The 137,394-nt window shown below is 54.7% G+C and overlaps 4 protein-coding genes and 1 long non-coding RNA gene across 13 annotated transcripts in view; 3 read left to right on the plus strand and 2 right to left on the minus strand.

Moving 5' to 3' along the window:
* Window positions 1-1,041: 1,041 nt before the first annotated feature.
* TMEM39B (transmembrane protein 39B) lies at window positions 1,042-11,883 on the minus strand. Of its 5 annotated transcripts, XM_064525185.1 has the most exons (10): window positions 10,582-10,712; window positions 9,077-9,192; window positions 8,073-8,193; window positions 5,929-6,148; window positions 5,554-5,637; window positions 4,723-4,877; window positions 3,484-3,820; window positions 2,403-2,590; window positions 1,787-1,907; window positions 1,042-1,417 (listed from the first exon to the last, which is right to left on the minus strand). In XM_064525185.1, exons 2-10 carry the CDS (start codon window positions 9,126-9,128, stop codon window positions 1,181-1,183), a joined length of 1,515 nt encoding a protein of 504 aa, XP_064381255.1. In that variant the 5' UTR covers window positions 9,129-9,192; window positions 10,582-10,712; the 3' UTR covers window positions 1,042-1,180. The 5 variants fall into 5 exon arrangements, with proteins under 5 accessions (XP_064381255.1, XP_025953949.1, XP_064381256.1 ...); XM_026098164.2 differs by lacking the exons at window positions 9,077-9,192; window positions 10,582-10,712 and adding an exon at window positions 11,771-11,883 and having other exon boundaries at window positions 8,073-8,280; XM_064525186.1 differs by lacking the exon at window positions 9,077-9,192 and having other exon boundaries at window positions 8,073-8,280; window positions 10,582-10,720.
* Window positions 11,884-12,069: 186 nt separating this feature from the next.
* Window positions 12,070-35,434, minus strand: KHDRBS1 (KH RNA binding domain containing, signal transduction associated 1). Its single transcript, XM_026098165.2, has 10 exons — window positions 34,941-35,434; window positions 27,928-28,055; window positions 27,228-27,344; window positions 26,057-26,203; window positions 23,913-24,049; window positions 22,777-22,999; window positions 21,774-21,841; window positions 21,388-21,446; window positions 16,076-18,908; window positions 12,070-14,653 (listed from the first exon to the last, which is right to left on the minus strand). Exons 1-9 carry the CDS (start codon window positions 35,272-35,274, stop codon window positions 18,811-18,813), a joined length of 1,311 nt encoding a protein of 436 aa, XP_025953950.2. The 5' UTR covers window positions 35,275-35,434; the 3' UTR covers window positions 12,070-14,653; window positions 16,076-18,810.
* A 297-nt stretch (window positions 35,435-35,731) lies between these two features.
* On the plus strand, window positions 35,732-38,247 carry LOC135330694 (uncharacterized). 3 transcript variants are annotated; one of them, XR_010392696.1, is made up of 3 exons: window positions 35,732-35,831; window positions 36,640-36,714; window positions 37,751-38,247. It is a non-coding gene; the product is annotated as an uncharacterized LOC135330694 (long non-coding RNA). The 3 variants fall into 3 exon arrangements; XR_010392697.1 differs by having other exon boundaries at window positions 35,737-35,831; window positions 37,874-38,247; XR_010392695.1 differs by lacking the exon at window positions 35,732-35,831 and having other exon boundaries at window positions 35,839-36,714.
* Window positions 38,248-40,204: 1,957 nt separating this feature from the next.
* Window positions 40,205-63,432, plus strand: PTP4A2 (protein tyrosine phosphatase 4A2). Its single transcript, XM_064525188.1, has 6 exons — window positions 40,205-40,475; window positions 50,416-51,071; window positions 52,582-52,674; window positions 57,863-57,993; window positions 60,033-60,107; window positions 61,114-63,432. The coding sequence occupies exons 2-6, from the start codon at window positions 50,976-50,978 to the stop codon at window positions 61,220-61,222; spliced, it is 504 nt and encodes a 167-aa protein (XP_064381258.1). The 5' UTR covers window positions 40,205-40,475; window positions 50,416-50,975; the 3' UTR covers window positions 61,223-63,432.
* A 58,644-nt stretch (window positions 63,433-122,076) lies between these two features.
* The window catches only part of ADGRB2 (adhesion G protein-coupled receptor B2), a 24,074-nt gene continuing 8,756 nt past the window's right edge, over window positions 122,077-137,394 (plus strand). The window contains exons 1-11 of one of the 3 annotated variants that reach the window (XM_064525189.1): window positions 122,077-122,317; window positions 126,523-126,620; window positions 127,953-128,742; window positions 132,009-132,092; window positions 132,640-132,804; window positions 133,918-134,082; window positions 135,081-135,245; window positions 136,191-136,355; window positions 136,441-136,542; window positions 136,668-136,774; window positions 137,157-137,351. In XM_064525189.1, coding sequence (XP_064381259.1) covers window positions 127,968-128,742; window positions 132,009-132,092; window positions 132,640-132,804; window positions 133,918-134,082; window positions 135,081-135,245; window positions 136,191-136,355; window positions 136,441-136,542; window positions 136,668-136,774; window positions 137,157-137,351 — 1,923 coding nt within the window. In that variant the 5' untranslated portion in view covers window positions 122,077-122,317; window positions 126,523-126,620; window positions 127,953-127,967. The remainder of the gene's footprint in view (window positions 122,318-126,522; window positions 126,621-127,952; window positions 128,743-132,008; window positions 132,093-132,639; window positions 132,805-133,917; window positions 134,083-135,080; window positions 135,246-136,190; window positions 136,356-136,440; window positions 136,543-136,667; window positions 136,775-137,156; window positions 137,352-137,394) is intronic. The other 2 variants (XM_064525191.1, XM_064525190.1) reach the window with 2 other exon arrangements.

The following is a 137,394-nucleotide window of genomic DNA, read 5'->3' on the forward strand; positions in this document are numbered from 1 at the left end:
TCACCCCTCACTCATCCTCGAGACCACAGGATGCCTCAGCCCTGGCCAGACCTGACGGGCAGGTTGGGCAGGAGAGGCAGCGAGGTGAAAAAACCCAGCCAAAAAAAACCCAGCCCACTTCACAAAAGGCAAAGCAGGAGCAGCGTGAGCTGCCCGTCCACGGCAGGTCACTTCACGCCACCCAGGTGCCGGCTTTGAAACGTAAGGTGACCTGCACAGGCAGTTCAGCAAAGGATGCTCCAAGGTCTCCTCTGCAGGAGGCTTGTTTTTAGAGATTCTGAGCAGGAGCAGAGGTGCTCAGCCGAGATTAATGACTCGAGACATCTTTAACTGCTTCTGGGGCGGGATAATTTCTTTAAGCTGTTGCTGAAAGATTTCTCCCGTTGGTCTCTGTCATCTCTGATAAGCATATGACATCTAAGAGTAAAGTGCACAATAGAAATTCATAGCAGTGGGCTTATTAAAAATACATATATCTTGGCAGGAGCCAGAACAACGGCTGTTCTCAGCCATCCCAGCTCCTTGGAGCAGCAGGAGAACAAGATTGCCACCCCTGTGATTGGGAAGTGGAGGAGCAAGTAGTGTCCTGCCCCTTCTCTGTGCAAGTCTGGGGTTTTTACCCAGACTGTATCTTAGGGGTTGAGCTCAAATTATTTAGGGTCCTTGCTGCCTCCTTTTTGAGTTAAGAGATACAGACCCCTCATGTGAACACTGCCTGGAGACTAAGCTCATCACAACCCCCAGAGCAAGGGGTTGAAGCAGTTCTGGCACAAGGAGCTTCTTTGGAGTCCCAACAAGAAACAGGGTCAGGACTCAGGGGTCACTTATAAATGGACTCAAAGGGGAAGCTGTGAGCTTAAACATACCTGTAATTTCTCATCTTCCCACTCATTGCCAGCTGGAGCTCTGACTACAGCAAGAGAAACAGTATTTGTACCTCTCAAAACTAAGCACCATTGTTAATAAATTGCTCCTCTCAAATACAAACAGGAGGAAGCCTGCTCGTGGGAGTTTACCAGACAACAAACACACAAACAACTGTTGGGAGTAAAAAAATATGTTTTTTCCTTTTAATTACATCAGTTATCAAAGAAAAAAAGCAGTGGTAACAAAAATACAAAGCTCTGAGGGTTTCTTGTTTTGTTTGTTTTGTAATAAGCTGAGCATCAGTGCAATTGTTTTAATTTAACTTCTGCTCTGAGTCTCTGCTGGCAGAATATGAGTAGGCTTTGCCCAGCACCAGCCGGTCACGCAGCAGCTTGAAGAAGGCGTAATAATTGCTGAAGAGGATCAGAGCCAGTGAGATAGTCTGGTGCCACTTCTCTGAAGAAATCAGTGAGTAAAGCTGGTAGAAGATGACGGCTCCTTCCAGCAGAATTAGGATGTTGAGGATTCTCAGTGGTTTGCTGAAAAAGAACTGTAGAAGAGAGACCACGGTGAGGCACTGAGTGAAGTCAGGCCCTTCTAGAGGCGCTTTTGACAGGACAGGGGAAACAGGAGCCTGTGAGGTGACCCGCTGGGATTCCCCTCTGGAGACACCACGTTTACTGGTGAGTGGCTCTGGACAGAGGCCCAGTCTGCATGGGTCAGAGTCACCCCGTTGGCAGCATTGAAGGGAGATGTAGGACTGATGTTGAACACTGTACTGAACCCAGCTTGTTCCACTGCCCTCTGGTATACCCCCTGGGCAGTTCTCACGCTCAGAGAGCCACCTCTTGCAGACAAAAGGACCGTAATCCTGCCAAAGTGCTATAGCTAAATTCCCAGAAAGAAAATGTGAGCTTACATGAAAGCGGAAGTGTGAGACGTCCGACGGTACAGCCACGTTGTAATGACCCACAGCTTTGTACACATTCTTGCTGTGTTTCACTAACACTCCCTGTGGCCACATGCACTCCTCTGTCCACCTGCAGCAGAAAACAAGCAGTTTTCTTAATTCTACCTCCACAGCTGGAGACAGGGGTTAAAGAGGTCTACTGCATTCCCGCCATCAGGGAGGATAATGTACGAGCTGCTTCCGGAGCGTTTTCCGCAGTAGTAAGCTGTGGTCATTTGTGAGGGCAGAGTTTGGTCCACTGAGGCATGCAACTAAGGCAGTGACAAACTGCAGTCATCTATGGCCAGAAGCAGCAGGCATCTTGCCAAAGAACGGATCTGCTCGCCGCACTTTGAAGTGGACAGTACAGATAGTGTCTGTTTGCTGTCAGATGTGTCAGCTGGCAACTCTGCTTTCATTTCTCTTTCTTTCTTTTCTTTTTTAAGCAACAAAAGGAAGAAGAGAGATGGCTGGAAAGCTGGCTGCCCACTGAGCTCCCCATCCAGCCTCTACTCAAGCCAGCTTGCCAACAGGCACGCCAGCTAGGAGAAACCCCCAGCCCTAGCCCCAGGAGAGAGATCCTTACTGATGCTGTAGCACGTTGGAGCAGAGGGCTGGATCGACCTTCTGCCAGCAGCCCAGGTGTGCTGCAGCTTTATGGAGCAGGTCACAGTAGCGAGCAGGTAAGAGGTACTGCATCAAAATCACAGACGTGCTAATGGAAACCAGAAGGAAGAGCTCGCACGACCAGCGTTTGTCATAGTACTGAGTGTTCTGTGGGGGGACAAGAAGAATACGTGACAACGTGTTTGGACAGCCTCACCTAACAAAACCATCAAAACACACGGCACTCAGACAGGTAAAACAGGGGCTTTTCACACAGCTATTAATCCTGCTTGAAAAAGAAGCGCCCACATAGGATGGCTGCTGTACAACTCCTGAACACACCATGGTGAAACATTTATGCTATCACCATCCATCAGCAAAACTGGGGAAACAGCTCTTTCTGCCCTGATGCTCCTGGCTCAGTTGATGATGGGTGGGAACACCAAACCCTCAGGGGAAGGGGATTTGGGCTCGTCCCTGAGGTCTGACAGATTTACTATAAGACATTTGTCTCATTGCACAATGTACTACAAAATTAAATAAAACAGCTAAGAATCCTAATAAAATCTGTCCTCTTTTGTGTTGCCTCCCTTATTACAGTCAATCCTCCTCTCGTCCTGGAGTTCTGCCCTCACAAGATCAGTGTATTAAGGTCTAGTCACACTGGAGTCCTTTAGCCCCATGGGGATGTGGGAGGAAGACACTGCTCCCTAATAGATGGACGCACATTCTCATGAACAGTCAGAGTACAAGCTTTACCAGGACAGTATTGTCCTCTGTTGTCTGGAGTTTAAGCAAAGTTAAACCTAAATCTTATTGCTTGTTACTTTTTACAAGGCCTCTGAATCGGTTTGACTAATAAGGCTGCCTGCACACACAGACCAGACCTCTGACTAACTTCTCCCACATTCCGGCTAAGCAAGAAGTGAGAACCAGACATTTTCCATAACCCCGCGTCCTCCTCTCCTAGGGACTCAGAATGCTCCCTAGCCAGTCCCACGCCGGGAGGAGCGGTGTGAAGCACGTGCAGTGCTGCAAAAGCAGCGGTGACCCTCACTCACCTTCACAAACCAGACTGGCACGAAGGCCACGTAGTAAGCACTGAGCATGGAGCTCACCAGCACCTCTTTCATCCGCCAGTTAAAGTCCATTTTCAGGTATTCCACCTCATTTCGGATGAGATCCGGGGAGAGGCAGCAGGCATGAGTGGGCATGGCCTCCATGCCGTACATTTGTCGAGTGTGCTGCTTCCAGGTTTCCTTTAAGACAGTCAGGTAGTCTCTGCTCCTGGAGCTCACCTCCCCTGTCTCTCTGGGTCCGATGTTGGCCACCTGGGAGAAAAGGCCTGTCTTCCGAAAGTCACAGTTCAGCTGAAGGAAGGGAATGTACATGCCAAACCTGGAGCAGCAAAAGTACAGAAAGTCGGTTACTTCCTTATTAGCATGTAATGCCTTTGCTGGTAGTACGTTACCACCTCATATCCCCTCCCAAATGGCATTTGGTACCTATATAAACTCCAGAAAAGAACACCTAGAACGCACCACAAGTTACACTTTCCAAACATCAAATTACAGCCTTAAGCAGACCCCCTTCGATACTGTATGGGCTCTAGAAGGGCACAACAAAGATGTGTGGGTGATATTCATGTCAGCAACAGGCCAAGCAGTGTTTCCAGTGTCTAGTTTTCCTCCTGCCTCGGTCTGTTTGATCCTTTGCCCATCATCTATTTACATAAGATCGCCCTATCCACCTCAACACTGACCATCTCACCTGTCTATCCACCTATCTGACCTCAACCCATCTACTCAGGCCGCCTTTAACAGCAGTAGCACCAAGTCTCAGATCTTTATGAGATGCTTCCTCCCACATCTGCCAGAGGGAAGGGAGCAATTCCACTGCTTGACTGGAAATAGAACTGGCTTCCTTATGTTGGTTAACATAAAGCAGGGAAGGTGTTTGTTTGATTCACTCCATCTGGCAGAGGTACCTAAGGACTAAGGTAAACTGAAGAAATGGGTTCTTTGTACCCCATGAGAAAAGCAGGCAATCTTTTTCAGAGGTCATGAGCAATCTAAGAACTACAATTAACACTTATATTAAAGCTGAAACGCAGGTAAATGGTAAAGATATGCCCTGCAACCAAGAGGAAATGTGACATAGCAAGGAACGAACAGGTTGTTTAAGTTTTGTTACTGGGAAATTGAGTGCTTATTTACTTTCAAGCTTCATTGCATCTGAGTAACACCAGTACACTGAAGCAACATTAGAAATCACACACAAATGAAAGGGGAGATACTTACGGGTAACACAGGAACAGGAGATTAAGGAAAGAGTAGGTTCTGAAGAGGTGAATTATTGATCGACACAAACTCCAGCCTGTGCCAGTGAGAACAGCAAACCGAGTGATCACCAGGAAAATAGATCGTGGCAGGGAGACTTTGCCACTCTGTGAAGCCTGCCGGGAGAGAAGAAGAAGCAGGGCAGAAGGAAGACTAACTCACTCTTCCTCCAGAAAGCAAACAGGAAACGAGCAGCCTCAGTCTGAAAAATCAGTCTCATATGCATGAAGAAAAAGGTAGTAGAAGGCTTTGTTTGAGTGCCACCATAAAGGAGAGGTCTCCATCGGACTGGATTCTCCAAAGCCCAGGGCCAGGGTTGTGGCCTTTCCCCTCAAGCTGGAATGAAGAGAGCTCTCATGTTAAGCTCTCATAATTATCTACATGACTAGTCCACTCTCCAGGACCCACGCACCACAGAAAGCTTCTGCAGTCAGCAGAAACTGAACTAGATTCGGTTCTCCTTGCAGAAAGCTAGAGGGAACAGAAAGCTCAGAGAACAAAAAAAAGCCAAACACTGTTCTTCACAAGGAAGAAAGCGGAATGACTACAGTCTAGATGAGACAGCAATTCAGAAACAAACAAAAGGACAGTGAGAGTCATGACTGATGGTTTGAGATACTCGTCTCTGTACACTGTTCTTCTGATCAGAAACCACGCCTAGGTTTCTGATTTGAACATAACACAAAGTTCTTTAGAAAAGGACAGAAGAGTTTGAAACTGCAAAAGGGACACACAGTTTTTGCATTCACTTGAGAGGAAAGAATGGTTCCGAGATCCACTCGGGGACTTTACCTCCTTCACAATAGCACCAATCAGCCGGCGTGCCAGGACGATTGTTGTCACTGTCAGCACGTTGAAGTCAATAAGATGAAAATTCTGTAGTGACAAAAAGAACACGATTCCATTTTCCATCAGGCAGCAGAAACACACAACTGACAGTGAAGCTCCCCAGATTATGCTCTTCTCCTTGGGCTCTCTCTCCCAAGACCAGGAGGAGAATGCCAAGCAGACAGCTAGTGCCTCGAATTTGCCAAACGAGAATCACACGAGCAATCCTGCAGGACTGTGGAGTCGCATGCAGTTTGCATAAAACAGATAATAGAAGCCTTCAAGACCCAAGAGAGTCTCTGAGCGGGGCCAAGACAGCAGCTGCCCTTTGGTGCTTACCAGTGACGTGTGCGAAGGTGGATGGGAAGGTGGGTACCACCACACAGTTTTGTAGATGTTGATGTAGTGGACAAACAGAGCAATGAGATGACAAAAGAAGAGCTGAAGTTCAAACAGCACACTCCTCTCCACAGGCAGCTCCGGGATCTTACAGTGCCGCAGGGGAACGACTGTCTGAGTTGCCAACGGTGGGCTGGAAAGGCCTGTACCTGAACCGCTCCTACCAAGGTAAACCGAAAGCCAGCAGTCACTTCCCTGAGATAGATGTAGCACTGTCCTCCAGCCCACGTACTCAGACTGTAGAGGTAGGTGGCTCTAATACTGCCCGAAAAGCTTAAGCTAACTACCATCGTCAACGACTGCCACAAACCAACAGCGTCAGCACCCTGAGGATGTCCAGGATGACTGTTACAGGCAGATGTGAGCAGGAATTTGCTCAAGGAAAGCAGTATTTGGAACTAGGCCAGTCGACAGCACCAGGTCATTTGATATTAAATCCCCTGTTTTGAGCCAGGTTCAAAAGCCATGGCTGTGTCGTGCTGTCCAGTGGGCAACCAGTGCTCTTTTTAATTAATTGCAAGTGTTTAGGCCTCGAGTTGCTATTTACATTTCTAAGAGTGCTTGAACATGAAATATAGAGCAATTAAACACAAGCCCTTTCTCATTCTTCAACTTCTATTCAACTATGGAGGAAAAACGAGTTTAGTCAGAGGTGTGTATTCCTGTGTGAGCACGCACACAATTCCAGACACCCACCCTTTTAATCAAAGGGAAGGGAATTAATATGCACTAGATATTTAGAGATTGCAAATCAGGGGAGATATAACAATAGTCAAAGGAATCTGGGTGTGGGTTTCAAAGAAACTACAGAGCATTAGGTGCCAAACTCCTACTGAAAATCCCAAAACAAAACCACAAAAGTCTTGGAGTGTGACTGCAGGAAAATTTCTAGCCCAGGGATGGACACAGGCAGGTCTAACCAGGCTTTTTAAAATACAAGCCTGACAGCCTCAAATAAGGCAGGTGTGATGACTTAGAAACCTGAACTTTCTCTCTGAAATCCCCAGATTGCAAAGTTCACAGGACTGATTTGGCCTCTTGTATGAATAAATCTGTCAATAAACTCTGTTCTTGTACACTGGTCCTCCAGAAAGGGCTTTAAATACAAATACAAGGCTCCTTCTGCTCTGAGCAGACACACAAGATCTAAGGGTGCTTTTGCAAGAGCAGAATTCACAAATTTCCCCCTCAGCAATATCACACGGGGACACATCCCCTCCATCACCGAAGGCTTCCTGCGCATCAAGGCTCCCATAGGCATAAAGAGCACAGAGCATTTTGGAACTCCTCAGCCTGAACTGTATTTAAGTGATTGGTATCAGACGGTATGGCTACAAGAACAAATTACTTGGAGGTAAGCTGGGGTGTGGATTTGTACTACATTAGCTACTTTGTGATAAGTACCTTTGTGCATGCTCTCACAGCAAAGTATGTACAAGGTGGATTGCCCCACTCTCGGTGGCCCTGCACTGACTTGTTTGAGCGACCATATCCATACAAATTTCTTGGCCTAGGGCCATAAGCAAGGAGTATGTTAAGACAGATCTAACGCTTTCCACATAGAGAGTTCATAAGGCACCTCCTGCTTATGCTGCTATGTATGCCTGTTGGTGCACTACTTCTCTTTCCCCCTCTCTACCTCAGAAGGAGAAATGCAACCAATCTTTTGGACTAGAATCTGCCAAAGAAGTGCAGCCTACACATCACCTGACCTAGCCAAACTCTACCCAGAAATACCTAACCTGACATACACTTTAGGGCACAGGAGATAGAACAACCAGAATTCTGGAGTCAGGCTTTGGATAAAAGCTTGTCCCTATTCTTACTTTCCACACAATGGCTGGTAAAGGCTTTTGAACATTCCCAGAAGTCTGCTGTGGTCAAATCAAGCACTTAACAGTTGTGGGTAAATTAGAACCACCTCTCCGAATTACAGCATTAGCATGGACATTGTCACATATGACGAAAAGGATTTCAGCTAGAAACCAGGAGTCAGTGTGAGACGGGAAGATAGAGTCCGGCCTCATGCCTGCTTCAGAACAGATTTGCTGACCCAGCTCAGGTACAAAGAGATTTGGCCTTACCTGGTGCGTGAGCGCACACCCGTGACAGAGGAACTCGTGGAATGGCCGGAGCCGCCAGCGGCCCCAGGTTCACAGAGAGGATTTCGGCAGTAGGATGTCCGGTTAGGGCCCCGCCTTCCCCCTGCCATAACAACAAAGGTACGGAGGGTTGTTCCTTGAGCTGGCTTCTCTACTGCTCACTGTGTGATTATTTCTTCAGTCTTTAAAACTGGAAAGAAAAGATTTATAATTATGGCTTATCTGCTTACCACACACCTGTCGACCAGCGGTGACCAACCAGTCACTCTGTTAGCTTGCAGCAAAAAGCAGAATAATGCAACTTTGCTTAACCCTTTCCACTATGGGCTAAGCCAAGCTACATCTCCTCCTGTATTTGCCACAGGCTATAGATGTGGTCTCAGATAGCTACTGACGCTCCTACGACATGCAGCAGCTTGTTAAGGTGCTATGAATTGTTTGAGAGTCTAAAGCCTAACGTATGCAGGCTTCGAAGGAGCAGAAAGAAGCTCTTCACGCTTCTTTCCCAACCCAAGGCAATTTACAAGGAATTTAATCTGCATCCCTGTGGTGTTATACCTATTTCACAGGCAGAGCAATACACTTACAGAGATGCTAAACAATTTGCCCAAAGGATTCAATAAACTGGGGATATTATCTAGGTCCCCTTTTGCCCAATTTTGTGCTGGAATCAAAAATTTGCAGCTCTTTTAAAGAGCTGCAAAAGCAAGCAAGTTGGCTCACACCTTCTTTGCCCCTTTAAGGTGGAAAAAAAATACTGTAGCATTTTCAGGGCACTTGTTGTTGTTGTGTGTTTGCATGGCACACAGCTCAATGGCACATTAGCCCAAAGTCAGATTTTCTAGGTCTGGCTTGCCACAGTGTAAACAACAATAACAATCCTGAAGTTTAAAAAAACCTCCTTGTTATTACGTATAAGAAATCTGGATTCTGTCTACATTAGAAGAATGCATACTACTTAAAGAAAGAAGAGGATGATAATATACCATTTACTAGAAGTGAAGTCTGAGCTATGAAGAAAAGTGGTTCAGGCCACATCGACTGCTTAAAATTCCCTTTTTTGTTTGTTAATTTCCAGTCTGCATCACTCGGCAGTTAGCATCTGGAATAAAGAAACTTTGCTAAAGGTTTAAAACTGCCCTCTAACAATTTTTAAAGCTTCCACTAAGCTCCAGAGCCCCCCAGTAAACAGTTATACTAGCTCTGGACAACAAGGTGCAGGATGAACCTGGGACTAAACCCAAAGGAATAAAAGACACCTCCGGAGATGGGTGCCATCGCACAGGCCAGTGGGGCACAGAGGTGCCTGTAGCACAGGGGGAAGGAAGAAGTGTGGGGGGGAATAGAGCGAAGGGCAAAAACCCAAGTATGCGGCATGGCACAGCAGAGCCCTTGTGAGCCAGGGACACAGAGCAACTGCAAGTGACACCAGGGAACAGGAGGGGCTGTGCACAGGGGGCCCCATGGGACAGGACACGGGGATTGTGCGAGGGGCACCAGATGGACAGGACACTGCTGGGGCACGTGAAGGCAGTGGGCTTGGGCCCCAGTGCAAGAAAGGCACTGGGGAGTGTGGGGCGAGAGCTGGGGAGCTGAGAGGGTCTAGGGGGGCACGCTGGGTGACTATGGGGGCTATAGGAGCTCTGGGAGCTCAGAGAGGGGCTCTGAGGGAGCAGCGGGAGCTCTGAGGCCAGCGGCTACAGCCACAGGGGCACACACCAGGGTCTACAGGGGAGCAAGCAGGGCCCACAGAAGCTCTGGGGAGTGAAGGCAGGGGCTATAGGGGAGAAATGGGAATTCTGGGGACACAAGTGGGGACTATGGGAGAGGAATGAGGGCTCTAGGCACTCTGAGGGAGCAGTAACGGCTATAAGAGCCCTAGGGGCGTAGAGTGGTGCTATCATGGAGCAGTAGGGGCTATAGGGGCTATAAGGGCTCTGTAGCTGCAGCCGTGGGGGCTCTGGGGACTGTGGGAGAGCAATGAGAGCTATAGGAGCGCTATGGAGGCTGTAGGAACACAGACCGGTGCTAGAGGGGTGCAATGGGGGCTCGGGGGACTCTATAGGAGCTGCAAGAAAGCTATAGGGGAACATGAGGGGCGCTGGAGATTACAGGGGGGTAGAGGCGAGCTGCAGGGGGGCTACAGGGGCTGCAGGAACGCAGACCGGGCTCGCGGGGGGCTCTATCGGGGCTGTAAGGGCAACAGGGGCTCTAGGGGCGCTATGGAGGCTATAGGAGAGCTATAGCGGAGCAATGTGGGCTGCGGCGGGGCCGTAAGGGAGCGGCGGGGCGCGCACCGGGGCCGCAGGGCGGCTCCGGGGCCCCGGGCCGCCCCCTCGCAACCGCCGCCGAGGGGGCGGGGCCGGCTGCGGGCTCGCCAGGCGCCCCGCCCCTCGGCCCTGCGCCCTCCCCCCGCTCCGCGCCCGTCTACCCCCCCGTGCCGGGCCCCGGTGCCCGGTACCGCGCCGCCGCCGCCGCCGGCCCCCCTCACCCATCTCCGGCCGCCGCTCAGCCTGCACCGCGCACAATATGGCGGGCGGGGCCGGCGGCGCGATGGCGGCCGCGAGCGGACAATCCTCCTGGAGGGCGCGCGCGCACCGTCCGCCCCGCCGGCACGGCCACACCCCCCCGCATGGCCACACCCCCGGCCGTGGCCCCGCCCCCCGCCCCGCCCACCCGGTGGACCAGGCACCCGAGCCCCCCGGCACAGGCTGCCTCGGCCCGGCCTGGACCCCAACCCATCCCCCGGGGAGAGGAGCTGGACCCCCAAACCCACCCCACGCCCGGGGACCCCCTCGAGGGCACTCACCCCCCAGCAGCCCTCCTGCCCGGCCACAGGCCCCCCAGGGCCTTCAGGGCTCCCGGGGGGATGCCCCAAGGGCAGCCCAGCCCCCAAATCCACCCCCCAAATCCCCCCCCCCCCCCCCCGCATGGCTGCAAATGCGCCTCCTGATTTACGATGCTTAACAGCCGGCCAGCAGCGAGCACCAAGCAGGGCCAGGATTTTTCCTCTTGCCCTGCGCGGTGACACTATCACTCCGTCCAACGCCGAGCCAGCCCGCTCCCCCCGCACGGTCCTCCACGGCGCGGTCGTGCCCAAAGCACGTGCAAGGTGCCTGGGCGCGTTCAGCCCTTTGAGGTTTGCCCTTTCTGCTCTGGGCAATAAACCGCACGCTGCCGCCCTGTGACCAGGCTCTGCCCGATAAGAGCAGAGGACTCGGCGACTTTAATCGGCTTCCACCAGCCAGAACCTGACCACCAACGCAGCAGCCTCTGCCGGAGCTCTGCCAAGTTGCAACTCAAACCCCAAACGACCCCCTTTCCTGATGAAGGGTCTTGGACAAATTAATTAAGCAGCCCCGTGGCTCCAAGCCGTGGAGGTCCTGAGCCAGGCCTGGGCACCACGCTCCACCAGCCTACGCCACACGCACCCTCCACCAAGAGATCCTGCAGAGGTAATCTGAACACCTCACTGCCTCCACCTCCTTCCACAAAGCAGAGGTTCTCTCCCTCTCCAGGACACATAAAAGTCCCCCAGAAAGCTTAAATATTCCAGGCATTTATGCAAAATCTGTCAGCTTAAAAGCAGGACAGACTAGCTGCATGGCATTTAGCTTCAATCTCTGCAAAACTGACAACAAAGTTTGAGATCTGCCATGACTTTGAGAGCTGTCTCTTACCTAATTCCATCTCACATGATCCTTGACCTCTTAGATTTTTTTTCAGATCTCTCTTCTTTTATATTCTATTTGAATTTGAGTTGAGAAGCTTGCATTAGACATTTATATACTACCAGCATTTTGATGCATCCTTTGAACATTTTCAAAGACACTGCAACAGTCAGTTCTGGTTTAAGAGTGAATATTCTCTTCACACCCTCCCTTCCATCACCCTTTGGACAGAGATCCCAAGAATTACAGCGTCTGATAAACAGCGACTCTGCAGCAGGAAGAGAAACAGAAAAATCTCAACAAAGAAATTCAATGTTAGGCCTTTATTATTATAAAGAATGACTAATCATTTAAAACATCTGTTGAACACTTACTGCTAAATACCAGCCATGCAAAAGCTTGCCAGTTTCCTATGCAAGTTATTTTAAAACTGTGATTCACCTTGATCAATTTTCACCATCTTTACCAAGCACTTGCAGTATTTTTCATTGAATTCCTTAACTTGTGGGTGTCTGACGCTTTAGTACAGATGGAATATTATATAATCTTGTGAACCACCCCTGCCTAGGCTAGAGGCAAAGCCATTTCTAAAATTAATGAACTTTCACAAGACCAATCTTCCATTTCTTATTGGTTTTGAAACTTTCATTGTGTAGAACGATCAAAACCAAGAGTATTCAGACACGTGTATTTTAACTCAGTTTTCCAGGCAGAACTATAAAGGTAACAAGTGGAACCTACTGATGTCGTGTCAAAACCTGAGATTTGTTCCGTGCTGCCACGCACAAGCCTTTGACTGTACTGGGTTCGACAGCCAGCAGCAGAAGGAACAGCTGTACTGGGAGGCATACTTTTTGTTTCAGTACTCTCACACACTCCTCACCCTCCAGCTTTTGAGGCAGACGAAGGAGACTCTAGTGTCCTCCAATACACTCACAAAAGCTGGCAGTTTCCTATTTCCCATCCACAATAAAGTGAAAGGCATCTTAACTGTGCTACTTTATCATATCTGAAATCAACTAACTTGAGATTCATCCCACTTTGCAAAGAGGAGCAAAAAGAGAAGGGAAACAAACATTGCTATTGACACACATGGCAGTAAGGGAAGGCTCAGCTGAGCAGTAAAGGCTTCTGCCCACAGGAACTGCGCTTCCTGAGTAGAAAAGCAGAATAATATCTACATTTGGGATGGAAGTTCCCACCGGGGATGACTGACCGGCAGAAATTCCTCCCCCTCAAAGCTTACAAACAGGCCCTGTGTCCAGCATCTCATCCAAGATGTTACAGGTTTATCAATTAAAGAATTTCCCTAAGCCATGTCTTACTCCTAAAAAAGCACTATATGCACTTCTTTCTCCCAGCCTAGAGAACAGTGGCCTTAGCAGCACCTCCTGTTCTTCCCTGCACCTCCCAGCAGACAGGTCACAGCTGGTCCCTTCTCCTCTGAGGCCATTTGGGGGCTCTAGCAGAGGCTGCAGGAGTTGCCCTCTGCCCCAAGCGTTCCTTAGGACAGCAGCAGCGTGGGGTGAGGAAAGGAAGACGTGCACATTTGAATTGTTTTTCCTGGCTCTGCTCGTGACAGATGCTCTCATACAAATTTAAAAACTCATTCTGTACAAAAAGAATCATCTGCTCTTGCAGCCAAATAGGGAATCCAGCTGTGCTCTTAAGCCGGACCCAACTTACCAAATAAGGAATTTTACAGAGGGCCATATCAAGGTAAAATGTGATGCTTTCAGTAAGGCTAAGGAATTAAGTTAGAAATAAAAGCATCATAGGTAAGCTTATAAAATAATGCTTTTAACCATTTGCTTTATTCAATAATCTGAACAGCAACTTGAAACCAAAGGTAAGGAATGGGCACAGTATGACAATCTCCTTCCAGGAAAAGCTACAGGGGACATCTTTGCAACACCAGCTGGAGCATTTTCCCTGCAAGCTCAGTTTCATGCTCCTGTTGCTGTCCAAGATGCTGGCTGTGAACCATTGCAGGTGGCGAGACCTCCCTGAGAGAGTGTACAGTCCAGGTTTGTACCAGCTCCAGGTTAGGCCAGCCTGAATGCTTATACCAGAGGGCTGGACTAGGCTCTGAAGAAGCAGCGGCCACCCAGAAACAAGGGCCAGAGAGGATGCGCCTGCTGAGGCAAAGCCCTGCGGCAGCAGGGAAATGCAGAATGTTTCTAGAGCCAAGTTTCTCTTCGAAAGCACGCTATTGTTGGGAAACACTTCCAGACAAGGACACGACTGACATTATCATGCTGTACAATACCAAGCATAACGGGGCCTTTATCTTGTTTGCGACCTTAACCATTATTTTTAGGATTTTGGTAAGATGGGGATTTGTTCTTTGGGGAATCTGGAGATTAACGATCACTGTGGCACTCGTTTGCTAACAGCCAGCAGAATACTACATCCAGTGGCTAGGTGTCAGCATAAAAGGGGAAGTTATTTAGGTGACTCAGACTTCAGTACTCTAAGGAATTCCTATCCCTCACAAATTTTAGTGAGTCCTCTATCACCCCCGGAACGTCTGGCGAATTAGAGCATCTTTGAGAGACACATCCGATGCTGATGGCTATTTCAGGATCTCAAATTAGCTTTTGCATGCTCTAGCCTGAAATCTGAGTGTAGTAATGCTATGAGAGGGAGGAAAATGTTTGATGCAGGACATGTTTTCAAAATATTTTTAGCATATACAGTAATTTCAATATATTAAGATTTACTTTCCTCCATAACATTAAAACCTTTCACATAAACAAGAAACAAATGCAATACACAATAAAGCTGTATTACTCCAAAGGCAGTGTCACAAGATCCACTTCTACTGGTAAAAAACTGCATCATAATAGATGATCTCTATCAAATCTTTTCCACTTGATATAAAAGTTGTGCCTATTAAGAAAAAAATGGGAGAGATTGGTACAACACCATAAACTGATATTCTAATTACATTGCAAATGAAGATGCATTGGATAAACAAACAGAAATCCAGACATGCTATGATTTTCTCTAACGTCAAACCACTGATCCAATTTTAAAGTCAAAGTCAAAGAATTGAGGGTAATCTCACTCTGTTGTAACATTTCCACATATTAGCATTTTCTTGTTCCTAATGCTCTTAAGATAAGAGGCACTTGTTTAGTAGCTTTACAATTCCAAATAAAATAAGACCTTCTAGGTCCTATGCCCAGGGCTTTTCATGCGTGTATTATGAAGCCATTATACTTCTTCAACAACGCAAGGGTTTATTTCTTTGTTCTTTTATTTACAGAGCTCAGACTTTCAGCAATCTCAAGATTTGAGAGAAACTGATTAGCTGTTCCCAAAGGAAACACCTACGGCTGCTGCCTTTGGGCCCAGAGGGGAGACATGTCCTTGCTGTGTAAGCAGGTCATTCCACTGATGACAGAAGAACTGTCACTCCGTGCGAGGTATGCGGATGATCTCCCAAACCAAGGTACCACTCGGTTTGCAAGCATACGCATGCGTTTATTAAGATATTTACTGGAGAACAAGCGAGCCACAGCGGTCACAACAGCCGCGAGAGGGAGCCCTGCCACCACGGGTGCTGGCCACCGCCGGCACCCAGAAGTGCTGGAGGTCCATCCCTCCTCCTGACCGCTCAGAGTGCTCGCACACCGACATCGGGTGTGCAGCCCTGCAGGGCTCTGAGCTAAACATGCCCCAGCCAGGCCGGGAGGACCACTAGCTGAGCAGTCTCTGGCAACAGTAACAACGAAAAGACATAAAAAAACCCCAGCCAACAGCCAGATTGTATTTCAGAGCGCATCGATGCTCAAGCTGCAATGGTGGCGTGGAAGCAGAGTACTAACTAGCAAGGTCTAGTTGGACAGCATTTGGTCCAAAATCTGCAGCGTGGGATTTTAATGCATTATAGACTCACTAAGGAATACCTAAGGATCTGTTCCTTAGGCTGCTCTGTTCCTAGAACAAGGGGCAACTTCAATGCTACCTTACTGTAGAGAGCACTCAGGAAACTCAGCATCTCAGCCAGGAACCAGTTCCAAAAGATCTCCTTAACCACATTTCCCTCTCTCCTCAAATCCACTTAAACTTCCTGCTCCACAGCATCTCAGCGGGACAGCCCTAAGCAGGTGAATATTCGAGCCTCCTCCACACCATGACCTCTGCAAGACTGTCAGTCATGTAAATGGCCTTTTGCAAGAGTAATTTGTTTGTGGGTATATAAAGAATGGCTTCTACTTCGCAGCTCAGATGGCGCCGCCCCCACTTCCCACGCAGAACATGTTAGCAGCTTGCAACGGGATGCAAAAAATAAACAGAGAAGCTTACCCACTTCGTGTTGCCCCTGCTCTTCTTCACCCAAGTGATTCATAGCGATGTACTCTTGACTCCTGCAAATTGAAGATATTTGTGAGTTTCCTTAACGTAAGCACAAATCAAAAGAAAAGATTCCTGCATGCAATTACACAGGAAGGAAAACATGCAACTAAGCTGAGCTTTGAACAGGTCACAGTAAATATCAATACTGGGGTCTAAAAAGGGCCATCATTTTACATTTTTAAATAACTGAGCAGATTTTTTTTTTGACAGTAGCAGGACTATCTATATTCGTTGTCATTTTACATCTTTTGATATTTAAGCTTGCCGATTCCTTTTTGCCCACATTACATTACAGTGCATTTTCAAAGGGCACATTATTAAAGTTATTGCTAATTTATGCAGAAGCATGTGGTTTTTTTAAAATGTCTATTTTAAACATTTTTTGCATTTTTTTACATTAAAATTAACATTTGAAGAATTGTTTCAATAAAGTTTATGCAAGTTGCCGTCACAGTTTATGTAAAAGAGAAATGTGCTATTAAAATCAGACATTTATGTTACCTTTTGTTTTTTGCGATGCATGTTAGCTTTACACATCCTGATTCTCCTGCGATAATTTTCCTTTAAAAGGGGGGTATAGGGTGATCTTTTCATCAAGCAAGACATTATGCCCTGAAAGCTGACTCCAAACCATTGTTGAAAATTCAGTTATTTACACTTTAATAACAATCTACAAATACAACTTTTTTGTTTTAAAGTATTCCCCTCAATCATGCACTGCTACAAGCAGTTTGGTTCCTAATGTTCTATTTTTCACCCCCGAGCAGTTTAATTTTCTCCCCCTAGAATGCCAAATTTATTTTGCATATGGGAAAATACAAACCATTTTTCATGTTTCTCTAAGAAGCAGTTTCCTTTGAACTAATATATATAAATATATATGTACATACACACCCTCTCAGAAGGATATGAGGAGCAACTGCAGCACCCTTCCCAAATGGGGACACATTTGTAACTGGCTTTCCAAATACAGGCTAGCTTAAAGTAGGAAGGGCATAGTCTTAGCCAAGGGGGTCAAGGGGGCTAGGGGTGTTTATATAAAACATAAAGCAAGCTTCATCTTCCTCCTAGTGGCAGCTAAGCCTTTGATTTTTTCAGCATTCATTTTGTCATTCTACTTTTAAACAAGCCATTTCAGACTCAATCTGGAGTCTGCAGTCTGGAATACCCTGTGAGGCCACCTAAAATCTGAATCATTAATTCAGTTAAGAACCATAGACACTCCTTCCAGTAGACAGAAGTCAGATTTCTGCATTAGCCCAGGATCAAACTGCGCTCAGCAACTTCCAGGGGGTGAAAAACATTTAAAAAAAAAAAAAATTAAGCTCATTCAAGGAGCTTGATAAACTTTCTGTAATTCTTACAAAAAAACACCATTTTAAAAATGTCTTCATATTTTAAAAAGACAATTAGCTTTAGCATTAATTTAAATTTATTTGAAAAAAGAGAAAAGCTATTTTATCGCTCAACAAAAAAAATGACAATTCATCACATTTACTTTGATTAAAAAAGGACTAAACTTTATTGACAAACTGCGGCAGACATTTTGACAAGTTTTAGCTACCTATTTAGGCAGACTTACACATGTAGCATTTAATTTTCAAGAACAGAGTGGGAGGACAGTGTACAAATCCAATTAGGACTTTAACCTATGTACAAAGTGAAATTTTTCCTCATTTTTTCAGCTGCAGTGTCCCTTTTTATGTAAAGCTAGTGTTGAGATACACTTGAACAAGGCAACGGGATTGCTAATATTGACGATTTGTGTCAGTTTTAAACTTGCACTGTATTATCTGCCCCAAACACTATAAAAATGAGAAGACTGTAATTTTACAGAGTTCAGACCTACTCACTTAATACTCTGTTTTCTAATATCAAACACTGGGCAATTAAAGCCATGCTTTAATTTATTCTTCTCTTAAAAGTTCTTCATATAGAACCAAGCTAAGAACCCCTTTACATTGGAAAAACTGCTTCCCAAGCATCTCTCAACACTGCATGTTCGGGGCTAGATTTCAAAACCCACATAAGAAAAGTCAATTTTACAAACCTAATTTTTTTCTTTTAAGTCAATTAACTTTAAAAAAATGCTATTTAATTTGTTTGAGGATCCTTTGTATTAAAATTTAAACTTAAGATTCATCAGCAATCTGCTTTTAAGGAAAGTCTGATATCTGTGGTTACTTTTAAACGGTGGCAGCCACTACCGTTACATTATGATTTTAAATTCTTAAAAACAGCCCTGAATTTTGAAATGTAGCCTACTTTGGGATTCTGCAACTACAACTTTTATGGGTTGCTTAAAACCAAACTTAAAAGGTTAACAAAACCTTAATTTCATAACTGTTAAGCAAGCATGTCACTTTTGAAACTAACATTTTAACTCAACTTTTTCTTATTAAAAAAGGTACAGTTGTGTTTATCTAAACAACAAAGAAAGAAAAGCAATCTACACACTTAAAAAAAATTAAAGTCGGTCCTCTAAATCTATTTAACTCATTTTAAAATACTACGTACAGAAGCCAGAATGCAGGGTGAGGATGGAGTGGGAGAAAAAGGGCCACGAAGAAAAACAGTTAGACAATTACTTGTCTGGTGTGGGTAAAGCAACAGGAATCCTGGGAGATACAAGAATCAGTAACAACTGTTTGCTCATAACTGATATTTTTCCCTCATGTTTGTGTTTAATAACGTCCGTATGGGTGCTCTCTGTAGGCCCCCTTCACTGGCCTAGCTGGTGGGGCCTTCAGGGAGGGCCTTGTTCCATTCCAGTCATCTTGGCCTGCAGAAAAGAGAGCAACGATATATCAACGGTCACAGCACATTCTGGGCAGAGATGCACATGAGGGAGCAGCAGCACCGCTCGGTGCCAGTCAGAAGGCCTGGCTCCAGTGCTGGAGTCAACTTACAGCAGAACATTAAATATTCCTCTGGTTTGTATGAGTTCATAAGTCGTGCTCCAAAGCAGTTGGACACTAAAATGTATCTACACAATCCCCAAAGTTCCACAAAACCCTCTATTTCCAAGCACATCTTTTTACGAGTATTGGAAAAGGCAACTCGCACAGCTATCCCCTGGAAGTCTACAGCTCTGACACCCCTACTAAGCTCAGGCTTGGACAAATCTGATGCCTTTTATGAGTAATTAATTTCAGCGGAGCTGAAGCCAATTCGTGGAGCAGCTTTGGAAGCCAGCCGCTGCTAAGATCACAGCAGTCCCAGCCCTTTCAGACGGGGAGCCAGCAGCATTTTACAATTCCAGAACTTTGACTGTGCAGGGGATATTGCTACAGGTAGCATTTCTCTCCTTCCAAAATGCCAAGCAAGAAGCCTCATTGGAAAAGACTGCCAAAATGACTAAGTTGCTAACACTGCTCTAGGATGGCAGAGCTTCTTACTGCACTTTTTGACATTAGTCTGCTTTCTACTGTTACTTGTTGTTCCTTCCCTTCTGCAACTACCAGGAAAATTTATAGCAGTAGACACCATAGCATTTGCTCACCTCTTGAGACCAGCCATAACTTGCTAGCCACTGTACTAGCATTAATATAATGCTGATAGGACAAAGCACTCAACAGCTCAGCCAAAATCCTTCTGCAGAACAACTACTGAAGCAACTAAGTTCAAATCCCACTGTTCCTGAGCTAGCTCTAGCCCCAGCTACCCAAGCTCAGCTTCCATTATGGCTTGTGTTTGCAATATTCGTATGTGCATGTCTGCCATTCTCTCCATGGCCACCAGCTTACGGAAGCAAGCGTCCAAACTCCTGAAGCCAACCCAACACGCTATTCCCTACCACCATGGAACACATTCTGATCTTCTCAGAACTGTCTCCATCCTGACTTAACAATTTATTTTTCTAATTTTGTTTTCATGAAAGCAAAGACCAAAGAAAATTACTGTGGATAAACAGATTAGCTGTGGCGACTTCATGCCAAGTGTACAATGAGCATTTTGGCCTTCGTATCGCAGAAAACACTGCTCTCCTACCAAATAGGACGCACAAAAGCCTCTTTGTGTGGCGTGACTAACATAGGCAACAAACCAAACCATTTAACAACTATTCCAAACAGAGGCACGAAAGATATCCAGCATTACTGACAGCAGTTGTCTGTTCAAATTCATCTTAGATTGGAAAAGCATCCCTGATTAGGCACCTGAATTTGAACCTTGCACAACATAAGCACAGAGCAGAGAGCACCTAGAGGAAGGCCTGGTTTTCTGCTCACTCAAAGCAGAAGACACTACTATATTTAACAATTTGGCTTCCCTAATACTGGGATGACAAGGGGATTCCCTCTGCTTCTGAGAAGCCCAGAAAGCCCCTTCATGTTGGTCATTATCATCCCTACTCGAATTCATTTACACCTTCTGGCAACTGATGCTCTGCTAAAGGGACTGTTGTCAATACAGCATATTTCCACACCATTAAGCAGCTCACTTTTGCAACTGTTTACAGTTCAGCTTGCTTATAGAGAAGGGAAAACAAATCTTACTTACTGCTACATGCAGATACCATTCATAAGCTTGAATACCAGAACAGGCTTAAAAAAAAAAAAAATGCAGTCATCCAATCCTTTATTACAGGCACCTCAAATATAAGGCCTCTCACTTTCAACAGTTAGTGATTTAGACAGTTTTGGTTAAATCAATTCCCCACACTCCTCAGTCTAGCCTAAGTTGCTAGCATTAAGTTAAATTAGCCAGACTCATAGACTACATGCAAATCATTTTGACCAATAAAGCTCCACATTGTCAAAGGGAGGCCTTAATATCATATTTAAATCCCTTTTCAAGCAAATGTTTAGTGCAGAGTCAATGTCAACTGGAGGGGTTTTGAGGATAAGGAAGCAGATGGAAGTGTGCATTCATGCAGCTCAACAAAATATAATCCATGAAAATCAGACTGCAGCAAAAGTGGTGTTGTGGGTGGAAATCCAAAGCTCTTAAAATACTCTAAAGCTACAAGAAAATTAAGAGATATTTCTATAGTTAAAGACTGGAATTTTTAAAAGGTCACCTTTGTGGCCATCAGGATAGAGAAGAATCTAAAAACGACAGAATCCTTTTGGTTGTTCAGATCTGAGTAAATCTGTAAGGTGTAAATATTCTGCCATGAAAAATCCTACAGGATCTTCTAAGCTTCAGAAATTTTTGCTGGGAGTGTGGAGTGGCACTGAAAAAACAGCTGATCAGCTACAAACAATTCTCAACTTCGTGCAGCCCCTTCCCTGTCAAGACAACAGTATTCCCAGACATACCATAAGCTTCATAGGTTTCCTGTGCCTCCCCATGTCCATAATCATAGTATTCTGTGTCCCTGGAAGAGTAATTATGCTGGTTATACAGTGCTGAAATAATATTCCTAAACTGACACAACTTGCACAAACATTTGAAAAGCAAAAATGCAAAACAGTTCACAGTTCAGTATGCGTTCACAGTTGTGTTAAGTCTGGTCATTACTTTTATAGAATTGTCAAGAACACCAGACACCCCCAAAAGCTAACTGCCAGGCACTGCTAGATTCCAGCAAAATGGGCACTTTTCCTGTAGCTTAAACTCAGAAATAATCTTTTCCACTTCAAAAGAAAAAAAAAAAAATCATGCATAGTTTTCTCAGTAACAGACAGGAGACAAATGAACTTACCCTTGGCCCTGGCTGTAGTAGCCTTCATACCCCTCATAGCTCTGGTCTGCATATGCATCATCATAGCCCTGAAACAGATGATTACAAACTGTGTTAAGGCAGGACCAAAGGTTAATTCCGGACCAAGGGTAACGGCGAAACTGAATTCAGGCTACAGCAGTTTTCAGAGGAGCCTGTGAATCCTTGTCTGTCACCGAGAAGGGGCTCCATCACAAAACACAGATAGGCAGGTAAAAACTGCTTTATCGTGTGGCTTTGAAGGAATGAACTACATTAATATGTACAACATTTTAAAGTCAGTTACATGACCAAGCTTGCCATTTGCTTACACTATAAATCCATGCGTCAAGAGGCTTGTCACTGTGTTGTCCAACACACAGATTAACAAAAAAAAAAAGCTATTAATTCTGATTGGCTCCATTGGAAAAACTGGAAAGTTTTACTGAGAGAACAAACAATATTTTGAGAAGTCTCAATATTTGTAATGATTCCCCCAAATGCTGTTGTGTACCAAAAGCAGTCATCTTGTTTTCCCTTTAGAATATAAGGAGCATATATGTCAACTGTATGATAAGCCCGGAGGGAGGGGGGTGCTTGGTTATATGACCTGAACCATCATTATATTTATTCACATATTTAACTTAAGGATTTTAGGGGCAGTAAGAAGCCTTTGGTGCTCCCTGCTCAAAGAACTCTCTTGCAGAAGTTCACTGATGCATTTTTTTCTACCATGCATGAATACTTGTGCCAGTGTGCAATCTTGGGCACATTTTGGTTTTACTACAACAACCCCTTACCATGTTTTTATGACAGTAGCAGTTTCCTTCTTTGACAACTACACAGGCAGCTGAGGTCACCCAGCACAATACCAGTGTTTTCGTTGACGGTCACTTCTCCATTGCAATCTCACTGTTGTTAGCCCTTATTTCAATAATGTTGAATATCTAATACATGATCAGCTAGCTGAAAAGAAAGAAAAAAGAAAAAGTATATAGTTTCTTACATATTCCTCATAGGTTTCTGGCGCGGGAGGAGGAGGAAGCGGTATTCTCTGAATGCCAGCTGCACGCGCTCTTGGTGCAGGAGCACCCCTTACTGCTGGGGGAGGAGGTACTCCGCGGGCTACAGCAGCTCCTCTGGCAATGGCACCCCGCACTGGGGCTCCTCGCACAAGGGCCCCCCGAGGAGGGGGGGGAGGAGGAGGAGGAGGACCAACACCACGCCCCCTGGAAAGGAAGAAAAAGGATTGTGAAGAGCTGCTGCTGTACTCATGTTTTCAATGTTCTGAATACTGAAGGCAGTGTAGGTGCTTCCTACACCTACTATAAAATGTGATTACTTGATAAATACAATTATCATTGACTAAGCCGTGATTTCCTTATCAAGAATGAAAGTACAAGGATTGTTAATATTGCTGTATTGTAGGATTTAAAAAAGCTCATCTTGGATTCTACTGCATTAAATGTACAGACAAAGAAATGAATCTAATTAACGGAGACTGCCATCAGCTCCTGCTACTGCAGAACTGTGGCCAAATCATTTCTCAAAGTTCATTTTAAACACCCTTCTATCACTAAAGTCAGCCAGAACTCCAAAAAGTAAAGATCAACGTTGAGATGAACAGGGACACTTGGGTAAACGTTCAGACAGAAGAAAAGAGTTCTCCCCCCATGAACTATGCAGTGAAGCAAGAACTACAGTAGCACCAATTTAGCCCAATGCCTTGACAGCAGTGACAGAATAATGGCATCGTATGACTTTCAAAGAAAGGTCAGTTTAAATTAAAAATACTTATTCTGCTGAAGGCTACAGAAACAAACCCCACACAGAGGCCAAGCTTTTATTTCACCATCTATCCATTCTTCCAATTTTTGCAAGGTTACTTTATAAAGCTACTAATTTCTGATGCCAAGAATACAGACATTCATTAAGCTGAGTTACATCGCAGAATCACAGAACATACAAAACATTTGATGCCCATTTGCTAAAAGCAAGCCTTCAACACAGAAAGCCAAAAAGCTTTGGCCAAAAGCCAAGGTTCAAGGCCAACAGCTGACGTGCAAGAACAAGTGGCTCCTCTCACAATGCGACTCTGAGCAAGACACAGCATTTCCAGGTCTGTGCTTTTGGGAAAGATACCTTGGAACAGGCGGAGGTGGTGGCGGAGCTGCTCCCCTTCCCCGCACAGGGACTCCCCGACCACGAGTTGGCTCTGGCACACCATTCAGATAGGAAAGCTCCAAGAATTGCTCCTGACAGATATCGTCCATCATATCCTGAAAAGGAAAAAGGGTCAACTCCAAACAACAGCTAGCCAGTCTGTGCTCCAAGAGCTCAAAGGCTATCACGCTGGAATAAAAATTACCAAATAGTCCTAAATTAAAATCTACTGATTTTACTGAGGTCTACTCAGCTGGCAGCAATGCCAGCTTCCCCCAAAACGGCCAAGAAGGGCACACCCCCCTTACCAGCTGGGAACTGCAGTGGGGCACTACAGCTGGTCCCTGTGAAAAGGGAACCTCACCCACAGGAATACTGGAGCCATCTGATGTTTGGCATCTCACGGATGTCAGCGAGATTTATTTGTAAAGGCTGGAGAGTTCAGAGGCTAAGTCAGGTGAGACATCCCACCTCAAGCACCTACAGCTCCCCTTTAAAGGCAGCCGGCTGGCAATGAGCCTGCACAACATCACCGTATACTGCTGCGCTCCCAGCTCGCTGAGGGAACAGGACAGAAGGCAGTCTGATGGAGAGTAAATACCAATTTGCAAATCCAGGCTGTCTTTTCACATTCTTAAGAACACAGTATGTTTCTGCTCCATGCATTTTTATTTCCCCAGGGGATCCAGCTTGAGGAATTAGTACAAATCTCTGGTAACCCTGCGGAAGTCATTCTACCCCACCCCTTCCCCAAAGGAATATGCAGGCTGGGCCTCGCACTACCAATCTTGTCAGAGGGGATCTTCGTGCTGCCATGGCAACACCACAAAGCAAGAAGTCTCCTACCAGATGTGTCTTCACAGCACTGCTGGCTTCCATAGTGACTTCTCCGCCAATTTTCACAAGTTTAACACATTGTTTGAAGGCAGCAATAGATGAGACACTTTAAATAGCAAGCTATATGCTTGCTTTAGCAAGCCGAGGTTCTGCACATCCCAGGGGCTCCTTGAAGATGACCTCTCTCCTTCAAAGGCACTTCATACACCAATCACTCCTCCTCTCCGTGGCAGACTCGCACAAATCATCCAGTATCCATATGCTTTTCACACTTCCCCACTACCTACTGCTCTCGGGTTCCACCCGCCCTTTATATTCCAGGCAGAACATCTGAGCTCGCTAGTCGCAGCTGAGCTCAAAGGGCTACGATACTGGGATATACTCAGCTCTGTACGAGCTGGTTCTTTGACCTATAGAGTTACAGGCTGAGCTAGCCAGAAGCAGGGAGCACTCTACTTCTTTCCCATTTTGTTTTTTTCCTAATTTAGTGAGCTACAGTGTATCATTTTAGTAACACATGAAACACTCCCTCAGACTCTGCAGTTAAGAGATGATATTCTAGAGGTACTGTATGATGTACTGGTAAAGGTCTTGTAAGCTTGAACAGTAAAAGACATCCCCGGATAGATAAGAAATGTCACCTGTATAAATGCCAAAAAGGTTGTTTCACATCATGCACATTTAAAGCAGGAGAAATACTGATTTAACAGATGTGTCCCAGAAATGCACTACAATACCGAGTACTGCTACCGAGGTGCCTGGGCAGTCATCCTCCGCCTGCTCTGACCTCTCTCCAGCGTAGAGCCTCTGCACAGACGTCTGTGCACTTACAGTTTCTGATCTGACCAATAAAGTTACCTAGCTGGTTTTCTACGCAGCAGTTCCAACGGAGAGGAAGCAATCAAGAAGTCTCCTTCCATGCCAGGCACAGCTAAAGACATTCTCCTGCTAAAACTGTGATAGGGAGCTAGACAAGCTACCCACCCACCCCGGTGTCCACGGCTAGTAACGGGACACACACACCTGCTCCTTAAGCGTTCTATGCAATGAGTGTTCTGCCTTGGAAGTGGGTTTTTCCTATTATCATTATAGGGTTAATATATGCCCTCAAACAAGATTATTGGGGTCACTTTAAGCTGCCACACTCAATCCTGCAGCTTCAGGCTTCCTCAGCTACATCATTCCTGAAACATGAGCCTTACATCATGCAAATCTTACCCAACCTTACAGCCAGATTCACAACCCATCTACCTCCCTCAACAGGAGAAGAGCATCAGTATACATACTGGAACAAGGAACTTCTTGACTTCTTCCATGGCATGAGCCATTAGAGCATAAGCTTCACACGGGGGTCCAAAAACTTCAATGAAGACATGCAAATCCATATTTAGATGAGCATATTTAGGATCCCCACCTTTACGCAGTTCTTCCTCCTGAAACAAAGCAGAGTAGAGAGTCCTAAAACTGAGTAAGACACAAAGAAACCGTTTTTCTTTTAAATGTTTCCTAATCCTTAGCAGAAAATGTCTGTAAGAGCTTTTTGGCCATGCCTGGCCACAGATCATAGTAATGGCTAAGCACACAGGCATGCAGTTTTACAAAAAGCCACCTGCAAGTCTCCATCTGCCAGCTTCTCACATCTGCCTTTTTGGGTGACCATGATACTTTTGTTAATGCCTTCATGTCAGGCACCTTTTCCAGGAGATTAAGCACACACAAGCAATGTTCTTCCTCTTCTATACCACCTTCTTGCCCGGGGCACTGCTTTACAGTGAAAAGTAATGTCTAATGCCTCAAACAACCATCCTCTTCAGCTCTACTCTTAGATACCTGCATTCATTCAGCTTACTTTAAGAAGCTAGAAATAAATGAAAAATTAAAAAGCTGCTCATGCTGCTAAAGTAAAAGCTAAATTAACTTACAGCTCTGTTGACTGTTAGCTCAGCTTTAGGATCAAGCAGGAAAGAAAAAATTCTTTCCATTTCTTCTCTCAAAAAAGCTCTTGGCACTTCATGATTCACTAAAGATTACCAGGAACATATTGCTCTGACATCTTCAGTGAACCATGAAAATCTCAAGATTTCAGAGGGGACAGCTGGGAAAGGGAATTGTTTCGTTTCTAAAGGGGAAACATACTACTTCAGCAAATGACTTTTCACCAGTTTAAATTAATTTTTACTTTAAAAACTTGTAGTTCACCTTTCATATAACATATCTCTGCATCCAAAGGTACAGGACAGCAAAGATGACTGGTGTCTGTAAGCCATGCTCACAAAGAACAATTATCAAATTGCTCCTAACACACACAGGACAATCTAAGAGTGGTGACTTCCTACTGCCTTCACTTTTAAGTTTTAATGGTTTCAGCTTCTACAAAACGCTTTAAGAACCTCTGCTTTTCACAGCGATGTGGAAGGCATTAGTACATACGCATGTTTTCAAGAGTGATGCCCTCACCTTTGCTTTATCTCGCATTGAACCCTTCCCAAGCACAGATATCTTAGCACCGGTTTCTTCCTGAAGTCTCTTGATGGTGTTGCCTTGAGGTCCCAAAATCTTTCCAACAAAGTTGAACTGTAAAGAATAAAAAAAACAAGGAAAAAAACCCTATTTTAGCTTCAAAGCCCTGCAGTCTTAGCAAAAGCTGCTCTTAACGCTACATGGGCTGACAGAAAGTTTAGTCAGGCCATTTTCTCCTCACCTCACAAAAATTCAGACCAAAATTTGCACAGGAAAATTTAAGTTCCAGAACATTCTTTTCATGAAAAAAAATATTCCACCAGAAAAATCAAGCTAAATTAATTCATATAAAGCATTTAATTCTAATTTCTCTTCTCCAGTCTTTTTATGTGTAGCAAATCTTAAGAGTTAAACATGGTTTTAACTGTAAAACACTCTTCATATGAAAGCCTATTCCAGTAATGAAAGATCAAAATGATGCATCACCATTCATCTTTATCCCAAGACATTCTAGCAATGTAAAATATTAGAAATAAGATCCTGCAAGCTCGCATAGGAAAAATGCCGCAGTGACAGTGGAACACTGGCGTAACTCCCGATGACACTTCGACAGCTACTATCACTAACAGTCCACCATAAAAATCCTGAGAAAATCAGCAAATCACAGAGATTGGGTAAGCTGTTTTCTGGCCCTCACCTTGGGGTACTGTTTGACAGGTATCAGAACTCGTTCTTTCAGTTTCATGTTCTTGTGGGAAAACAAATCCAGGTAGTTCTCTTCCTCGTCCTTCTTTGTTGTTTCACCCTTCTGAATTTTTTCAATTTCTAAACAAGATAAAAATAGGGCTGCTTATATTCCTCAAACAAACAACATTTTAGAGTTGGAATCATGACAGGACATACCACCCTTATTCTCTGTGACTATAGGAACATTTATAATTGCAGTAATGAAATCCAAATAGACGGACTGCCTTTTTAGTGCTAACCCAGCTTGTTTCTCCCTCCCTTCAAATCCAGGATTCCAGAAAGCCAAAACCAAGACAATGAACAGCAATAAGAAAGAATAGCAGAAAATGCCCTATGAAAAACTCCAAGAGATTAAAGAGGAGGAAACCTTAAGCATAGCTCTATACATCGCTTACACTGTGCCTTCCTCCATCAGTCCCCAAACTCATGGAGACTCCCGTGATCTACAAAGAAACCAGGCCCAAGCACACCACCTATACGCACTCACTTCAATGCAGCAGCTATCTGCTAATCAGGCAATTTTTTTATAATTCAAGCTGATGCACTATTTTAAATGTGTAATTTACAGTAGATCAGGGGTGCCGACACACACTGACACTTTTGAATTAACTACGAATTTCAGTCATATTGCAAACATTTATCATAAACAGAAGCCAGAATTAGTGTCACTCCTGGAGTTTGGAGTGGTTTATTTAACTGTTATTAACTCTACTGAATTAAACAAATGCACCTTTATCATATTTATCACACAAGCAGTTCATAACGGTTGGACGTTAAGCTGTAAGCTTCAGTCATATTAGCCATAAATGAATATCAGAAGTCTTTAACTGGATTCAGACAATGCAACTCCAAATTTTTGTCTCTCCAAGATTCTGATTTTTAACTTTATATTGCAAATTATAGACCCTTGGAAAAACACTGAGGTGGCCTGACTGAATTGAAGCATGATGCAGCCAGAAGGGGAATCTGGAGCAAAGACCAAATAACCTTCTGGAGCTAGGTTATTAAGGTAGGCCAGCTAACAACTAGTACACACTTTCTTGAACCTGACAAGAAATTAAGCTTTCAGTGACAGATGGCAGCAGACTGGCATCCCATAAAGGAAAACCCAAATGGAGAAGACTGAAGACCATCTTCAAGGAAGGCATTTCTAGCATGGGTTCTCACACTGAATTCATTACTGCTAGGAGTATGTGTCCTTCCCCTTGAATAAGACAAACACCAAGTCTCAAAGTTTTGCAGAAGAATACAGCTCACAGCTGACTGCCTTTTCTTTTCCATAGATGTCCAGTCATGCACAGTTTCTATTCAATGCTCAACAGTAAGACAACCAGTTCCCCAAAATTTGGAGCTAATGCATCACTGTCAATCCCAAATTACTGATAAACCATTATGAGGTCTTTGATCCAATCAAAAATTTTGTCACGCCATGCACAGCCATCATAACCTATTTACAGATGACTATCAGGTGAGGAGCATGACCCTTCCGTAAATTATGCAGTTTCATCAGCAAACCCAAGAACTATAAATATCTCCTGAGTCGAAAGTGCTCTAAATACAACTTCTCACATCTCGGGGGGTGGAGGGAAGAGAGAGAGAGACTTTCAGAAGATTATATACATAACTGGATTAAAGCTGCAAGACAGAAATGAAACTGAAGACTGCTTAGTCATTTACCATGGTTTAAAGAAGACAGCTGCAATATCTTGTTTTTCCTGTGATTTCAGTCCATGTCAGAAGTTATATACTTTAGATTAAATTTTCATTTCCATGCTTACAGTTTTGGAAGACTGGCATATCAGATACTTGACATGTTATCCACCTAATACTATGTTCATGTAATCCAAACGAATAGGAACAACGGGTTGCCATAAAGTTCTGACTGGACAGACAACCACTGCCTAACGTGCCCGAGAAGCATGACTGGCATATTCTGAATGAAGCAGACCGCAAGAAAGTCAAACAACTAGATGGGCAATCAAAAAACCTAAGAAAACAGACTGAATGATCAATATTTTAAATTATCGGTTATGGTCAAGCTAACACAAACTGGTTTTTAGTTCAGAGATCTAATTCTAGAACTTGGAGATTATATTGCATAATTATGAGAAAAAAATCTAAATTTTGTAGTTCCACTTGCAAGAGCACCTTGGCTCCCTTACAAACATGTTACCATGACTCCTAAATTAAAAAAAAGAAACACTGTCTCTAACAGGCTTTGAAAAGGAGAGCTTGATTTTTGCTTTAAAAAGAAATGATTTTCTGAAGATGCTATGCAAAAGTAAAAACAAGTTCAAGCACCATCAAATTTATAAAATAAGCACAAGAGCTGTCTGCTTTGGTTGGCTTTACTTACAGGTTTTTTCATTTTTACTGTAATAATACATCAAAGAAGCAAAGCTTTGGAAACTAATGATCGCACTGTTGGCTTTATCACTGGCTAAGCATAGCTTTAGATCCTCGAGTGCAAAGAGATTCCATCTCAAACATTTTGCTTCTGCAAACACAGTGAGTTTCTGAAAATGTATTCTGCACATTAACAAAAAGGACTTTCTATGCACATATTAAGAATAAAGGCACCCTCAAATTTTCTGAATGCAAAATTAAACTACCCAGAGGCATCTATCTTGCCAAAACACAGCAAGTGATCAGATATAAGCCTCTGAAAACCAGTGAATTACATTTCACATCAACCACACAGCAAAATCCATTCTGCCTCCTGCAACAGTAGCAACAACATCTGGGAATTGTTCTACAAGGACAACAGATCATTAACCATTTGCTGAGAGAAGCATCGGATTCACCATTGCCAACTCTTCAAATGAAATCCAAAAGATATGAGGAGAAAAAACCCTACCCCAGCAGAACAACTCGAAGTTCTCCAGCTTTTGTCATGCAGGTCAGCGTGGGTGACCTAGCAGTCCCCTTCACACCTCCAGACAAACTCCAAGTCTGCGAAGCAGTGTGAAGGAGGACTGAAAACATGCCACCTGTGACGCGTCCTCCTGGTCTGGATTCCAGCGTTATCTGTATGCATTCTGGCACATTAGCTACGCAACACGAAGCAGTACTGAATGAACCGATGAGTGGTAGCAGTTTGTCAGACCACTTACTGATATGAAGAAGCGTACATATACCTTGAGGGATTAAGCATGCCTCATTTCAGTGCTGATTTTTTAAAGCCGTGTCAGAGGTGCAGCAGAAGGTTACCTTCTTGCCACGGGGAATGTCAGCAGTCTGGCAGCATGTGTGGCAGTGGTTTCCAGGACTTCATGTGGGGCAGTGATTGCATTGTCTCAGAAGAAATCCTAAGGGGTAGGTAAAGGGGGTTGGTAACACTGCTGCTTCGCAAGGAGGAGGCTCAGCAGCCATAGTGCTACTCCTGACCTAAGCCCAAGCTTTTCCTTAACAAAGAACACATTAAACATTGTCCTGCAGCACACCTGTGCTCTGTAAGCAGAGACACCATCCTATTCATTCACAATACTGATACCAGCAGTATTACCTTAAAATTATGATAATACTGATCCCATGCCCCCCCCAAATTTAAGAGAGTTTGTGGGGGGAATAGGGGCATCTAGAACAGAGCAGAGCTCCACCTCTCCCGTGCCACTGCTCCCTAGCTGATTTGATTTCACAGGAGAGGAATCAGGGACCCATTCCAAGATGAATTTAGCCAATAGTGGAAGTGGCAGAATTTGGCAAGCCTAACCTCACCGTTTCCCTCCCAGTTCCTCCTGGAATATACCCCCCACCCTCCAGCCTGTACACTGGGATTCACATGCAGGCAGCTCCGCTTTGGAGCTTTGCTGGGAAGGGCGAGGACTGCCGCTAGCACAGGGAGAAGGGGCATGGGGAAGAGAAGAAACACTGCTCAAGCATGGCAGGGGGAGGAGAAAGCCTGGAGGTGAGCTATGAAAAATGGTACAGATAGTAGAGCCTCTCAGGAGAGAAGTGGGAGGAGGCAGAGTCACAGCAGTGGCAGGCAGGCTAGCATCAGCATCTAATAATGTTGGCATCGCTTAGCAGGAAATACATTTAAAAATGCAACAGTAAAATGCTATTAGCATATCCCTCAGTCTGCAACATCTGGGCACAAGTTTAAGGCGGCAGTTACGGCTCCTCTGGGGGCTAGGACACATGCTTGGAAATACAGAAATCTCTCCTCCATTTCAGAACAGCCTTAACTCCATGCTGACAAAGCTTCAGAACATTTTATTGCTCTGGTTTACATAGAGTTTCTCATCACCCCCGTGACCTCAGCCCATCTCTAATCCCACTATTTGGTTCCTTGGCAAGTTACTCCAGAGAGGCCACTGCCCATCCATCTGACTTTCCCACACAGCCTGTGTTTCCACCGTTTGTGTTCTTCCTAGGAACATATACAGATTAAATGAATCTGGCACAAGAATCAGCACAGTCAGCAGGGGATTCTTTTGAGGATTCCTTCAATTTCTCAAGCTGCTCCCTACTTTGCAATGTTTTCATCTAACTCCAATTGCTCACAGCTTCCTCCCTTTGTGGGTTTACTCTAACACCCTACGCATTGCTCTGAACCTACCTCTCACCATCCATCTCCATCCCTCCTCACCACTCCACACGTCTCGGGGGGTCAAGGGCTGCATTTAACATGAGGACGAATTAAACGCTGGCAGCGTGGAGATCTGCTAGCGGAGTGGAGATGGGGCTTACACATCTATTTGTAGCACTGGAAGCTCAGAGATGAAAAGGTCTGCTCTTTTCAAGGAGAGTTCCTCCACAAAGTGAAAATAGTTTGCTAAGATTAACACATGAACTTGAAAAAAATATGCCTGGCTAACACTTACATCGGTGGATGTCTCCCATCTTCCCAATGCACATAAACAGAGAGGATTGTGCCTTTCAAAGCATCAGCATCTCCCCCCGCCCCCACAACAGATGAAGGGCATAAATCAAAGTAAGGAAAAAGGGTTTTCTTGTTCCTATGGAAAGGGAAGGCCATGCAGACCCTGAATCACAGAAGTGAGGAAATGCGGATCATATTCCAAGGTGTAAGAAACCCCAGTTTTCAATTTCTATTCAGGGTGCTGGGTAACAGAACCTTAAAAAGGAGCCACTCTTCTCCCTTTTGATCGCACAGTCCATTGTTAAAGAATTAGGATTACGTCACTGTGTTGCCCTTCATCTTGCTCCTAAACAATGCTGATTTTCTTCAAAAATGCTAAGCGGTGTTAGAACCACGCAAGTATTTTGGACTACTTTAAAATACTGTTTTTAAACAAGATGCCTTAGTTTCAGTGCAGAACTCCTGCAGGAGTTCCCCCAGAATGCAGGCTGAACGAGCAACCTGCACTCTTGAGAAAAGGCTGGCATAGGGATAGGGATACTGCTGCCATTCGATGACCAGTCATTTTGAAAACCTGTCTGAAAAATCATTTTGCTGAAGTCATGCTGCACATATGCATTACAATCTTTAGCCCAGACCTAAATTCCAAAGTAAGACTTTCAGCAGCTTTGTCAACATGACATCCCCAAAGGTGCCACAGCAGCAGAGAAATTCTGAGCAATCCAGGTCAGTTAGGGAACAGCTGGTCATCTGTACAAAAAGAGTCTCCTAGAACTGTGGCTTTATTTCAGATGCTCTCTCATGAGCTTCCTGCTTAGGTCGCCCTAAATTTGGGCTGCCTAGTGAATGCTCCCCAAGGACAGCAATTTTCAATAACCAAAGCAAGGCAGAAGCATCTGGAGCTCTTCCAGTGATCAATCCTAAGTCTCACAAAGCTGCACTCTACTATCAGCAATTTTTAAATTGATGAAAAACTCATAAATCCTGGTCACAGCACTCAGTGAACGAAGCTTTCCTAAATGGGCTGAGAGCGCTGTTCTTTGTGTGGGAATTAGCAAATTCCTTAGGTTTCATTTCACTGAAAGGCATTATCACAGAGCTGCTGAGCATCAGCTGGCTAAAGGGCTTTATTAATAAAATAATTAAGTTTATGGAAAATCAGATTATAAAACTGATTTATGGAGATCAAAATGCCCATGAGTGATGCCAAGTTACTCATGACATTGTGCAAGTAACTGAGGTATGTCAAGGGGAGACAGCAAGTCTCAAGAATTATTTCCTATTTTAAAGGATTTAATAAAGTCTCTAGCACTGCCCTGATTATAGCAACATTATATATTTTAAAGACTGTTTTAAAAAAAATCACTTAGAAACAGAATGGTAACTAGAGAGCTAAGCACTCTGCTCATCTGCAGACTGAATCCGAGCACATCCTTCCTGTGCTGAGCACATCCCAGCTCTCCACTCCAGGCACATTAAGCAGTAAGTGGCAGAAATTGTTTAACTCGTTCCAGTTTTTAAGCTAACTACAGTGTCTCGAGGCAGCTGGGTCTACTTGATACAGCCACCAAATGTGGGTGCAGCAGCTGCACTGTGGAGATACAGAGAAATCAGAGCCGCCAGGCGATTGGACAGTGGTGATGGGGAAGGAGGCTAGTCTGGGCACAGAACAAAGACTGCCATTTCCATTCCCTGCTTAGACTTGTCAGAAGCATGAAACAAGCTCAAATACAGATTTCCAGAGTGGAAAATCTAAGAGATCACGAATCGTGCCTCACAGGGGCTCAAGCAGACGCTGCGCGGAAAACCCCAGTCTTCACCATTCTCTCGGGCCCCCTATTTCCCCAGGGATGGAAAGGGACAATATGACCGTACCGTGCTTATTAAAAAGAAAGTTCTAGGTTTGCGCTTAACCCGCCTCAGGCCCCGGGTTAAGCACGGGGGGTGAAGAGAGATTCAGTAAGAGAAATATGTCGTCCCCAGCCCCCCGCGGAAGGCGGGACGCACCGCGCCCGGGGCCGGGACTCAGGGCCCGCGGAGCCCCGGGCAGGAGGGCTACGAGGGGTCGGCGGCGGCCAGGAGCCCCCCGCCGTCGCACCCGAGAGCCGCCCCCCCCGCCGCCCCCCCGGCCGCGGTACCTGCCGTGAGGAGCTGCATGGCGTGCGTGAAGGACGGGTCGAGGCTGTCCTTCTCGGCCATCAGCTCGGGCAGGTATTTGTTCTCGGGCTCCATCTTGACGGCGGCCCCGGGCAGCAGCGGGGTGGGGGCGGCGGCCTGGGCGGCCGAGGCGGCGGCCGCCGTGGCGCTGGGCGGCAGGAGCGGCGGCGGCTGCGCCCCGGCGGCGGCCCCCCGGCCCCCCCCTCCTCCTCCTCCTCCGCGGGGCGGCCGCCGCGGCGGGGGCGCCCCTTGCCGGGCGCCGCCGGGGCCCGGCCCCCGGCCCAGGCGGGCGGCGGGGTCGTCGCGGCGCTGCATGCGGGGGGCGGGCGGCGGCGGGCGGCGGGGCGGGCGGGCGCGGAGCGGGCCGAGCGGCGCTGCCACACCGTCCGCCGCGGCGCCAGGGCCGGAAGTGAGGGGCCGGAAGGACCGCCCCCCTTCTCTCCCCCCCTCTCCCCCGCCGCTGCTCCCGCGCGACCACCCCTCGCGCCTCTGCGCCTGCGCCGGCACGCGGCGGCGCACCGCCCCCCCGCCCCGCTCCTCGCGGCCCGCCCCCCGCGCCGCGCCTGCGCCGTCCGCCACCGGCGGCCTCGGGAACGAGGCGCACTCTTGGGGCGCATGCGCAATGCCGGGCCCGCGAAAGAAGGACAGCGACACAGGGGGGGGCCACAGCCGCCCCGCTGCCCTGACTGCGCATGCGCAGAGGCAGCGGCGTGACATTAGTCACCAGCTGCTGAGAAACTTATCCCGCAGGGGATTCACGGCGCCTGCGTGGCGGGCTGTGTTGCGCATGCGCAGCGACTGCCCGCTCGAGAACAAAGGGGCTGGCGCGCATGCGCCCTGCTGCTGCGTAGCTGTGTGGCGGCAGGTCGGAGGTGCGAGGCGCGTCGCAGGCTCGGGTGTGGTGGAGGGGCCCTGGGTCGGGCTCCCGCCCGGGAGTGACGGGGGGGCGGTGCTCTGCGGAGCGCAAGCTGCCTGGCCTCGGCGGGTGTGGTGACCTGGGTGCAGCCTGCTCTGGGAGCTGAGCCTTCCTCTGCGGCCTTGTGCTGTGGTATGGGGCCTTGTTGGTGCCCGTGGGGGAGCTGAGCCTTCCCCTGCCTGTCCCCATAGCTCTGTGCTGCAGTATAGGGCCTGGTGGTGCCCGTGTGGGAGCTGAGCCTGTGGTCTCTCCATTGTGGTGCCCTTGTGCTGCAGTACAGGGCCTTGAAGAGAGCACTTACCCCCTGTGTGGGAGCTGGCTGTTGTGCAGGGCTGGAGAGGGAAGAACAGCTCTTGTATGGGCTAGCGTTGTCAGAAGTTTAGAAACTTCAGTTACCGTTGCTGGGGCGGAGTTAGCAAGAAAAGGACTATCTGCACCATCGTGAAACCCAGCAAAGTGGCACTGAATGCTTTTTTTCAGTTAGGATGATCTCGAGTGCAAAGGCCCCTTGTGTGCAGAGATTGTTGCTGCTGTGGTTTTTGGAGGCAGCTTTTGTTTAGCTATCATACAGGACCTATCTCAGGCACCACAACCCCTTAAGTTAGTATCAGATGTGGCTTTTGTTTATTAATAGATTGACATTCATACCTCAAGAACATAGCAGGAAGACTTAACAGCTTTTATAATTCTTGAAATTACACATATACTTCAGCCTGTTAAGGAAGCATGTCAAACTTGTTTCATCTCCGGATGTCTTGTGATAGACCGCTCTCTGCAGCTGCCCCCTGTGCAGGGTTGGAGCTGATGTGCCCGGACAGATGTACCTCGGACATCAGCAGGTAACACAGCCTGCGTCTTGTTCTGTCTCTCTTGTCTCCAGGGTGCCATTTCTGAACAGCCCCATGGAACCTGTGCCCCCCTGTCACTCAGTGCTGAATGGCTGTGCAGCTTGTGCACATAAAGCCCTGCCTGTGTATGGGAGCTGCTGTGGGTCCCTGCCATGTGCAGGAGCAGATCTCGGTGCCTGCTCTCTTTCTCCCCTCTCCGTTCTCCCCTCTTTCACGTGGTCTCTTTTTTCCTCACCCCCAGTTGTATATCTTTCATGTCATTCTTACATCTTTTCAACAAGATTCTCTTTCCCTACCTGCCTTCCCTGCCCCATCCTAACTCATAGCTGCCAGCTGCTTCACTTGTAAATGCCATGGGACCTTCCTGGAGCTGGGACATGCCAGCTCTTCTCCTGGCGAAGGCCATCGTCACCCCAGGGCTTCCACCTGCTGCCTCAGTCCCAGAGCACATGTAGCTCCCATCTTCCTGTGACCAGCCCCTTTGCTATGCTGGTGCTGCTGTGGGAGGCAGTGTCATTAGCTGTTTGTTTGACCCATTCCTCTGAGAACTTAAGGGGGGAAAAAAAAAACACATTTGGCTCCTTTAGAGTTTGTTTTAGTTTTTGGAGGAAGGTTGCCTGATGGGCCCTGGACTTGGAATTGGGAGATCTGGGACCAGTTTCCGGCTCTGCTGAGGCTTTCTGAGTGAAGCTGGACACTTTTCTTAACCATTCATCTGTAAATTAAGTTATTTCTACTTCTTTCTCTTGCACTTGGATTGTCCAGTCTGCTCAGGGTGCACAGGGGCTGAGACATTTCTTCATTGCAGGCTTAATGGAGGCTACAGAGCAGGGTAGCTGTGATCTTGGCCAGAACCTCTAGGTGCTACTGAAATACAGAGTCGCGGGGTACTGAAATGGATGTGGTACCTTCTAGATGGTGCTAGGCAATCTGCCAGTCAAAGGGAAGGAGAAAAGAGATGGGTCTGGTTTGGACCTGAGCGCGTGGCCACCCCTGCTCTGTCTTCCCTATGTCTGTTCCTCTGTAGGTGTCTTGAGGAGGAGCTGACAGCTCGTATGTGGCGGTGACTGCTTCTGCAGTTATTCCCGGCTGCCGGGATGACGGGTCGTTAATCAGCTAGCTCTGAGCAAATGCCTTTGTTTCGCTGCAGAAGAGGAAGAGGCCCGGCGGGCCGGGAGCACCAGACATTGTGCATTATGCAAATGGGCGTGCGTCACGGAGCTGCCGATGTGTGCTCAGGCGAGGGGCCCTGAGGAGGGTTTGCTGGTGGAGCAGAGAACAGAAGAAGTCTTGTTCCTGCTCTCGCTGGTGCCACTTCCAGTGCAGCCGCCCACTTGTTCAGCTGGACCAGAGGCCACAGTGATGCTAGCTGGAATGGGCTGCCTCTCCTGCGCCTGTCCTTTGCTCCAGTATTTTTATCTCAGCTGGCAGAAAAGGAAGTGTTAGTCCATGGCTCCAAATGGAGGCACTTTTGTTACACTGGATTAATAAATGCTGGCCTCTGAGAGGCCAACCCTGCTCTTCTGGGGGATCTTTACAAGCCTCAGTGATTTCCATCCCATGGCTAAATGTTTCCGCCTCCTGGGAGAGGGGAGCAGTCCCAGGCTCAGCCCCGTGCGATGTCCTGATGCCCTCTACCGGGATCTGGCATGCCGCTGGGGCCGGCTGCCATGGGCCCGGGGTCCCCTCGCAGCCACGCTCCATCAGCAGGGCAGCTCTGGGGGCAGGAAATGTTGCCCCCTGCTCAGGAAAATCCAGCTTCTTGCCTGGCCTCGCAGCCCTCCTCTGTGCTCTGCAGTGCCTCCCGCCTAAGGGGCTCTCTGGGTTGGCCCTGCGTAGCATTTGTTACCCTGTCTAGGCCTGGTGTGTTCTGCAAGGTCTTTCTGCCTCTCAGCAGGCTGGTGACAGGCAGTGAAGGTGTTTTCCAGGCGGGACGAGGAAGCCAGGCCCCACCTGGGGAAGAAAGTGCTGGAGTCTGGTTACACCAACACTGCACCCAGGAGCCACGCGCTATGCAGAGTTGCAGTCACTGATAAAGCTGTGTGATGTCAGGAAGGGATAAGGGCAGGGTGTGACACAGCCTGGTGCTGTCCGGTTGGTACCAGACAGGGTGTCACCTTTGGTCACTTAGCGCCACGTGGCCGGGACAGGCTCTCGCCAAGCGCAGGGCTTCCTGCTCCATGTGGCTGCGGGCCAGGCGCGGAGCCCGGGCTGTGAGGTGGGTCGGGATCCTGCTCAGACCAAACTCTGAGTCACGGGAATCCGGCGCTCCGCCCGCCCTCGGGGAAGTGGATCAACGGGTCATTCACTGATTTCGCGTCACCTTGTGCCGGGTAAGGGCTGCTCCGGACACATGAACCTGCTGCAGGCTGTGCTGCCCTGCCCCGGGCGCCCGCAGCAGGCTGGGCAGCGGCTCGCCCTCCCCGGGGCCCTCTGTCCCTTCGTGTCTCCGTCCCGCGCAGAGCGGGGCGGCGGTGGCAGTGGAGGACGTGGCGCTTCGTAGACGACACACGAATCGGGTGCATGGCTGCGGTGTCCGTGGGGCAGCGCTCGGCCCGGAGCGAAGCCTGGTGGCACGGACGCAGCTCCTGCCTTTGCCCCCCGCCCTCACACCCCCCCCCGCAGCGCGGGAACGCTCCCTTTGAAAAGGGGCAGAACCGCCGCTGTCCCGGCAGGCGATTGCCGCGGGCTGCTCGCAGAGCAGGAGCGCTGACGTTTGCGGGAGTTTTGCTACTTTACGCTAAAAATTTTGCATATAAAATGTCCCCCTCAAAAAAAAACCCAGAATAAAAACAAAACGGAGTCGCTCTTCGCTGACCGGCTCCTCCCCGGCCGCTGCGCGTTGGTGCCGGGTCTCCGTGCCGCGGACTCGCCCCGGGGGGCGGCGGAAGCGGAAGCCGCGGGACTCGCCGGGCGGCCCCAACCACTGCGGCTGGGGCGGGGGGAGCGGGCTGTACCACTGCGCGGCGGCGGCGGGGGGGGTGCTGGCGTGGAAAAGCCGATGCGCACGTGGGGTCGAAGCGGGGCGTGTGTGTGTGCGCGGCGGGGGTGCTGCTCCTTCGGGGCGGGGAGCGGCCACCCCGGCAGCGCCGTGCAGGGCTCGGCCCCCGCGCCGCGCCGCGCGAGCCGCCCCCGTGCGCCCCATCCGCTTTCGGGGGAGCCGCAGCGCTGCCCGAGCGGGGGCGCTAGCATGGGGAAGCGGGTTGTACCATTGCGAGCTCCATCGCGGGGGGGAGCGAGGCTGTTCCAACACCGGCGGGGGCGAGGGAGCGGTTCTTCTGTGCCATGGGGATGCGAAACTGGCTGTTCCAAAGGGAAACTCAGTGCGAGCCGTGCGGAAGGGGCGGCGGGACCGGCCCAGCGCTACCTGCCCCGCCGCCGGGCTGCGCTGCCCCCCCGCCGTGGCAGCCGCGGATGGGCGCTCCCGGGCGAGCGGAGCCGGGGCGGACCGTACCACTGCCGGATGTGGGTGTGAGGCGGGCCGTGCCAATCAGCGCGCGGGCGGGCCGTACCACGGGGCGCGCGGGCGGGGGGAGGGAGGCGGCCTGTGCGCGGCGAGCCGTGTGGCGGCGCGCGGGCTCTCGGGTCTCTCCGCGCGGCCGGGCCGGGCCGAGCCGAGCTGAGCCCAGTCACGGGCCCCGCCGCCGCCGGGCCGGGCCCGCTGCCGCCGCCCGCCCTCTCCCTTCCCCCGGCCCGGTGTGTGGGAGGCGCCGGGCCCGCTCGGACGAACGCCGACGCGCTCAATGCCCAGGGTGAGGGGGCCGCGGCGGGGAGGAGCCGGGGGGCGCCGGGTGAGGCCCGAGCCCCCGCCCCGGGGCGGGCCCGGCGGCGGCGGGGGGTCCCTCCCCCCCCCAGGGCCCCTGGGGCTGGTCTGGGGGGTCCCCCGTGACCTGGAGCGTCCCCTTCGGCCTGAGGGGTCGGTTTGGGGGCGTCCTTCGCGGTCTAGGGGCTCCCCCGGCCTGCGCGGGTGGTTTGGGGAGTCCCCTTGGCCTGCGGGGCTGTTTTGGGGGGGCTCTTCCTGGTTTGGGGAGTCCCCTTGGCCTGCGGGGCTGGTTTGGGGGGGCTCTTCCTGGCTTTGGGAGGGCTCTTCCTGTTCTGAGGGGTGCTTCCTGGTTTGGGGGGGGGGGTCTTTCCTGTTCGCTCTGGCCTAGGAGACTGGTTTAAGAGGGCCCTTCGTGGCCTAGGGAGCTCCCCCGAGGCCTGTGGGGCTGACTCGGAGGGTCCTTTCTGGTTTGGGAGATCCCTCTGGCTTGGGTGCCTGGTTTGGGGGCGTCCTTCATGGCCTAGGAGGTTCCCTTTGGCATCAGGGGCTGGTTGGGGGGGGTCCTTTCCTCATCTTGGGGCTGTCCTCTGGCCCGAGGGAGTACCCCTGGCTCATGGGGCTTGTTTGGGAGCTCCTCCCTGGCTTGGGGGGTCCAAAACCAGCATGTGTGTGGAGTCCCCTTCTCCTGTGGGGCTGGACTGGTGTGTGGGATTCCCCCGGCCTGCATGGCAGGTTTTTGGAGAGTAGTCCTTGCCCGCGGAGTTGGACTGTTTTCTTGGGGGTCTGTTCTCACCTGTGAGGCTGGTTTGGAGGGTCCTCCCCTCACCTGGGCAGCTGCGCTGGCTTGTGGCATCCCTCCTGGCCTGTTGGGCTGGTTTGTGGGGGTCCCCTCCCTTGCTTATGGGGCTGGGATGAGTCGACCCCAAGGGCTGGTTTAGGGGAGGAAGTCTGGCTTGTACCCGGGCTTGGGGGGGGGGGGTGTTGAGGAGGAGTCTATTGCCAATAGGGCTGCGATAGTGGGAGGATGGGGAGACCTCGGGGAGGGTTGGTTTGGGGTGATTTGGAGGGAGGGGGGGGTCTTGCTTGTACCCGAGATGGGATGGGGAGGGATTTAGAGGGATTTATCTGAGAGGAGGAGGTCTCTCGTCTGTGTGTGGTGGACTGAGGAGAGTCTCTCCGCCTTAGGGATACGGGAGGAGTTTGTGTAGGGGAGGATGAGAGGGCAAAGATTGGAGGTGTGTTTGGGGAAAGGAGGACTCCCTTGTGTTTAGCCCAGGGGTTGTCTGTAAAGGATAAAAAGATTTTCTGGGGTCTGGGCTGGAAGGTGGGAAGGGGGAAAGCGGGGAGCAGTGTTGTGAGGCTGGTGTTTGGGCTGGGGGTGGGGCTGGGAAGGAAGGGTGTCCAGGATGTGGTGGTTTTCCTGGGGTTTGAGTGGGGGCAGGGCTGCAAATGCCTGGTTTCCGAGGCTGGTTTGTGTCCATGCAGGGCTGCCCCGTGGGATTTGGAGTTGCCTGGGTTAGAAGCAGGGAGTTTGGGAAGTCTGGCCTGACCAGAGCAGGAGCTAAAGAAAGCACTGGTGTTGGTGAAGGACTTAGTGAAAGAGTGACCTTAGGAAGGCCTGAGACAGGCTTTGGTAGGGCGCTGCCTACTTACTGGATAGGGCTGTGGTTTGGTGGGGAAACCTAGTTATTGAGAGCTGGAAGTTTTGGATGCGGGGCAGAGCAGAGGTAGCGGGCTGGGGGGTGTTGCAGTATGGGGATTGTCAGAGAAGAGCCTCCACTCTGTTGTGGTGATGATTCCTCGTGGTTCCTTGGTGTGATTAGTCACGATCTCCTTTTTCTCTCGGGCGGCTGTGTGCTTGTTGCTTTCGATATGAGAGGAGTGAGGCAGAAAGTTGGCTTTTAAAGGCTACTGTATAAATGGAAACTAGCTTCAAAACCCCCAAAATGAATGAGCCAGGTTCTGACTCAGAACTGCAGTTAGTATTTAAAGAAGAAAAAAGATAAAGCCACCACCAGCAACAACCAGAAAACTATCTCCTTATGACTCAACATATATAAATGCTTCGCTTTAATGAACTCAACTATTGGAAAGAAATGATATGTCACAGTTTGTGAGTTAAGGTAGGAGTAAATATCTGTGTATGTATAGATGCACAGCCAGGAATGTAGGTGGTCTCACAAGACAGAGTTCTTACTGTAATGTTTTTGCATACATCTCTAATAAACATAGATGATTGATTTCAGAATTGGTTACCTGTAAATACCCATCTTTCTCTTTCTCATGGTAGTGCTTAAACATTCTTCCTATATCAGAGCAAAGTTGAACTGTGAACGTAGCGTGTTTCGTCGCTCTCGCCTCTGTACTTTGCCCCGTTCTGGAATGTTGTCTTGGTTAACTGTTGTGAGGCCTCCGAGGGAGGACGGGCCGACGCGCGGGCCTAGGGAGGACTGGGCCACATGTTGTTCGTGTAAAGGCACGTTTCTGCTGTTGGTTTAACAAAGACCATCCATAGCTGAAAACACAGCTCTTTAGATACTGTAGTGCAGTCAGATAATTTCTGTAAATGGTACAGGTTGTGTAAGTTTGCTAATATCTTTAGAGGAGAAAATGTGTCAGCGAAACACTGCCGTTGAAGTAGGAGAGAGGAGCTATACTTGCTATGTATTGTCTATTGTAATGGATTAATTTGGAAGTTTATTTGCCTGTGAAAGAGAGTTGAAGGTTTAAAATTGCTCTGTCTAAACATTGAAAAATAGACCTAGTGGCTTGAGAATCTAGGGTAGAAGTTACTCTCTTTGACACATGTGAATTACAGTGCTAGATCAGCCTGGCATCTATTTAGGGCAGTATCTGGCTGATGTGTATCGTAAGAGTATAAAATACCTTTATAGTGGCTGTTGACTTCAGTATTATGTTGCGGCTGTTTGAACTAATTGTGAAGGGATACGGGAGTCTTAAATCTCTTGATCCCTCTGTGTATTATAACACTTGAGACATTGGATTGCTCTCTCTATTCAGGTCACTGTTATGTGCACCTTTGTTTTGTTACCCCTTGTTTCTCTCTCTTCTGTAATAAAAAGTAAATTTTTTTTTCTATCTCTTACACTGAGAGTCTAGCTATTCTTGAAATAGTTGACTGAATTTTAACAATTGAGACTTTGTGGACGTGCAGTGAAATTTATCAGCAAGCTTAAGTTCCAGTGGTGAGACTGAATTCAACTGCCACAGGAGCAGGGAAAAGAAGCCAACTCTCCACTAAGTCATTTTTCCAGCAGAGGTACATGGCGAATTCAAAGAACTGAGATGAGTAAGATGCAAGTAATTCAACTCTAACTTAATTGAATAACATCCCTGTTGCTGTGTGATTTGAAATTGCTTTTAAGTCCTGCTTGACTTGTTAATGATTTTTTTAGTTACTTCATTTTAAATGTGAGAAGAATATTTAGTTTGAGTTGTCAGGGAATATGATTATCAGGACCATATTTTAAAAAACCAACAGTTGATACAATTTAGACAACTCAGCATTCTGATTTTTAGGAATGAGTCATTAGCATCACTTACATAATCGTAAAATGTTTTCTAAAGTAACTTCTGATTTTATGTATTTAAAGTCATGTAATTTTGTGACTTAATACGGGGGATAATAATCTTTAAATTCCTTTTTCTTAGAGGGCCTTTCGGTTTTGACTGCTCAAACAGTTATAGTTTTAGGAAGTTTAAATTTTTTGGCCATGGTATGTAAATGACATTCAAACGTGTCTTGCTTCTAAAAATTTTTTTTTTAACTAAATGATGGGTGAGGAAAGTGTTCAATAATCACACATGTCAGAACAGCATTTTAAATTACAAAGCAGGTTTTATCTCACAGAAAAGGTCTGTAACACAAAGCACACAGACATATCAAATTTTTTTTGAAAGAGTTAATGGAGTATCTAATCACTTCCCGCTGCTGAACTTGCCAAGATGATGTTCTCCATGCATTGATATCTGTGTTTGATTATTAATGGTTTGACCTCACCCAAATTTAGGGAAGGCAGATAGCTGTTTTTTTTTTTTTTTAATTACTCAGAAGAGTTTTGATGCAGGATTGGTCTCTCACTGAGTAGTCTTACTAGGTATGTTTGACAGTTCTTGTTCTTTCCTGATGTTTCACTTTTAAATTGAGATTAAAAAAAAAATTTCTTGCTGAGGCAGATTTGTATCTGCTGATGATGATTTTAAGGCCTAGGACAGAGTGACTAGGTTAATGCAAAAGGAAACGAATGAGTCACCAGCAGAACTTGTCAGCAAGCTGGGAGGGAGCTCGGAGGCGGGGGTGGACAGGGTGGAACAGTAGAATTTTTGACCTCACCCCTCTCCAGGCACGTGTCATTCCGAACAAGCTTCCTTCAGAGATTGTTCAAGAATTTTTTCCAAGAATGTTAGTTACAGAATTTGTTCGCTGTATGGAGAGAAAATATATTTTAGAAAGATGGTTGCCTCAGTTCTTATTAATGTTGTATGTTTCTGCTGTGTTGAGGTTGACTGATTTTGGAGGTCTTGATGGATTCTTTCGCTTGAAGAGTGCCTTTTGCTCCAGAAGAAGCAGCTCTTCAAGACCTTTCTGTCAGCCTATTGATGGAACTTAGCTCATTTAGCAGGGCAATACAGGAAAAGGAAGTGGGATGTAATGTACTCAGAATGTCAGGAAAAGTCTAGCTGGGCTGCAGGCTGATACCAGAATTGCAATTTTTATAGGATCAGCTGTTGTACTGTCCAGTGCACTGTCACACTAATTTCTTGTGTATAAATACAAAACACAAGAAGGAGGTTTTATAGAAGAGGAGAAGGAGAAAAATTCAGCAGCTTGTTAAGTAACTTCATTATCATATCATGTAGATTTCCAGTTACATGAACAAAATTAGTTGAGGCAGTTTCAAACACTGAAGTATCCTTTTAATATCGACTGACAAATTAGCAGGCTTTGCTTTGCATCCTGTGCACTGGCTTATTTTGAAAGGTGATCCAAGTGACCTTTCCAAAGGTATCTCTCTTTTGCAATCTTTGGAAGCTGCAGCTGTTGCAAGCTGTTCAACTGTCTCGGTGTAGCAAAGGAAGCACTTTTAAATGTGTGTTTTGAAGGAGGTGGTGGAGCTAGGAATACCTTATGATGTTGTTACTTATTTCTTAACAGAACTGTGTCCCTAACTTGTACAGGATCAACACAGAAGAGTAAGTGGTGTGCCCAATTTAAGTACTGAATTTAGAAGTCAATCCAATGATAGGCTAGGCAGCCACTGGAGATGGATATTATAGGTGTGTTGCTTTTATATGTAAGGCAATCACAAATGAAGCTTCTTTCAAGTCAGGAATTCATTTACCTGTTTTCTCTAAATTAGTTAACTAGCACAAACAAATGTGGGTGATTAATAGGAGGCCTGTCCCTTGCTTACATTTTAAGCACATTCTTGCACATTCTTGGTAGTTTGAATGACACTTTTCTCAAATTGGCCTCATTAGGCTTTAGCAAGTGCTCTCAGCATATAAGACTAAGTATGAGGGGTGGGGAGCTGATGCAGTCTGGTGGTAGTGCTCACAGTGCTGTTAGTTTTAAAATAGTCCTCTCCATAGGTGCAGAGACCGTCACAGTTCACGAAATTTGAATGTGTAGATAGGCATCTTGATTGATGATTAATCCCCGATGATTAAGTTAAACAATATCAGAAACTAATCCTCAAGCATATCTAGTTCTTTTCTAATGCAAGAATTGTTATTGCTTGACTTATTTGTGCTGCTGTCTCTGTTTTTTTTCTCCTCCTCTGGTTTGTAATGGAGTAATAGCACCTCATTCTCAATGCTTGTGTTAGATACTTTTGCTCCCTTTCTGCAGCCAACCAAATAAAATATGTAGTAATTTTTTGGTTTCTGTCCATGCTCTATCTCACTTTCTAAGTAAAAAAGAAAAAAAAAGTTGAAGCTTAATTGGCTGAAAAATTATTTCTTGTTTCATATTGTACATACTCATAGTTACTATTTATCGTAATCAGTCATAACAAGTGCTCAGTTCTTTCGTGATTTTTAAATGCAAATTTGCATTGCTAACCCTAACAGGGAGGAGGAAATTTGGAAGTGTTTGCTTGGGGAGATCAGAAGTTGTAGACAACAGGGTTTTGCCTGCTTTCCATTTTCATAATTTAAAACCTGATTTTTCTTATTTAACTTCATGGTGTATAGCAGTTGAAGGTCATAGGAGGAAGGAATATGTGTGTCATTAACCAAATTGTTTTAAAAATAGGATTATGTGCTACATAAACTTCTAAGAGTCTTATCCTTCTAGAAATCATTTTTCATGCTTAAATACAGTGCTTTACATTTTTAATCACTTCTGAGCTATTAGCTAATTAAACACTCCTGTAATATTCCTGAGGGGAAGGTAAGGTGGTGTCATTCCTGTTCTGCAGACAAGCTGAGCTGCTGAAAGGGGCTTGGCCAAGGCCGGACCATGAGCAGTCACCGACCTGTGGGTAGGACCTGGGAGCTGGTGACTCCCAGTGCCATACTTGATTTACTGGAACATACCGTCTCCCTGTGTCCTTTATTCATGACCTGGTGAACGGTTTTTACAAAACAGTTTAAAAATAATTAAATAGAAATTAACTCTCTGATTGGCTTGAAGGAAGAGAAGTATAACCTTAATGACCATATTTGATGCAGCTCACAGTGTAGATAGCACTGGATGAGGCCCTTTCAATCAAAGGATCAGTGCTGAAAGAAAAAACATTTAAACAAGTTGTTTAAATATGACAAAATTGTTCTTCCCCCTTGAGACTGTGCGCTTCGGTAAGGCTGTTAACCTCTGGTACTCTGGATCCAAATTTGCATCTCCTGTACCAAGATCTCTTGCCCACTGTTTTTATTTTAAATGGCTTTGTTAGGTTCTCAAAAGTAAAAAAAAATTAGTCTTTTGACTATTCCTTTGTGATGTGATTCTTCATGCGGCTGTCCAGAAAGCTGTCAGGTGACTGAGTATATGTTTAAATGGGAGGTGGGGAAAATAAACACTATTTGTCTGAAAGATGACTTGCTTGCATGAAGATTCATAGGTCTTGGACACACGTGGATGCCATAACTTTATTCTATTCTTGGTACATGATAGCTACAGCAGACTGTAATACATTTTAACAAATCCTTTGCTTTGAGTTACTGTAGTACATATGAGAAAAAGTTGTGACAAACGCACAAGAATTGACAAATGTAAGGATTTGAATTAATGCATTTAGATGGAATTCTTCCATCTGGGGTGAGACTTAATCCTGCAATCATTAAACTGATGAAATATTCTGGAATTCATTTTTGAAACTTGTATTTCAGTCACTCAGAGTAAGAACTGCATTAAGGTCGGGGGGAGTTATTGAAAACATCTTTGTTTTTGCCTCTGGCAACCTAATTAATGTATTTTTTGGCATTGAAAACTCTTCTTTAAGGAAATAATTGCTGTTCTTTGGGTGATTTTTGACTTCATGTCAGTGAAAAAGATAATTTTGTAGTACTTAATTTGACTATTTTAAAATGAGGATCTCATTAAAATGTTGAGAGCACCAAAAGTTTGTGGTGTGAACTTCCAGGCATATTTTTTTTGCCCTAATTGAATTCATTTGAGTGTGCCACACTGACCTTTCAGTTGAAGTTATAGGTTTGATTTCTGGATGCTAGCTTGGATTTTATTCAGTATTTTAGAAACATACATATATTTATCTGTAATGATTTTTTGGCCTCATGCTTTTTACATACCTTATTTCCTTCGGTTTAAGAATCTGTTCTGATAATGAATTATTCCAAAGCAGATAATACCATTTTGGCTAAATCTATCTTTTTTCCCACAAAGGAAAGCCGGTTCCCTTCTTTAAAGGTGAAAGTTTGGTGCTCTTTAAGTCAACTTTGCACATCTAAGGGAGTAGTGAAGCTCATTTTATTCTGACTTCTCAGAATAAGTGATACATTGCTGGCCTACCTATCATTTGCTAGAGAATTTGGCAAAAAGCATGAGAGTTTGTATTGTGACGTTGCAGGAAATGAAAAATGGAATGTTATTGACTGAAGTTAAATTTCACTCTACTGTCATGATGTCATACTTTCACAAAGCTCTCACTAGTATCTTCCAAAGAAGTTCTGCTATGAAAATGTTGATTAAAAACGGCTTAAAAAGAAAGACTTCAACCTTTCAACCAACGTGAAAGCCATGTTGCTTACTCTAGTATTTCAGCATTAAATCTCCCCCCTTAAGCTAGTTCAGCTTAGCTACATTTTAGTCTCCCTGAACTTCCTGGCAGAATTACATTGTTACATCTTTTACTGATATTGCTACAACATCTATATTTTGAATCCTATGTGTTAAGGTTGGAAGTTGCCACTATCTTAATGCCCCTGTTTGCAAACACAGATAAGACTGGGAATGACTAGAAGTTATTACTGCTGCGTGACCATTTGGTTGCTTTTGAAATGACTGATTTCTAGTGCATGGTATCTCCTCTCCCAAATGGCTGGGCCTGTGTACAGTTTGGTGATACAGTGACACTGGTGAAATTTCTGTGCTAGCAAAAGTTCTAATATATTATACTATATATTATATATGTATCAATTATACTCTTATAAAAGGGTCTCTGCCTGTATGGCTTTTTTTTTTCTTTCTTTCCAGAAAATTAAGCCATACCAATGATATTTTTCTGTGTGTGGGCTTAAGCCAAAAAGGTTAGCAGGTATGACTGTACCAACAAACACTTTCAAGTATGTACTTTGCTTCATGCTATTTTCCCCTCTTCTATGGCACCTGGTTAAGAGGGAGGAGCAGCAAAAAGTGTGTAGAAAGGTTTCCTTGTTCTTGGTTCCGGTGTCTGACTGCCAGGAACAGCAGTTACAAGAAGTCCTGCATCTCTGGGCTAGAGCATGCTCAGTGCAGGAAGACTATTCAGAATAATAACTCTCAGCTATCCAGTGAATACTGTGTGTGTGTGTATATATATATTTTTTTTAACATTGTCATATCTGGCCTAATTTAAGCAACTTGTCAGAAATGCAGGCAAAGCTATATACCTTACAAAAGGCTATTCTCTGCTCCTTTCCCATCAAATTGAAAACTTTAGGGAAAGATATTTCGTTAATTATTTTTGGTAGTGATTGATCTATTAACTAAAAGATTGTATCCCCAAAACCCAGCATGATGCAGACAACTGGCAATGAAAACTAGCTGAAATAATTTAGTAATTAAAGTGCGGATGGGAGAGCATCAGTAATAGCAGCTACTAGTTCTGCCTAAATAATTCTCTTTACTCTTTTGCTTTACTTTATGGGCTGCAGACTTTAGTGAGGGGAACATTAGTTCCTGTTGGACGTGGAATTTTCTAGCTTGCCATTATTCTGCGTGCTCTGAATGTAGTGCTTTACAAAATACAATTGTGCCGTACTTAGCATCCCGTTTACCCTTTGCTTGTTGTTACCTTGCTCATGAAGGTTGTAACCAGTAGAAATGCTGTTTTTTCTGGGTAGTTTTAGTTATACTTTAGTTGTTCATAACTATTTATGAAAATAATAGCTTGATTCAAAGGTTCTGTTTATCTGAAGAATTAGTCTGCTAGTTTCTCTTACAAAATGTTAATTACGAGCATCGGGTGTGTAGAGACTTCTTTAGAACTGTTCACTATTACTGGGGCTCTAAGTTCAACGGCTGACAAAAGTCTAAAATCTTATTTGATCAGGATTCTCAGTAAGTAAGGAAGAAATGTTGTTTCATACTGTGCTAAAAGATGTGATTAAGTTTATATCAACTAGTTTTGAATGGAATTTTAGTCCTTACCGCTACAAACAGTTTGAACTTTCAGGAGAGATGGTATTTGGTGTTTCTGGAATTAGAAACAACAATTCCTCTTACATGCTATTTTTCTTCTCTTTAGGTGTTCTGTTGGAATATACGTCGCACATTTATGGCGATTCTGAGCGTGAGGGCAGACTTCTGCCGGGCCCAGCACAGCACCCTGGCTGACAAGTGAGCTGGGTGCAGGGGGTTTTACGTGCCATAATTACTTTGCCTTGAAGACTCCAGACACAGTGAACATTCTCAAATATATGGGATATCTTTTGCATATTGGAAGCATATTCCTTTTACTGACTCTAGCAAAACTAAGCATCAAGAAAACAAAGTGGAGAGAAAATCTGCCCTTATTTTTTTGCCTCACCAGTGCCTAAATGTAGAACAGGCTGCCTAGTCTTGCATGTAGTCAGAATTTTTGGAGTCTGAAGGATACCACCCGCAGTAATTGAGGCCTAAGTTGAAGGCAAGTGGATTCTAAAGCAAACCCGCTTTTCTAGAAGCGAAGTCTTTAAGGAACAAACACGGCAAAGCAAGCTCTGATCAATCCCAGGCATTTTAGTGGTCTTTTTAATGTTTTCTGCTGTGAAACGTTTCAAAAGTTATTGAATTTTTTTTTGCCCCTTACACATTTTGTTTGCCATTATGAACCGTCCAGCCCCAGTGGAAATTACCTATGAGAATATGCGTTTCCTGATCACTCACAACCCAACCAATGCAACCCTCAACAAGTTCACAGAGGTAAGGCAGTCAAATGAAATATCGTCCTTCTTTTCTTACATGCTGAAAGTTTCTACAGAAGTACTAAACAGTCATTCTTCACACCTGTTTTTCACAAAGCTTTGAATATATTTTACATGTTACTTGAAACTTAAGGCACTTTTTTCTCTAGTGTATTGTTTGCATTCTCCTGATGGTATGGGAAGAGAATCCACTGATGACTTTTTTCAAGTCCTCCATTTCTTTAACTGAGATAGAGGTTCGGCTTTAGAATACAAACACACCCCTTGCCATCTTTCTTGTCCAAGTTTCTGAAGGACTGCATGTTCTAACCATAACTGGTTTCTGATCTTTCTTGGCCCTTGAAGTAGGATTAAGTGCAATGCTCAAACTGTTGTTTAGCTTACAGGGATGTTTTCTCAAACTGTCCTCCCAGGCCCAGCATAATCAGATATCAGGTGCTAAAACTCGTCCATTAAAGATGACATCCACCTGGGTCTAATTGTGGGAAGACAGCCAATTACAATGGGCAGTGTATCATACTGCCACTATGAGGTCTTAAATACCGCAAAATTTAATATTCAGTTTTCTGAAAAAGTGACAGATGGTATCATCAGAGAAATACTAGTACAGCTTATTTCTGCCTTCTAGCTTGTTCCACATCTGCTGTATCTTTGTGCCCTAGTCTTAGTGCCCTTAGTCTAGTGCAGAGGACTTTTATCTTGTATATGTAGGTCTTTATCATTCTGATGAGATCCTTATCTGATACTGACATCTGACTGCAGCTGCTAAGATTTCCATCATTTAGCAACATGCTCTTCACCATGAGTCCACTTGGATATGAATGGTTAATTTGGTCTGAAACTTGCATTCTTTTGGTCTATTTTTTCCCCATTATTATGAATTATCTCTCTCAAGACTCTTCAGGAGTCTTGAGTCTGGAATAGATATTATTATTGCTAATTGTTAAAAGTCAAGTGGTTCAGTCCAAACATGAGAGGAAATTCTGCTTGCTGTATGAACCTTCAAAGTGAACTGGAACAGCTTTTGTTTGATCTCCTGATTATTTATCTAGCACAATGTGCTACTTATAGTGCATTACAAGGAAGCTAGAGTATGGTGGTGTGTGTGTTCTGTTCCTCCCTGCCTCAAAATGTCAACACTGGCTGAAGCAAGCAGTTCCATGCTTCTATTTAAAGAGAAGAAGAAGCTGCATGGAGAGTATAAGCAGCTATTTTCATTTTGCTCTTATGTATATGCAATTTGTTTCCACTCTGGCCTTTCCCTAGAGAAGAGTATTTCAGAGGTATTTCACATTTATTCTTGTCATTTGTAACCTTTGTCCTAATGTAGGTCATAAACACTCTTTTCTGATTTGGCCCTTGCTCTTTTGTTGTCTAGTCTCCTTGGAACTGTGGAATAACTGCAATACAGCTGACTCAGTATAGTATGTTTAGTTTTGTAGCTATTGAGAAAATTCTTTAATTTCTCAGTCTATCGGTGTGCTCACTTGTTTTCCTTGTTCTTAAAGGAGCTGAAGAAGTACGGAGTGACAACCTTGGTGCGAGTTTGTGATGCCACTTATGATCAAGCTCCTATTGAAAAAGAAGGAATCCAGGTTCTAGTGAGTTGCCTTTAAAAACTGTCTAAAATTTAAAACAAAAAACAAAACAGAAACAACAACAACAAAAAAACAACCACTGGTCTATGAATGATGGGGATGGCCTTAATGTTTTAGGCTCAATAATGCCATGATTTCTTTCAGATTGGCCGAAAGCTGTGTGATTCCCTGCATCAGATAAAGGTGGTTTTGAGAAACTCGCTGTAATTTTGTGAAGTGTACTTGTAGATTCATTGTTATGGACCAAGTGTTTCGGTTAGAGTAGAAATTTCTGTTCTTGGATTTCTGGATTTGTTAAGATATTTTGGTTGCCTTTTAGTGAATATGTTGATAGTAGTCCGATGTGAATTCGCAGAACTTAGAGCCTCTTCAGCCTGTGGTACGTACTACTTCAGTTTTTTTCCCTTGACACAGCACTTCTTGGCTTTACCATTGACCCTCTCAGAGTGAAGATAAAACTCCCTTCTCTTTCTCAAAAGGGGCCACCTTTTGAGACTATAGCTGACGTGTTGGTAGGCTGCTTGTTTTGCATAAAACCAAGGCTCCCACTGGCTGTCTGTAGTAGAATATCGATAGCCTCATCACTGCTTGTCTGTAATGCAGCGTAGCTGTTGGCGTCTTCTCTGTTCAGCAGGTGGAATTCCATAGCTGCTACTCATAGTTAACATTATGCAATGGCTGTCTGACTATATCATCATCTAGTATTGCTTGATGTCTTAGGGGAGGCTTTTTTAATAGGTGTGTGCTCATGTTAAGCTTGCAGGCAGTATTTTTCCAGGCAATACTTCTGAATTATTATAGCGTCTCAGATGTAATCAGTTTATTTTACTGAGTGACTAATCTCTGTTGTGATGCCAGAAACTGCATCTTGCCTTCTTGTTGCGGGTAGTCAGTCTTCTATTACCTCTTGATTTTTATGGCCCAGTTGGAGGAATACTTTTACAGTTTTCCGTAAGGAGGAAAACTTTTACTCTGGCATATCTGTGGAGGTTCTACATACAGATCAGTCAGATTTCTTGGCTCCCAGCCCTAGTAAGCACCTGCTCCAGTTGTAGGCAGCCAGGTGTGCCTCAGTGTCCTTGGAAAATCAGTCATTCCAAGGCTTCCAGGCTCCTAGGGCTGTTGCTCTGGAATAGCTTTTTTATTCAGTCTAGAAGCTGTCCTGGAGCTGGGCATCATAGTGTTTCCAGGCGTGCTGCTGTGGAACCGCTACATTTAATAGTCCTAAGACTGGAATAGGCAAGAAGGATTAAATTTCTGGTGTCTTAGATTACAGAAGAGAGTGTGGAGGCCCTCAGAGCCCTGGTTTAAGCTGAAGCTTAGAGTATTTTTGTGTTTCTGTGGTAGAGCAGAGATTTGTATCCTTCCTAGAAGCCTTAGGCCAGATTCCCAGGGCTCCACCTCTGCCGGGAGCCGGCTGGGGCCAGCTGACCTTGGCATCCTGGCAAGCGGTGAGTGAAACCGACAGGAATGTCATGGCCCGGTTCCTGGGCAGCGCGGGAGCCCTGGGACTGCTCTCCGCTTTGGAGCAGGCACTTCTGAAATATTTGGGGGATTTTGGTTCTCAAGAAATTTTGAAAACTTGAAGTTGGCTAGAATTGAACTGAAACCAATTTTTGAGGAAGCTTTTCAAATACTGGAAATGGTGTTTCAGCCAACTCTGCTAAGGACCTTTCTGTTGGCGAGCCTTTCGCTTTGAGTAACGCGTGCAAGCATCTTGTGTCTGTACGCATTTGCCTCAGCCAGCCAGTCTGCCTTCAGTGTGGTTCAGTTGTCCTTAGTATTCTAGTGCTGCGGAAGGCAAAACAGTAGTGAGCACAAATCCACTAGGCGCCTGTAAAGGGTAACAGAAAATGGGGAGGTAGAGAAGGTTTGCTGCTAGTGTCGTCACTGATCCAGATGATCCCAGTCGTGACGGTCATGATACTGCCTTCAAAATTTACAGTATTGCAGTGGCATTTTGGTATTTTAAGTCTAAGTAGTAATCAACATGACCACCCCCTACATCGCTTTTCCTTCCTATTAATCCATGCTTTTTTCAAAACAGCATTCTGTTCTGTTCAGAAATGGTATTGAATTACCAGCTGGCTGAGAAAATAACACATCACTATTTAAAGCTAATATTTGCTTGTAAAAATAATGAAGATTAAATACACAGCCTCAGAGAGATTAGTGTCTATTTTAAAACTGTTGAGGTCAAAAGCCTAGTAAAACCCCTGAAACTGAGAACATTTTAGCAAAGCCTGCTTTCACGCCATGATACAGAATAATATGTTGGCAGGGTGGGTAGAATGTGGCAGCTAGAGAGTTGTGTTGGCAGATGGCATAGTGAGATACTAGAGAATTAGATGTACTGTGTTTAAAGTAGTAGTATTGCATACGCATGTTTATCAACAGGGATTAAATCAGGGAGGCAGGAGATAGAGATGGGTTTAGTTTCTGTGGGATTCTGCACAGTTCTCATAGCTATGTTCCTGTGTAAGGTCTTGTCTGCATAGGAATGTTGCATCAGAAGAACTGCAGTTGGTTTTCCTTAAAGTGTTTTGCACTGACTGGTGACCAAAGGGGCTCTAATAGGTTTGTTTGTCTTAAGATCTTAGGCACATTTCACTATTCTATTTCTATCAGTTTTTCATTTACTGTTTGTAAGTGGATCAGACATTTTTTTGCTCCTTGTGTGCTCCAGACTTACCAGAATGACCACCGCTTTAATGCTATCAGGCAGTCCAGAATGCCCACGTTAGGGAGGTGAACTCATTGCACCCGATATTTATCGTGTAACCATGGACTCTGGTAGTTGAAGGTGGGAAGGTTCCACACTGGTGGCAACAGTGTCCTCACATGCAGGCATTGGCCATCATGCTGTGAGTGTTTTGCCACTGTAATTTGAGTTCCACGTGAGCTCCGGGTAGATTTTGAAGAAAGAAGTTTTTGTCACCTTGAAGTTCTGTTGCTTCTTCTTGGTCATCTCAGTTCTGCATTGCTAATCCTGCTGTCTTTGCTGATGGACAAAACCAGAGCTGCTCTTCCATTGAGCATGGCTGCTCTAGATAAGGGGTAAATAAGAATAACCCTTTCTTGTCTATCGTCCTTTTCAGCTCCTAGAGGGTGGCACAAAAGAGACATTTTCTGTTTGTACAAGCTTAGTGCATCATTCTGGTTATTAATGGCTGTTTTGGTCTTGGAGCTTAGCAATTTGTTTTCTGTGCTGCCTGACAGGAGTTCTGAGGTGATCCTGACAACTCGTAATCAGGAGAAAAACTGCAAAAATTTTCTATAGTTACTCCTCTAGTCCCAGAATTATTCTTGTAGCACATTCTAGGCAGTATCCCATACACCAGTGTTTTATCAGCCCTGATTTAATGTCAGTGGCTTACCAGTAATGGTAAAGTAATGCTCTTTGGGGAAATAGGGAATGTCGTTAATTCCAACCAGCACAAGATTGTGTGGACATGATGGTTAACATGCAAGCTAAAGTAGTATAGTAACCTTGCGTATTTGGTGTCTGAAGGAAATGATTTGAATTTAATTTAAACTAAGATATAGAACTGATATGTGAATTCTGTTCTTTGCAAGTCCGATTCAAAAGCGAGTATGTTGCAATAGGTAATGCACGATCTCTTGGCAGTCCATACATCTTTTCCCGATGTATGTGGTCCTAAATTAATATTGCTAGCAATGTGTGCTTGAGTGAAAAATCATGTAAAGACTTATATTAGGAAGCACAAATTTTACCTTACAATCTTGTTTCTATAGCCTTTTATTTTGCTGTATTGTCCCAAATATTTTTAATTTCCATTTACTTTAAAAAGGTGTTCTCTACACTCTTCAGGTTCAGACGTGTATCTGAATTAATCATAAAGTTATTTAGTAACTTGAAGCTTTTTGGTTTTGTAGTTCTGTGGTGTGGATTTGCACCTTGCAGGATTTTAGCTGTTTTAACTGCTAACACATTTAGAAGATGCTTTTTAGCTGAGATCTTCTGTACAAACCTGTACGTGCTGTACAGGAAGTGTCAGGGTAGCAGTAAGTGTATTTCAAAATGGAAAGTCTAGTGTTTTTCTCACCTTCGTTTGGCTTGTTGGGTTTCTGCATGCTCTTTTAGGCTTCAGAGAATATTGCTTCATGTTACCTGTTCTCAAGATAATAACTGAAAGGCATAGTTCTAGCCAATGACAGAAAGAGAGGACTCCTTTCAGAACAGTTTTCTTACCGTTTGGAGAGGTTGTTGAATAATATGAAAATCTGGCTGTGAATCTCTTTTGGAATATACATTACAGTCTACTAATGACAAGTGCTAAATAGCTAGGTAGCATTTTTTTCCTTTGCATCTAGGAGTGCTCTTTCTATAGCACTCCCTCTTTCTGAGAAGAGTATAAAACGTGACATGTTATACTTGGTCATAATTTTAGGATGTATAGTACTTAGCACAGATTCCAGGAGGGAGCTATGACCTAGAGAAAATGGGAAGCGTCTCACATGTGATTTTTATTTCCAGCCATGTTGGTGATATTTATTGTGGCCTAGGCAATTTAAGTATTGGCAACCCCTTTTATAGGCAGAAATGAAGTAATAAATTCTGTTTGATTGTTGACTTTGCCTTTGCCTAAGCGCTCCTTCTTTTTTTTTTTTTTTTTTTGGCTTATGAATGTGTTTTTATCTGGAAAATACCTTGGTAATTGTGACTGTCTTGCTTATTGGATGCCATATGTTGCATCTGGACAAGCTGATCCACTGGAATTGTTCTGAAGTATCTTTTCCTCTGTGCAGAATCTGCAGTAAAAACAGAATTTTAAAAGGTTGATGCAACCACAGGCAATAATCTACAGAGTTCTCCTCTCTCAAGTATTTAATTGAAATGTCCATTGAGTTTTGTGTATTTTGAATAAAGTGAGATTTCAAAGGCGGTTGTTTTTCTAAAAGTTCTATACTACAGTAGAGTTTTAATGTAATTTTATTGAAAAGTCTAACTGCTTGTTAAAAATTCAGTGTTACATTATGATATTGATGTGCAAACTTCTGTACATCTAGTAAACTACTCACTAAACTGTTGCTGTAATATGTACTTCTTGGCTGAATGGAATATCTTCCTTCTCCTTAATATGGTTACCTTGCTGTTGAGTATGGATTAAAATGTGTGTGGGCATCTGCTTCAGCAAAGTTTATACCTAATGTCGTTTTTCCTTCAAAGGATTGGCCATTTGATGATGGAGCACCACCCCCGAATCAGATAGTTGATGACTGGCTAAACCTGTTGAAAAGCAAATTTCGTGAAGAGCCTGGATGCTGTATTGCTGTTCACTGTGTTGCAGGGTTGGGAAGGTTAGTATTCTGCTGTCTTGTTTTTATGCTGGATTTCAGTAAGTTGTTTATATTTTGGGAGGTCGTCTGTTTCCTCCCAAGTAACACTTTTAAGTATAATCAACAAGTTTGTATCAGTAAAGCACAAGAGATTTAGTGCAACGTGGAAGTCTTTGGTAATTTCATAACTCTGCTCCAGGATGAGAGAAAAATTTGAAGTGTTCAAGATGCTTCTGTCAATCACAAATGACACAAGAGGAGGTAGAGACACTACTAATTGAAAGTATACTTCTTCCTGCTAAAGGAATAAAATCTCTTTGCTTTTTGTCAAATGCAACGTACATGTACGGTACAATTTCTAAGGCCATACAGGTGTGTCTTTTGTTTTTGGTTTTTAATTTCCTCCTATTTTCAACTGGGTATGCTATTCAGCATACAGCAAAAAATACATTTAGAAAAAACACTTCAATTGCTGGCTTTTCTTACTTGAACGTGGCTTCATTTCAGAGGCAAGTAGAGTTAGGCTAGTGTTTCTTACTCACATGCAGGCTGCTTTCCTCTCCCCCCACACACTCAACATGTAACTTCCTTCTCTAGGAAGAACTCCCTTTCAGGGTGAAAAAAAAATACATATAAAAATAGTTAAATCCTACATTCGTATACTCAAATGCAATCTTTGGATGTTGTGTTTATACTATGAACTAGGAAGGAGTGGAGCTTAAGTGCTCGTATTCTTATGATAACTGTGGGACTGTTAATATTCAAGGATCTAAATGATTAGACAGGTGAATTAAAGCAAAGTCAGGTGCAAGTAGCATAGTGTGTGTCAAGTTAAGCCTCTTCCACTAGAGAAGAAGAGATGGGGAAAATGAAGAGATGGGGGGAATGGCCAGTGTTTTAAGACTAAAAACCAGCCAGACAAAATGAAGGCAATTAGCATGATTTGCTTATCCATTTCTGCCATACTTTTAGCTGAGGATCTTCTTTAGGAAGGTGACCACATGTTGTAACTCAAATGATTTTAAACTCTCCTGTTTCTTGCATAGTATCAGGTGAAAGGGCACAGAAGCTTCCCATCTGGTGTGTATCACATACACTTGTAAGGTATATTTATTCCATACAGAATGACCTTTTTGCTGTTGTTCTCGGACTCTTTCTGGCAGAAGGAAAAGGAAACATTTTCCAGATTTTGCTTTAATCTGGAAAACTGTCTACCTGTAGACCTGAGGCAATTAAACCTCAGTATAGTAAATAGAGACAGCATTTAAAAGAAAAAAAAGGTGCTTAGTGCTTTTGAGGTTTCACATTATTTCCTTTGGAAAGCAATTTCTTCTGTTTATGCAGGTGCAGCACAGCAGCGATAGTGTGAGTTGTTTCTCCTAATTCCTGAACTGTTTCTTGTTTAGCTATGAGTACAAGTTGTCCAATTGCCATTACAACTCTACTATCAGAGGTGCTGGTGGCAACTGTATGTGTCTAGTAGGATGAACATCAGTCCAATAAAAAATTAATACGTACTGTGATTTCAGCTCATTTGAAAAGCTAGCTCTTTACACTTAACTGATTTCCGAAGTGAGGACCCCAAAGTAGAAAGCTTTGCTTTATTGCCCCTGGAATTCTCTGATTCCATATATAGCATACAGCAAAAAGATTAATCTATAGAAGTCGCCTGTTAAATGCCATATAGATTTACCTCGTGCAACTAAATCTATAGTGTCATAAGAAACAAAATGCATTGAAGAGATACTATAGACTTCTTTGAGCAAAGCAGGAAATTAAGCCATAGGGAAATGAGAGAGCATAAAAATCCACAATTACTGTTTCATGCCAAGCATTAAGGAGCTATTCTTTTTTTGGGGTGTGTGTGTTTGTGTGCTGGAAGCAGAGCTGTCTGTTAAAAGGAATTTTGCATTAGATACTCACCAGGCAAATGTCGTCTTGTAGATAAGGTTTAAAGAGAAGACACTTAAATATTTGCTTATAGATTAATTTTAATGTGTTTTGAGGGATTCAATATGTTGGTTCTCTCCATCTTGCTTAAATATTGATTTTTCATTTAGGGCTCCTGTCCTGGTTGCACTTGCTCTCATTGAATGTGGAATGAAGTACGAAGATGCAGTTCAGTTTATAAGGCAGTAAGTTAAACTTAACAATTTACAAGAAATTTCCTGGTTAATATATTAAGCCATTGGACTCTTGAAATTTTTGAAAAAAAATTCAAAACTTTTCAAAAATTTCTTTGAATTTTGTTTTCGAACTTTGTTCAAAACTCAAAGCTTTGGAACTAAAAAAAGATAATTTACAGGCTAGAGTTGTAAAAATTGTGCACAAGTTGGACAAAGTGTTCCTCATTCAAGAGAAAATGTAGTGAGATTGAGCCCCGAAGCAGCATAGTTTCTACAGCAAGTACTCGAACATCAGCACTCCTGCAGGTGAGTGCATTATCTGGTTGGGAAATGTCAGCAGCCACCCAATCTGGAAAATAACAGAACTGGTTATTGGTGGACTGCAGAGCTCCGTTGTTTTAGTGTTAACATCAGATCTTGAAGTGAAACCCGGCAGGTAGGAGATATTGACTTAAGCTTTGCCATAAAAGCAATTCATCCTTTTATGGAATCCTTGAGTTACCAATTGTCTCCATAAACCACACTGTGTCAACAGATTTTTTTTGTTGTTGTTTTGTTTTTCCTTTCTTAAATGCCTTTTTCTCCTTCTAGGTACAATACTTTTCATATTTATTCTAAATTCTTTTCTGAGCACCATCTATATATTCTTATTTGACTGTCATGGTCTTACTTAGCTAAATATATTAAGTAGCACATGCATCTTCAAGGGAAGGTTGACCTTGATGTTGTTCAGTGAGTACTGCTGGTGATGGAAACAAACTCTCCCAATCCAAGAAAATATGCTGAAATTTGCTAGTTGGGTTTTGATTTAACATTGGCATGTAGGTAACGAACTGCATGTACTGGTCTGGTTTGTCCTTCCTCAAACTGTCAATGGATAAAGAACCAAGCCAAAATGCCATTGTATGGGCGTGGAAAAGCCTTGAAACAAAGTAACTGGTCTGCTTTAGAATATATATCGTGATTGAAGCCGTACTTTTTCCATTGATATTAGCCTTCATTCTGTTTGTTTTAGGAAAAGGAGGGGAGCTTTCAATTCCAAACAGCTGCTTTACCTTGAGAAATACCGACCTAAGATGCGATTACGCTTCAAAGATGCCAACGGTCACTGCTGTGTTCAATAGAAAGAAATACTAAACGAAGGCAGAAGTTTATCATGGCTGTTTTCTGGACTCTTGGCACCTGGAAATGTGAATCTGGAATCAAACTACGTCATCAAATTAGCGGTGGAGTCAGTGCTCCTCAACCTCTGTCCTAATGGTGGTGATGATTAAAAAAATAAAAAAATAAAAAAAAATAAAATTAAGAGAAACATTTCAGTGAAGGATTATTTTCTCCTCAGGCTGCAGTTTGAACATCTGCAAGGAGAAAATCAGTTTCAGAACCTTCTGTATTTTTAACTTTTTAAAAAAAGAAATAAAGTAAATTTTATGTCTAAGGAAAACCAGCAGAGCATTGGCTTGTGCAGAAGCTATTTTCTTGATTTGAGGAAAGTACCCCACAGTTAGGTCCTGATGCGTTAATTCCCATGGGACTCTTTTAAATGGAGGTTTTGGTTTTTTTCCCTCTTCTTCCCCTTGCTGAGAGCTGGCAGACAGAAAGGAGGAGGAGCTTTCGTTGCTGAATGTGAGCAGTCTGACAGCCTTAAGCCCAACCTGGGCATTCTCCTCCAGATTTGGTGATGTTTGTGTTGTATGTCCACGTGGTGTCTAGGCTCTGCAGGTGTGAGGAACTTCCTGGTGGGCTTTAACAGAAGACTCGCTACCTAATATCTTTGTTGAATCCGCTAAAGGCCTTTTCTGATTGGTGGGAGATGGTGTTTTAAACTGTGTGTGTGTATGAATGCATGCATGTGTGTGTGGTTTTGTGTGCGTCTAAGTCATATTTCTCCAAAGAATTTGGCTGAAATGTTAATTGTCTTTCTGTTGTTAGAAAATCTATCCTGGCAGAAGACTGGTGTTCAAAGTGTCATAGGTGACCAAGGGGGAGTTCAGGCAAAGACTTAACATATCTGTCATAAGGAAAGAAAAAAAGGCTTTTTGCTACTGTCCAGATTCTCTGCCTTACTGAACACAGTAAACCAGGACTTGGAGGGAGGGTCTCATTTGTACTGTGTATGAGGTTAAGCTAGTACGCACAGAAATGTGGTCCACGAATATATATGCCTGATATGGGTATTTTCCCAGACTAGCCTTCATGTACAGTGCAGTTTAACCACTGATTGCCTTGTTATTTTTTATTAGACTCTTTTGGAGGGAGAATCTCTGGTTGCACACCAACATGCCTAATGTGCATTGGCAGACCATAACTTAAGGGGTGGGAAACACGTGCTGGTTTCAGAGCGTGGGGGCTGAATGTGTGATTTGTGGGCCAGCACTGCGTTCTCTTTGTAGGGCCACTGATGTGCTCACTGGATTAATCAAGACAAGTCATTTTGCAACCTCGAAGAAGCAGTTTCAGCCAGGCTACTTGACCAAACACAGGTTAACCTAGTGCCCTGCCCCATTAGTGGCCTCATACGCTTTCAATTTGATGTTATGTCTGTAATACTTAGCCACCGAAGGCATTGAATACAGGTTTAAGGTCATACTGTCCTGTGATCTTTTACTGTGGAGCACCAAAGGCTTTTGTCTGTGCCTGTAGTAGGTGTAGACTGGTACCCATCTCTTACCGATACCTCAGATGCTGGCGATGTGAACTGCCTACACAGGATTTCTTCTTGTTCTAGAGTTGTGTTTTTAATTTGTAATGTAACTGCACAAACACTTTCATAAAACAAGTAATGGACTTTATAAATGCCTTCTAGGAATAAAATTATAAAATTTAAGCAAAAAATAATGGTACTTGTCAAGCCCCTCGCTTTACAGATATGCCGACAGGCCTGTGTGTAGGTTCATGGCTAGAAAACGCTGCACTCTGCAAAACTCGGTCTTGTACCCTGACTCAAGTTTTTTTGTTGTAATAAGTTCCTTCCTCCCTTTAAGATGTGTAATGTTCCTGATTTCTTTAATAGATAAAGGAAACGCAAAAGTGTCTGTGATGTCAATGCCTATATTAGGGAAATAACATACCGGGTAATGTTTGATACCATGCGGAAGGTAGATGATGCTGAAAGTATCTAATTCTGGCCTTTACCTTCCCCTCACAAACTAGAAACTAATGTTCTAACTTTCTGCAAATGAAAATCATTGATGTTTTTAATGAAATGAAATACTGGTAGTTAAAGTAGATTTGACAAATGACAGATGTTGGATTGGAGGGGAAGGTGTTGAGCTGGATTAAAAACCAAAACCCAAGCCCTTTTGAAGCACAATAAAAAATATTTTACATGCTATATGTATAATTTTGCATTTTTCCCCCTAGTTTTACTCTGATTTATAATGTACTATTTATCATATACTATGGCTCAGCAGTCTTAATTGGGGAAAAAATAACAGAAGGCACCTTGGTGCAGAATCTCATACAGTGTAGACACAAACGGAGAGAGCTTAATTATGAGCAATGTCCAGTAGACACAATATTCAGCACTTGGACATAGTGCAATAAAGTTCTTGCGGTAAAATGTCTCTTCCCTCTGGCTCTTGATGAATTATTGCAGTTCATTAATGTTAAGCGCTGTTCTTTAATCTGATCTCTAAAGGCTTTCAGACAAGTCTGTCCATGCCCCTTGTATTACTAATCACTGTGCAGTAGTGCATGGCTTGAACTTGCTGGTGGCTTTGTAACTATTGGGAAACACAGTTCTATCTTTTGAGAAGAGCAAGCAATGCTGCAGATAGCAACTGTTTTCTTCTGATCCAATTACCTGTTAAAATAAGTAAATATATTTCAAACGAACAAACAAAAAAGTCTCTGGTAACTTTCCCCAAAACTGTAAAAATCTACTGCAAAACTTTCTGTTGTGCCTTGGACAAGACTAGCCACCATGCCACCCAGCAGGGCTTGAACTGGGTTATTGTTTGGTGATGCTAATGAGAGACTTTCTGCAGTCTTGGATCCTGGTCAGTTCCCCTCTGTGTGTAGTGGAATGCCACTGAATAGATATGTATAATTTATTTAAATAATACTAAGATGCTATTTTCCAGGCTTCACAGATAACAATTCCAATCGGCTTTGCTTAAATGCTGTCAAAGAAATATAACTTGTAAATCAGTATCATGTTTCCAATATTTATCAGATTTTCTCACTAGTGTATTAGAACAAGTTTTTGGTCCCTGTTGGCAATGAGATAATAAAGCATTTTGACCCTAAGACTGGAAGCAGTAACTGTGAAGCTTCATCTCCTCTTCCTGTGAGGATGTCTTTGTAGAATTTTTTTTTAGCATCAGACTCTGTTGCTTGATTTTTTTTCAAAATTTTTACCTTTTGGTTAGCATGCACAAAAGTGAAACATCTTGCTAACCAAAAATATCATATACTTAACTGCAAATGAGATATTCTTGTATGATACGAGCTTCTTGTCTCTTGTTAATTTTTTTTTCACTTCAGATACTGATACTTCCTTTAACTGGAGATAACGCTTATCATGTGTATTTTTATCACTCAAGATACTGCTTTTGAAGTAATTAAGAATGATATGCAATGTGGAGTGACTCTCCATGGGTAAAGAAACTGTAGGAATCACGGTTTGCATTGCTACAATAACGTGTGGTCTGTTAACTAAATAATTATAAATCATTTAATTTAATGCTAACACTTGCAAATTGATCCCAGGGATGGTCTTAAGAGAGCATTTTAAGGATGTGTTCCTATCTTGGGGGATGAGAAGAGTAGCTTTTTGTCAGTAAACAGATTTTGAAGTAAAATGTGAAGGTTTCTATCAAATCTGTTGCCTCTCTAGATTTGTGTAGTGTCTCTACTCTAGATGAAAATGTTCATATACCTGCTGAAGATGGCCTGAGTCATGCTTTTGGTTTGTGATGCTGTGCCGTCCACACACGGTCCCTAACAAAAGCAAAAAGGCTGCTTAAGCTGATGTGTTGGAGCACACAGTTATTTGCAACTGAGCTGCATAGTAAGTTGCTAAGCTCTGGTAACTGGATTGCTGTAATCTGTCTGGTAGGCTGACTTGACTGCACGCACAGATGTAAAATTGGGGGTATTAAGGAGCCCCTTGACTCTCCCGTGAAAATGGAAATGTCAAGGAGTCCTTCCTAGAACTGGATTTACTTCTGATACAGCCCCAGAAGAGATGTAATAGGTAATACTTTTCACAGTATCTGGAATACCTTTCATTTCAGGCTGTCTGAGAGCTATATAGGTATCAGTTTCCTTGACAGTTTTCTATTAAATACTTAAATACCATTTTGCAAAAACTGAAGCAAAGGTATGGAACTAAATCTTAAGACCTTCCCTTGTTCTGACCCCTCGTTTCATCAGCACGTTATTGGTGCAGGTGCTGCAGGCGGCCCGCGTACCGTCTGGGGCAGGAACCGTGCATCCCGGCCTTGTGCATGTCTCCCGACCACTGAGCAGATCCCTATTTCGGGGGTGCGGTAGCAGCTACCTTGAGCATACAAGCACTTTGTGTGGTTTGTGCTGTGCCTGCCATGGAGCTTGCCTCGAAGATACAGTTGTAGGTGAGATTTTGAGGCTGCTAGAGAAGCTTCTTTATTTTGGCAGTGGCTGCAGTGGTACTGGCAGGGCAGCTAGAATTTGAGGTGGCTATGTCTGTGCCCTCTCTTACAGGACTTAACTCTGTAGGTGGAGACAAATGAGGGACACTGAGAGCCAACGCCAGAGGGAAGTCCCTGATCCAAACCTGTGGATGGATTAGAAGAGCTCAAGGGGGGAAAAACAGGTAAGGAATCACTACTTCCCTGTTCGGTTAGGGAAACCAGAAGCACCGAGTAATGGTGTGACTTCTTTAGGGCTGCATAACGAGTCAACAGAGGGGGCAAAGCTTCTAGTCCCAAGACTTCCGTCTAACAGTGCCTGAGAAGCCGCCTTGCTTGGAAGCGGGCTGGGGAGACTTGCTGAATGCCGGCGTCTTTATCAAAACGATTCTCATACTGACAAGCACCCTGAGGGGATGCGCATGCAGCGGCTTGGAGGATGCGATGTTGTGAAAGGCCCCCCGCTCCCAGCCAGGCAGGGCGGCAGGGGCTGCTAACATCTGCAGTAGTTTGCGGAGAACGGAGAGCACAGCATGAAACCCTGGCTGAAATAATATTCCGAAAGCCCTTGCGTTATCTTTGGCAAGGCCGTGTGTGCAGAGCTTGTGACCTTCCTAGACTACTGTTTTGTTTCTGGTTTTTATTGTCCTTGCTGTTGTTATCCAAAAGGCTGTTGGATCATTAGCTTGCTGGGTGGCACAGTCTTGCTGAGCTGGTTATTCTAATTGATTAGACTTAATGCTTTGGAGTTCCTTTTGCTGCAGATAACTCTATGTACAATACAGTCTAATTCTTGTGCTCCTTTATTCCTGATGTAAATAATTTTCAACAGTAGAAGGGAAGAGGATGCTTTTGCATGGAATATAAACAGCTTTAGGACTGAAGCAAGAACTTTTCCTAGAGAAAAGGGCAATGGAGCCCATCAGATGGGCTCTGAGCAGGGTTGGGAGAAACATTTGAAATAGCAGCAGCTTGTTGACTTCTGATCCTTGCTGCTGCTCGACCCTGCTGCCTGGGGACCCGGGCACTCTGGGAGCTTGGGTAGAAAAGCAAGGTGCTGGGAATCCAGGCGAGCCTCCTGCTTTGCCGAAGACTGGGATGGGATCGATGTGCTCCTGCAGAAAGCTTCAATTCCACCATTTCAGCATTTAGCAGGAGGGGAGCAACTGTTCTGCTGGAAAATCTCTGCCTAGTTCTGATAACGATACATGCCTTTCGCTTTTGTTGCTGGGGGGCGGTAAGAAAGTCAGTGGGTCTCCTGCCATCAGATCAGGCACAGGAGAGAGAGAATGCAGGTCTGATGGACTCCCCGGGGATGGAGGGGCTGATGGCTGTGGGGAATCAGCTGGGAGTGTTTGTACTGCAGAGCACCTGCTCTGTCAACAGTGTTGGAAGAGCTTATTGTGGGGCAGATGTAAGCTGTAGATTTCTTTCTCTCTCCCTGGACACCGAAAATAAGAAGGATGATAGCAAAAATGTTTTCAGGCCAATGGAAAGAAATCTGGAGGAAGAGCTACAAAAATGCACAACTTAATGACATTTAGTCTCTCTCTTCACAGCTGTTTCTTTAGCTCCGCCAGCAGCCCTGTCTGATCACTGTAAGCTGCTTGGGGCAGGGACCTTTCCTTACGGCTTTCGGGGTGTTCCTTTTCTGTGTAACTCTAATTGGTATTCGTGGCATCTTTGCAAGTGGGATTCAAAGTCAGTCCTGATATTGCAGCGTGGAGTGGGGCAAGAAAAAAGATTCCATTAAAAAAAAATGTTGTCAAGGAAACTGCATTCACAGTACCACCCCGCGCAGCCAATAAGGCACAAAGACAAGTCTCACCACGGCAGAGCCGAGTGCAGCGCGGGGTGGGCTCCACAAACGTAATCGAGACAGCAGGAATTCAGTGCTAACTACAAAGCCTTGTTTTGATTACCGTGTGGACTCCATCCCAACCTGCTGCAGTTATTCTTTGTATCTTCGCTAATGAGCCAGTCTTGCTTTCCTTTCCCTGAGGCTAGCCAGAAATTTTAAATAGGAGAGGGGTCAGGAGAAAGGTGACAGAAATTACAACAGACTTGCTTTTGGTAGCAGTATTCTTACTGCAAGCGTAATTACTTAAAGTAAGACGAATGCTCTGCATTTCAGTTAACTCCTCTCCAGCCCGCGTTACATCCATTACGGGATGCCTTGCATTTGACATTTGCGTCTTTGTCCTTAATGATGACAGTAAATTTAAACACCCCAGGAGGGCTGCAGATAGCTGCCAAGTCTCAGAGTACTACTGCTGCTGATAGGACTCCTTTAACATCACCCCACAGGCGAAGCCACTGGAGCTGCTTTTTCTGGGAGTAATGAGAGCTGGTGTCTCCCACACACTCGCATCATAGGTGAGAGCTCTGCTCGCAAAAGCTAGATGTGACGCTGATAACCCACGGTTGCTTCCTGGTTACTAGGTAATAGCAGTATCCCAGGTGAATCCTTCGTGCCTGCAAAGGTAATTTATCATGTGGCTTTCCTGTTTATGTGCTGCTAAGGCGAATTCAAGCCTTTCATTTATTTCAGGACCTCAGTAAGAAATTAAAGCAGGACTGCCAAAGGGCAGCAAAATTAAACTGTTCGTCTTTGCTTGGAAATGGCTTTAAATGAATTCTGGTGCTCCTAGGATCGAGTCTTCTAGCGAAAGCTCGGACTGGAGGTGGTTCTGGCCAGCTGTTATTTTGCAAGCAGTGTTCATGCTTCTCCTACCTCCCCTGCCCCGTAACTATATAGTAACTGATGAAACATCAGACCCCCCTACAGCTTTCTTAAGTGCAGACATACATTAAACTTCTCCGGGATCCAAGTCTGAGACAGCTCTGCGCTCCTGCCAGGACGCTTCCCTCCTGCCCCACATCCCTGCCGAGCACCCTGCTTCGGTGCACGGACCTCTCCGGTTTATCTGCAGGGACCTGGTGTCTAACTTGTGTTGCGAATTCTGCCCTTGGATGCAGGGATGCCAACAGGGCAATGCTGACACTTCTTTGTGAACCTGGGCTGTTGTCGCTCCTGAACAAAGCAGCTTTCTAAGCCAGGCCTGCAGGGCTGTGAGATGAAATGCCATCTTCCCTCCCGCGCTCATGTTTATGTATATATACTGTATACAATTCTATTATTCCACCTGTTTGATGATAATGGGTGTTTGGGATAGAGCAGCTGCTAAAGTGGCACGCAGGGCGGATCAAATCAGCAGGTGACATTTTTCACTGGGTTTATCTTTGAGAACAAGCTGGGTCTGCAATAAACTGGCTGCTCCTTCATTTACTAGAGGACAAAGCTGCCATTATTCGGGGGCAGAAGAAAGAGAAACCCCAGGAGATGAGCTGAGTGTGTGTGTGATATCCCTGTCTGGCTGTGTGCAGGCATTAATGCGAGAACTCAAGGTCAAAGGCTACCCAGCTCGGAGAGTCGGAGGGAGAAGGGGCCTCCAGAAGGAAGAATAGTTTATTTCTTTATCTCATGGAATCATGTGTCAATTATCCATGGCGTCTAAAAGCCTAGGAAGGGAAGAGATTTTCTGCTCCTTAAGTGAGCTTTGCATGCGTCGTTCGCTTGCTGGGCAGCAGATTCAAACTCCGCACAGCTCCTGTGGTAAGAGTGTAAAAGCAGAGGCATCATGTAGGCTCTGAAAGGGGAGAACCTAAAGGGCAACAGCTTTTCTTTTAATCTCAGGTGGTGTCTCAGTCTTTCATGAGGCAAATGGTGCTGATAATGTGAATTAAGGAAATCTGCCATGCTGTGCTGTAGAGGGACTGCAGAGAAATTGAAGAAGAAATTGCTGGTCCTGTGTGACAGAGAATCGTGGCTGGGTTCAAAAATCAGATCAGCTCAAAAACGGTCAGGTTGAAAAAAGCAATTTTGTCAAGCTTTTACAATTAGAAACTGCTACCCGCTCCTCTGTGCTGCGATATCATGCTGTGACGCTGCCAGCTGTCAGCCTTCTGACACCAAACTGCTGCCCAGCTGCCTGGGAGCTCCTGGGGTTTCCAGTCTGCGGAGCGATGCCGCGTCCTCCGGAGAGGGGGGAGCTTGCAAAGCGGTGCTCCTGCACCTCCCCGGTGCTGGATCTCGGTAAGCCCTCGCTCACCACAGTCTAACAACCAGCACGGTGGCAAAATCCATTCCCTGCAAGAGGGCTCAGCCACAGGAGCTTGAATAGGAACAGCATTTCTGCTGAGCGGAGCAGTTGCTGAGCTTTCATCCCAGCCTTGATTTCTGAGGGAGACCCGTCGTCTGTTGTGCTAGGAGGCAGAGGAGAGGATCCCGCAGAATACAAATGGATCTGGGCTTCATCCCAGGCATCCCGCAGCACGGCTTGCCCTTTCCCTTGCACCCGGCAGAGCTCTGCTCACTCAGCGAGTCGCTGGGCCAACCTTCCCCCGGCAGCAGTGCTCGCTGCCAACACCCCTTCGCTCCAGAAGTAGGGAGGCTGGAGAAAGCTGGCCCTGCCTGGGAGAGGCTCTGAGGGATACCTGGCAGTTCCTGGGGTCCTGGCCTCTCCGGGATAACAGAGGGCTGCCTCCACCTCCAGATCAATTGGAATCAGCTCCTTGTTTGGGGGAGAAAACATGCTTTGTTGTCCACTGGCCCCCGCACTGAATTGATTGTAGGAAGGAGGTACTGCAGCATAGGAGAAATGTGTCTTAGCTAGACAGTGACCAGCAGTTTTGTTTTACTGGCTCTGTGCTCTGCGTGTGCCTCTCGTCTCGTGGATCAATGCACCAGAAAGCGCTCCAGCAGATTTCAGCCCTGCCTCCTTCCCGCACCCTCCCTGCCCCTTCCAGCCCGGCTCTTCGAGCTCTGGACATGTGCTCGTTTGGAAGCAGCTCCTGGAGCAACCCGAGTGAACGGGGCTTTTTCTTCCCTGTAAAACACCGCATCCAAGTGCCAGGCACGAGGTCCTGGCTGGATTCCACTGTAGTTCGCGAGCTGTTACGCTCTTTTCTGCTGCGCTTGCCTTTATCTCCTTAAGGGCCTCATTTCGGGTCCAGTTTACAAACTGAAGCCGAGTGGGAGTGATTCAGCTCGGAGGCAGGAATCGGGCAGTCCCGCGCAGAGCTGCGGTGGCTCGCGGTGGCCCTGCCGCCCGGGCTCTCGGGGCCACCCAGCGCCGCGTGCCCCTCGGCTCTGCAGGTGCAGCTGGGCAGGAGGTGCGTAACCCGCACCGGGACTGGCTTGCGCTAGCCCGGGTGTCTTGCTGGGCAGGTGAGGAGCATCCATGTGGTTTTTCCAGTCGGGAGCTGTGGTCACTTCTGGCAGCAAGGTGGTAACAGTGAGCCGCGAGACGAGGGGAGCAATATCTCAGCCTTTCCTCCAGGGACTCTGGCTGTGTTTGCTGTCTCCTGTCACCCACCGAGGCCTCCCCTTTGGTTTTCTGGTTTCCTGCAAAACACGGGAGCTGGGTCAGGCTGTTTTGCTGGTGACCTCAGTGGCAGTGAGTAATTCACAGCCATCCCTTTCCTCGTTTTTGAAGAGACAAGAATTACTGCCTTTGGCACTCCTGCAAGCCCCAAAGTCTGGGACTCCTAATCTGTTTCTCAGGACGTTTCTCTCTGCCAAGGCACGCGTCCCTGCACGCACCGATCCCACCTCCCTGCTTTTCGTCCCAGCCCTTCTCTTTCACTGGACTTTCTCTGTCCCCTTCTAGCTTTGCTTCTTGCAATAAGTCTGACAGCGGGTTCAGAGGCCTGGCTGCTCATGCAGGACATCAGAGCTTCCTTATGTCAGTCTTCTTCTCTCGATACCTCTTTGGGAGTTATTATATTACCTGGCCATGCTTATCATGGGCTCTGCAAGTTAGTGAGAGCCTGGCAGCTCCTTAGACAGAGCCTCTTTCCTCCTATGCACCCTGGACAGCGTAGCGTATCCTTACGGCAAACGGACCGCACATCTCCTTGGTGCCGTGTCCTATTTTGCTGGGGTTATTTGTGGATATCCCTGCTCTGCCCTTGCTGTATGATTGCTGGGGCTAATAACATTCATCCAGTTAGCAAATTTTGATGAGAATGAATGTAACCTCTTAGAGATCAGTCTCATATTGAAAATGCAATAATACAGAAAGCAACTGCTGTTTGAGTCAGCCTTTGAGGGCTTCTGACTGCACGTCTGCAGGGCTTAATGCAGCAAGGAGTGGCTTCCTAATTGATGATAGCTCTCTGCTGCTCCAGAACACCAATATCTGATCAATACATGGTAGAAATGGAGCAGCATTAAATCTGTACCTTCTCAGGACCTCCCCCAAGAAGTGGAAGAAATGTATTTGCAGACTCATAAAGTGATTTCCTGACTGGAGATTCGCAGGGCCACTTGTCTGCATGGAGCTCTCTGTAACGCTGCCGTCTGAATCTGTTCCCGTTACCACATTTCCATCATTATGTCATATCTACATGCTTCATAAAACTTGTATTATAAACTCGAGTCTCCCTCACGTTTGCTATGTAGCTGAAGCAGAAAACAGATGAGAATGGTTATCAGAGCTAAAGGCTGGGAGAATTTCTCCCGCTTGCATGGAACCCAGCACTGCCTCTCTAGTGAGAAAAGGGTAATAAAACACCAGGGGTGTCGATTTAATGCATGTTTTGCATTTGGTGCGAGACAAAGAAGGAATTTCAGATGGATGCCGTGGCAGAATCCAGACAGGAAACGATTCTTATTCCCTTGACAAGGATGTTTCAAGGGCAAGCACTTACCGATGCTGAGGACAGTGACCTTTTAAATCTACAGTGCACCGTCTCAGATACGTGCAGCCCTTGGGCCCCACCAAGTTTCACACACGGTCTTTGCGGGGCAGGCTCGCGCGTCCGGCTCTGCAGCTCCTCGCTCGCCGTGCAGCGATGAAGCCCTGCAGCCGGTGAACCCAGGGCACGTGCTGGAGTGAGATGCTCTGCCCGTGGCAGGCTCAGACTGTCCTTTTTGGTGGAGTTCCCGTGCCAATGAAACAACCTGCCTACGTGCTGTGGCAGCGAGGTCTGCCGAACGCGAGGCAGCGGCTCGTACGCCTGGACAGGCAGGAGCTGGACGGAGGAGCAAGTGGTTGATGGCTGCTCCCGGTGTTGTCCTGTGCTGAGGAGGAGGAAGGTTACAGACCTTCCTGCCCCATGCCCTGCCGCTAATTGCGTCCGGATGAGCAGCTTGCTCCGTGCTCGTATTTGCCACCCGGGGTTGTGTTTTGATCTGCTCTGTTTCTGGTTTCTCGTTCTGTTTTTGTCACCCGGCTATGTGAAAGCCACACAGGACCTCAAATAAGCAGAGTTGTTAACGTCTGTCAAAGCTGCTTTTAGTGAAACTGCACGCGTGAGGTTTTTTCCCCTTGTCTGTGCTAGGACGTGCCCAGGGTGCCTCCGAAGCCGAGCTCGCGCCGGCTCTGCAGGGCCCTTCCCCGCGTCGGTGGCCTTGCTGGGACCGAGCCTGCTGGGAGCGACGAGGCAGTGAGTTCCGCAGGTGCGGATGAGTCCTTGCAGAGCCTTGCAAAATGCAAACCTTCACTTTTAAAATAGCGTCGGCTCTTCCCTGTGCTGGAGAGAGCATCCCAGGGCGGCCCCGGAGCTGAATGCGTTACCAGCGGAGAGGTTTCGGGGTCTCCTTTTCACCGGGATACTGACTCCTCCCTGGCCCGACCTTTGTGAACCTCCCTTGCAGGCGGTGGAAGATGTGTCGCAGACCAAGGGCATTTTACCTTGGCTGCTGCCGTCAACCTTAGGCTTAGAGTGTAATTAGAAATCTAATCCATCCCATGCGCGCCGGTGACATCCCAGCCGGTCTGAATTCTGCAGCGATGTTTTGTGATTACCAGCTATGCGGATGCTATTCCCAGTGCAGCTACAGCCTGGCTGGCCCATCTGCTGCCTGCCTGGTGCAATCTGAACGCAGTCCCAGAGGGGCACACGGACACATTTGTCACCTGGCTGAGCATGACGGATCCAGACGACCAAGGTCCCTGGCTGGCCCTTAGCAGGGTGTCTTGGCTAGCTCAGAGAGGCGAGATGGACGTAGGGGTGGCAGAGCCCAGCGCGGGTGGGTTCGTGGCCTAAAGGGGTAGGTTCATAAATGACTTTTCTTCTAGGTTATGGTCCAAACTGATATATATCAAATGGAGAAGTCCGTGGGCTCAGGCTCCTCTGATTTTAGTATTGGATGTGTCTTTAATGCCTTGCTCATCTGAGTTGCTGCCATCTGCTCTAGCACCTGCCTTTGCCGTCCAAGGAGTGAACAGCAAATTCCCGTTGCACCGTGCTCTCCGTCACCACGGGGATTTGTCCCAGCGATGCTTCGAGACGCATGGACTGAATCATCCAAGGGGAGTGAGAGAGGACCGTGGGTCTGGCTGCACACGAGCGCGGCGTGTCCCGGCGGAGCGGCTCTCCCACTCGGGGCAGACGGAGCGGCGCGTGCCGGGGCCTGCCGAGCGGGCCGGGGAGCCGCGAGCGACGGGCCCGGCTTCACGAGCTGCTGTGCCGGAGCTGCTCCCGGCCGCGCACGGTGCCTGCTCTGCAAAGCGCTCGCCACGCTCTTTGGGGCTGAAACCGGAGATTTTTATTCCTGGAACAGCAGGAAGGGCTCTCTGCCCGAGCGTGTGCTGCGGCAGGGCTCGCCTGGCTGCAGCGGAGCGGGATTTTCCCTTCTGGAGATCTCCAGCTCTGGGAGAGAGACCAGCTCAGCCGTGTCGCTCTGCGACGCTCCGATTTCCGTGCGTTTCTGTTCCCCTGCTGACTTCTAAACCTCCGGTAAAAACACTGGAGCATCTCTCAAGTCTTCCTTGCATTTCGGCCAGCCCGCTGGAGAGCACATCAGCCTGGAAGCGTGATGGGAACAAGTCGTGAAGAGCTTTTGATGTAAGGCGAGAGAGGGGAATTGGCCTGCGTAGGAAGGGTCCCTGGCACGGCAACACAGAAAGTTTAAAAGAAAAAAAAATCTGCAATTTGTTTAGCCGTTTCCTCCCCAGTTTTCTCACATTCCTGGAACTGACTCATAAACCTGCTGCTCTGCATTTCTGATATTCAGCCTGAGGGCCTAATTCATGAGGTACTGAACATCTTGTAGCTCTGCAACCTCTCTGTGCTGTCGTGGAGCACGTGAGCAGGCTCATGAGAGAGCACTCTGCACCGTGCAGGATTAATCCCCGAGAGCTCTGCTCTGTAGGAAAGTTTTTACTTGGAGACGGCTGATTGCCATTTAATTAACAGCAGCTAGCCTGTTTGTTAAGTGCTTGGGAAGTGTCCAGATGAGCTTTGTTGCAGGATGCAGCTCTCTGTGGTTTACCGCGGGGCTCAGGCGAGTTGTTAGCGAGGATTCAGACGTCGCCCTGGCTAGATGCGTGCATTAGGCTCCCTCAGCAGTGGCAGAAAATATTGCTTTGAAAGTTGGCCTGGTTAATCTGCAAATACAGAGTGAGTTTCAGCAGGGTCAGAAGCAAATTTGTGACATTTTGCGTCAGCAGTGAGAAAAAGAAATTTTATCCAAGGTTTTATTCAATAGAAAAACTGATAATAACCCCTCCTTCCTCCAAACGGTCCATCGCCATGGCAACCGGCGTGACATGCCAATATGCAGGGATGGATGCGAAGTGTTACTGCGAGGAGGGCTGGCGCGTTATGTGTGGCAGCATTAAATGGCTTCATCAAGGCAGAGAATGAGCGTGGAAGCAGTGGGGCATATCCATGGGCTCACTCTTGCCACAGCTCGCTCCAGTTAGCAAAGGTTTAGGTTAGCCCCAAAAGAGGAGGGGGAGGAGGTCTGGGGACTGTGGATTTGGATTTAAAGCAGCAAAGCGTAGCTGGAGCCAGGCAGGGCTAGAGGAGCTCTTCTTGCACCAGTGGGGCAAGGGCAGAGCTGCTCCTTCCCTCTGTGGTGCCTGTCGCCGTGCGTGTCCTTCCCTAATGGAAAAGGGAGAGACCCGCGTGCTCTGCACCACCCCTGCCCACTGCCTCGGTGCCGCAGTCGGGGGTCTGCAGGCTGCTGTCTCCCGGGCTTGATGGCTGAGAGGCTCTTCCAGGATTCAGCAGGAGACGAGACACCTGCCAGCACACCGATGAGGTTAAAATACCGGGTTATCATCTGTTCCCTTTCTGTCCAAGGAGGAAGAGGGTCCTTCGGTTCATCACTCACGTGGTGTGCAACCTGCGTGCTGCAGATCTCCAACCCTTTTTGTTTTTTCCATTGCTTGTCTGCTCTTGGTTTTTTTCCACCCTCAGGAACAGCAGACAGCGGTGCTTTGAGGTCAGACCCAGCACTTTGAAATCTTATCCCCGCAAACAAGAGCAATCCTCTGATTGCAGGTAGCCAAAGGCTTGGGCACTTGTCCGGGCTGCGGGCTCGAGTCCCCGCTGCGAATCGGACGTGAAGGCGAGTCGCTGTTGCCGCTGGCTGGCAAAGCGGAGTTCCTGGTGGGGACTGGCTCTCCTCGCGCACAGTGAAATAGCCACCAGATGGGGAGAGACTTGTCTTACAAAGCCGGAGATGCTCGTCAGGCATCTCAGGGATGAGATTTATGTTCAGATTCCTCATCCGTCTTTAATGAGCCTCTTTGGGGCACTGGCTGCACGGGGTTGCTCACTCTCGTTTTGAGCAGCCACGCTGTGCTGGCCGGGGAGACTTAGCAGGACCAGCATCAGGAGGAATCAGCACACTCCTGTAGAAGCACCATTTCTTGTCAAATCAGTGCTTTCAAGTAATTCCCTGATTTGCTACAAAATCCCAGCTGCACGGATGGCTTTTTCTGCAGGTCCCTTCTTGCAGGGCCAAGGCAGCTCACGCTAGGGAAAGACAACAGCAAGAGTTCATCGGGGAGAGGGTTTGGGCACAGATTTCTTGTGCAGCTGTTCCCCACCCCAGGGAAGGGCTGTTGGGGAGCAGCAGGAGATGGGAGGGCACCAGCCCAGGTCTTCCTGGCCCTTGCGGCTCTCCCGAGAGGGAAGGCAGCCCTGGCCCTCATTTTGCAGCTTTTCTGTATGTCGAAATCTCCTGGTTCCTCCTCCAGAGCCTGGCTGGGGCGACCGCAGAGATGGGTGCAGCTGGAGGTCTTCTCTGCGCCCGTCGCCTGCCCGCTCGAGTGCTTCGCGTTGGCTTGCACACCACGCAGCTGCGGGAGCGGGCGGCTGTGGACCTCAGGACAGAAGATAACAGTGGAGAGACGGGCAGGTCGCATCCCAGCCTTGCAGGTGGAGGCTGTAGATCTCCCGTCTCCTGGGGGCACGTTGACGAACGTGGCAGACTTTCTCGGTCATTATTTCGTAGCCTGCAGGCCTCCTTGTGCCGGCAGTCCTCCCTGCGGCTGGTGGCCTTGCCTGGTCGTCTGGCTGGGAGAGCGAATCGGTCTCTGCTCCCCAGCGTGCGCTGGGGAAAGCGCTTTGCAGAGCAGTAGTTTTATGTCCTGCAGAGGCAGGCGCTGTCGTGTAGCCAGAGTCGGGAGGGACAGCAGATGGTGACCTGCTTTTTGCCAGTGAAAGGATGAGGTTGGAAAGGCACCGCTGAAGTGAGGACGCAAGGAAGAGGCTGCCTGGCAGTGGCTTAGGTAAACAAGACTTCATTTTAGCTGGCTGCAGCGTGGGATTTGAGACCTGCCTTTTCCCACCCTTTGGGGGGAAGATGTTTGTGTATGGAGTGGAGAGGAGGTGACAGGTGAAAGTGGAGATCTCCGTAGTCCTTGATTTTAACCCGTGATGTTATGTTTTCCACGTTAAAAAGATGCATGTGGTGGGATGGGAAGTTGTCCATCATGTGTCTGCAGTTGTTGTCCACAGCACGCTCTTCAGAGAGAGAGACCCTCTGCTAGATAGACCCCCCCATTAAGGTTTCTTCCTGGTCCCTGATAAAGACTTGCTCAAAGCAGGAAGGATAAGTGGATTTTTTTCACGTTGTTTTCCTGTGTGCATTTGACTATTGTAAGATGATTCAGTGTTATGCATATAAACATATGCTTCGTCTTGGAGTGTTGCTAATTTCTTGGCTTCGGCAGCTTCTTCTGGGAGTTTGGCCATATTTGGTTCATGTCGAGTGAACAAGCGTCGTAAATGCCTGGTGCTCTGTGTGGGGTTCTGCTGCATGGGAATCGCAGGCTGAAGTTTGGTCCCTGCTCTGCATTCATCTCCTGCCTTGAAGACAGCTTAATCACTGACAGTTTCTGCTCTTTCAGAAGGTGCCTGAGGCAGGGCTGGGTTGTCCCCGGCCGGGAATCCGTAAGTCACCCGAGATGCAGAGAAGGGATGAGTTACCCCACGAGGGACTGGCTGATTTCGAAGCAGTTTGAATGTTTTGTCCCCTGCAGTGATGCAGCCCGCTGCGGGAGGAGCTGGAGGGGGAAAGGAAAGGCATTGCTGTGATTTTCCAAAGGGAAACATGAAAGGAAGAATGGAGAAAGCACTCAGAGAGCTGGTGAATGAGCCCTTCGCCTCGAGCCAGTTTGTCTGACCCTGTCCAAGGGCTGCTGCAGACCCGAGCGGCTTGTGGTGCTGGAGCTGTGGGAGGAGGAGGAGGGCGATGCTGGTGCCGCGCGGAGCTGAGCTCGTGGCTGCAGCTGGCCAGGGGCTTTCGGGCCTGCTGAAACAGTAAAACGGGCTGGGACAGGTCAATGTGCAGTGTGAACGCTCAGGAGATACCCGAGCGAGAGGCTGAGGAGCGTAATCAGGACAGGGGACACAGGGAGGTGAATGAGTCACCCGGAGATTAAGCTAATCTCAGCAGGATCATTATTATAAGGGAAAATCCTGCAGATGTTGGGTCTCAGCAGCTTCATGAATCACCTCGAAAGGGAACTTTCCAGGGCACAGACCTGCACTTCTTACCCGGGAGAAACTCCTCTTGGTTTAATGGGGATTTGGGTGCAAAACCATGGCTGGTTTTTGCTATCAGGAGTCGAAAGCAGTGACTAAATGCCCCAGGAGCCCGGGTGGGGTTGGGTGCTGGCACTGCTGAACATGGTACTGCTGGCGGTCCCTGTCCCTTTGGTTTTCCACCCCGTATTTCTCTTTTTCTCATTAAAGCCTGCTGTGACTGCTACGGCACGGGGTGCTAGCAGCAGCGGTACTCATCCATCACCGCGCAAAAGAGGTTCAAAACCGTGGCAGCCCGTAAGCCTGGGCAGAAGGGATGTGCAGAGGCGAGCATCGCCTCCGGACGCAGGACAGGGTCCGGGTAGCCTGGCCGTCCTTCATGGTCTCACCGCGAGCGGTCGCCTGCCAGGAGGGCTCTCCCGCAAAGCCTCGCGTTTGGAGGCTGCGCGGCGGCTGCAGCAAATCGCCGAGAGCGTCTGCAGGCAGCTCGCGACCTCTGCTCGCTGCTCCCGTCCCTCCGAATTAGCAGGGCCTCATTAGCACCGCACCGCTCCGGCAGCTGAACCTGAGCGGCTCTGGCACTGCCCTCCGGAGCGGCGGGACCGCTGCGCCGCCGGGTTTTATCGCGGCGCCGAGAAAGCGCGTCGGGGCGGCTGAGCCGTGCAAGCGCCTCTGCGTGCGGAGCGGGTCGACGGGTCGAGCCGAGGGCTTTTTTCTTGCTCCCGCAGCTCCGGAGTGGCGTAGATGTCAAAAAGAGGATTTCTGCGCTGGCTGGTTGTCTCACCCAGGCTCTGAAATCGAGCTCTGCCTCTCGGTTTACTGCCAGCAATAGGGATGCTGCGAGCTGCACGGTTTCTAGGGCCGGTGCACAGTGCAGGATGCGGCCTGCCTGCGCTGTCCTCCGCCTTCTGCAGCAGAAATGGGCCCAAAGCCTCACTTTGCAGGCGGCTTGTCTGCTCCCAGCCGCGACCTCTGGCAGCGGAGGCACCGGGACCGGCTCCGGCACCCGCCGTGGTAGCAGGCAGCACGCGGTGGAGTCTTCCCGGTTATTTGGGCCGTTGAGGGGGGATCGGTTGGGATCAGTCGCGGCTCCTGGGGGGATCCGGCGCTGCTGGCAGCACCTCTGCACTTGGCAGGGAAGGTCTCGCTTTTACCCGGCCTGACGGGGAGGTGACGGCCGCTTTGTTTATACCGGCAGCCCCGCGATTCCCGGGTAGCAGAGGAGCAGCAGCCCTGTCCTGAAGCACGCCGCGCCTCGGCTCGCTGTAGATAGATTAGACCTTAATCCTGAGACGACGAAGCAGCGCTGCTGCCGGGGCGGGTTGAGGGATGCCGGGGCAGTTTCCGCCCTGTGCAGCGCTAACCTGGCCGCGGGGCTGCGAGCCGGGCGTTCGCCCTCGGCGTTTCGCTCCTCTTTCGAGTGTAGCGGCGAGAAGCGGCGGTCTGATGTGCCAGGATGCACCCGTGACGCTCCGGACGCTCCGTCTCCAGAGCCGGGGACACGCTGCAGCCACTTGCCGCCGGACTTGGATGGTGGCAGTGCCGCCCTGGGAAGACGGGGAAGGACGCGCATCCGCCGCGGATAAAAGCCACCGCCTGCAACTGCCTCCAGCCGCTGCTGTGCAACGTGAGGCTTCCTTTTGTGGGGAATTTTGCTTTAGCAACCTTGTAATTTAGCCGAGTGATTTATTTTTTCCCCTGTTCCTTTCCCTAAGCTGTCATCATCCTGCGAGCGCTGTTCTCACTTTAAAGAGAGAATCGAATTAATCCCGGGTCAGCCCGTTCCTCGGTCGCAGCACAGCTGGAGCCGAGATGCGCGAGTGCAAGCGAGAAATGAAATAGTTAAGTAACCCGGCATAGGCAGGAATTAAAATAATAGCAAACAACGTAAGGTAGCCTGGCTAACCAGGTGATGCTCCAAGTCCCCTGTTTACGGCGAGTGCACACATTAAATAACCCTCTGACGCAGCGCCGCGGTCTCGGTGCCGGCTCGCGCAGAGAGGCAGCCCGGCTGGCGCGGTGCGAGCCGCTCGTCCGCAGCTCGTGCTTCGGGAAGGATTTCAGGCAGAAAACGATTTTGCTCTGTTGTAGCCAGTCCCACATCAACACGAACAAAAGAAAGGTTTGGGGGAGGCAAAGGATGATTTTTAATTGGATGCTGAAACTCAAAAATATCTTTGCAGGGCCAAGGAGCACTTTGGCCCCGTGCTCCCACTCGAAGGGTGTTCGGTGCTGGCGGATCGCTCCCGCGGTGGGGGAGAGGGGCCGGGGTCTCCGGGCCGTGCCGTTAGTTACGGCGGCGAGGATGGAAAGGGCAGGGAGGAGGCGTCTCCGAAGGCAGCCTGGGTGCCTGGAGAGCAGGGTGGGACTGGGGTCAGCAGCTCTCTGCAGGGGATAGCGCAGCGAAGGTGAAGCCGCTCGTGGGTGGCAATCGTGGCCGACTTGCTGATGTTTTGTATAAAAGCTGTGTGCAATTAGTGAGCAAAGTCTCACGTCTGATGCTGGTTCTCTTAAATGCGCAGGCAGCGCAGACCTTGTTTTGGATGCGATTACCGGGCTGTAGGAGAGAGCCGCTTCGAACAAGCTGTTCTAGAATACAACAAACCTCCTCCTGTTTTCTTTGGGGAATCGGCCCACTCCGAGAGGAAGTTATTGTACCTCCGATTCCCGCGGAGCCTCCGGTCGTGCTTCCCGGGGGTTCCGGCGAAACTCGGACTCCAGCTGCGCAATCCCCCCCGCCCCGGCCCGAGCAGACCCGCTCCCGGCAGCCGTCTCAGCGTTGCAAGTGCCCGTTTTCAGCGCGCTTGGCAGGAGAAGCCTGTTGTCAGGCCACGCGTAAGAAGGCGACGGGGCTGCGTCGGGGTGCACCGAGGCTCTGGGCTCAGGGCCCCTTCCAGGTCTCGGTGGCGGGGGGACACCAGGGTCCCTTTGCTCTCTGCAGGTGTGAAGCACAGCGCTGGGGAGCAGGGCCGCCTCCGAGCATCTCCCCCCGCACGTGCCACCCCCAGTTTGCTTAAGGAGCCGGTGGAAAGTCTGCGCCGTGGGCCTGGAAGAGCAACATAAACAAGATCAGCTCTGGGCTCCTCTGAGACTCAACCAGGTTTTTAATGAGCTCTTTCATCCTGGCATGGATTTCCCTGGGATAAGAGGAGGTTTAAGGAGGCTACGCTTCCTGCAGTCGTGCAGGTTTAACGTGTCCTGTGGATAACGTGCGGGGGAGACGGTTGCTCGGTTCCCGTTGCGCCCAGAGCTGCATTTAGGGCTGATTGCGGGCTGCGAGGGATTCTCCCCGGGAAGGAGAGAGCTGCAGAAGCGGCCGCGGTTTCGCTGCAGTGCCCGCGCCGCTGCCCCGAGCGGGCTGCTCTCCCGCGGGAGCCCTGCCGCCAGCCGGGGCTTGTCCGCGCGGGAACCGGCTGCGGGTGAAACGTTTGTGACCGCCCGAAAGGTCGCACAAGTAGGAAAAGGCTCTTAGAGTTGCCTCCGACGCGACCCCAGCCCGGGGGCTGCAGGAGGGCAAAGCCGGCCGCAGCATCCAGGCCGAGGCTCGGGGCAGAAATGCGCGCTTTTCCCTTGTGAGCCCTGCTTAGAAGGGGCCTAGAGAAGGCTCTCGGCAGCTTGGGTTAAGAGCATTTCACTTTCCAGTGTTTGTTTCTGGCCTGAGAAATGTGAAGCATGCGCCCCGGCCCGTGGGAAGGCCACTTTACAAATGCTACAAGTACATAATAGAGATTAATAGCAATAACAGTCTCCGTATCGTGTTGCCTACCTAAGTCTTGAGTAAATCTGAAGGTTATGAAATAAATAATAATGATAATCTTGTGTATTTTTGCTCCTTCGGCTGGAGCAGGCTTTACCCTGCGGATCCAGTCCAGGGGCTGTGTTTTCCCAGAGGCCGTTTGGGATTATCTGGAGCGCGTGCGGCCGGCCGAAGCCAAGCTCTTCCCTCAAAGGCGCCTGCTTTCGCGTGCGGGAGAGCAGCAGCGTCCTTGGGAAGGAGCAGGGACCGGTGACCGTGGTGGGTGACCGATGCTGCCCGTGACGACCAGCCCTGGCGGTCCCGGCTGCGGGGAGGTCCTTCCACAGGCCGCAGCGGCTGGAAATCGCAGCTCGTCTGCAGCAGTAGCACCTTATTTTTAGCTGTGGTCAGCCTCAAGTCGCAGCTGAGCTGGAGCGACATGTTTGCATGCAGAATTAGCTGTATCTACTCATTTAAAGTGATTTATATAATTAGTGTTGGTGTGTCACTTGAGCGAAGGAAAACAATATTCCCCATCCCGAGTAATGGGCTTATGTAACTCTCTTAATTCCTCTTCCGATACAGCAGGAAAAACCCTCGAAATAGCAGCAGCCCTGGGAGCGGTGGCTGCGGCTCTGCGCGCGGCGTGTCCGCATCCGCCTGGGAAATGCTGCTGCTGCCCGGGAGCAGCGGGACACCCCGGTGCGGGGGCCGGGGGGGGCCGCGGGACTGCAGCATCGCGCTCGGCTTCAGCGACCGGGATGGACGGCGGCTGCAAAAGCATCGCCCCAGCCGGGGGCCGCGAGCTCATCCCAGGCTGCTTCTGCTTAACGGGACCCGGGCAGATCGTCCCTGCTCGCTCCGGCGGGGAAGGCGGTGCTCGAGGCAGCGGGAAGGACGCGCCGAGCTCGGAGCGCATCGCGCGTGGGGGGCAGAGGCCGGGCATCGATCGCGGTGCGAGATGGGGAGCAGCGTCACGGCTGCGCGGCGCGGGAGGCTTTCTGGTCACTCGGCTTTTTGCAGCAGCCCGAAAGTAACTATCGACTGTTTCCCCGGGAGGCCGAGAAAATAGCGTGCACTTAACAAGGTGGAGGCCGCGGCCTGCTGCGAAGGCACCTTCTGTACCCATTTGGAAGCCATATACTGTTGAGAGGAAGGGATTTAAATTTTAATTACACCTGGCACAGGTTGGAGCTTGGGCTTTTAATAGAGGTTTTTAGACGATGGTTTTAGTGCAGAGACACCAGAGCAGAAACGGTTTTGCTGACCTGTGCAAAGGGATGCAACTCCGAAGGTTTTACCTTCATCACTGAGCACAAAGTGTTTTCTTTGTGTTTATTACATTTGGGGCCTGTTTTTTTTTATGAAAATGTCAGTGTGGGTGGAAAAATCCAGATCTTTCCAGGTGCTGGGCACTGGTTCCCGGCGTTAGAGGTACCTGCGTTTCCCAGAGGTACCGGTTCCACTGCGAAAGACTCCAGAAAACGTCACATTGAGGCGGTGGGGTCTCAGCTGACAGCTCCTGCGGCGAGGAAGCCCTGGGAGGGACCCGGGTTGGAAACCTTGCCCGATTCCCAGGCTTGTGCCTCGGCGGGCGCGCGGGGGCAGGCGGGGTCTGGCTGCACGCCGGGGGTCTCGCAGGGGTGGGAAATGTTCAAAACGCACGGTTTGGGGGAAAAAAAGAAAAAAAACCACCGGTCCTGCTGCCGGCCCCGGGCCGGAGCGGCTGGCGAGCTCCGCAGCCCCCGGGGCGTCCCGGCCGCGGTGGCACTCGGGGCCCGGTGTCCCGGTGTCGCCGGCCCTGGGAACGGCAGCATGTTGCTGCCCTCTAGTGAGGTCTGGCGGCCGGGCGCCCTCCGGGGTCCCCCGGCGGGGACGATGCCCCGGTCCCCACGGGATGGAGCCTCTGCAGAGGCGCCACGGGACCCGCCGTCCCTGCGGGAGCGTCACGCGTGGGGCCGGCACGAATCCACCCACGAAGCGGCCTGGCTTGTCCCCCGGCTTGTGCCACCCCGCGGGACCCGCCCGCATGCTGGGACCCCCGTGACATGTCCCGGGCCCCGGGCCGGGGCTCCGAGGCCGCGGGTGCCCTTTTTTGGGACCGGCCTTTGGATGCCGAGCTGCGCGGAGACGGCGCTCGCTCTGGCTTCTGCCCAGGCAGATGCTGCCGCACGTAAATCAAACAAATTAATTACAAGGAAAATCAAAGTTAGGCGCGTTCGTAATTAGATAATCCACCAGCCCCTAATACAATTAATTGCATTAAGAGAGCGGCTCGCGGTGCGAGACGGGAGGCGTCTCCCCCGCAGAGGGGCAGCGCGCGAGCGAGGGGGCTGCGCGGGGGCGCGGGGAGGCTGCGGGGCAGCGCGGCTGCCTCGGCCGGGACACTGAGCTCCCTGCGCTCCCGCACGTGCTCGGCCACAGCCGGGGGGGTCTCGGCCTAGGGCGAGCTCCCTTCCCCCAGGGATTTTACCTCCGGAGCTCGGAGCCCAGGCTCAGCGTCGGCCCCTTGCACGTGGTCGCTGTGCCCCCCCCGAGCTGTCTTGCATGCACCGAGTGCGAGAGTCCCCCGGCCGCACGCAGACGCCTGCCTGCCCGTCCGCCTGCAGCTCCGACGGGCTCTCGTGCTGCCCTCCTCTGCGTTTCTGCCCCTGTTCTCTGCCCTTCGACTGTTAAAAGGCAGAAGGATGGAGGCTCTTTCCCCGAGCGCGTTGAATGGCTGCTGTCAGTCAAAATTAGGGCTGACATTTAGGCCCTGAGGTGGGAAAAGACGTTAGGAAACCGCTCAGGGCACTCGAGCAAGCGAGTCCGCCTCGCGCAGCGTTGCAAATCCATCAGCCCCAGGAAGCGCCCGCCTTCGTCACGGCCCAGCTCCGGCTCTTCCCGACGCCGCTCCTGCTGCCGGAGAGAAGCGCACGTGGCCGGCTGCCGAGCCGGGTGCTGTGCCATGCACCCGGGCACGCACACCTGCACGCACACCTGCATGCACACCTGCACGCACACCTGCACGCACCCGGGCACGCACACCTGCATGCACACCTGCACGCACACCTGCATGCACACCTGCATGCACCCGGGCATGCTGCGAGCACGTGTGCACACGTATGGTGTGTGCATGGTGCACCCCCCCCCCCCCCCGCATGCACCCAGGCACGCGCACGCGTGATTTCAGGGGTGGCTGTTCTGCATTTCCTGACTAACCTTAAATAACAGAATAAAAATGCACCCCCACAACCTCGCCTTTTGCACCAGCCTGCCGGGAGATTTCAGCATGTGGACGTTATAGCCCAAAACACCATAAAACAGATCCCAAATTACCTAGCACTCATTTGAAACAATTACAGTTTTTATCTGTGGATATTAAAGAAGATGAGCATTTACTGTAGTTAAAAAAACTCCTTTTTTTTTTTTTTTAATGTAATGTAGTCTTCCCGGGCCTGGGCAGAGCGGGTGCTCGGCTGTCCCTGCCAGCTGCAGCTGGGCGCCGGCGAGGCTCCCCGGGGCCGGGGAGGGTTTTGCAGCGGTTTGGGAGTCTGGGCAGAGCAACGTGCCACCGGGGCACGCGCGTCCCCTCGGCTCTGGAAGCACCGTGCTCTGCTGGAGCCGTGCACGGGGCGCCCGGGGGGGCAAAGCACCCCGTCGGGGCAGCTCGGTGCAATCCTGCATGTTTTGCTGCGCTGAGCTGGTGGAAAAGCCCCCGGCGCCGGGTGCATCCCTCCCTGCCGCCCCGGCCGAGGCCCCCCGCGTCGGCCCGTGGTGCTGCCGGCCCTGCCGGTGCCCGGGCACCGCTGCCGCCGCTCTAATCCCAGGTAATTGGATTTACGGGGAGCGCTGTATCCAATTACAGAATCCTAATTAAAGGACCAAAGTTACAAGTGCGATGCGTCTTGCTTTCAGCAGTTATGATTAATTTTGCCAGGATACAGACGCGGGCGTTGATTACAGGATCCGCGGGCAAACAGGAGCTGAATGCTGATAATTGAGCCGTCAGCGAGGAAACACGTCTGCGGCGCGGGGGACCGCTGCGTGCCCGAGCGGGGGGTCCCGCTGCTGCGGGGCAGAGCCACATCCCTGCCAGGACCGTCGCGGGGTTTTGCACCCAGGAGGGAGAGGATGCCCCAGGGCATGCAGCGCGCAGCGACCCAAAATACGGGGACTGCCGAGCGCGGGCACCAAATCTCCCGGCTGTTCCTGAGCGCGGCACCCGGTTTGCGGTTTATTTATGGCCTTGCCAGGCTTTCCCGGCGCCGGCGCTGCTCCGGGCTGGATCGCATCGGCAGCCGCTGCCGGGAAGGAGGGCTGGGGGAAAACCGGCCACGTGTTGTCATGCATCATGACGGATGCTCAGCAGGGAAGCTCAGCGCGAGGCTGCTGAAAGCCAGGTGTCTGCCCTGCAGCGCAGATGGGCTTTATTAGGTTTTCTCTTCTTGCAGGAAAAAAAAAAGCAAAAATCCCCACCCACACGCTGTCCAAAAGTTACAAGTGTTTGAGCAAGCTCCGCATACCCACGGGGTACCGCAACGGCAGCGCTTGCTGCAGCAGACGTCTCGTTTGCAGCGCGTCCCGTGTTTCCTGCGACACAGGCTCCTGCGGCGCGGCGTGCGGCACGCTCCCCGCGCGGCTCCCGGCCCTTCCCGTGGGACCTTCCCGCCTGGAACGGCACCCGGCCGGGCTGCGCTTATCGCTCCGCTCGCTGCCCATTATCTTGTCCCCAGGCAGCCACGAGTCCCAGGCTCGGGACATTAATCCAGCACGAGCCAGCAGCTTATCCAAACAGGGAATCTTCCTCGGTGATTCTTAAACAAAACTTGATAAATCCTCCATAAAAGCGAAAGGGCTTTCATCTCCGAAGGGCCCGGCTTGGAGCTGATGAGTGATAAACGCTCCGGCGCTGCACATCTTCATTTGCTCCACGTTTCTCCCTGGGGCCCCAGCTGAGCATGCTTGCGCTCGGCTCTTTCTCGCTCTCGCTGTGTTTTTTGTCCCTGCTGTTGCGGCTGGGTGATGCTGGCGGGGAGCCCCGGCCATGGGGACCCGCTGTGGGATGCCCGCACCCGAGGCGAGGGTGCTGGTTTTGGCCCAGTCTCAGTGCTCAGCGCCGGGGCCAGGGAGCGTGTCACTGCACCGTGCCGTGCCGGGGGCCAGCGGAGGTGGCACAGCCAGGTCCCCAGGGGCTCCCAGGACCTTTCCCAGGACCATCCTTTCCCTGGGACCATCCTTTCTCCAGGACCGTCCTTTCCCTGGGACCATCCTTTCTCCAGGACCGTCCTTTCCCCATGACCATCCCTTCCCCGGGACCATCCTTTCCCTGGGACCATCCTTTCTCCAGGACCGTCCTTTCCCCATGACCATCCCTTCCCCGGGACCATCCTTTCCCTGGGACCATCCTTTCTCCAGGACCGTCCTTTCCCCATGACCATCCCTTCCCCGGGACCATCCTTTCTCCAGGACTATCCTTTCTCCAGGGCTGTCCCTTCCCCATGGCTGTCCCTTCCCGTGGCTCTGCCTCCCGCCAGCTCAGCAAGCGGTGACGTCCTCCTGCCTCCCCGCTGGCCCCGGCCGGCTGCTTTTCCCGCAGCAGCCCCCAGGGCTCCGTCCTCTGCCCCAGGGCCGCTGCGCTGGTCAATCCTCCCCTCTGCTCGGCCCCGCGGGCTGCTCCGAGGGGCAGGACCGAAAGCCGGGGGCGGAGGGCCGGTGGCAGCCAGCTCGGCAGCTCGCTCCGGCCCTGGCGCTCGCGACGCTCTGGAAGTGGAGTTGCAAAACGATGTTCAGAGCCACATTATCGGTCTCTTCATCTCCTGCGTTTGTTCCCAGCCCCTCTTGCTCTTCTTTCCCTCCTCGCCCTTCCTCCCCTCCCTCCCCGTCCCCCAGCGTCTTTGACATTGGCGCTGGGCTTTGATCTGCTCTGCAAAGCCCCTTCCTCAGGTGGAGCCGACTGCAGCGCCTTGGCGGAGACTTGTTAAAACGGATGAAGGCTCCTTTGATCCTCCTCGGCGCTCCCGAGACCTCTCCAAGCGCAGCCGCCTGCCTTTCATCCGCGCCCGGCGAAGGCCGCGCTGGGCTGGAGGCCTGGGCCGCGATGCATCGGCCTGCGGGGTGGCACGCGGGGACGTGGGGACGTGGACCGGCCGGTGGGACATGCAGGGACACAGGCACGGCACCGGCGGGGCCGCGGTGCAGGAGCGCTGCTGCAGCGCTGGGGAAAGCGGGAAGGCAAGGAGAAGGTGAAGATGAAAAACAATCCTGGGGAATAGAGAAGGGGGGGGTAGGAAAGGCAAAGAGAAGGAAGCAAGGGTAGCTGCCCCCCTGGGCAAAGAAAGAGCTTGTTAGACCTTTAGAATGACGTCTCTGAATTTGATAAAGGATGAATAATTAATCCTCTCCCCTGTGGATTTGCCTCTCCACGTACTCGCAGCTCGGCGCGCTCCTGCGGGCGCCCGGCTGCTGCTGCGCTGGTCTGATGGACGGGGAGCCACCAGCCCGTGGGGGACGCGGGGACGCGGGGACGCAGGGATGCAGAGATGCAGGGATGCAGGGATGCAGGGATACAGGGGCACAGGGACGCGGGGACGCAGGGATGCAGGGATGCAGGGATGTGGGGGTGGATGCAGGGGCGCGGGGATGTGGGGATGCGGGGACATGGGGATACAGGGACACGGGGATGCAGGGATGCAGCCAGCCGGGGAGCATCGCCCCTTCGCCTGCCTGTCCCTGCAGCCACCAGGGACCCATGTCCCCAGGGCCAGTGGCCACTCTTGGGGGCTGCTTCCCCCAAATGCAAAAGGGAAAAAGGAGGCGAAACAGGCAGGGCGCTGTGCGGGGAGCGCAGGGAGCCGGGGGAAGCCGCGTGCCAGCGCTCCTGGGCAAATATTTGCCCAGAGTGTCAGAAGGAGGTGAATCCTCCTAATTACGGCTAATCCACTGCCGGGTGGGCAGCGCTGGCTGGCTCGGCCCCTTGGGGGGTGGCCTCTGCCCCGGCCCCTGGCCCACCGGTCCCCCGGCCGCCCGGGACCGCCGAGCCTGTGCCGGGCCCTTAATAAGACGTGATTCACACACTGCGCTTAATTAGCAATTCAGTTAACGGTTTGTAATTCAGGCACGACCCTGATTGCATCCGAATGCTACTTTATTTCTTCGCTGCCGCTTGCATTCTGAGCACTAATTATGCCTCTTTGGATGCTAATTGCTTCCCAGCCCTCTGCCGCTGTCTTTCTCCAGCAACATTTATTTTTCATGCGTCCATGTGTTTAAACTAATACAAGGTGGAGGGGGGGCCGCCACGGCCCGCGGCTTTGCCAAGGTCCGATGCTCGGGGCGGGGGGCTGAGGCAGGACCCACCGGTGCTCGCCGGGGGGTGAAACCCCCTGCGTGGAGGGGCTGGCCGGGGGGGGCCCTGCCCTAGCGAGAATTGACCCGCGGTCGCTAATTTATTTTCCTGGCCGGCTGGAAGCTGCTCACGAAGGAGCCCTGCCGGCCGGCGGAGGCCGGAGGTGGCTGAGAGGCGGCTTTGACTGCCCTTGATAATGGCTGTATCGCTAGCGGGCCTTTAATTATCTCAGCCGCTCTCGTTACCGGCGCTCGGGGGCCGGAGCCGCGGTTACGGCGGCGATGGCAGGAGCAGGCGAGGGGTCGGGCGCCGCTGGACCGGCTCCGCTCGCCAGGGACCCGGGATGCTCCACTGGCTCGGTGCTGCCGGGTCGGCCGAGCGGCCGCTGTCGGTGCCCCCGGGTCGCCGGCCGGCGAACGGCAGCACCGGGCTCTGCGCGGCGTCGAGGCGGCCGGCGCGGAGGAGGCTCCCGCGGCGGCAGGCGGAGGGTTAAGCGGCTGCCGGGGCCGGAGCTGCTGCCTGGCGATGAGCTGCATTGCGGGACATTAATGCAAAGCGTCATTAGCCGGCGGCCGAGCAGGGCCGCGGGACGGCGCGGGGCGATGCAGCCCGGACGCCTGGGCCCCTCCGCGGGGCGGCGGCGGGAGGCCGGTCCCGCGCCCCGGCGTTGCCTGGCCCAAGCTGCGCTCCCGCGAGCCGGCGGGGCCCCGCTTATAGCCTCGCGCTCAGGGATAGATTGACGCAACTGAGTTTATTTATTTAAAATATTTGGCAGCGGAAGGAGCAGAAGAATGCGAAACCCTATTTGCATCGGATTCCTGCTGGATGGCCCAGCCGCCCCGGCAGCGACTCGCCAATTAAATATCCATCAGTAACAGGGAAAACAAACTCACGGAGCCCTAACGCGCCGCATTAAAAGTTAATAATACAGCCAGCACCTGCAGCAAGGGCGGCAAATTAAGAGCAGCGCTCGGAGTGACAGAGTAAATGGAGGCAGGAGCAATTAACAGCCGTAAAAAGTTGAGGAGAAACAGTTCCGAGTAGGGGGTGCATGCACAGGCGTGCACATGATCCCGGCGGAGCCTGGCATCCGCCTGCTGCCGCGATGGGCAGGTTATTCCCCCCGGGAAGCGGAGGGGCCCCGGCCGCGGCGCTCGCGGGAGCAATGCTGGCAGCGGCAGCTCCCTCCCCGCTCGCATCGATGCAGCGTGTTAAGCTATTAAATTATCGCGCTGTTGCAGACCTGGGTCAATAAACGCCTAAGCGCTCGGCAGCAGCGACCTTCCCAGTGCCGGACGAAGCCGCGTGGGCCCCGTGGGGCCCCATGGGCGCTCGCACCCCTCCGTGCCCGCCCGGAGCTCCCTCCCGCGGCCGGCAGCCGCCCTCCCACGTTTCCCCCTTTTTTTGGCATCGCTGCTTGCTATGTTGGTTTTTTTTTTTTCCATGGTAGAAGTTATTTGGAAACTTTATTTTCTTTCAGCTGGGTACATTGCGGTCGGGAAGGGAAAGCTGATATCTGTGAATATGCAGGAGGATCCACTCGTGCGGGTTTTGGGAAAGAAAGTGGAATGTTTCGACCGTTGCAATAGAGCATTATGAGAGCAGCCCGGGCCAGACCGAGACCACGAAGGATGAGTAAAACCTGCCCCCAGTGCAAAGCCCGGGTGGCACTTCCAAGTTCGATTCCTTTTTTTTTCCCATTAGAGATATATTTTTGGAAAGCAAAAGATTTCCATTTTGGAGGGTTTTGCTCTGAGAAGCGTGCAAGACAGCTGAGGTTGGGTGAGAACCGGTGTCTGTTGGGCGAGCGCCTGGGAGGGGGCCGGGGCGAAGCAGCCCCACTTTCCCACGTGGTCTCCGCCGGAGACCCCCCCGCTTGCGGGAGAGACGCTCGTTAATAAACCTAACGAGATGAGTAACCCTGGCGGCCGCTAATAAAACCAGCGCAATCTCCCATATTTCACGGCTGGAGCCTGAGTTCCCGCGCGGCACCACCACTTACCGTCCCTGGAAAGCTTTATATCTCCAAAACGCCGTCGTGTCGTTAGCGACTAATTGATTCTCGCAACGTCTTGGCGAGGTAGAGGAGCGGCGAGACCAAGTCACTCGCCGAGAAGCCGAGCCGCTGCCGGCTTCCCCGGGGACCCCCATTATTTTTTCCCCCCATTTCCCTGGATTTCGGTGCGGGGGCAGCGCGGGGTCTGCATTCCCCGGCGCCGAGCCACCGTCATCGGGGCGCTGACGCGAGGGACGATGGCAGGGGCCAGGCACGCGCGGAGCCCTGGCAGCCGTCCCTCCTCCAGCAACCAGGATTTATGCCAGCGAAGCAGGAAGCCGGAGGGAGAGATAAATTAGAATTATTTTTAATAAAATGGAGATCATTTTTAATCACGTTTAAGTTATTTTTCTTCAGCCACCTCGTGCCGCGTAGATTTCCCTGAAAAATGGGGAACTTTCATCTCTCGCTGCTTGGGAATTAATTCCTCCCTGACAGCCGCGGTGCTTAATGTCGATAATAACTATTAGTTCTGGCCCAGGCAGCCTATTCCTCTCCGCGGGGCCAGGGCCTTCGTTTCTCTCCCAGGGTCGGACTCGGTGCTTCGAGAGGCAGCGAAGCCCTCGCGCGGAGGGCTGCTGGGGGGGGGGGGGGGGCGATGGGCAGGCAGGGCCGGATCCTATTAAAAACGGGCCGTAAATACGGAGTTAACGGAGCCTGAGATGCTGCCGTCCCCGGCGAGGCGTCAGGGCCGGTTGTTTGCTAATGGGCTGCGGGGATTTACGGCCGGGCCGGGGCGGCTGCGCGGGAGGGAGGGAGGCGGCGGGGAGGGTTGCTGGCGGCGCTCCGGGAGCATCCCGCCGGGAGCATCCCTCCGGCAGGGCCGGTGCCGCCGAAGAGGCGATGGAAAGGCAGTGATGGGCCGCTTCCATCAGTCTAAGCCCGAGGGGCTACAGAAATAGCTGCTTAAAAGCAGCGCGAAGAAGCCCTCGGTAATTTGTGTGGAAAAAGGCTTTTTGTTGCTCTCTGCTTGCAGCGGCGGGATCCTCCCCCTGCGCTGCCCTTGCAGCCAGCAGCAGCCTGCTCCGGCCCCGCTCCGAGGCGTCTCCCAAGGGAGTTGTTTAAACAACCCAGCGGTGGTCTGGCACCCCGTCCCGGGGCTGTGCTTTGTATCGACCCGGGCTGAGGACTTGCAAACTCGCTGCACAGGTGCAAGCTGCCGCGGGTCGCCCCGCCGTGGAGCCTGTCCCTGCTCGAGCGAAACGGGGAGATTCAGGCGGCTCGTCCGCGATTCCCGGAGAGCTGCGGGCGCGTCGGAGGCCTGGGGAAGCCGATGCTCCCAAATGCACCGAGGTCACGGGGAAAAGCCGGGGTCTGGTTTCTGCGGGGCTTCACCGCGGCGGGACCTGAGTCTCATCGGGGCCGATCGGGGCCTCGCATGCAGGCGGCAGCGACTGGCAGAGATTGGAGCCTGGGGGCTCCGGCCTTTCTCCGGGCCTCAGTTTTCCATCAGTAAAATGGGTCAGAACCGGCCTCCCGCGGCGGCGATGAGGAGGATGAGCTGTGCGATTGTCTGCTAATACGATAACAGGGTTTGCGAGCAGCGAGGCGGATCAGAGCTCAGTGTCCCATTGCTTCTGCTGGTTTCGCCATGCAGACAGGGAAGGGCCGGGCTCTTTTTCCAGGGAATGGCCACCCCCTCACCAGGGCCTGCGGTTTATTTATTATAACAGCAATTACGGCTTTGACGCTGACATGCAGATCACAGCAGCTTTGATCCAAGGGTTTTCTTTTTTGTTTTCTCCCCCTGTAATTTCACACTCATTAGCTGGACCATTTACTTACTTAAAACACTGAAAACCACCGCAAAACCCCCGTCGAAATGCTGGTTTCCATTACAGGGACATCTCTCTTAAGGGGACAGGAGCCAGCTGGAGCCCTGGGGGGTGAAGAGCCCTGGGCGCCCCGCTGTCCGCGCTTTAGGGTGCTCCGAGGACCCGGCTCATTTACCTCTGGTTAAGGCCCCAAATGAAGATGTGATGATTCGGTGGCTGGAGCCCTCAGTCCCTAAATAAAACCGCAGCCGGAGCGGAGCCCCTGGGCGCCCGGCGCAGCTCACGGCGCGATGCACAAGCCTGCGCCCCCCCTTCCGCGGCCCCGCTGCGGCTGCAAAGGTTCTTTTAATCAGGGCTAATTTGATGCATCATTAATATCAGGCCTGATTATAAGGAAGGAAAGTTCAACCGAGGGGAAGATGAAAGGGGCCGGGGGAGCCGCCGGGCGCGGGGGTGCAGCGGGGCCGGACCCTGCACCCGGTGCTGGAGCAGCCGGAGCCGAGGGCTGCGGTCCGGGGACCCGGCGCGGGTTGCGGAAAGCGAGGGTTATTTGCTTTCTTTATTAATATAGTTTTATGCATGTGCTTTGGCTTTGGTAGCTTCTCCTGGATCAGAGATACTTATTTCACAGGCGATGTACCAAATATATATAGTCCCTCTATATCATATATCACATATATCGCATCTATACGTGGGGTCCTGCAGCACAGCCGGGGCGGGATGGGGCTCCTGGCCCCGAGGGCAGGCGGGTGCCGGGACACACTGGTGGAGCAAACGGCTCCAGTTCCTCGGGGAAAACACGGCTCCTGCCTCCTCTTCCTCCTCTTCCTCCTCTCCTGCTCGTTTCCCTTTTGTGTGTGGGTACAGCCGTAAATTAGAGCCTCTGTGAAGAAAACAACATCTGTTTACCCTCCTCAGTCGCACGGCTCATGAAAGGAGCAGGAGGCGAAGGCGCCTGTCCGCCCACCCCAAATAGGCTGCTTATTTATTTATCCCCGCCCCGGGCTGTTCCCAGGCACGTCGCGCTCCCGACCCCTCTCCCGGCCGGAGCTGCTCCGGCCGATCTTCCCTCCGCCGTCCCTCTCGCTCGCCCCGGGTGACCCTCGCCGGAGCCGGGGGCCGGCGGAGCTGCCGGGGGGCCGATTCCCAGCATCTGCCGTGTTGAAGGGAAAAAACCCTCCCCGAAGGGGCTTCGGTTTTGTTGTGTATAAAATGCAGGATATAAAATCTAAATACCATCGGTCAAAAAAAAAAAAAGCAAAGAGCGACAAACCCCCTTTGCTGAGAGGGTGTAAATTTATGAGGATTCGCCCTAATAAAACTCGACGTAGCTCACGTGTTGCACGGGCGGAAAAGCGCGTCTGCCTCCCGGGAGGCCGGAGCGCGAAGCGTCTCGCCGGGCGGGTTAGCCGCTAACAAGGCGTGTGCTTAATTAAAACCTTTTCTTCATTTTTTCCTCCCTCCCCGTCCCGTTCCCCTTTCCGAAGGGGCCGGCGGTGATTAAACGCTGCTCTAAGCGCAAGCCTGGAACTGCGGCGTGACGTCTGAAAAGCCCAAAGTCGCTCTCTGATATTAACTGTAATGAGAGAAACTTAATTGAACATTTTTACGATGTCATACTCATTTCCCTTTTTAATTAGGTCCTTCCTCCCTAACAACCCGAAACCGTACGGCTGTGGCCTTCCCGGAGCTGTTCGTTACGGAAAGCACCGGAATGAGCAGGAGGGTCTGAGGCACCAGAGCGGTTTGTGCCCGGGAAGCGGCGGCTGGGAGAGGCTGAGCCCGGGCAGGGAGGGATCGAGGGCAACATCCCGGCGTGGGTATTCCCTCGGGAAGCCCCGCCGGAGGAGTATGGATGCACTGCGCGGCAGCCCCTGGCCCGAGCCGGCTGAAATTTGGGAGGGCGGCGGGGGGGAGCTGAGACCCTGCTGCTGCAGGTGCTGCTGCCACCACCTTGCAATCAGGAATTAATTGCACTTAGCAGCACAAATGACCCAAAAAAATAAAATTAATAAAAAGGAGAAGGATGAGCTGCTGCTCTGATTTGATGGCCTGGGAGCTGCTGGCTGCCAGCAGGTGCCAGTCCCGCTCGGCAGCCGGGCGCCGCGGCCGTATCAGAGGCTCATCCCCGTCTGGAAAAATCCAGTGATTCATCTCGCTTTCCGAGCCGCCCGACGTGGTATTTCAAAGGCTCTGACTCAAAGGGCAGGAGCTGACAGCTGCCGTCGCAGCAGGGACGGGGGAAAAGCGACAGCGCGGGGCTCCAGGGAGCAGCGGCGCGGGACGGCCACGCCGGAGCATTCCCGTGCATGGGAAAAACCCGCCCCGGGCACTCGCCGGGCTGCGGCAGCGTCCGGAGGAGGCATCAGGCTGCGGGGCCGAGCCGGGGCGGGAGCAGGCGTTGCACAGGGCAGAGCACTTAGTGCATTAGCCGCGCGCACGCGGCCGGCTGCAATTAATCATTCATGCAGCGCTGGGACCCCGGCGCCGTTCGCCGGAGTAATTACCCGGCTCGCCCGCGCTGCTCTTCCGCGGGAAAGCCGACTTTTGACAAGGTGATCGACGAGGCCTGCAATTAGAGCAGAAAGCGGGGCCGGGAGGGGAGCGTCCTGCCTGGCGGAGCGGCCGGCGGCAGCGCGGGGCCGATGCTGGAAGCGGAAGCGCGGCGGGGTCTCGGGCGAGCGCATGCCGGTGCGGGCAGATCTTGCACCAAACGGGAAAACGTCGCAGCTGCAGGATGCAACCGCTGAAGCGGCACCGCCTCGTCCGCCCGTTCAGGCGGGTTTCGGGGGGCCGCGCTGAGCGCTGGCTTTGCAGGGGAGCAGGTATCGCCTGGGCTCCCGCAGCCCGGGTGAAGCAGACGCTTGCACAGCTCCCGGCGCGGCGCGGGAGGGAGGCCGGCCCGGCTCCCAGCCCGGTGCTCAGCAGCGCTCGGATGCAGGAGCATCCGCGTGAATTCACCGCTTTGCGGCCTCACTCCTCAGCCTCAGACCGAAACACGGTTAGACGGAAGCACGTAGAAAATCTTGGTCCTTAAAAATGCAAATAACATGTGATGCTGAATGTCCTTGTTTGTCTGTAATTGCAAAATTCTCCGACTCAATCAGCCAAAGATAAACTGTGTTATTTAGGAGCAATTTGAAAGCAGACAAATTGAAAACAATGGGCCAGATTCAGCTTTCAGCTGCTCGCGAGCGAGCCCAGCCCAGCGCGGCTGGATCAGCTGGGGCAGCTGCCGTTTACACCCGGCTGACGGCGACCGATCGGAGCGCTGGGACATCCTCCATCCCGGCGATGCTCCGGGGCCTGCGGAGGGGCGGGGGGGGACGGGGCGCGCGGGACTGCAGCGCGCAGAGGTAATTATTTTTAAACAATTGCGTTTCCCTTTCTGCGCAGACCTACAAGCGTGTAAACATGATACCCTTTAAACACATGCTTCCCTGCCATCCATCACCGCAGCCTGACTTTATTATGCGCTACTCTATATGTTATAAATTACATTTTAATGATAAATTACACGCTCCTAATGCAAACTGCGGTCTCCTGTTGTAGTTAAAAACAATAATAGATTTGCAGAAAGTGAAAAGAGGGAAACGCATATTTATGAGGTTGGACGGTTTTGGAAAAAGCAATTGTTATCTGGAATATTTGGATTTATGAATTGCTTCCTGCTTTTGAAAGGCTTTTGTGCGCGAAGCGCGACGGCATTAGGCGCGAGGAGAGGCGGGGAGCGGAGCGGCGCGCGGGAGCTGGCGCGGTGCCGGGGCGGCCGCGCTCCGGCTCTGCCGCCGCTCCAAGCCCGGCTCGTCCTTCCCCTCGCGGCGGGGTGATAAAACGCATCGCGACAGGGAGGACTTGGGCGTTTTGCCGTAGCTGTGGGGCTGGGGGAGGCGAGCCCGTGCGGCGAGCAGCGCTTTTGTCTGCAAATCCATTACCGGAGCAGCTCCTGACTCCGGCCGAGCTCGCGCCTCTAGCCTTCGGCAAATGGCTTTTTCAAGGTGAACATCGGTTTCCCGCAGGAGCTGAAGCTTTCAGGAGCTTTTAAAAGCACATCCTTTATTCGGAGCAGCGTTTGGAGTCCCCAAGCGAGATCAGGGCTCGGCAGCGGCGCCGACCCCTCCGCTGCGCAGCCTCTCCCGGCCTGGGAAAGCTCCTGGTGCAACTGGGCCAGACTGGGAGAGGAAGGGCAAAACCACCCGTGCGGGAAAAGAGCGGGGGACGGGCGGGAGGTGCCGAGCCTGGAGGAAAAGAGCAGGGGACGGGCCGGAGGTGCCGAGCCTGGAGGGCTGCGGTTGCTGCGGGTGTCCCGGCGGTGCTGGGTTTTGGAGCACGGTGCGTTCGAGGGACGCACGTCTTCCATTGCGCCTCGGCGGAGCTGCGGGAGCAGCCAAGGGGACAAAAAATGGGGACAGAAAGGGGAAAGGTCCGGCACGCGGAGAGCCCACGGCGTTGCCTCTGTGGCGCGCGGCGGGGGATGAGCCGGGTGGCTGCGTCCCGGGTGGGTGACGGGCTCGTCCTGGCCCCACCGCGGCGGCCGCGAGCGCAGGGTGTGCGCGGGGCTGCACGCTCAGTTCACGCGTGAGACCCCAGAACCTCACGCCTGAGCATGCACGATGCCTGATGCACGCACCAGCACTCATCCAGCCCGTGCACGAGCTCCCAATTAGTCCCCGTGGGAGCTGCCCCGTTAATTTACACTGGGGCCAGGGAAGCTGGGGGTCGCACGGCCTGGCTCCTGCCCGCTTTCCCGCGGTGGGCAGCGGCGGCGGCGAGGGCCGAGCGTGGGAGCGGAGCAGGGAGAAGCCCTTTGCTGGCTCCGAGGGACGAGAAGAGATCAGCTAAAAATCCAGCGTGCTGCTTGCTTCGAAGCCGGGGTTTTCCGGCGTGAGCCCGCGCCCCGGCAGCGGTGGCATCGCGGAGGCCACCAGCGCCGTTGCCGCTGCCTGATGCTGCAGAGCCCCGCGCGGAGCAGCCGGACGCCCTCTCCCAGCCGGCACAGCGGCTGCCGGCACAGCCGGGGCGCTGCTCCGCGGAGCATCCAGCCTTCCCCCTCTCTCCCTTGGTTAATTAATTTAATGGATTTATGATTGCACAGAGGTTAGCTAGGAGCTCTCCAGTCTATGGATAGAGGTGTAGAGGAGACTATGGACAGCGTGTAACACCGCCAATCACCCCTACTCCTCCTCTCCTCGCTCGCGGCCCCGGAACCCCTCGCCAGGCCGCTTCCACCGCAAGAGCAGAGCGATGCAAAGGGAGGCACTTTCCCAAGGTTTCCGTTGCCCTGGAAACCTCTTCCCTCCGGCACCGGTGTGCACGCGGCTGCCGTGGCCGTGCCGCGCGGGAGAGTTGCGCCTGGCTGCCGCTCGCTGCCCCGGTGCCTCCCGGTGCCAGGACGCCGCAGCACGACGCGGGGCCCCGGCTTCCCAGCGTTCTGCCAGCTGCTTCCAGGTCCGGAGCGAGCCCCGAGCTGGTGCAAAGCTGGGCAAAATCCTGGGTTTGGGTGTTTTTTGCATCTCTGCCCCCCGCCTGTGCCACCCATCGCAGGTGGACCTGGTGCCCACGGGTGCCCTGCGGCCACCATGTCGACCCCAGGCTGGCTCTGATTTTCCCAGGCTGATCCCGTTCCACGCGAGGGGACGGAGGGGACAGGCCCCCCAGTGCCAAGGGGGCCGGCGGCGGTGGAGAGCGGGTCAGCTCCAGCCAGGGTGAGGCAGAGCCGCCCCAGGCCCTGCTGCGCTCAGGCCGCGCGTGTGCGTGGGCCATTTCGCGAGCGTGGGATCGCCCTGCCTGCCGTCCCCGTGGGCTCCATCCCACCATCGCGTTCGAATCTCCGGAGGCAGCAAGCTTCAGACTGACTTTGACAAACGCAGCCCAGAAGCTGCATCGTGGCGGATGCAAATTATCCAGCAGCTCCCGGGGAAAATGCTGCTTGCCGGCGCACTGGGGGACGTACGGTGACACCCTGTCACATCCCCTGCCAGCAGCAGCTGCGCCGGGCCCCGCACCGCCACCGCCACCGCCACCCTCCCTGCGAGCCGGCAGCGGGGACGCATCCTGATGCACATGCATGGTGCAGGGCGCATGGTGCAAGGTGCAGGACTTAGTGTGCAGGGTGCAAGGTGCAGGGCGCAGGGCAGAGCGCTGCACCCGTGTGCACGCGTGTGTCCAGCCAGCGCTCGTTCCGGGAGAGCATCTTGCTCCGCAGGGCTGGTCTGGGCGCGAGATTCGTTGCAGGAATGAACCCGGGCGTTGTGCCAGCGCTGTTTTGAAGTTGCCCAGGAGTCGGTAATAAAGGAGATGAAGATCTGGACGACATCACCTGGGGTCACTTTGCAGAGCTGATTTGCAGGTAGCTCTTGCAGAAAAGCCTGTTGTCAGCTGAGAGCTGGTTTGCTCTCCTAAGGAGAGCAGCAGCGGAGCTGCTGGTGGCAGAGGACCAGGACCAGGAGGACCAGGACCGTCCTTGGGGCCACCCCGTCCAGGTGAGCAACCCTGGGGGGTGACACAGAAGAGGGGTGGGTGGGTGGCAGCCCGGTGCCTCTGGGACCTGCCCATGGCTGCATGCGCTGGCGTCGAGCCTGCGACCGCTCTGCCGTGGCCCGGCTGCCCCGACGTGCTGCTGGGGGCTGGCGTGGCCCGGGGACCTCCTCTGAGGTGCAGGATGGAGGTTTGGGATGGGCCCTGCCCCGGGGGGGTTGCACCGTGCTCCCGGCCCCTGCCAAGTCCTGAAGCCCTCATGAGCTCCTGGGATCAAATGGGTGAATCCTTCAGCCGAGGAGGGGGAACAAGGCAGGGGGAGAAGATGCTCGGAGCCGATCCCGTCTGGAGACAGCGTTTGAGCAGCCGGACAGAGCGGAGCCAGCAGCGCCGCCGGAGCCGTCTGAGCAGGATGTGATGGACATGCGAATACGGGAGGCTGCTCCGGCTGCCGCGCGGGAAGCGGTGCCTCTGCGCTCCCAATAACGCAGCCTGTGCAGCTGGGCAGAGGCGCGGGGTCCGGCTGGTTTCGTCTCGCTCCGGCACCGCGCCGTGCCGTGCCGCGGCTGCCGCCTCTTTCCGGCACCGCGAAGCAGCAGCGTTGGTGCTGCCGGCTGCAGCACGCGCTCGCCGCGCTCCCCCGCCGGGTCCTCCAAACACCAAGCTGTATTTTCCTTCCTGGGGTTTTGGCATTAATATTTATCTATCAGCGGCTTATAATGAGGGCTTCCAACGACGCTCCTGTGCTTGGTTGAGGCAGATAAATGTGGATGATGTGTGAGCGCAGAGGCAGCCCGGCTTGGCTGCGTGCTTCACGTCTCGATCGATAGCCGGGCTTGGGTAAAATTTTCCATGATGCTTTTCCACATGCCACGCTCCCGTTTGGCTCCGCGCTGCCTCCGCGGGAAGCGGCCCCCGAAAGGCTCGGGGAGAAACGGGGCTGGTGCCGCAGGCCTGGCCCCGTCCCGCCCGCCCGGGCGCTGGCAGGCCTCCCCACGCGCCCCTCTCCCCGGCGTCGGGGCTGCACCCCGAGCGTCGCCCCTGCGGGAAACCTCCCCGGCCGCCTGCAGCAGCCCAGTCCCGGCCGGCAGCACCTTTCCCCGGCGGCATCCCAGGCCGAAGGCAGCCGCGGCGGGACGCGTGCGGGATGCTCTCGGCCCCACCGTTGCTCTCTGTGCTGCTTCCCATCTGCTGCGTTGTTTCAGCATTTAATTATTTACCGCGGGCTGTGTGGGCGGCTGTGCAGAGGCAGCTATTGCTTAATTGAGCTACTTGACTCCAGAGCTGCCAAAATAACTTAAAAAAAGGGAAAGATACCCCTCGGCGAGCAGCGAGGGGCGCCTGCCACGGGCCGCCGCAGGTGAGCGGGCCGGTGCGGAGATGCCGGGGCAGAAGGTCGGTGGGATCTTGCCCGGTGCACGAGCTCATCGTGATGCACCGCCGGCTGGTGCAAGATCCAGCCCGAAAGGGAGAGAAGAGCCCCAAAGGCTCTGCCTGCCCCGTCTGTCGCTGATTTGCTGCAACCTGCCCATCTGTCCCCAGGCCGCGGGGTCCCCGGCGGCGGAGCGGGGGCTGCCGGCGGCCCCTGCCCCAGCCGCTCCGGCGAGCGCCGCGCATGAGAGCTCGGGGTAATTGATATTATTATCAACTCCAGCAGGATGCGGATTGTCGCGGAGAAAACATCTGCCCGCTCCTCCTCGGGGAGCCCGCAGGAGAGGGACAGGAGGCCGCGGCGGCTGTTCCCGTCTTCCCCGGCGGCGGGGCCGGTGCCCATGGAGGAGCCGTGAAGCCGGCGGCGAAAAGTAAGGGAGACGGGAGCGCGCGGGGCCGGGGGATGCCCGGGCGCTGGCTGGGGGCGGCGATTTTCCCGTGCTCCGGGCCGGCTGCGCGCCGCCTTCCCGGCGGGGCCGGTGGGATGGGTTACCATGGAGCCGGCTCGAATCGATGCGCAACTCACGCCCGAGCCCTTTGCCTCTCGCTCGCCTCTAATCCAGGTTTAAAAAACCGAGTGTCAGCGCTTATCGGCCGGGGCGGGCGCTCTGCAGTCGCTCCTCGCTGCCCGCACCCTTGGTGTGGGTCTCCCTGCCCGGGACGGGGCTGCCGTAAGCTCACGGGGGTGAGCCGAGCCGCAGGGGCACCGCGGGAAAATCCTGGGGGAACACTGTGGGAAAATCGCGGGAACTGTGGGAAAATCATGGGAATCCACCATAGGAACCCCGGGGTCCAGGCGAGCGGCGTAGCCGGAGCCGCCCTGCGCTGGGAAGCGTCGGGGCACGCGTTTGCCACCGGGCAGGAGCCGGCTGCGGGTGGAGACATAAATTGATTAAACCCATCAAATAAAACGGCACAACAGCTCCTGCGGGACCGCGGCTAATGCGCTCGCTGGTTGCGTTTAGGTGTTAACACCCTGACAGGAGGGCTTTAATCAGGCAGCCCTCGAGCCCGGCTGCCTCCGCCGGCCCCCGCCTCCCCCCGAGCCGCCCGCCAGCCCTCGCAGAGCATCTCGCCGCCGCGGCCCCTTTCCCCGCCCGGCGCGAGCATCAGACCGCGTTAGTGCAAAGCGCTGGCGCGAAGCCCCGGCGGAGCGAGCCCCTTTCCGACCGTGCCGTCGCCCAGCCCTGGCTGCGTAATCGCCCGCGAGGGCTCGGAGCGGGGAAAGGGGCTGCTGCGCTGCGGGTTTCGATAAGTCGCCGATGCCGTCGGGCCCCGGCGGAGCTCGCTGCAGCTCTCCGCGGTTGGAAGGGAAGCAAGTGCCACCCGCCAGCGCGGAAAGCCCTGGTTGTCTCGATGCAAAGGCTGGGACAGCTTCTGCCAGGCTGGCAGCGCTCATGGCAGCGAGTGACGTGGGGACACGGGTGGCGGCAGCTGGGCAGCGCCCGCATCGCAGTTGAGCATGGGGTTGCCTCCACCACGTGCCCGGAGCCGGCCCGTGCGGCGCGGGAGCCGGGCGCTGCTGGGGCGGGGGAGATGTAAATACGCAGCAGCAGGCAGCATAAATCGCAGACCTCCGCTGCGCGAGGCGCCGCGTGGCCAATAAATCAAAGCGCTCCATCACCGGGCCGATAACCCGCGGGAGAAGGGAAGGCAAAGGCGGCGCGAGGCACCATCCCCGCGGCAGCAAGGTCCCCGGGGGACGCCGGGCTCCTGCCGCTCCAGGGCGTCCCCGGGGGTTTCTGCATCCCGCACGCGGCTGCTGGGGCTCGCCAGCGGCAAAGCCGGCCGCGGGGGCCGGTGGGAAGTGGGGGTTTCCCGCTGCCCCAGGCGGGACGCTGGAACCGAAGCAGCGTTCGCTCTCCTGCGGCAGCTTCGCCGCTCCCCGCCGGGCGGGATGCAGCAGAGGGACACGCGCAATTTAGCCAGATATTGCAAGCTTAATAACACGGTCGTTAGGAGTTTGGAAATTAAAAGGGGGAAAATAAGCGAGCGCGGTGCTGAACGTGAGCGATGGCGAGAAGGGGGGAGGCGCGTTGCTGCCCCGTCGGTCCGCGTGCTTCCCGGCGGCTCTCCCTCCGCTGGAAGCGTCGCTGGGAGCGCGGAGCCCGCCTCGGCGTTTCCTCCGTTCCCATCGATGCACCGGACCTCGCGGGTCGGCGGTGCTTATAAATCGCCCTCCGATTCCTCCTGCTGTCGCATGGGGCTGTTCGGACTCATGTGCGGCCGGTGCCGTCCGCCACCAGCCCCGGGGGCTCATCCGCTGCTGCACGAGCGGAGAGGGTGGCCAAGCCGCGGGGTCCCTGTTTCCTCCTCGTTTGCTCCCCGTCCTCTTTTCCTCTTCCTTTTCTTCTGGAGTTTCACGTCCCAGTTAGGCAGAGCTGGGGGGGGGGGACACACGCAGCCTGGGTTTCGCCACGTTTTGCAGCCCGCGTGCTTCGCCAGCTGTCGCGCCGGCAGCGCTTGCTGCGGGCGTCTGATCGAGGGCTGCCGGGGAGGTGGCATCTTTCCGCCTGCGCATCCAGCCGGCTGCAAAGCGCCCGCCGACGATGACGGTTTTTAGCGGGGGGCCAGCGTGCCCCTCGCGGGGCCGGCGGGTGCTGGGTGCCGCCCTGCCCTCGGCCGGGAAGGGAGGAAGGGAAACGAGAGCGTTCCTGGTTTTGCCGCGTCTCTCGCGCCGTTATAAATCTCATGTTTTTTCCATCGGAAATCTTGTAATATTCAAAAGCGGGTGCCTTCCTCCGAGATTGCAAGCGTGTTCCCGTGATTGGAAGTGCCAGCGGGAGCGTTTATAAACGCGCGGCCCGCGGCGGAGGATGGATTGATTCATTCCAGAGGGTCTATCTGTGCGGCGGATCTGCCCAAAAAATAGTTGTCAGGGCTGGTTTGCGAGTGCGTGCATTTTCCCACCAATAAACTTCTGCCACAATTATCCCATTTTTTATCTTTACGGCCTTCGACGCTGCAGGAGATATTGGATCCATATCGGAGTAAAAGAGGACATGAAAAAAGCTACTAAAAGTGGAGAGGAAATCTGTCAAGCCGTCGGGTGAAATACGCTATTTTGATTAAGCATTCAGCAGGTAACCCAAACACAATTTATGGCACTTAAACAGCCGCACGCCGGGTTTCCTTCGCCTCTGCCAGCCGGCTCCTCCGGCGAGCGGCACCGCGGGGCGAGCGGCCGGCAGAGGACGGGAGCGAGGGCGGCACCGGGTCCTGCGCGTGCTATCCCGGGCCGGCTCCTTCCCGGGGATTTGCACCCGGGGCTTTGGGTTTTGGGATGCTGAAGGAGTTTGGGGGTGAGTTGCTTGTGCTCAGCAAGGGGTTGGAGCGAGAAGGTGCTTAAAACTGCAGCCGGCTGCAGCGGGGCTGTTGCAGAGCGGGACGAGAGCCAGGGAGGTGATCTCTAGGAGCGGGGATTTAGTGGCCGGAGCGAAGGAAACCCCAGTGCAGGGCAGGACCCGCGAGGTCCGGCCGGGGGAAGTGGCCTCAACCCCCCGAGCAGGGCTGGGGGCAGGTCCCCGACCCGGGCCGGGCTGTGGACGGTCCCCGCGGCTGCTCCCGGGGTGCTGGGCTGCGCTGTGGGGCCGTACGAGGTTTCAGCCTCGCCTTGCGCCGCTGCCCCTTCCCGCGCGAGGCCGGAGCCGGCAGGCAGGGCCATCCGTCTCGGCCCCGGGGGCTGCTTTGCAGTCCTCGTCCGTCGCCCGCTCTGATGGGCTCGTTTGCCATCGCCCGTCCTGCCCGCAGGTAATTGCCTGGGCATCTCTGCTGGCCGCCGAGCCGGGGCCGCGCAGGGCTGTTTATTACATGTACTAAAAAAACCCCAAAATCGATGGGGAAAGGCTGGGAGAAGTGACAGGGCCATCCGTCAGCAGCCGGGAGCCGCCCCGGGACCTGGCATTTCACGGCCGAGGCTTGTCTGAAGCGGGGAGCGGCGGCAGCTCCGTGCGGGGCCCCTCCGGAGCAGCCCCGGCGGGAGGGCTCCCGCCATCAGGACTGGGTTTGATGGGATGGGAGATGGCGGTGGGCGAGCTGGGGGGCTGGGGGACGAGCTGATGGCTGGAGCGGCGTGGCAGGGGGGTCTGTGCCCGCAAGGATGCTGCATCCAGCCTCCGAGAGGCTCCTTCCACCGCTGCCCTGCAACCCGCTACCCTGGGGCAGCAAACGGCCCCCGGGGACGGGCACAGCCTCCCTGTGCAAGGCAGAGCCTGGGATTTTGGGGAGGAAAGAGGCTTTCTGCCCCCATTGCCGGGAGGGACGGACAGCAGCGCCTCGCGCCTGCCCTTGGCCCGCACCCGGATTGCAGCGAGCGAGCGATCCTCCCGGGAGCTGCCGCCGCTTTGAATGCGTTCCCGGCAGCGGGGCGCTTTGTAGAGCCGCCGATCCGGGGATGAAGGGAGCTTTAGTATTCTCCAGGAGCCCCGCGCTATCCTATAGGTGCCGGGCTGTCATTTAACATCAGTTAATGAGCACTTACAGTGTTATGTAAATTTGCTCTTCGCTTTCACCCCGATGAATCAAATAAGATTAGGTGCCTTTTTTTCCCCTTTCTCTTTTAATCTCAGCACAGACAATCTTCTCTTTTCCCCCTTTTCCTTTCATTTAGCACCAAAGCAGCAGAGAAATCATACTGAAAGGTTGAACTAAAAACGATCCATGCATATTTCATGGGCACATGTTACCCGGGTATCGGTACTGCGGGGAAACGCGCATCGCTGCGCTGGCAGTGCGCGTGGATTTGTCGTGCAAAAACCCCTCCTGCCCTGCCCCTGCCTCCTTAGCAGTGTTTTACATCCAGCTGCGACGTGGAAAACCTCTGTCCTGGTCAGCACTCCGGCACGTGCTCGATTTTGCTGTAACAAGCAGCGGCGTTGGGCCGCGATGGCAAAGGGCTTTGCTGAAGGAAGCAAAGAGTCGTTCCCGGGCTGGGAAAGGCCATTTCGGGGCTCTGACACCCACGGCCCGATTGCAGCGGGACCACGTGCTGCTGCCGCTGCACACGCACATGCAAACGAAACCTTTCGGAGAGCAGCGAGAGAGAAAGCGCTCTCTGCTTTGCACGCATCCCGCGCGTGGAAGCACTTCTCACTTCCTTTCCTCAGTAATTATTCTCAGTATGAGAAAGCAGCTCAGCAGCTCTAAGACCTGGGAGGAAATGTGTCAGTCATATAATGATTTTCTTGATATTTTCCCCCCCTCTTCAAATGAAAGTTGGCTAATGGTTCGTTTCGAAAAAATAATTGCCACTGATTTCTCCAAATTGCAGAAAATGTATTAATGACACTTTTCAAGACAGAAATAACACAATTTGCATTTAAATGTGCCTAATCTTTGCAAACTCCACTTGGTATTTTCTTGTAGACACATAAAATACTGAGTATTTCAGCACATCATGGAAGTACTGTGGTTCTGGAGGAGCGGCGGGGGGAAGCAGCTGCCTCGCAGCTCGGGCCGCTGCCTGGGGACGGCTCCCGCTCGGGGCACGGCCGTGTCCCGCCGGTCCCTGCCCTTGCGGGGTGGCTGCGAGCTGCGGCCGAACGGGGAGGCGAATTCGGGTGGTGCAGGCTGGGCCCTGCCGGCAGCCCTGGGGGGGTTCGCAGCCCGGCCCGGGCGGGTTTTGGGGCGATTCCCACGCTCCAGCCGGAGCGTTTACCCTTCGCGCCGCTCGCTGCAGGACCACCCGCCGCGGAGGTTTGAGTAGCTCCTAGTTTGCTCATCTGTATTGATTTACCAAGCGGCGGAAAGGTGAAAACAGCCGGGCTGCCGGGCTAGCGGTGGCTTGGCTTTATTAATAACCTGTCCCCTGGTTTTTATTGCTGCCTCATTAGCCGGAGCCCAGGGGAAGCGGGGACGGCGGCAAGTGATTTACGCGGCAGGGAGCCCGCTGCGATCGCTGGCCCTGCAGCCGGGGAGCACGGGGCCGTCGCTGCCGCCGCCGGGACCCGCAGCCCAGGGCGTGGGAACCGGGGCTCCGCGGCCTCCCGGCCCGCAGCCGGTGCTCTGCTCCGGCAGCACTGTGGTTTAACCTTGGTTCTGATCTTGTTCTCCCTGAATAACAGTAATTCCCAGCTCTTCCCGTGCCCTGGCGTCTGCAGATTGCTCTGGGCTGGAGATGGGGAAACGGAGGCAGGGACGGCAGCCGCCGGGGCCGGGGCGATGCTGGAAACCACCTGAGCCGGCCAGAAACATCGGGTTTCTCTGGCTCCTGAGACTCTTCCTTGCCTCCCAGCCCTCCTTTTAGGAGGATAAATACATTCATCTGGAGAGGGCAAACGTTTCATTTCATCAGTAGAAAAATAACTATTTCTTCCACGCGAGGAGTAGCCGCTGCGGCGTTAATATTTATGCGCCGTAGAGCTGACACCGCTCCCCGCCGCGGGCTGCTCGTGCGCGGGAGCGTTTCGGGGCTCGTTTGCCGGGTTTATGGCTCTGCTATAAAGGAAAAAACAGCCATCGAGAAAAAGAAATTGCAGATGAGCCGAACGGGGTTCGTTCATGGGGCGGGGGAGCCCCGGGGGTGCCCGGCCTCTCCCCTCCCCTCCCGCCCCGGGCTGCTCCGGGGCAGGATTCGGGGAGCTTTGCTGCCCTTGCGCTGCTCTGCCCCGCAGTTTGGCAGCGCCCGTGCCGTGCGAGTGCGTCCCTGCGCCGCGGAGGTGACGCACGTGCCTTGCAAAGGGCATCAGCCGTCGGACGTAGAGGCGGGTGTCTGTGTCGGACCCCGCGCGCTGCGGGGAGCAAGGCGAGTCCCCGCTCCTCGACCCCTGCGCGCCGGCCGCCGTCGGTTTCCCGGGGGAAATCTCTGCCCCGGCTCCTGTAATGACGAGCTGCCCAAATTTGGCTTTTTTAGCGGGGTTTTGGCGGCTCGCTGCTCGCTAGCGCGGGCCTGGGAGAGGCTGCCCGGTGCTGGGAGCTGCGGGGAGGCGATGCCGGGGCCCGGAGCCGCGAGGCTGCTGGTGCGAGTGAGGGGCAAGAGGGAGAAATCGGTGCATGCAAAGCCAGGGAAAACGCGGGCCAAGGCCAGGCCAGCGCCCCACGAGCCCCCGCCGGCCCCTCTCTGCTCTTGGAGCTCTCCTCCGCTCCCGCTCGCCGTCCCCACAGCCTGCCTTTGAAATTCAAATGGTGCCTCAGCCCTTTCCCCACCCGCTCCAGGAATATCTCCCTTTTCATCTGCAAAATAATTAACAAACGAACAAAACTCCCGTGTGAAATTGAAATTTGTGCCCAGAGGTGACCTTTGAAGCCCAGAACTCTCTGCTGCTGGGTTGGTTGGGTTTTTTTCCCCCTCTCGCTCTCCGCTGCTTCAGAAGGGCTTGTTTACACCTCCTGTCCTCTCTGTTTTTAATTGCACGCAATCGCATTCCCCCTGGGATGCTCGCCCTCCCTCGCCGCCTCCCGTGGTCCCCAGTGGTCCCGCTGGGCTCCTTAGGGAGAAGCATCCGCAGGTGATTCCCGCGGGCCGGGGCCCGGCGGGGTGGGAAGCGCTGGTGCTCGGCGGCCCCTCCGCTGCCTCGTGCCCCTTCCGCCTGTTGCATCGACGCGCCGGGCGCCGGCAGGTCGATAAGGACGTTAAATCCTCGCCGGTGACACGTGGCCTGGCTCCATCTGGCCACGTGGCCGCGCAGCGCGGGGCCGAGGTCGGCCGCTCCGGGAGGATAATTGTTCGTAATCATTAACGAAGAGCCTGTGGATGGGGGAACTTTGCTGCCGTGTCCCCGCGAGCCGGCTTTGCCACGCGGCCGGCGGCTTTGCAGCAGCGGGAGCGCCGAGCGGGTCGAAGCATCTCAGCGCCGTTCCCGGCGGCAGAGCATCCCGGCGGCAGAGCATCCCGGTGGCTCCCATGGGAGCCCGTCGGCTCCCCGCCTTGCGCCCCGGGGAGCTGCAAGTGGGGAGACCCCCTCCCCCCGAGCCGGCTCCGGCTCCGTAATTAAGCCGAGGCGCGGAAGGTTGCCATGGCACCGGCGAGGAGCGAGCGGAGCTGCGCCTCCGCGGCTGCCGCGGGAGCTGATCCCGGGGTGCCGGGACCCGTCCCCGACCCTGGGACCGGCGCGGCCGTGGCGCTCCATGGTGGGATGCTCAGAGCCGCGGCCCCTGTGCCCGCGTGGCCCCCGGCAAAGCCCCAGCTCGACTGGGTCCAGGCTGAGCCCAAGCGATGCCTCCCTCCCATCGGCCCCAAAACGGTGCCTCTGCCCCGCTCCCGTGCGCGGGAACGCACCGCCTCCGCCTTGGACCCCGGCACCGAGAGCACCAGCCCGGGCTGCGGGACGAGCAGGTGTTCAAACCACGCTCCTCTGGGCCAACGTCCCCGTTTAAAAGCCCCTCGGATGGACCCGCTGTGTGCGGAGCTGCGACGCCTTTCACGCCCGGTTTAATCCCGTTAGCGCCGCGTCGAGGCACCGCCGGCACGTGCGGCACCGGCGCGTGGCACCCGCCTCCCCACTCCCCGGGGCCGGCTGTGGTCCGGGACCGGCCGCGGCCCCGCGCGGGGCGTTTCTGCCCGGCGCTGGCGGGAGCCCAAGGCGATGGGGACGGGGGGGCTGGGTTTTGGGGCTGAAATTTTCAGTGCTTCTTGCAAATCCACCTCCCTGCAAACCACCCCCGCGGCTGCAAGCGGGAGGAAAGCTCTCTGCACGCCCCGGGAGCTGCTCCTGCGCGGGAGAGAGGGAGCGCGCTGCAGGGAAACGCGGTCCCCGGGCCAACAGCGGCTGGCGAAAGCCAAGGAGCAGGGCCCGGGAAGCGGAAAATTGCTCTCCGGGATTTTCCGCAGCCCTCCTCCCAGCTAATCCCCGCGGTCCCTGGCACGTGGGCTGAGCTGTAGCCCTGCCAGCTCCTCCCAGATGCTCTGCCCAGGTTCGGCTTGTTTTTTTGTGCCTCTGCCCCACATTTCAAGCTTGTTCCTTACCCTTTCTCTGGCCTTGTCCTTCTGTCGCGTTTCTGCTGTGACAAAAATAGCCAAAGAGGTGCTAAAATAGAATTAAGGTGCTCGAATATGTAAACGCGGTTCGTGCTTGCCCTGTTGCCTGCTTAATGTCAGCAAGGAAGTGGCTTTTTCTCCAACCTCATCCCAAGGAGACGAGTTTGGAGCGGGATGCGCCAGGGCACGGAGCGGCGCCGGGGGAGGACCTGGCTCTGCGGGGTCCCCCCGGCATGGCAGGACCCCGGGGTCCCCAAAAGCGCTGCCTTTCGGCCCAAACCCGCGAGCTCTGCCGCGGCATTGCCTGGCCCGGCGGCCGGCTGGTGCCCGTGCCCCGGGAGGATGCTCCGTGGTCGGCGTCTTCCCTGGCCGCCCCTTGCCGGGAGGGAGGAGGCTGGGGAGAAATCCGGAGAGCAGGCTCAGCCCTGTGGATCATGTTTTGGACCTCTCCTAAGCGAACGGCTTTACAGCTCGGAGTCAATTCCTCTTTGTTCTGCGCGAGGGGCTATTTCAGCAGCGCCGCCGCAAATCCCCGGCTGCTCCCGCGGCAGCAGAGGCGGGGAAGGAATTAAGCACTGGGAGAAGCTGGCAAAGGTCCCTCTGGGAGCCCTTCAGCGGCTTCTTCAAATCCATCTTTGTTTTTCCCTCCCGTCAGAAATCGCAATATGCGATCGCTGCCTTGCTGGCGATGACGACAGCTCCGGCTCCCGGCGGGGCCGGGTTCCCGTGGGTTCCCGTGGGTTCCCGTGCATTCCCACGCGTTCCCGTGGTCCGGGGCCCGCCGCCGGCCCCGCGCGCCCTGCTCCCCGCGCTCGGCTCCCCTCCGCGGCGGCGGCAGGCTCCGGGCCGTGGGTGTTCGCTCCGCCAGTCGGCACAGATGCTGTATTCGCTCGCACAACAGCTCCGTCTTCCCCCTCCAGATTTTGCCCTTAAAAACTAGGGCACCTCCGTGCTGCCCACGGCTTCCGACGCCCCGCTGCCGCGCGGCTCCCGGCTGCCGGAGAGGCGGGGAGAGGACGCGGCCCCCCGCGTCTGGGGCTCAGCCGTGGGGCTCAGCCGGGCTGGATCTGGCCCCAGGGAGGGGTAAAGCCGGCGGCTCCCCCGGGATGAGGGATGAAGGCTGCTCGCTTAGCGGCGGGGCAGCCCCCGGGTGCATTTGAACCCCGAGGCTTCTGCCCGCTGGAGGCTGCAAAATGCAGGATGGCGATGCGGGGCCAGGGCGGTGTTCAGCAGGGGATGGAGCAGCAAAGCGCTGGGGGATTGCTCGGCCTCACCGAAGGCTTTTCCTCCTCTTCCTCTCTCCATCCCGCGGGCTGGAGCAGGACGGAGGGCCTGGCCCGGCCCCAGCTGCCCGGCCCGCCTGGTCCCCCGCGCCGCCGCCGGGGCTGGGAGACGGCACAGTCTGCATGTAAATGGGGATATTTAAAGCCGGAGCCGGGTGGGAAGCGAAGGAATCAATTTCCTAAGTGGGAGGGCGGTGTGTTATTTTTGTGTATTACTGGATACGGAGCTTAAATCTGGCCCTGAAAAACGAAGAGGAAGCGGGGTGGGGCAGGGGAGGGAAATCACGTCCCCGCTTTATCGCTCTGAGTCAGCCGCTCCGGCTGCTCCGGGGAAAATCACCCAGAATCAGCCCCCGCGGCGGCGAGGCCGCCCCCGCCGAGCCGTGGGGCCGGGCAGAGCCTCCCGCCTTGGCCCGTCTCTGCCTTTCCCGCGAGTGGGATTAGAGGCAGCTGCAGCGCTGCGATTGCACCGGGGGCTTCGAGCAGGGCGGCCGGGGGGGAGGAGAGCCGCGGCGCGGGGGACCCTGCTCGTCGGCCGGCCGAGCTGCCGGGAGCCCGGGGAGGGGGCTGGGGGCCTTGATTTGGTTTCCATCAGGGCCTTTATCGCTTCTCGCATAAGAGCGAGGCACTTCATCAGCTCCCGGCTCAGCCCGGATTAGCCGTTTCTTGAAGGATTCGCTGAGATTTCCGGCAGAGAGGTGGAGGGGGGGGGGCAGGACTCCATCCGCCGCCGCTGAGCTCCGGAGACGGCGAGAAGTGCGTGCCGAGCAGCCAGGCAGGCTGCTAAAGCCGCCGAGCTAAAGCCTCGGTACCCTGCGGGCACCCCGCGACGCCCCGGCGGCTCTCGCCCGGGATGTGCCCACGCGGGAGGCCCCAGCGCGCGGCCGCGAGCCCCCGGGGACTGGCACTCTCCCAGCTTCCACGCCGTCTTCTGTGCTTAATTAATTAGTGTTTGTAAAGCTCCGTGATCCCTGGCTGAAAGGCGCTTTTAGAAGTGCAAAGTATTATTATTAATAATTTGCATAAGCCGCTCTTCTGCCTGCCTCCGGCTGCAGCCGCGAAACCCCACCTGTGGGTGCCGGCGCCGCGGCCGGACGGGCTGGGTTTGCCCGGCGGGTTTCGGCATGGAGAGGAGGGCTGAAGCCGGGGAGAAACCCCTCGGGCACGGTGTGCGATGGGCCAGGGCGCGTGCCCCGAGCTGCCCTGAGCCTCTCGCACGCGCCCGGCGCTGCAGCATCCCCGGCCCTGGCGCCCGCGAGATGCTGCACCCACCCCGCTGGGCAGGGGCTGCTTCTGTGCTCCCTGCTAATTAAGTGGCTCATTCAGAGCCACTAGTAATGTAGTGTGTTGTCTTATAATAGTTGCGATTCTGTCCCCGTGCCAGCTTCCATTAGCAACAAAACCCACTTATCTTGTTCTTCGCTATCTCTTCCTTTTATATTTTTATCCTTCCCTCTCCCCGCAAGTCTCTCTCTCTCCTCTTTTTTCAGTCCCAGCACTGCAGTAATAATTCTACCAGTCGTCATCTCGGTTGACAAAACACCGTTGATGTGACAGCTCCGAGCTATGAAGTCTCCGTTACCGCCCTGTAATTAATTTACTAATTGCGCGTGCTGCCTCGCCGCGCGGCTCGGGGCCGCCGGGGCCGCCCTGACCTCGGGGCCGGCCGGGGAGGCGGCGGGCAGCGACGGGGCCCCGCTTCGCCCTGGCTGCATCGCGGGGGCTTCGCCGTGAGATAACCCCCCTCGGGGGTCCGGCCCGCGGGATGCCGGCACGGGGATGCGCTTCCCGGTTTGGGAAAGCCGGAATGGGGAGAGGCGCGAACTTCCACCTCTGCGACAAGACGAAGTTATTTTTATGGTAAAGCCAACGCAAAGTGAATTAAAGCCAAGGGGCGGATGGGAGCAAAAGGGTTTCCCTGCCAAAGCAGGGGATTTCGAGGAAAAATCCTTGGCCAGCGCCGGCCCCGGCCGTGCTCCGGCGGAGCTGCTGCCACCGGGATCGGAGATTTGGGGCAGAGAGGGGAAGAACGGTCAATGCCGCAGAGCCGGGAGCGGGGAGGGGACCGGCGAGCGCTGGGCCTGGCGGTGCTTTCCAGCCCGGCACGCCGCGCCGGTGCCGGCCACGCTCTCCCGCTCACACGTCCTCATGCGTCCCGTCGGGGAGCGTCTGTGACCCCCCGAGCATCTCCCCGGGGCTCTGCGGCCGGCTGCTTCCTTCCCCCTTACAAAAGCCGAGCTGCAGCTTGGGGAAAGTTGAGGTTTTCTGCAGGGCGATTTCTGGTGCTGTGAAACGTTGGGATTTTTCCCCGTTGCAAGAGTCCGAATGAACAAAACCCTTCGGAGTCGAGGCAATGAGGCGGCGTCTCTCGCTTCGACATTGCGACTTGTTCCGTTTCTGGAGCAAAGCGTCAGGTTTTGCTTCATTTTGTTTATTTTTCCCCCTCCTTTGACATCTCCAGCCCAAAACGATGCATTTCCACTTGGGGGAAACCTTCCCGCCCGGCTCGGCGCCCGCTGGCTGCCGCCCGGGAGCGTGGAGTCCCCGGCACCGCCGCTCCCTGCTCCCTCCCCGGGAGCGAAATTCGGGGCTGAACCGCCCCGGCGCCGGGGGACACGGGGGTAACAGCGTCCTGCCGCGTCCAGCCGAGCAAAACCTCCGCGGGAATCGGGGGGAGGCCAGGGACGGCGAGGGGGGCGGGCGGCGCGGCCAGCCAAGGCTGTTTGGGTAAATGAGCGATGGTTTTTACGCGTGAAGCTGTGGCTCTCAGCAGCTTTTGAAGCCTTGGGAAATTTGTCTTTTTGACTCCGCAAGGTGCTCACGCAGGGAGGGAAATGCATTACGAGCTGAAAAGCTTTGAGAGCAGAGGGAAAACGCTCTGCGATGCACGGCGCGTTCCCCCCAAAGAGCCTGATGAATACAATATATTGTATTCCTCGCATCCCTTTGCCTTGCTGCGCCGTGTTTATAAATATGCTCATTTCCCCCTCGCCGCTAGAAACCTGGGCTGGAGTCAGGCCCCGGCTGGCGTGTGAGGCACCGGCTCCCGTCCGGATTGCCGGGGCGCGGGTTGCCCTGGACCCGGCCTGGGGGCGGTTAAGTGATGTGGCAATGGCCAAAGCCACGTTGGTGGCGGAGGGTGGAGCAGAGCCTGGCTGCAGCGCCGAGCCCAAGCCCGAGCCTGAGCCCAAGCCCGAGCCCGAGCCCAAGCCCAAGCCCAGCTGAGTTTTGTCCACCGCGGCCGGGCTGAGGGAGGCCGCAGCAGCGGGGAATCTGCCCGGGCACCGCGAGCCGCCCCGTGCCCTGCACACGCCGGGGAGCCCAGCGTGACGCGAAAGGAGGCGAGAACAGAATCAACGCAGGTTTGTTCATGGTAATAAATGGGAACAAATTTCCAACAGTGGGTAAGCGGCTGACAAACGCTGGTGTTTTAATGTCCTCACAAAAGACCTGTGTGTAAGTGGGACTTTGCATGAGTAATTCCATACATTTTTAATGGCAGACCCCGGGGGAGAATCAATCCTGCTGCGCGTCTGAGCTTCCCCGGCGCCGCGCGGTGCGGTTTGGTTTGCCGCCACGGCACGGAGCACCGCGGCCTCCCCGGGCGCCGCGGGCAGGAGCTGCCGGGAGCCGCTCGCTCGCTCTTTCACGCACGAGTCTTCCTGGGAACCTTTCCGTGGGAAACACCCGGCTGGCAAACCCAGCTGGTTTTCCCCAGGAGCTATGGCTGGACTAAGGGTTTTTCGGGATGGCTCCTCCGGTCCAGGGCTGGGCGGGACCCGAGGAGCTGTGTTAGGGGGCTGCAACGTGCTCTGGACACGGGTCCGGGGCACCGGCGGTGCAGCGAGATGCTCCCGGGATGCGCGGGAGCTGCCGCCCCATCGGGCCCTAGGGAGCCGCGTGGCCTCCCGCGGGGGTCCTGGTTTTCGGAAGCGCCCCGAGGTTTTGGTCCGGGCCCGTTTCCACCCGGGCCGGCGCCTGTGCGTCTCTGCCGCCCTTCGCGGAGCGGCCCCGTGGCAGGAGCCTTTTCCGCGCGGGCCAGCAGAAAGCGCTGGCTCTTTGTGATGGAAATGCGGCCCTGCAGGAGCAAAAGGCTAATGTGCTCCGGGTAGCTGCTAAAACTTCTGCCACGGATATATAGCACCTCATTTACGATGATATTTTTTATGCTGAAATGGAAGAAAGCAGCTGCTATCTGTACAAACAAAATTAGGCCAAAGGAGGAAAGTAATTTTGTAAAAGAAATAGGGAGATGCAGGGGGAGATGGATAGGAGACAGATGAATAAACACAATCTACATAGAAACTGATAAAAATTCAATTTCTGCTCACACACGTCCTGGTCTAGCTCTCTCCCTTCCTCTCCTCTTCCCCACACGCTCCGACTTTGTCTGCAGTGCTCGTGCATCCATCTGGAATGTGGGAGGCAAATACAATGATCCTATTCTGTCTCCAACATGCTGCAAAATTTCCTTTAATTACGTTTTTTAATTCTTCTGACTCGGGCTTTATCTTAAATATTTTCCCCTCGGAAGCAGCAGGTGCCAGGGCGAGCGTCCCGCGGGACGGGACGGGATGGGACGGGCCTGTTCCCTGCGCCGGGGCGTCGTGTCCCAGGACGGAGGTGCTGCTCCGGGGGGGACGCCGGGGGGGTGGGAGGGATGGGGGTCCCGCGGGCAACACCTGGCACCAGCGTGCCCCGGGTATCCCGGCGCTCCGCCACGCTGCTGCACGTGGATCCGCTCCTGTTCCCGCTTTCCTGTCCCAGGCCCCATCCGGCACCTCCGCGCCTCGGAGGAGCCTTTTCCTGCCGCCTCTTCCCTCGCCCCCGGATGGCAGCGGGAAGCGTTTCGCCTGCTGACGTCGGCCCCGATCGTGCACGGCTGCGGCTCCGCTCCGGCACGTTTTCGGCAGGCTGCGCAGGGAAGCGGATGCGGCGGCTCCGTTTAATATTAATAGCGGCGGCCGGCCGGCGTTTCGGGAGGCGGGTGCCGAGGGCTCGCTCGGAGCAGCGGGAGAGGTGCCGGGGGCAGGAGCTGCTCCCCGCCAGCCCGAAAACGGAGCCGTCTCCCGTCGCGGCCTCCTGAGCGCCCCGCAGCTCTGCCCGGCGCCAGGTGCTGCACGCGGGGTCTTCTGGGGTCTCCCGCGTGCATCCCGGCACGTGCACAGGCGTGTGCATCCCGGTGTGTGCACAGGTTTGTGCATCCCGGCACGTGCACAGGGGCTGGGGGGCAGCCCCCCTGCACACCCCCATTCCCCTGCACACCCCCATTCCCATGCACCCCCCGGTTCCCATGCACACCCCGTTCCCCCGCACCCCCCCCTTCCCATGCACACCCCGTCCCCCCGCACCCCCCGGTTCCCATGCACACCCCGTCCCCCCCCGGTTCCCATGCACACCCCCGTCCCCCCGCACACCCCCGCGCGCGGAGGCTGAGCGCGAGCTGCAGCCTCGTTTCCCTAGGAAACCGAGCGGAGGCCAAATTAGCGCTGGTGGGTGTCGGAGGGGAGCTGGAAGCGCGGTCCGAGCTGCTCCGCACCCGGGAAGCTTCGCTGCATCCCGCCGGGCTGGGCTGGCACCCGCTGCCCGGGGCTGCGCTCGCAAAGGGCTGGAGCGGGCCGGGGCCGGCGCCGGGTGCCCTCCCTGCCCACCACGCTCGCCCCGGCTCGAAGCTCGCCCGGAGCATCCCGCCTCTGGCGGTGGGAAACTCGGATCCGTGCAGAGCTTGCAGGACTTTCCAGCCTGCAGGGCTGCTGCTGGCACAGGGCGCGGGGAGGACGCATCCCCCGGGAAGAACCGGCGGACGGTGGGGAAGAAGCAGCAGCATTTTGGGGTCGACCTAGGGAGTTGCTCCCGGCTCCCTGGGGCTGCGGAGGCTCCTGCTCCCTCAGGCACAGGAGGGAAGCGGCCTCTTGCGGCTCTGCCGGCTCTTCCCAGCTCTCCGTCCTCGCCTTGCCTCGCCGTTCACACCTTCACCCGTCGGCCGCCCTCCTCCTCCTCTTCCTCTTCCCTGGGCCTCTCGCCGGCTGCCGAGAGGAGACGCGTTTGCCGGGCTGCGCGCTCCCAAAGTTGCTAATTCCCCTTCAGGCAATTAAGAGGAAGCCATTTCTCCTCAATCAGCCGTATTTGAATATGGAAATGATTTTTAATTACTCAGAGTCAATATCATTTTATCACTGAAATGTGTTTGAACGCGGTTTGCCGTATTTGCAGGCAGTCTCATAAGCCGAATGCAAATTCGCTCTGGTTCAGTGTTTCCGAGCGTTGCCGTGAGCAGGGGCAGGTGCCGCCCTCGGAAGGGGCGCGGATGCCGGGCGGGCAGGGTCCTGCCGGGTACCACGCGCCGGGCACTGATGCGGGTGACCGGTGGCACCGGTGGCACTGTGCCGCAGGGGCTTTCCTGCGCCGGGCTGCCGTGCATGGCTGCAGCAACGTGGGGCCGGGGCAGCCTCGGCTTGTCCCTGGTGCAGCTGGAGCCGCTGTCCCCGGCGGGCACTGAGGGCCTGTCCCCAAAGTGCCCAGTGGCTCGGGGTCGGACCCACGCGGAGCTGGTGGCAGCGCGGCATCGTCAGATCCCCGGCTATCGTCTGCTGATTAATTTGCTAATTATGTTCTGCTTTTATCCCCGGGGCCTGGCGGTGGTGCCGAAATGTCAGGCGCTTGTTTATGCCCCGGGTTGCTGGTGCGGGGACAGAGCTGGGGCCGGCAGGGCCGCAGTGGCGGAGGTGCAGGGACCCCCCCCCCGGTGCAGACCCCCTGCCCGCCCCAGGCCCCCACTCCCAGGGAGCCAAATAAGCGCTTCCTGCTGCCGCCGGGATGCACTGGGATGCACCGGGATTCACCGGTCCGCGCGCCGGCCCCAGGAGACGTCGCCTGCTCTGCTGAGACGGGGACGTGGGGACCTGGCCGAGCATCTTCCCAGCATCCGACCTCGGGGTTGTCCTGCTGCGAAAACCCACCAGGCCTCCGCGTGAAACGCCGCACCCCGGCAGCACTGAGCGCCGGAGATTGCATCCTCGCTGAAGGCTCAAGCTGGGCTTTCTGCAGCCCTCATGTATATTAATCGTGATGAATATTCATGCAAAGTTTCTGCTCCGGCGGGCGGCTGGCGTGCAGGCGCATGGCCACCGCGGCCTGGGGCTGCGGCTGCGGCGGCGAGACGGCTCCGGGGCCGGGGGCTGCGGCGGGCGGCCCTGCTCGTGGGCTCCTGCGCCCTCCGGGCCCCGGGCGGTGGGATGGGATGGGACGGGACGGGCACCCGTCTCGCCCCGCCACGCTCTCCCTCGCCGGAGCAGCAGCTCTCCTGGGTAAAACGACGGCATTTCTGGGATCCGGGAGCCACCTGGGATCGGCGCTCGGCTCAGGAGCCACAGCGCTGCTCCTCCGTCCTCCACAGACCCCCAGAGTGGGGTTGATTTCAGAGCATTTTCATGTTCTTGCTCTTCTGCGCATTGCTCGGGCTTCCCCAGCAACTTTTCTTTGCCTTTCTCCCTGCCACCACCAGCAGAAAACTGCAGCATTAAAATACCTCTCAGGCGACCGGGGGCCGTGCGGCCTGGCACGGACGCTGGGGGCTGATGTGTCCGTCCGTCCATCCGTCCATCGCTTCAGGGGGACTCGCAAGGGTTCCTCCACCCGGCGCTTATTGCCTCTCCCCGTTAAAGTGGGTTTTCTTGCAAAACAAATTTTCCTGTTTATCGCTGCTTTTGTTTTTCCATTGGAGCAATTCGCGGCAAAGTTTACGGGAAACGATTCAGACAGGAGGCTGCAATTATGGTCGGGTTAAGAGCTTCTCGGGGGCTGCCTGCGCTCGCTGCCGCGCGCTGGGGGCTGCTCCCAGCTCAGCGCTCCAATTCGGCTAAGTCTTGCTGAGAAGCGGCTGCTCCTTGCCTGGCTGGGGGGGGACGAGCCCTGCGGAGCCGGCGCGGCGCGGGCCGGGTGCTCACGGGGCCGCGGCTGGTTGCAGCATCCCTGCATCCCCCCAGACACCGGCCGGGGGCTGCATTCGGTCTTGTCGAATCCTCATCCACGTGCCGAGGATGTGCCGCCTCGGGGGCCCGGCCTGCCCCGATTTCTGTGCCAAAGCACGGGGAAACGAGAGCCCTGCGCTGGAAATGCAATGTGGCAGGGCGTCCCGAGGGCGCCGGGAGGGCTCAGCCGAGCGGGTGCCGCCCGCGACGACCGCGGCGTATCAGCCAGCAGCGCGGCGGCACCGCGACCCCGTGTCGGCCGGGCCGGTTATTGCTGCCTTCACGGAGAGCCCCGATTCCCGCCCCGGGCAGAGCCGCGGCGCTGAGCCCTGGCGAGCGCTGCCGCTGCCCTCGTGCCCGCGAGCTGCTCCGGTGGCACCCGGTTCCCGACCCCCCCGGACCTGCAGCCCTCTGCTCCGGGGCCGAGCGCGGCGCTGACCGGCTGCAGGCGTCTGCCTCCGCGGCTGCGGGAGCTTTGCAGGGAGACGCAGCAGCCACGGAGGAAGCACCCAGTTGTCCTGGTAACCGCGGGGCCTCCTGCTCCCAGCTCCGGCCCCGCGGCAGCTCGCAGGGAGGGAGGACGCGGCCCCTGCTCGCTCCTCGGCTGCGGCGAGGGCTGCGGCCGGCGGGGAGCTGGGCCAGGAGGCCGAAGCGAGGGCTCGCGACAGCTCCCGCGCTGCACGGCCGGGAGCGGCACCAGTCACCGCGGTTACGGCCCGTCCAGCATCCCTGCACGCACCTCGCACGGAGCAGTATTGGGAAAAGGGAATGCGAGGCAGTGAGCGAACCGAACGGCAGGGAGGTCCATGTGGATACATCCACGCGCCTCCCGCCTGCACGGTGCCAGGCTGGGACAGAGCCCCGGGGTGCCGAGCGGCCGCCCCACGCTCCCCCCGTGCCCAGCCCTCGCAGACCGCCGCAGCCCCGGTGCCCCCCGCCCTGGGGACGCCCCGCTGGCCGGGGGCGGGAATACGCTGTGCTCCCAGCCAAGCTGCTGCTGCAGCACGGTGCAGCACGAGGCCCTGCTGCATCCCGCCGGGCTGTTTGCTGCACGGCGCCGGGCTCGGCAGCGGGAGCGTCTCGTCCCCCCGAGCCTGCGCTCCCCTTGCTCCGGGCAGACTCGGCCCCGGGTGAGGAGCCAGGCTGCAACGGGGCCCCTGTGCGCCGGCTGCTCCGTCAAGCACAGACGCTCAGCCTTGCCCCATCTGTGCGCGGAGCGACCTCTGCCCCGCGCTCCCCCCGTGCCAGGCGTGCGTCAGGCCTCACGCCGCCCCCGTGCCCCTGCACACGTGAAACCGCAGCTCTGCGTCCCGCTGCTCGCAGCCGTGGCTCGGGGAGCTCAGCAGCCTCTGGCACACACACTCGTGCTGTGCGTGTGCAAACAGGGGATGCGGCAAGCATCGCTCACCCGGCGCTTGTGCCCAAGCTCTCCCGCTACCCCAGGGGTTCCTGTACCCCCCCAGTCCCCTGCAAACCAGGCCATTCAGGGCCCGCACACGCATGCGACACGGCTGCTTGCAGGTGCCGTACGTATCCTGCCAAGCAGTGCACCGTGCACACGCGTGTGCATGCACACAGCCCCCAGTGGTGTGCACGCACGCGCGCCCGTGTCCTGAACTTGCCCACGCTGCCCACGCACCTGCAAGTGTGAACGACCCAGGCATGTGCAGGAACACGCCATCATCCCGTCTGCACGCATGCAGCCCACGTGTGCACGCGCACACACACACACAAGCCATGTGCATCCCCCGGGTGCATGAACACGCCACATCCATGTGCATCCCCCCCCGTGTGCACGAACACACCACATCCATGTGCATCCCCCCCCGTGTGCACACACACAGATCCATGTGCATCCCCCCGCCATGTGCACACACACAGATCCATGTGCATCCCCCCCCCCGTGTGCACGAACACACCACATCCATGTGCATCCCCCCCCGTGTGCACGAACACACCACATCCATGTGCATCCCCCCCCGTGTGCATGAACACACCACATCCATGTGCATCCCCCCCCCGTGTGCACGAACACACCACATCCATGTGCATCCCCCCCGTGTGCACACACACAGATCCATGTGCATCCCCCCCCGTGTGCACGAACACACCACATCCATGTGCATCCCCCCTGTGTGCACGAACACACCACATCCATGTGCATCCCCCCCCGTGTGCACGAACACACCACATCCATGTGCATCCCCCCCCGTGTGCACGAACACACCACATCCATGTGAATCCCCCCCCGTGTGCACGCACACACCACATCCATGTGCATCCCCCCCCCGTGTGCACGAACACACCACATCCATGTGCATCCCCCCCCCATGTGCACACACACAGATCCATGTGCATCCCCCCCCGTGCATCTCCCCCCCCCGTGTGCACGCACACACAGCGCTGCAGCGCGGGCAGCACCCCCCCCCCCGCGGCTGCAGCATCCCGGGGGTCACCTTCCCCCCCCCGCTCGGGGCCCGGCGGCGGTGCAGCGGCAGCGGCAGCGGCAGCGGAGCGGGGGGGGGGAGCCCGCGCCGCCCCCCCGCGCCCCCGCGGCCTCCCGAAGGCGGCCCCGCCGCCGCGCACGCTCCCCGCCATGCCCGGCGCTGTCACAGCGCCCCGCGCACGCACCGAGCGCCCGCGCCGCGCGCGCCGCCGCCCCCGCCGCCCCCCGCCGCCGCCGCCGGGGCCCGGCGCGCCGCGCGCCCGCTCCGGCCCCGCGCGCCGCCGCGCTCCCCCGGGCGCGCCCGGGCACCGGCCGCCGCCGCCGCCGCCGCTCGGGGATGGCCGCCCGCTGCACGCCGCGCCGCGCCGGGGCTTGACGAGCCGCTAGCGGAGCGCAGGTAAGGGCGGCGGCGGCGAGGGGGGGCCCCGCACCGCGCCGCCGTGCCCCCCCCGCCCCGCTGCACCGAGCCCCGCTGCACCGAGCCCCCCCCCCCCGCTCCGCCGCGCACGGACGGCATCGCGCCGGGATGCGGCTGCGGCGCTGCCCGGGCGGCAGAGCCTGCTCCGCCGGGGGGGTCGTGCCCCCCCCCCCCCGGACAACTTTGCTGCTCGGCAGCGGGCTGCGGCGCCGCCGGGGCCCGGTGCGGAGCCCGGTGCGGGGCCCGGTGCGGGCGGGGCGGCCCCGGCCCTGCCGGGAAGTTGCGCGGGGCCGCAGCGGCGGTAGCGGCGGGGCGGGGGAGCGCTGCGGGCCGCGGCCGGGGCGCTGCGGGGCGGCCCCGGCCCGGGGGGGAGGCGGCCGCGGGGGCCCCGCTCCGGCTCCCGCTCCGGCGGCGTGGGCAGCCCGCGCGGGGGGGCCGCGGCCGGGGGACACGCGTGGCCGCGGCGATGCTCCGGCGGGGGCAAGGCCGCGGGCGCCCGGGTGCTGCTGCGAGCCCCGCAGCGTGTGCAGGCGTGTGCATGTGCGTGCATGCGTGTGCCAGTGTGTGCACACATGTGCACGCGTGTGCCGGCGTGTGCACGCACACGTGTGCGGCAGGCTGCTGCCCACTCAGCCGGGCTGCACCGGGCGCTTTGCCACCGGTGCATCGGCTCAGTGCGCGCGGCCGGGCGGGCGCCGGCGGCGGGACCCCGCTCGTGGGCGCGTGGGGCCCAGCGGCGCTGGATGCTGGGGCGAGCGGGCAGCGTGCCGGCAGAGCCGGGCTCCCGCGCCGGGAGCAGGCGGGTGCTTTTGCAGCTCTCCCCCCGCACGGGCTTTGGGCTGCCGTTCGGCACGCAGGGGAAAGGGGAGCTGCGGGGGGGAGTGGGTGCCCCCACGGGAGCCCAGTGATGCCGAGGGGGAAGCAGGCGGCGCACGGGGGGAGCGATGCTGTGCACATGTGCGTGTGCACGCGTGTGCATGTGTGTGGGTGCGTGTGGGTGCGTGTGCACGCGTGCAGCCGTGCAGGTAACTTGTTGACGCCGCGGGAACCTTTCCGCCACCCGGCTCGCGCCGCTTGCGGCTGCGGCGGGTGCACGGCTCGCGCCGGGGGCTGGCGGCGGCGCGGCGTGCGATCGGCCCCTCGCTTTTCTAGGTCATGTCGCTGCTGCCTGTGCCGGAGGGAGCCTGGCAGGCGGCGCTGGCTGCGGGTGGCACGGGGACGCCCCCGGCCCCGGGGAGGCCGGGCTGGCCGGGCCGCGCTGGCGGGGGACGGCTCGGTGCCGAGCGTCTCATGGAGTTCTCTCGCCGGGCGCTGCCGAGGGCCGGAGCGTGGGCGCTGCCGCCCGACCGGGAAAGTCTCCGGCGGGTGGTTTGGGGCCGGGGCGCGAAAGCTGTTTTTGGCTGACCTCTCCCCACTCGACGGCTGCAGGACACACCGTGGGGGGGCAGCCGGCTCGGGGGCTCCTCGAGGCCCCCGGAGCTGCTCTTTGAGCCCCATCTCCAGACCCGAGCGGTTTGCAAGGAGCCTGGATCGTGCAAAGCCGGTCTGTGCCGGAGGCGGATGCAGAGCCGGCCCCGCACGCGGCTGCCCTGCTGCCTGCGCCGCGCTCACTGCTCCTGCCTGGCCGGGCCCCGCCGCGGTGCCCGTCTGCGCCGAGCTCCTGGGGGGCTTCGGCTCCCTGCCGAGCGGCTCTTCCCGCCGGCGTGGCGCTGCCGGCGATGGACGTGCGGTCGGAGATGCCGGGAGCCCTCGCTCTGACTTGGCTCGGCTCGCCCACGGACCCGCCAGCTGGGCCTTTGACGTCCCCGGGGGATTTGGACCGAGGCCCTGCAAACTCGTTTCCTACCACAGCGCCGTCCTTTAGCCCCCGAGGGGCAGATGGGGCCGGGGCCGCTGTGCCTCTCCCTGGGGGGCACCGCGGAGGCTCCCTGGGCGAGGGAGCAGCCGGTGCACCGCGATGCCGGGGATCCTGGCACAGGGGGAGGTGAGGGAGCAGCCGGTGCACCGTGACACCGGGGACCCCAGCGCAGGGGGGGCGGCACGCGCTGTTCCCTGGCAGAGCGTAATCCCTAATCCCGGCGGACCTCTCCCCGCGCTGCCTCCCAGCCCTGCTTTCCGAGGGGAGTTCTACCAACAGCGGTTAAGGAGAATAAACGCAAGGCCCGTGCTTGGCAGGGAGAGCGCGCCCGAGCCGGCGGTTGGCAGCGCGGCACCGTGAACCCCCGGCGTGCGCTCCTCGGGAGCGGCCGTGGCAGCGTGCCGGGGAAGGCGGCGGGGGGGGGAGCTGCCGGGGGGGGGAGGCGGCGTGCGTGCGTGCGTGCGTGGGGGCGAGCGCGTGTTGGCTCCCGCGCCGGGGGGATTGTGCAGCTCCCGGTGGAAGCGGCGCAGCAAGCGCGGCTCCCTGCTGCACGCATGCACGTGCACGCGTGTGCGTGTGTGTACGCACGTGTGCAAGCGGTGCTCCCCGGCGTGCAGGGACGCGTTGGCTCCCCGGCAGCCGCCCGCGGGCAGCAGGGACGTGCTCCGGGTGCGTGCAGGCAGGCGGCTTCGCAGTCCGGCTGGACCTTCGCCACCCTCCTCCTCCTCCCCCCAGGGCCGTCGTGCAGCAGGTCGGTGCTGCGGGGCTGCTCGGTGCCACCTGCGGCGCCTGCCCTTGTCCGGAGCCATCCTGCTGCTCGGAAATCCCACGGACGGTATATTTTACGCAGCCTATTAAAAGAGCGCTGTCAGGTTAAAAACCGTGTCTCTTAAAACCCAAATCTCCTTTACTTCGTTATTAATCGCTTCTCAGATTACTGGTGCCAGCCCGGTTTAATGCCGCCCGTTTGTCACTTTTCCGGCTGTTTGTTTGTCTCTGGCTCTGCCGGCGGGAGAGGGGGCTGCTCCGGTTCGGTTCCCGCCTCGGCGTCGCTGTCCCGCTGAAGGAACCAGGCCGGGGGTGCTGCCGGGGCCACCGGGCTCGGCGGGAGGGACCCGGCGTCTGGCTGAGCCCGGCAGCGGTGGCAGGAGGGACCCGGCGTCCGGCTGAGCCCGGTGGCATCGGGAGGGACCCCGGCGTCTGTCTGAGCCCGGCAGCGGTGGCGGGGGCCTGCTCTCCGAAGCGGGGCCGCTGCTCCTCCGTCCGCCCGCCGGGGAAGCTGGAGCCCCGGGATGCTGTTTCCACACGATCGCTTTCCCGGCTCTGTAATGGCTCTTTAAAAGCTTTAATTAAAAACGCCCCCCCCCGCCGGCGTCGGGCCCGGGGGGCCACGCAGGGGCTGGGTGGCAGGGCCTGGTCCGCAGCGTGCCCGGGTGCCCGCGCTGGCCTGGGAGCCAGGGGGATGCAGGGATGCAGGGACCAGCGCGGATGCCGCGCTCCGTGTCGCCCCGCCGGGAGCTCCGGAGCCTGCGCAGAGCCGGGAGGGCGGCCGGGTGCCCGGGCTTTGCCGAGGGGTCGGCCGGCTTTGCCGTGGCACCGGGGCGGCGAGAGGCGTGCCAGGTGGTTTCGTTCCCGGGGGACGAGGCGGGCGTCGAGCAGTGGGGGATGCCCCGCGGCTTCCCAGGCTGCTGCCGGAGCGACTCGCTGCCCCGATGCTAAGCGCGTTCCCGGGCCCAGCTTGCAGCTCCGTGAAATATTTTCACTGCAGCAGGAGCAGCGAACGCTGCGGGGAGCCGGGCTCGCGCCGAACGAGCCGAGGCAGAGCGGATCCGCTCCGCTCCACGCGAGCCCCGGCCGTCGGTACGGCACCGGCACCGCTCCGGGTACGGCGGCAGGCGCAGCCCCGGCTCGTTTTTGGGGCTCCCTCTGCAGTCGCGGCTCGCGCTGCAGTGTGGCTAAGGCCCGGGGAGCGTGCCGGGCGGCCGGGCGCGATGGAGCACCGAGCCCGGGGCTGGCAGGAGGAGCGGCGTCGGAGCCCGGGAGCACCGCGCCGGGTGCCGAGGGGCACGGGGGGGCCGCAGCCCTCCTCGCCCCCCACGCGGCCGCCCCAGCCGCTGCCGGGGCTGTGGGAGATGCTGAGGATAAGTTGGGGGTCTGCGTAAAGCGTGGGTTTCTCTCGCCCCGAGCCTCCGCCGCTTGCGTCAGGACAGCGTGGGATCCTGCCCGGATCCGGCCGGGGGTCCGGCTGCTCCCTGGCTGCTCCCCGGCAGCTCCAGCCCCCCGACCCCGCGTGCTCCAGCCTCTGCCCTCTGTCCCCTCTCCCCAGGCCCGTTTGCTGGCGGCCACTTGTGACTTGCTCAAGGAAAACCCCGCTGGGACGCCGGGAGCGGAGGATTTAGGAGGAAGAGGACAAATATTGCAAGGGTAGGACACGGCAGGGGGAGAAGAGCCAGGGGAAGGGGCCGGCCGCAGGGCCGGGGCATCCATCCGGACGCAGCTCCCGGGGCCGTGCCGGGGTGCCCCGAGGCTGCGCCCCCTCCCCGGTGCCCGGCTGCCGGCGCCGAGCCCGCGGTGCTGCCGGGAGCCTGTTGCATGCGAGCCGGGTTATTTTTAGCTCTCTAATGTGCCCGGCACGGCTCCGGCACGGAGGCTCGGCCGTGGCGAGTGGCTGCGTTTGGGGCCTGCCACCGGCTCCCGGCACAGTGGGGCACCTCCCCGCAGCCTCCCTGCCCCGGTGGGGGGTGGAAATCACCCCGGGAGCCCGTCCGTCCCTCCGGGAGCCTGTCCGTCCCTCCCGAAGCCGGTGCCGTGGCGCGGGGCTCGCCTGGCATGTGCGCCGCCACCTCCGCCTCTCCCCGCTTAATAACGCACCGCATGCATTATTTTATTAAGGAGTGATTGAAAAGCTATGGGAGGTGATGCTGCCCAGTAGCCAGCACAGTTCCCGAGAAATACGTGTTTTACCGATTGCTCGCCTTGCGCCGGGCTCCCGCGGCAGGCGGGGAGGGGACGCCGGCGTGCGTCACCCAGGCTGCTCCGCGACGCCTGTCCCCGGGGTGCCACCAGGGACCTGGGGAGCTTCGAGGCTTTCTATAGCCGAGATGCGGTTTGGCAGCGCCATGCGAGGGCAGCGCCGGGGGCCCCCGTCGTCGTGGCGGGGCCGGCGGCACGGTCAGCCGACGCGCCGAAACGCCCCGGCGGGAGTCACCGATGTCGGCGGCGCCTCGTGAAAATGGAAAAGGTGGTGCTGGGCTGGGCTCGGCGTTACAGCTCCGACGGCTTTGCTCGCGGGGCGGGAGCGTTTTGGGGCGGTCTGGCTTGGCCCCTGCCCTGCTCCGGCTGCTCCAAGGGTGCCGCGTCGCCCGGCCGGCGGTGCAGAGCCGCGCTCCGGGATGCGCTGGCCGGGATGGCAGGATGGAGCACCCAGCATCCGTGGCACGGCCCCGGGGATGCAGCAGGCATTGCCGACAGCTTTCGGCACGGCCCTGGGGATGCAGCAGGCATCACTGACGGCTTTCGGCACGGCCCTGGGGATGCAGCAGGCATCACCGATGGCTTTCGGCACGGCCCAGGGGATGCGGCAGGCATCGCTGACGGCTCTCCCCGTCTTGCTGTGGGATGGGGGCCGGGGCCAGGGGGAGCAGAGCGGCCGGGTGCTGCGTGCACCACGCTGGCTCCGTGCAGCGCCTGGCGCGGCGGGCAGCAGCGGGGCTCGCGGTAAGCACCCGCCTGTCCGTCTGTCTGTCTCTCCGGCAGGGCAAATGCCATAGGATGACCGCTGCTGGTCCCCTCTTACTGGCTGTGATTTCGTCCCTCCTGTGGCTCACGCGGGGCTTCGACCCGGCTCCCAGCGCCTGCTCCGCCCTGGCCTCCGGCGTGCTCTACGGCTCCTTCTCGCTCAAGGACCTCTTCCCCACCGTCTCCTCCGGCTGCTCCTGGACCCTGGAGAACCCCGACCCCACCAAGTACTCGCTGTACCTGCGCTTCAACCGCGAGGAGCAGGTCTGCACCCACTTCTCGCCCATGGTGCTGCCGCTGGACCACTACCTGGCCAACTACACCTGCGACCCCCGCGGCGAGGCCGCCAGCCCGCCGCCCGCCGCCGAGGACGAGGAGGAGGAGGAGGAGGAGGAGGGCGAGGCCGAGCTGGAGCTGTGCGAGGGCGCGGGGCCCTTCACCTTCCTGCACTTCGACAAGAACTTCGTGCAGCTGTGCCTGGCTGCCGAGCCCGAGGCCGCCCCCCGCCTCCTGGCCCCCCAGGCCCTGGAGTTCCGCGTCGTCGAGGTGCTGCTCATCAACAACAACAACTCGAGCCAGTTCACCTGCAGCGTGCTGTGCCGCTGGCTGGAGGAGTGCCTGCAGGCGCCCGGCGCCCGCCGCTGCGCCCTCGCCCACGCCGGCTGCAGCTGCCAGGGGGGCGGCGCGCCCCGCCGCAACGGCACCCGGCCCACCCCGCCGCCCGCCACCGCCGCCGGCCCCCGCTGCTGCCTCCCCGAGCTGCATTCTGCGAATGCGAACGACTTCGACGCGCCCGAGGGCGAGCACGGTGAGTGCGGGGGCGGCGCGGCCGGGGGGGCCGGGAGGGCAGGACCGGTGCCGGGCGGAGGGGTGCAAAGGGGTGTGCGCGGAGCGAGCAGCGCTGGGTGGAGGTGTGCAAAGGGGTGTGCGCAGTGATAGGGCCAGGTGAAGGTGTGCGAATAGGTGTGCACGGAGCAAGCGGTACCGGCTGGAGGTGTGCAAAGAGGCGTCCACGGAGCAAGCAGCCCCCAGGGGAGGTGTGCAAATAGGTGTGCACGGAGCAAGCAGCCCCCGGGGGAGGTGTGCAAATAGGTGTGCACGGAGCAAGCGGTACCGGCTGGAGGTGTGCAAATAGGTGTGCACGGAGCAAGCAGCCCCCGGGGGAGGTGTGCAAATAGGTGTGCACAGAGCAAGCGGTACCGGCTGGAGGTGTGCAAAGACGCGTGCACGGAGCAAGCAGCCACCGGGGGAGGTGTGCAAAGAGGCGTGCATGGAGCAAGCAGCCCCCGGGGGAGGTGTGCAAAGAGGCGTGCACGGAGGTGTGCATGCTGCGAGCAGCACACTGATGGGGGAAGCCACGCAAAGGCCAGATCCCGCCTCCCCGCAGGCCCGCGTGCTCCCGTGGCTCGCCCGAGGGACGGCCGCGCTCAGCCATCCATGGACCGTGGCTCCTTTCTCCATCTCCCCCCGCGGCTGCGCTCCAGCAGGCCCCTCCGGCACCGCTGCCCGCCGAGCCAGCCCCGGCAGTTCGCCATGGCCGTTTTAGCACAGCCGGCGCGGCCCCGGGGCCCCGGCGTCGCTCTCCACGGCGCGGCGCGGGCTGCTGCTCACCCAACTGCTCGCCCAGAGCAGGAGACCTGTCACTCTGCATTGGGGGAGCCGTGGAAAACAATTTGCAGGTAAAATGACCCTTTCCCGTGGCAAATTACCCTTGACTGCTGCAGCCCGGGCGCTTGTTATTCCAGGCAGGATGTCACGGCACGGCGGCACGGCTCGGCCGGGCTATTAACCAGGCGGAATGGAGCCATTTGCTCTTTACAAAATTGCAAGAACCTCGAGTGAAAACGAAGCAGCCGGGCTTGCTGGCATCTCCCTGCCCCGGCCGCGGCGGCCGGGCTGCCCCGACCTGGAGCCGCCTCCGCCCCAGCGCTCCCCGGCTCCCGGCCCCTTGTCCCCGGCAGGAGTTTTGGCTTTTGGCCGCTTGCACACGCCGGGCAGGAGCCATGTGCCGGGGAGATGGTGGAGGGGCCACAGCTGGCCAGATGTTCCCCTTGTCCGGCACCGCGCAGTGCCTAGTGAGGGGCTCCCCCCCCTCCAGCTGGGCTCTGGCTTTATCCCGGCCACTGTCGGCCTCAGCCGATTAGTGCTGGTGATGGGCTCTGTGTATATATAGAATTTTATTGGGCTTTAGCATTTATATCAGGAGCTAAATGTCATTATGGGCAGATCCCCCCGGATAAATCCCTGGTCCATTTCAGCCGCGCGGTTATAAATCGCCTCATCCCGAGGGGAGCTGCTTGATTTGATTTTTTCTTTTTTTCCCTTTAAATGCAACTCTCTGCGGAAGATTAAGAGCTCAGGGCCTGGGCCCGGTGCTGTCCCCCGGGCTCGCAGCCTCGCCGAGCGCCCTGTCCCCTGCGCGGCTGCAGGGCCCTTTGCACCGCGCTCGCGCGGCCGCGGCGTCGGCGTGCCGATCATCCGCAAGGGCAAGCGCCCGCACTCTCCCTCCTTCCCCAAATTGCATTTGACATTCAATTAAAACCTGGAGGCACCTGGAGGTAAAATGTTATTGCAGAGAGGGAGCTGCAAGGGGAAGCGGCTGCGTCGGCACGCCGGGCCGGGCCAAAAACGCCGCGTGGCCCCGGCGCGGGCCGGGCGCTCGCGTGCCCCCGCGGGGATGCTCGGCCAGAGCACAGAGCGCCCTTCCTGCCGCGGGGGGGGGTCCGGCCGCCCCCCCCGCCGGGGCGCCCAGCTGGCACCCCCCCAGCGCCCTGGCGCCGCAAGAATGGGCTCATTGAGGGCGGCCGGGCGGTGAATGCCGGGCCTGTGATCCGCGCCTTGGCGGGCGCCCAGCGCTGATCTCACCAGCGCCGCGAGCCGCAGCCGCGCGCTGCCGCTGGCCGGTGCCCAGCCGCTGCCCGGGCCGCCCCTTTCCCGGCGCCGCGTCCCCGTCCCCAGGCGCGGAGCCCCGGCGGGACGGGTCGGGGCCGTGCACAGCCGTGCTGGGTGCGTTGCATCTGCGCAGCAGCGCTGTCCGCGTGTCCAGGCTGCTCGTCTGCCCCGGATGCCGCCGGCGCGGATGCAGCCCCGCGGCGTCCCGCAGCTGGAGCTTGCTCGGGGTCCTCTTTCCCCCTGCACCCAACTCGTGTCCCCCCGGGAGCCGGCCGCCGGGGTGGTGACGCCGGGATGGGGCCGTGTCTGCTGTGCTGGGGGCTCCCAGCCTTGCGGCAGCTCCTGGGGACGGGGACGGGCTCGGGGACCCCCCAGGAAAACGCCTCTCCCCTTGCAGCCGGGGCAGCCGCAGAGCCGCGGCGGTGCGTGCCGGCACAGGGCCCGTGCTGCGGGCAGCACCCCGGCACGGGCAGCCCTGCGGTGACGCCCGGCTATTTAGTGCTCCCCGAAGGAAACTGCATTTGGTGTCTCTGTCGAACACCGCCGGGCAGAGCACCCTCGTATATTCCCTGGATTTATGGTTTTCTCCGGGCTCTCGCGGCACCGGGGCGGTTTCTGCTGGGGGTCCGGCGGGGGCCGGCTGTGCCCCGTGCAGCCGCGCGGCGCCTCTCCGGTGCGAACGGCCCCGGCAGCGGTGCTGGAGCTGCCGAGCTGAAGAGGACGCGGATGATGAGTTGAAGGCAAAAGTCAGTAAATTTGGGTCTGCTTTACGGTGCTAATAAGTGTCAGCGTGAGCGGTGCTCGCCGGCGGCGGCTCGTGCATCACCCGCGGGCGCTGCAGCGGCACGGTGCCCGTGGCGGGACCGCCGGCCTGGCGCCCTCACGGCTGGGGTCCGGTGCCGGCGGCGGAGCGCGCCTCTCCGCCGAGCCCACTGCGTGCCAGTTAATTTCACGCCGATCGCTCGTGATGGATCTCTTGTTATTTTTGGTGAGCCGAGCCATAAATTTGTGCCACCTCGCTGCAGCAGTCTGTTAAGTGGGGAAGGGAGAGCCCCGCACTCGGCCCCGCGGGAGCATCCCCACGGAGCTGCTCAACCTTTACTAGACACCAGAGAAGCCACACGCCTGGGGCCAGGTGCCCCGCCAGCCGCCGGCCCTCACCGCAGCCCCTCTCTCCTGCAGGCGATGGGGTCGAGGAGAACCAGAAGGTGAAGACCCAGTGGCCCCGCTCGGCGGACGAGCCCGGCGTCTACATGGCGCAGACAGGTACGGAGCTGCACGCGGAAGCGGCTGGGAAAGCGGGTGGGAAAGTCGGAGCGAGGAGGCAGCGCGGGGCCGGGCACAGCGGTGATGAAGACGGAGTGACTTGCTTTGCTTGCTGCCCATGCACTGACTTAATTTGCTCCATTTATTTATTTTCCTTCGCACCTTCCTCCGAGGGTTGTAAAGCAAAAGAAAAAAAAGAAAAGAACCAACCGAATCCATTAATTGTTTCGCTCAAACGTATTTATTTGGCAAATTCATCTGGGTAGTTTGCACGCGCTGCCCCCTCCCCGCACGCAGCATCTCCTGATTTATGGTGCGCGGCTCCAAGGCGAGTCGCTGCCCGCCCTGCCGCAGCAAACACGTGGCACTGCCCCGGCTCGGGCACCGCGGTGGCCCGGGGACCCAGCGCGGCGGGGACGTGCCGGGATGCACCGGCTCCCACCGGGGCACGCGGGGCTCTGCGCTTGCTGCTGCCCCCCGGGACGGCCGAAGCCCCTCCGGGGCGGCCGCACCCCGCACCCCGCATCCCGCGCGTCTCTGCCCGCAGGGGACCCCGCGGCGGAGGAGTGGTCGCCGTGGAGCGTGTGCTCGCTGACGTGCGGGCAGGGCTCCCAGGTGCGCACGCGCTCCTGCGTCTCCTCGCCCTACGGGACGCTGTGCAGCGGGCTGCTGCGGGAGACGCGCACGTGCAACAACACGGCCACCTGCCCAGGTACCAGCGCCGCGGGGGCTCGGGGGGGCCACTGCTCCGGGGATAGCGGGGACGGGAATTTCTGGGGTCTCCCGAGGGATCGGCGGGTCTCTCCCGTGCTGGAAAGGGGCGATGCTGGCGGTGCCGGTGCGGCTGCTGGAAGCGGGCGCTTCCCACCCTGCCGCCTCCGGGGCTGCTCCGGCCGCCCTGGCAGCTCCGTGCCGTCGTCGCGCCTCCCCCTGCTCCATCAGCTCGCAGGGGCAGTGAGGCTGCGGCGGCATCTGGAGCGGGCCAGCACCGTCTGTCCCATCCCATCCCATCCTGTCCCGCCGGCCCTGCCGGTTCCTGCTCCGCAGGCCGTGGGTTTGGCTTTGGGAGCAGCTCGGCAGGCAGCACCTTTGCCCCCTCCTGCCCCTCTGCCCCCGGCTTGTCCCTCCCGGCTCCTGCTCGATGCCAGAGCTTCCCCAGGGCGCTGGGTGCTTCCAGGGCTGGGGGTCCAGGGTCGCGGGGCGGGGAGGTCTCCGGGGCTGGCGATCGCTGTCCCTGAGTGTGCCGGGGGATGCGGGGTGCAGCGGGAGCTGCCCCTGTGCCCGCGGTGGAGTCTGTGCGTCCCGTGGGGGTCTGGACAGTCCGTGAGGTTCGGCGGGGCGCCGGGGACCCTGTGCCGGGCCCCGGGAGGTGTCAGGGAGCACCACCGCGGCTCCTTGCCTTGGAGAGCATCCCTGGGGATGCTCGGGAGCGCCGCGGGTCCCGGCTCGCTGCGCGGGAGCGGACGGTGGTGCTGAGCCCAGCTGGTGCGTCGGCACGAGCCCGGCCCGCGGGCCGGCGAGCGGAGGCGGGGGACGTGCTCGGCCGGCGGGGAGACCTGCGCGGGGCAGAAAGCGATGGCGGCGGCTGCGTGTGCGCGAGGTCTTTGGGGTTTGCACCGGGGTGACGGTGGGGAAGAGGCAGCCGGAGCCGGCGGGAGATGGAGGGAGCCGGGCACCGTGCCCAGGTCCCGGGATGCGAGGGGTCTCCGATGCCCGGCGCCCCTCGGGGCCGAGGGAGGCCGGAGGAGGAGGCGGAGGCGGAGAGGGGAGTCCCTGTGCACGCCCCGGCGGGAGCGCCGCGGGACCCCGCTGTGCTGTGTTGCAGTTCGCGGCGCGTGGGAGGAGTGGTCCCCGTGGAGCCTGTGCTCGGTGACCTGCGGGCGAGGGGCCAGGACCCGGACGCGGCGGTGCGCGGCCCCCCAGCACGGAGGCAAAGCCTGCGAGGGCCCCGAGGCGCAGGCCAAGCCCTGCAATATCGCGAGCTGCCCCGGTTAGTACCTTTCCCCCCTTCCCCGCGTCGCTCCCTCCCTCCCCGCGGCAAGACTCGCTCCCGGGGGCAGCGCGGGAGCTGCCGGAGGAGAGACTGGGGCCAAGCGAGAGCTGGGCTGGGGGCGGCCGCAGTGTCCCCGTGCACCCGGGTGCCGCAGACCCTCGCCCCGTAGGACGCCCGGTGCCGCTCGGGCCCCGTGTGCGCTGGCCGTGGCAGTGCCCCGGCCCCTCCGCGAGCTGCAGCTCCGCAGCCACTCGGCATCCCCTGCCGAGGAGCCGGGGGTCCTTTCTGCTCCTTCCCTCCCTCCTGGTGCAGCCCCGGCGGTGGCAGGGGCACGTAGGGGACGCGGGCAGAGGTGCAAGGACCATGGCTGGGTCTGTGCACGGGTGGGCAGCGCCGTCTCCGTCCCTTCCTCCCACGCGGCCGGCGCAGTGGTGGTGGCCGGGGGGGGGTCTGCGGCGATGGCCAGGGACGCCGTGTCGGGGCTGGCAGGCTGCGTGGGATCCGGCGTGCGGCGTGGCGAGGCCGGGGACCGGCTGGGGCCAGCAGGGAGCCGGGGGGCCATGGTGAAGGGGTGCACAGGGTGCACCTCTGCCCCGGGGGTCTCGCCCCGGCAGGGAAGCGCTGCCTGCAGCACGTGGCTTTCGGCGTGCGGACCGGCTGCTGCACGCGGGCACTGCCGGAGCAGCGCCGGGGGCTCGCGCCGTTGCAGGGAGCAGCGCCGGGGGCTCGCTGGGGGCTCACCGGGGGCCACGCAGGCGCTGCAGGGCCAGGCGTTTCTGTGCAGCGGCGTGGTGGCACCAGTGCTGTGGGGGCCGGGCCCCCGGCTGGGGCAGGGGCCACCTCGGGCCGTTCGGGTGGCTTTCGCGTGATGGAGCCGGCAGCGCCAGTAGGTTGGACCCGTTGCACGGAGGGCGGGCGGGGGGCCGCGGTTCAGGGCGGGGGGCCGCGGTTGGGGAGCGGCGGCGGGCTGACGGCTCTGCTGTGCTTCCCCGCAGTGGAGGGCCAGTGGCTGGAGTGGGGCGCCTGGAGCCGCTGCTCGGTGACCTGCTCCAACGGGACGCAGCAGCGGACGCGCAAGTGCAGCGTCTCGGCCCACGGCTGGGCCGAGTGCCGGGGGGCTCACGCCGACGCCAGGGAGTGCTCCAACCCCACGTGTCCCAGTAAGGCCCCGCGCGTGCCGGCAGGGCGGGGGGGGCAGCGGGCCGCGGCACGGGGGACGGTGCGGAGCATGCAGCGCGCCGGTGCGTGGCACAGCGGCATGCGGCACACTGGTGCATTGCTCACCGGTGCATTGCTCGCCGGTGCATGGCACAGCGGCACACGGCCGGGCCGTGCATCACCCGCGAGGCTGCTGTATCGCCGTCGGCACCAGGCAGCGCGGCTGCCGAAACCCCGTGCACCCCCTCCGCAGTGGATGTGGTCGCGTGGGGAGCGGGAATACGGGGGCGATGCCGAGAATTTGCAGCCATCGCCCATGTGCCGGTTCCTCCTCCTGCCCTGGTTGCATCCTAACCGGAAGAGCTGGGGATTTGCCGCCGCGGGCTCGGAGGCAGGAGAGGGTTTGTGAGCCGGCCCCCGCCGGTGCCGCGTGTCCCTCCGGGCTCCCGGCGCCGGGACTGTCTGCGCCCCGCTGCCCGCGGCGCCCGCTCGGGTGCATTCAGGGCACGCGGGTGCACGAGAGCTCGCGGACGCGGGGAGGTGGCGGCGGGGGCCTCACGTGCCTGGCGACCTTTAAATGTCACATGGCTGCTGCAAACGGTCTGGAAATAACCCAGGGGGTGCTGCCCCCCCCCAACCCCCCGCTCCCCAGGTCACGCGCAGGATTCGGGGCCGGACGCCTGGGCTCCCTGCTGCTGTGCAGGGACCCCGTCTCGTGCCGAGGGGCCCCAGGACGGACCCCGTGTCCCGTCCTGCCCGTCCAGCAGCTGGACGGCCGCCGGCGCCAGGGGAGGCGGGTGCCGAGGGCATCCCAGGGCGGGGGGGCCGGCGGGGGCATCCGCCCCGCTCGCTTTGAAGCCGATCGAAGTCCCCGATCGATGGGTTTAACGGCCCGCGGAAGACGGGGTTCCCCGCGGCCGGGGGCTCACGGCGGCGCCGTCCCGCAGCCGACGGCAAGTGGGGCCCCTGGAACCACTGGAGCCTCTGCTCCAAGAGCTGCGACACCGGCTGGCAGCGGCGCTTCCGCATGTGCGAGGGCACCGGCGTGCAGGGCTACCCCTGCGAGGGCACCGGCGAGGAGGTGAAGACCTGCAACGAGAAGAAGTGCCCAGGTAGCGGCGGCTGCCCCCGGCGCGGCCCCGGGCCGCCCCCCGGCCTCGGCCACCCTCACCCCCCCGTGTCCCCCCCCCCCCGCAGCCTACCACGAGATGTGCAAGGACGAGTACGTCATGCTGATGACCTGGAAGAAAACCGCCGCCGGGGAGATCATCTACAACAAATGTCCCCCCAATGCCACTGGTGAGGATTGCGGTGGGGGGGGGGGGGGGGGCAGCGGCCGAGCCAGCCTGCCCTGCTGCTGGGGTGCTGGGGGGGCCGTTTCGGGGCCGGAGCAAACCCGCCGCCCCCGTTGTGTTTCCGCACAGGGTCCGCCAGCCGCCGGTGCCTGCTGAACGCGCAGGGGGTGGCGTACTGGGGGCTGCCCAGCTTCGCCCGCTGCGTCTCCCACGAGTACCGCTACCTGCATCTCTCAGTAGGTGCACGCTCGGGCACGGACCGCCCCCCATCCCTCCTTCCCCCCTTCCCTCCATCCCTCCCTCCGCGGGGCCCTGCTGCTCAGACCGCGGCCGGGGGGGGATGAATATTTCGTGCCATTGCAGCCAGGTATCCCGTGCAGGGCCCCCAGTTTGCCCAGGATCAGGGTGCTGCAGGGGAAACTGAGGCAGGGGCAGGCAGCGCCCCGCGGCCGGGCGGGCACCGTGCACCTGGGGCTCCCCAAAGCACCCTCCACCCCCCTCCTCTCCCGCTGCTGCCCTAATTAACGTAATTAGCTCCTCCGGCGAGTGCCCCCCGGGCTCCCGGCTCTGGAGGTCCCCGGGGCGGGCGGCGGGTGACGCCTGTGTCCCCCCTGCAAGCTGCGGGAGCACCTGGCCAAGGGGCAGCGGGTGCTGGCGGGCGAGGGCATGTCGCAGGTGGTGCGCAGCCTGCTCGAGCTCGTGGCCCGCAAGACCTACTACAGCGGGGACCTGCTCTTCTCCGTGGAGATCCTGCGCAACGTCACCGACACCTTCAAGAGGGCCACCTACACCCCCTCCGCTGAGGACGTGCAGGTAGCGACCCGTGGCATCGTCCCCCGCGCCGCGGTCCCCTGCC

Source organism: Dromaius novaehollandiae, chromosome 23 (genome assembly GCF_036370855.1).
Source record: "Dromaius novaehollandiae isolate bDroNov1 chromosome 23, bDroNov1.hap1, whole genome shotgun sequence".
NCBI lineage: Eukaryota > Metazoa > Chordata > Aves > Casuariiformes > Dromaiidae > Dromaius > Dromaius novaehollandiae.

Coding starts and splice junctions, on each gene's coding strand:
- TMEM39B (XM_064525185.1), bottom strand. CDS start 9,128: ATGTGGCCTGAACCACTTTTCTTCATAGCTCAGACTTCACTTCTAGTA. Junction 6,149..8,072: donor GGTGTGCGCTCACGCACCAG/GTAAGGCCAAAT, acceptor TTACCTTGGTAG/GAGCGGTTCAGGTACAGGCC. Junction 1,908..2,402: donor TCCAACGTGCTACAGCATCA/GTAAGGATCTCT, acceptor TTTCTGCTGCAG/GTGGACAGAGGAGTGCATGT.
- PTP4A2 (XM_064525188.1), top strand. CDS start 50,976: ATGAACCGTCCAGCCCCAGTGGAAATTACCTATGAGAATATGCGTTTC. Junction 51,072..52,581: donor CCCTCAACAAGTTCACAGAG/GTAAGGCAGTCA, acceptor TTGTTCTTAAAG/GAGCTGAAGAAGTACGGAGT. Junction 60,108..61,113: donor GCAGTTCAGTTTATAAGGCA/GTAAGTTAAACT, acceptor TGTTTGTTTTAG/GAAAAGGAGGGGAGCTTTCA.
- KHDRBS1 (XM_026098165.2), bottom strand. CDS start 35,274: ATGCAGCGCCGCGACGACCCCGCCGCCCGCCTGGGCCGGGGGCCGGGC. Junction 21,842..22,776: donor CAGAAACCTATGAGGAATAT/GTAAGAAACTAT, acceptor CATCTGTTTCAG/GGCTATGATGATGCATATGC. Junction 18,909..21,387: donor GGAAACCTATGAAGCTTATG/GTATGTCTGGGA, acceptor TCTTTTCTGCAG/GCCAAGATGACTGGAATGGA.